General features: G+C 51.3%; 10 protein-coding genes across 13 annotated transcripts; all 10 read left to right on the top strand.

The window, feature by feature from the left end:
* The first annotated feature begins 13,261 nt into the window (after positions 1 to 13,261).
* Positions 13,262 to 17,932, top strand: KLK14 (kallikrein related peptidase 14). Its single transcript, XM_065926623.1, has 5 exons — positions 13,262 to 13,301; positions 14,406 to 14,577; positions 16,561 to 16,814; positions 16,988 to 17,124; positions 17,729 to 17,932. The coding sequence occupies exons 1-5, from the start codon at positions 13,262 to 13,264 to the stop codon at positions 17,882 to 17,884; spliced, it is 759 nt and encodes a 252-aa protein (XP_065782695.1). The 3' UTR covers positions 17,885 to 17,932.
* Positions 17,933 to 27,659: 9,727 nt separating this feature from the next.
* LOC136161614 (kallikrein-13-like) lies at positions 27,660 to 35,481 on the top strand. 3 transcript variants are annotated; one of them, XM_065926619.1, is made up of 5 exons: positions 27,660 to 27,711; positions 31,241 to 31,430; positions 31,737 to 31,786; positions 33,476 to 33,612; positions 35,293 to 35,481. In XM_065926619.1, exons 1-5 carry the CDS (start codon positions 27,660 to 27,662, stop codon positions 35,479 to 35,481), a joined length of 618 nt encoding a protein of 205 aa, XP_065782691.1. The 3 variants fall into 3 exon arrangements, with proteins under 3 accessions (XP_065782691.1, XP_065782690.1, XP_065782692.1); XM_065926618.1 differs by having other exon boundaries at positions 31,737 to 32,005; XM_065926620.1 differs by lacking the exons at positions 31,241 to 31,430; positions 31,737 to 31,786.
* A 9,955-nt stretch (positions 35,482 to 45,436) lies between these two features.
* KLK12 (kallikrein related peptidase 12) lies at positions 45,437 to 49,513 on the top strand. The gene is made up of 5 exons (XM_065926626.1): positions 45,437 to 45,473; positions 46,054 to 46,213; positions 47,052 to 47,311; positions 48,195 to 48,328; positions 49,358 to 49,513. Exons 1-5 carry the CDS (start codon positions 45,437 to 45,439, stop codon positions 49,511 to 49,513), a joined length of 747 nt encoding a protein of 248 aa, XP_065782698.1.
* Positions 49,514 to 52,550: 3,037 nt separating this feature from the next.
* Positions 52,551 to 55,161, top strand: KLK11 (kallikrein related peptidase 11). 2 transcript variants are annotated; one of them, XM_065926614.1, is made up of 5 exons: positions 52,551 to 52,617; positions 53,037 to 53,193; positions 53,546 to 53,811; positions 54,360 to 54,496; positions 55,009 to 55,161. In XM_065926614.1, the coding sequence occupies exons 1-5, from the start codon at positions 52,578 to 52,580 to the stop codon at positions 55,159 to 55,161; spliced, it is 753 nt and encodes a 250-aa protein (XP_065782686.1). In that variant the 5' UTR covers positions 52,551 to 52,577. The 2 variants fall into 2 exon arrangements, with proteins under 2 accessions (XP_065782686.1, XP_065782685.1); XM_065926613.1 differs by having other exon boundaries at positions 52,578 to 52,617; positions 53,037 to 53,197; positions 53,436 to 53,811.
* Positions 55,162 to 57,024: 1,863 nt separating this feature from the next.
* On the top strand, positions 57,025 to 61,898 carry KLK10 (kallikrein related peptidase 10). Its single transcript, XM_065926637.1, has 6 exons — positions 57,025 to 57,082; positions 57,546 to 57,653; positions 58,856 to 59,039; positions 59,944 to 60,218; positions 60,405 to 60,538; positions 61,361 to 61,898. Exons 2-6 carry the CDS (start codon positions 57,560 to 57,562, stop codon positions 61,511 to 61,513), a joined length of 840 nt encoding a protein of 279 aa, XP_065782709.1. The 5' UTR covers positions 57,025 to 57,082; positions 57,546 to 57,559; the 3' UTR covers positions 61,514 to 61,898.
* Positions 61,899 to 65,758: 3,860 nt separating this feature from the next.
* KLK9 (kallikrein related peptidase 9) lies at positions 65,759 to 71,578 on the top strand. Its single transcript, XM_065926625.1, has 5 exons — positions 65,759 to 65,801; positions 65,938 to 66,094; positions 68,601 to 68,866; positions 70,642 to 70,778; positions 71,426 to 71,578. The coding sequence occupies exons 1-5, from the start codon at positions 65,759 to 65,761 to the stop codon at positions 71,576 to 71,578; spliced, it is 756 nt and encodes a 251-aa protein (XP_065782697.1).
* Positions 71,579 to 73,757: 2,179 nt separating this feature from the next.
* KLK8 (kallikrein related peptidase 8) lies at positions 73,758 to 79,203 on the top strand. The gene is made up of 5 exons (XM_065926622.1): positions 73,758 to 73,827; positions 74,282 to 74,441; positions 74,629 to 74,888; positions 76,774 to 76,907; positions 79,048 to 79,203. Exons 1-5 carry the CDS (start codon positions 73,758 to 73,760, stop codon positions 79,201 to 79,203), a joined length of 780 nt encoding a protein of 259 aa, XP_065782694.1.
* Positions 79,204 to 85,999: 6,796 nt separating this feature from the next.
* KLK7 (kallikrein related peptidase 7) lies at positions 86,000 to 89,964 on the top strand. Its single transcript, XM_065926635.1, has 5 exons — positions 86,000 to 86,063; positions 86,540 to 86,699; positions 86,844 to 87,085; positions 87,300 to 87,436; positions 89,755 to 89,964. Exons 1-5 carry the CDS (start codon positions 86,003 to 86,005, stop codon positions 89,908 to 89,910), a joined length of 756 nt encoding a protein of 251 aa, XP_065782707.1. The 5' UTR covers positions 86,000 to 86,002; the 3' UTR covers positions 89,911 to 89,964.
* Positions 89,965 to 99,965: 10,001 nt separating this feature from the next.
* KLK6 (kallikrein related peptidase 6) lies at positions 99,966 to 106,359 on the top strand. The gene is made up of 5 exons (XM_065926627.1): positions 99,966 to 100,011; positions 100,645 to 100,801; positions 103,276 to 103,523; positions 104,958 to 105,094; positions 106,207 to 106,359. Exons 1-5 carry the CDS (start codon positions 99,966 to 99,968, stop codon positions 106,357 to 106,359), a joined length of 741 nt encoding a protein of 246 aa, XP_065782699.1.
* A 3,885-nt stretch (positions 106,360 to 110,244) lies between these two features.
* On the top strand, positions 110,245 to 119,645 carry KLK5 (kallikrein related peptidase 5). Its single transcript, XM_065926607.1, has 5 exons — positions 110,245 to 110,317; positions 112,850 to 113,111; positions 114,028 to 114,284; positions 114,420 to 114,553; positions 119,490 to 119,645. The coding sequence occupies exons 1-5, from the start codon at positions 110,245 to 110,247 to the stop codon at positions 119,643 to 119,645; spliced, it is 882 nt and encodes a 293-aa protein (XP_065782679.1).
* Positions 119,646 to 137,626: the final 17,981 nt, after the last annotated feature.

Genomic DNA, 137,626 nt, shown 5'->3' with positions numbered 1-137,626 from the left:
TGGACAGGGAGGCCTGGTGTGCTGCAGTCCATGCAGTCACAAGGAGACACGACCTAGCAACTGAACAACAACAACAAATATCCAAAATATTAGTATTTTAATGTGTCAGTCACTTCAGTCACTCAGTCGTCTCCGACTCTTTGCGACCCCATGGACTGCAGCATGCCAGACCTTCCTGTCCATCATCAGCTTCCGGAGTCAGTGATGCCATCCTCTGTCTCATCCTCTGTCGTCTCCTTCTCCTCCCAGCATCAGGGTCTTTTCAAATGAGTCAGTTCTTCACATCAGGTGGCCAAAGTATTGAAGTTTCAGCTTCAGCATCAGTCCTTCCAATGAAGGGAAGGACTGTCCAAGGGACTCTCAAGATTCTTCTCCAACACCACAGTTTCAAAGCATTAATTCTTCGGTTCTCAGCTTTCTTGTGGTCCAACTCTCACATCCATACACGACCACTGGAATAAACATAGGTTTGACTTGACGGATCTTTGTTGACAAAGGAATGTCTCTGTTTTTTAATATGCCATCTAGGTTGGTCATAACTTTCCTTCCAAGGAGCAAGCATCTTTGAATTTCATGGCTGCAATTACCAACTGCAGTGATTTTGGAGCCCCCAAAAATAAAGTCTGACACTGTTTCCCCGTCTATTTGCCATAAAGTGATGGGACCAGATGCCATGATCTTAGTTTTTTGAATGTTGAGTTTTAAGCCAACTTTTTCACTCTCCTCTTTCACTTTCATCAAGAGGCTCTTTAGTTCTTCTTCACTTTCTGTCATAAGGGTAGTGTTATCTGCATATCTGAGGTTATTGATATTTCTCCTAGCAATCTTGATTCCAGCTTTTGCTTCATCCAGCCCAGCGTTTCTCGTGATGTACTCTGCATATAAGTTAAATAAGCAGGGTGACAATATACAGCCTTGACGTACTCCTTTCCCTATTTGGAACCAGTCTGTTGTTCCATGTCCAGTTCTAACTGTTGCTTCCTGACCTGCATACAGATTTCTCAGGAGGCAGATCAGGTGATCTGTTATTCCCATCTCTTTCAGAATTTTCCAGTTTGTTGTGATGCACACAGTCAAAGGCTTTGGCATAGTCAATAAAGCAGAAGTAGATGTTTTTCTGGAACTCTCTTGCTTTTTCGATGATCCAATGAATGTTGGCAATTTGATCTTTGGTTCCTCTGTCTTTTGTAAATCCAGCTTGAACATCTGGAAATTCACAGTTCACATACTGTTGAGGCCTGGCTTGGAGAATTTTGAGCATTATTTTACTAGTGTGTGAGATGAATGCAATTGTGCGGTAGTTTGAGCATTCTTTGGCATTGCCTTTCTTTGAGATTTGAATGAAAACTGACCTTTTCCAGTCCTGTGGCCACAGTTGAGTTTTCCAAATTTGCTGGCATATTGAGTGCAGCACTTTCACTGCATCATCTTTCAGGATTTGAAATAGCTCAACTGGAATTCCATCACCTTCACTAGCTTTGTCTGTAGTGATGCTTCCTAAGGCCCACTTGACTTCACATTGCAGGATGTCTGGCTCTAGGTTAGTGCTCACACCATCATGATTATCTGGGTCATGAAGATGTTTTTTGTATAGTTCTTCTGTGTATTCTTGCCACCTCTTCTTAATATCTTCTGCTTCTGTTAGGTGCATACCATTTCTGTCTTTATTGTGCCCATCTTTGCATGAAATGTTCCCTTGGTATCTCCAATTTTCTTGAAGAGCTCTCTAGTCTTTCCCATTCTATTGTTTTCCTCTATTTCTTTGCATTGATCATTGGAGGAGGTTTTCTTATCTCTCCTAGCTATTCTTTGGAACTCTGCATTCAAATGGGTACATCTTTCCTTTTCTCCTTTGCCTTTAGCTTCTCTTCTTTTCACAGCTATTTGTAAGGCCTCCTCAGACAACCATTTTCCTGTTTCACATTTCTTTTCCTTGGGAATGGTGTTGATCCCTGCCTCCTGTACAATGTCATGAACCTCCATCCATAGTTCTTCAGGCACTCTGTCTATCAAATCTAATCTCTAAACCTTGAGAAGTTTAACTTTTTTTTATAGTAAGTATTCAAAATTCTGTGTGTATGTTACACTTACAGTCCATCTCCATTGAGACTCAACCACAGTTCTGTCGCAAATGGGACCAAACGGCCTCGAGAAGCTGAGGAAGACGCTATTCTCAGCTCCAGCCACAAGAGGGCAGTGTGATCACACCGTGCACCCGCTGGCCGGCTCCTTAAAGCAGGTCTGTTTCCTAACGCGCGGCCTTGGTGAACTCTGCTGTCTCCTCCTCCCTCTCCCCGCCTGACCCCCACCCCCCAAAACCGGTCGCTCTGGCCCCAGCCAGCCTGGATCCAAGGGCGAGAGACACAGTCTGGCAGAAACCTGAAGGTCCCATATGAACACTGGAAAAATTCCATGACCCGAAGATTCCAAGACCCGAAGACAGACGTGTCTGTTCATCCATCCATTCATTCTGCAAATATTTATGCAGCACTCAATTTGTGACAGCAATGAACAAAACAAAAGCCCACCCTCACGACAGAGGCCCCAAAAGGAGGAAACTAAGTAGAATAGGTAGTATTTCAGATGGTGATAAACTGATCGATCATGTCAAATTGATCGGTCATGTCAAACATTTAAGTAGGGTGGACCCTGGGGAAGACCTCTTTGCTGGCTGCGAAACTGCACGTGCAAACTCCAAAGGAGGCAGAGGAGTGACTGAGGTGGGCGAGTGGAGGAAAGATGAAAGAGGGGCCAGGTCGCAGGGGCGGGAAGCCACGTATATTTGGGAACAGAGGAGCGATAAGGATCATACTTTATTCAGGAGACAAACATTTGCCCAGGCACCTCCCAGGAGCCAGGCCCTGCAGGGGGTTCGTGGGGCAACAGAGCTGAGTCAGCCCCAGTCCCTGCCCTCAACGGGCTCCCTGTCTGATGGCGGGAAGCAGTGCACACCGATTCTGGCAAATCAAGAGCCAGAGGGATGGGCGTTAAGGCAGAGATCAGTAAGGGCAGAGGGGAGCCCGGAGGTGGGGCGGCTAATTCAGCGTGGGGCGTCGCGGAATGCTTTCTGAAAGAGGTAGTGTTTAAACCAGGATCCAGATGAGTAAGAATGAGCACGGGAACGGGGTGGGAGGGGAACGACTGCACCTGTGGCGGAGAAAACAGCCGGTGGAAAGGCCTGCCGGCCAGGGCGCACCGCGAGCCCCTGAGCCCGGCGGAGGAATGGTTGCTTCTGGTACCGGACGCCTGGAGAGGGGCCGGAGCGGGTGGGTGGCGACCCGCACCCGCTAGGGTCAGAATGCCCTCGCACAAGGCAGAGGGCTTAGAGCTGACAAGGCTTGTTCAAAAAGTGTCCAAAAGAGCCTTCTGGGGACTTCCCTGGCGGTCCAGTGGGTTAAGACTCGGTGCTTCCTTGGCAGAGGGGCGCAGGTTCGTTCCCTGGTCGGGGAACCAGGATCCCGCATGCCTCAGGCCAGGGCCAAAACCTAAAAAAAAAACAAAAAAACACTTTTTTAAGCCTTCTGTGACTGCCTCTAGGAGGACTGTGGGGAAGGAGGGTACTTAAAAGCAAGGAGGGCAGGGAGAAGCCAACGCTATAAGCAGTTGGGGATGGTGGGAACAGATATGAGGGCTGTGTAAGAAGCCTGGAAACCCTGCTCAAGTCTAAGGTGTTGTTTTATAAGTGCAAGAGCTCCTGCATAACCCCTCCACACACACCCCCCACCAAAAAAAAAAAAAAAAACCTGTAAATACAAGAGAAGCTTCTCCTAAACGGAAATAAAGATGTTTGCCACTTAGGCAGATGGCAGTGGTGATCACAGGAGAGTCTTGCTGAGAGAGAAAGCGTGGTGAGCATGGAGGGCGGGGCAGGGTGTTGCTGAGGCAAGAAGCCCTGGTCATCGTGGAGCGGGGTTTTCCTGAGGCCCGTGGCCTTGGAGAAGGCTGTGCTGCTACCACCCCATGCGCTGTAGCCCGCCAGGCTCCTCTGTCCATGGGATTCTCCAGGCAAGAATACTGCAGTGGGCTGCCATGCCCTCCTCCAGGGGATCTTCCCGACCCAGGGATCGAACCCAGGTCTCCCACACTGCAGGTGGATTCCCTTCAGTCTGAGCCACCAGGGAAGCCCAAGAATACTGGAGTGGGTAGCCTAACCCTTCTTCAGGGGATTCCCGACCTGGGAATCAAACTGGGGTCTCCTGCACTGCAGGCGGATTCTTTACCAGCTGACCTACCAGGGAAGACCTTGGAGAAGGCAGCTCCTAGGTAAACACAAGGGGTCCTTTATACTTATTGAATGTCTGGGAAAGGACCCAAGTTGATAAGCCAGAAATCCCCATGCCCTAGGGTACCACCACCTGGAGTCAGAAGCATTCTTTCCTGCAAGGATGGGGCCCAATCTCAGAAAGATGGGCTTCCCCATCTTCCCCCCTGTGTGTGCTCTCTCAGGGCTGGGTAACCGGAGACTACTGTCAGGTCTGAAGATGTAGAGGCATCAAGTGCAGAGATTCTGGGGCGAAGTCTCTCAATACCCTTAATCTCATCCAGTCTGTTTTCACAGAGGCGCTTCACATGTCAGGGACCAGGGTGGGCTCTAAAAATTCAGTGATGAGCATGTTAGACAGGGTCCCTGCCTTCATGAAGCCTTGGTTTGAATGAGAGAAATGTTCCTTCAGTCCATAAAAGTTTGCTAAGCACATACTACATGCCAGGGAAAAGAAACAGAGAAAGCAGGCAAACCCCCCGTTCCTGTCAGAGTTGGCACTCAAACTGTGGGAGACAGACTACACAGAAAAGGAAGTAAATAAAAGATGAGGGACATCGGATAGTGATAAACGCCAGAGAAGGAAACAACAGCAACAATAAACAAGGAAGCAAACACATAAGGCAATTATAGATGAAAACGAGGAGAGGAAACCAGCACGGGGCTGAGACAGAAACCAGAAGGAAACGTCCACTCCAGAGAAAGCGACCATGGGCAGAGTGATCGGAAGGGTGTCCCAGGGGGAGGGAACAGCAAAGACAGGCAGTGAGGTGACGGGGGTTGGGGGGACACCTACCATGTCAGGAAAATCAAAGAAGCCTGGGGGGCCTGAGGCACAGCGCGTGGTAGAATGGTGAGGCTGGCGAGACGGGCAGAAAGCCAGGCACAGGGTGCCTTGGAAGTGTTTAGGTTTTATTATAACTGCAGTGGGAAATCGCAGATGGGTTTTAAGCAGATTCTAACATGACACCGTTTTATATTTTAAGAACACACTGCTGCCAAGTGGAGAATGGACTTGGTGTGGGGTGGGCGTGGGGGGGGAGGTGGAAACGGGGTTCAAATTTGGAAGCAGGGAAACGAGTTTGGAGGCTACGGCACCTGTCCAGGTGAGAGATAAGGGTAACCTGGAAGAGGATGAGTGAGCGGAAGCAAGTGGGTGGGTTTGATGTCTATTTTGGCGCTAAGGTGACAGGAATTGCCAAAGTGGGAAGTGGGAGTGAGGGCGGGATCAAGGACCACTCCCAGCTCTTGACGGAAGCAACTGGGGAGAGGGTGGTGTCATCACCTACAAAAGGAAACAAGTGCTTGATGATGGAGACGGGAGAGGGAGGTGGGGCAGGGCTGTTCTCTGGTTGTTGACGGGGCATCAGGGGTGCCCAGGCGTGCATATGGAAGCTGCCTGGCACGTAGCAGATACAGATGCTGACTCAGAGCCATCTCAGGGATTATCCAGAGAGACTAGGTAATCCTAGGGACACGTGAGGTCAGCAGCAGAGGGGCACGGAGCCAGACAGGCTGGGGTTCGAGTCCCAGCCTCTAGCTTGTTGGGCAACTACCTTCTCTCTCTGTTTCCTCATCTGTGGAATGGGAGTGATTATATGCACCTCTAGGGCTGGTGCAGGGAATAAGTGAGATGTGGCGCTTGGGAGGCACGAGAGAAACTGTCAGCCAAGAGCTGACGGGGACAGAAGGCAAAGGTCAGGGACTGGCTCGTTTGTCTTTTTGGCAGCGTGCAGATATCAGGAGTGATGCTGACGCTCCAATACTTTGGCCACCTGATTTGAAAAGGCGACTCATTGGAAAAGACCCTGATGCTGGGAAAGATGGAGGGCAGGAGGAAGGGGAGCCGCGGAGGATGAAATGGTTGGATGGCATCACCGACTCAAAGGACATGGCTTTGAGCAAACTCCTGGAGTTGGTGAAGGACAGGGAGGCCTGGCGTGCTGCAGTCCATGGGGTCACGAAGAGGGAGACACGACTTCGTGACTGAACAACAAGAAGATCTTAGTTCCCTGACCTAGGATCAAACCCATGCCCCCTGAAATCAAAGAGTTAAGTCCTAACCACTGGACCACCAGGGAAGTCCCAGGGTAGATTTGCACATCCCAGAAGCATTCCTTGCAGGCACTCTCTGGGGCTGTACCAGGAGACAGCGATACAGCGGAGAACTCCTTGCCCATGAACGGTATGGAGACAGATTTGGGGACTGAATGGCGTAGCATTTAACAGCCAGATGACCCAAATTCTGATCCCAGCTAATGCCATTTGCACAAAGGACTACTGAGAACCCGGCTTCCTCATCTCTCCCATCATCCTAACACGAGCCCTAACCCCAACCTCATACAGCTCTTGCAAGAATTAAAGGCGATAATGCAGGCAAAGTCCTAGACAACCTGCCAGATTTGTATTTATAAGTGGAGGTCGAGACAGGCATTTGCTGACAGGGAGTCAGGAACCCCCAGAGAGAGGACCGCCCCCCCACCCCCTGAGGGGTTTCACAGTCCCCTGAGGCGGCCAGAGTCTACCTGACCCATCATTCATTCCCAAGGTCACACCCTGGCCTCTATCTGCATCCAGAGAAGCTCCACCTCTAAAACCCCACAAAATCCCACATCCACTCCCTGACCACAGCCTCCCTCCCATGCTTCCAGAGCTCTGCCGTACCTGTTTGTCCACCTCCAAGACACCCTGACCCCTCCACCAACCAAGCCCCTTCCGTCTGCACCTCCTTTACACTCACCGTCCGCCCTCTTAACGCCCCAGGGACCCCCCACTGTCTTATCGCCCCGCTCTCAGCATCCCTCCCCCCAGTCACCCAGCCCTGCACGCGCCTGCTCTTTGCTGGAGGCAAACAGAACCAGAGCCATTCAGCTGCTCCGAAGAGGCCGCTGTTAAATTCCTGGTCGCCAACCTCACCTGGAACCTACCCGCCACCCTCACCTCCCCAAGCAGGTGCCCCCTGGAGACGGGGTGAGCTGGCCCGAGCCTCCCGGCCACCTGACCCCCACCCCCGACCCGCCAACCTCCCCCACCCCTTCCTGCTTCCTTCCCGAACAATGGGAGAGGCGTCCTTCCTTCTGTCTGGGGCTAATCCCCCCGCCGGGGCGGCTCACCCTCCGCCCCTGCGTTCTCAGGCATCCGGCTCCCTGCGGTGGGGAAGAGCCCGCCGCCCGGGTTCGGACGGTGGTGCCACCGCTCCGCTTTGCGTAACCGTGGACGGGCGACTCCGCTTCTCCACCTGCGTGCGGAAGATCATAAAAACAGCTTTCTCACGAGGCCGTGGGAAGGGTTCGGCGAGGTAATTAACGAAACATGCGTTAAAACGGCATTGGACACACAAGTAAAGGCTCAGATGAAACTGACGCTCAAATCACGGAGACAATAGAGAGGGTTCAGAGGATCTGGGAGCCCAGTGCGCTCCGGCGCTTACCCTCAGATTGACCTCGTTCGGGCCACTCCCCACTCCCCCAGCCTCCTTCCTCAGACTGTAAAACCGGCTCAGGATAGTACCTAGCCCAGGCAGGGTGGACTCCCCACCACCTCACTGCACTCATCCCCTTCTCTTCTCTCCCCTGGCTCAGCTTCTCCAGCTACACTGGCCTCCCCGCTGGTCCCCAGGCGCGTCAGACCTCCTCACAGCCCAGAACCTTTGCAGGTGTGCCATCCCCCCAAGGTGTCCCCCCCTACCCCCATGTCCCTCCCGGCCTTCAGGTCTTTGCTCAAAGAGCGCCTCCCCCGACCCTGACCTCCTCCCTGCTTTCTTTCTTTAAGATTTTTTTTTTTTAACCTGTGGACCATTTTTGAAGTCTTTATTGAATTTGTTACAATATTGTTTCCGTTTTCTGTCTTGGTTTGGTTTTGTTTTGTTTGCCTGTGTGGCATCTGGGATCTTAGCTCTTCCCCCACAGATAGAGATGAAGTCTTAACCATTAGACCACCAGGGAAGTCTCCTCTCGGCTTTCTTATTCTTCTTAGCACTCATGACTTGTGATATTATGTATTAATTTAACTTTCTTTTGCTTCCAGGATTTAAGTATCAGTGAGGCATATGCCATATCCTCAGTGCTTAGCCGGCTTCCCTGATAGCTCAGTTGGTAAAGAATTCGCCTGCAATGCAGGAGAGCCTGGTTTGATTCCTGGGTCAGGAAGATCCCCTGCAGAAGGGAAAGACTACCCACTCCATTCTTGGGCTTCCCTTGTGGCTCAGCTGGTAAAGAATCCACCCACAAATGCGGGAGACCTGGGTTCAATCCCTGGGTTGGGAAGATCCCCTGAAGAAGGGAAAGGCTACGCACTCCAGTATTCCGGCCTGGAGAATTTCATGAACTATACAGTCCCTGGGGTCGCAAAGAGTCAAACATACTTTCCACTTTGCAGCGTTTAGAACCGTGACTGATGCATAGTAGGTACTCAAAAAATATTTGTTGAAGGGAAGGAGGGAGAGGAAGAAAGGGAGAGAGGAAGGCGGGAGGAGGGAAGGAGGATGAAAGAAACTAAGCCACATTAAGAAAGTGACCTGGGATCTTCTCAGACCAGGGACCGAACCAGTGTCCCTTTGTTGCCAGGCAGCTGCTTAACCACTGGACCACCAGGAAATCCCACGTGCCGCGGGGCAGCTACACCTGCGCGCCGCAACGGTTGCGCCTGTGCTGTAGACGCGGGGACTGCGACTGCTGAGCGCATGTGCCCAGAGCCCCTGCTCCGCAACGAGAGAAGCCACCGCAAGAAGCCCACGCCCTGCAGCAAAGCCCCAGCAGAGCCAAAAAATGTACATAAACACTCGCCCCTAACATGGCAACAACCTGCGCCCAAAATAACTCTTAAAAAACAGTTACCTGGATACACAAAACGTGGCCCATCCATACGAAGGTGTGTGATCCTTCCTTTAAAAGGAAGGAGAAAAGAAAAAGAAAGAAAGACTGCCCTGGTGGTCCAGTGGTTAAGGATCCATCTGCCAGGACAGGCGACACGGGTTCGATCCCTGGTCCGGGAACATTCCGCACGCCACAGAGCACCTAAGCCCGTGCGCCACAACTCCTGAAACCTGTGCTCCCTAGGGCCCATGCTCCACAACAAGAGAAGCCACCACAGTGAGAAGCCCCCACGCTGCAACGAGAGAGGAGCCCCCACTCACCACAGCTATAGAAAGCCCGCGTGCAGCAATGAAGACCCAGTGCCGCCAAAGAGGAAATAACCGGATTAATTATTAAAGAGGAAGGAAATTCTGGTGTGTTACAGCATCTCACGTGAACCTTGAGGGCATTATGCTCACTGAAATGTGAAATACCTATTTCAGAGTGGTCAAATTCATAGACACAGAAAGTAGAATGGAGTCTACCAGGGCCTGGGGCAGGGAGGATGGGAAGCTGGTGTTTCATGGGGACAGACCTGCAGTCAGAGGAGATGAAAAGGTTTTGGAGACAGATGACCGTAATGGTTGCACACCCAAGTGAAAGTATTTCTTGCCACTGGACTGTACACTCACTGCTGTAAATGAGGACTTCCCTGGTGGTCCACGCGTTGAGAATCTACCTTCCACTGCAGGGCCCCCGGGTGCGATCCTGGCCGGGGAAGTAAGATGCCACATGCCACGAGGCCAGAAGAAAAAACAAGAAACAGAAAAAACCCCCAGTGCCAGTGGCCACCTCGCTGGGTTCAACCCTCGTGCCAGTCTCTTCTTAAAATTCATCTCTTCTTCCCTGACGCCACCCTCTCCTGGTTTCCTTCTTAGCTCTTCCATTTCTCCTTTCGGCCCCCCTGTCCCCTAAGCTGTGGGTCTTCTTGGGGTCTCGAGCAGACGCCCCAGGTCTTTTCATTCTATTCAATCACTCCACGTGAGTGCCGCAGCGCTCCGGTTTCCAGCACCTTCCGTCGGTGCTAGTGACACCCCACCACTGTCTCTAGCCAGACAGCTCCCCCCAGAGGCAGCCCAGGTCTGCAGTGATGACCCTAAGGGTGCTTCTCTCCCCCGCTGAGAATCACTGGGGGATCCCTTCTCCCCCAGCACGCTGAGCTCTGCCCCGTCCTCCTGTCTGAAGAGTTCTACTCAGAGCTGCTCTCCTCACTGCGTCCATGCCCCTGGTGAGCTCCGACTCAGAAAGCCCACGCTCTGGGAGCCCGTTCCCCACTCCTGAGGCTTCATCAGAACCTTCAGTACTCCCCTCCATCCAATCAGAACACACGTCACACTGGACTGAGTTTCCCCCGTTGCCTCTCTGACCTCTCCTGCCAGACAGTGAGCTCCTGGAAGGCAAGGATTGTGGCCATGTGTCCATTCATTCATTCATCAAATATTTTTTGAGGACCCCCGTAATGGGTGGAGTGGGAGCAAGGCAGCCCAGGACGGAGTGTGGCTGGAAGGGGACGAATAACCCAGCAGTGACGCTGAGGGGGCTCCGGGCTGGGGTGGGAGATAAGGCAGTGAGCTGAGCCCTCTTTGTGGCCACGTCCCCAGCACGTTTTTCCTGGGCTCCCTGGGTCTCACTGAAGCCTTCTGCTTAAGCTGCGTATTCTTTCTGGGAAGAGGAGATCTCAGGTTTATCTTCCAGCTCAGCATAGGATCCCTGTGAGTCCTTCAAATTACAGCCTTCTGGGGCCTCCCCGGCAGTACAGCAATGAAGAATCCACCTGCAAATGCTGGGGACAGGGGTTCGATCCCTGGGTTGGGAAGATTCCCTGAAGGAGGGCACAGCAACCCACTCCGGTATTCTTGCCTGGAGAAGGTCGAGGCCAGAGGAGCCTGGCGAGCTACAGTCCCTGGGGCCGCAAGGAGTCAGAGACGACTGCACACACATGTGAACTAGCCAGTGGGAAGCTGCTTTATAGCTCAGGAGCTCAGCCCAGTGCTCTGTGATGACCTGGAGGGGTGGGACGGGGGCGGGAGGGAAGCTCGGGGGAGAGGACATATTCATACATAAGGCTGATTCACGTCATTATACAGGCAGAAACTGACACTGTAAAGCAATTATCCTCCAATTAAAAATAAATTATAAAATGGAATGTAAAACATTAAATGAAATTAAAATTAAAAAAATAAAAAAACAAAAAACCTCCATGCTCTCAATGCACGGGGGACAGGGGTTCAATCCCTGGTCAAGGAACTAGGATTCTGCATGCCAAAGCAACAACAAAACCCACTACAGCATCTGAGCCCTCACAGACCAGCTGCCTGTTCCACCCCTCCCCATCCCCGCCTTGTCCCCAGAGAAATCTTTCTTGGCGGAAGGGCTTCTAGTTTGTGCTTCTCATCCTTCTGGTCTACCAAGGCTTGAACCAAGGTTTTCAGCCCGAAGCAGTGTGGCCTCTCTGCAGAGCCAGTTGAAGGGGGCGCTGAGCGCCTCTGCAGGGGGGCGGGGGAGCAGCAGTCTAGGTGGAGAGGGGAGGAAAGTGGTTTGGGAGCCAGACCCCCGGGGTTGGGGTGGGGGGACTGGGGGGCAGTGGGGAGAGTGCAGACAGCTGACCTCCTGAGTCACCGTGAGGTGGTCCAGACTGCCCTGAGACACATTGCCGTCATTGGGAATTTAAGAGGCTGGGGGAGGGACTGAGGGTGGCAGGGCCCTGCCCAACAGTTAGGATGGGTCCCCCAAACCCAGGCCCATTCCCCATCTCATCACTCCATCTCTCCTGCTCTCCCTGGGTCTCTGTCCCCACTCTCTCTGGGTCCCTTCCCCTTCTCTCTGGTCCTTCTAGCCCACTCTCCCCTGACCTCTCTGCAGAGCCTGAGTTGGGGGGCACCAGTTCTGCCCTGACCCTCCCTTCCCCACTCCTTGCCGGGGCCCCTGCTCCCCCACCTTTCAGGGCCACGAGGACCACAGGATGAGAACGTGTGAGAGACAGGACGCCTAGAACCTTGGTGCCCCCAGCCCCACTCCCAGCCCCTCTCTGTTCCTCTGCGGCTGTCACCTCTCATCTCTGCCTCCCCGTCGCCCCTCTTTCTCAAGGGCCCTCCGTGACCTCCACTCCCTCTCCCTCTCCCCCGTCCTCTGCCCGGTCTCTTGTCGGATCTCCACATCCTTCCTCGCCATCTCTGGGCCTCCCCGTCCTCTCCGCTGCCATCCCTCACGTGTGTGGGGGGGGTGGGGCACCTCTGCTGCTTGTGTTTCTATGTGCTTGTTCCTCCTTCTCTCTGCCTGTGTCGATTCTGTCTTCCCCTCCTTCCTTCTCTTTCTCTGCTTCTGTCTCTCATTTTCCCACACTCATCTCTCCGTGAATCCCTGTCCCTGCGCCCCGCCCCCACCCATCCTGCCTTTTTCTGTCTGCCTCCTCCTTCCCGATCCCTAGTCTCCATCTCCCTAAAGTCTCCCCACCTCTCACAGGTCTCTCTGGCCCAGATTCCTCTCCCTTGCCCTCTGCCTTCCTATTGCTACTTCTCTCACATTTCCTGGCCTCTCTCTGCTCCCGGGGCAGCCTCTCTCTCTCTCTGCCCCTGTCCCTCCCTCTCCCAGCCCCTCCCAGCACCTTCCCCCACCCCACTTGTCCACCCTGCCCGGGACTTCCCCCCTCCCTGGGTTCCTCCCAGATTATAACACCTTCCCCCGCCAGGCAGGCAGGTTCTCGTGAACAATTGTGGCTGCTTCTCTGGCCAGAGAGGAGATGGGAGGAGATGGGATGGGGATCCTGGAGTGGGAAATAGGCAATAAAAAAAAAAAAGGAAAAAAAAAACCTCAGAAGGGTGGAGGAAGGAGCAGGGCCAGCTACTCAGACCAGGGATAAAAGGCCTCAGCGAGTGACAAGGAAGGCAGACGCCACCCCCACTCCACCAGACAGGAGACATCAAGGCAAGCCCTGAGCCCTTCTCGGCATCCTCTCCAGCCACCAAGGAGCACCCCCTGCCCCAGACCCCGCCCTCCTGGTCTCTGGCCTCTCTTCTGTCCCCCAACCAGGTCCCTAAGGGTCTCAGTCTCTAAGAGCCTCTCTGACCCATAACCTCTAGGTTCTTGCAGCTTCCTTGACCCTCACTTTCTCTCTGCATTTGCCAGAATCCAGCTGCCAGCCCTCAGAATGTTTCTCCTGCTGATGGCTCTTCAGATCTTGGCTGTAGGTAAGACAGTGGGGGGGGGGGGGGGACTGGACTCTGAGAAGGGCCGGGGAGATGGGGAAGGGCCCTGGGGATCTGAGATGCTCACCTGGCAAGAAGGGGCGGGGGATAGTCTGGGGACCGTGGTTGAGGAGCGTGCTCGAGGAAGGCCCGGGTTCTAAGTGGTGGAGGTGTTAGAATATCGCAGGGTCCAGGAACTTGTAGGAGATGGTGAAGAGTCGGACACAACTGAGCAACTGAACAACATCAAGAGATAGTGAGAAATCAAGGGAGGAACTGAGCAGAACAGTCAGGTCCTGACCGAGTCTTATGAGAAAGTACCAGCAGGACACTTGCTGACTGCACTGTCGTCTACTCGCTCAGCCATGTCCGCCTCCTTGCGACCCCGTGGACTGTAGCCCACCAGGCTCCTCTGTCCATGGGATTTCCCAGGCAAGAATATTAGACTGGCTTGCCATTTCCTCCTCCAGGGGATCTTCCCGACACAGGGATCGAACTTTTGTCTCTTAAATGGCAGGCAGATTCTTTACCACTGAAGCCCTGTTGATTGTGTTAGGGAAGAACTAATCAGAAGTGATGGCAGAAATGATGACGGGGTGGTGGGCTCCTGGCGGGGGAGTGGTGTGGTATGCAGAGTGGGTGTACGGAGGGGGGGAACCTGGGGGCCCTGTGTGATCCTGGGGGACCACACACAGAGCGAGAAGTCTGGGGAAGGGACAGGGAGCTCCCCGATGGTGCTGGAGGATAGCTGAGTGGAGCTGTGGCGTATTGCATAAAGTGATCGTAGAAAGCATGCGTAGGAAAGCGGAGTCAGGGGCGGTAGTGTCAGGATCATGGATGAGGTGGTTCTAGGATCTCATAATAGGTGCTATGGGGGTACCTGGGGTGAGGGGGTGTCAGAAAACTCCCTGGTCGTGTTGGGACAATACTGGGGGCACTGTTGGGCATATCTCATACAGGGTGGGGGTACATAAAGATGGGTGGGTTAAGGATTAGGCAACACAGGGGGGACTTGTGGGTTCCGGACATCCTAGAGAGCTAGGGGTTGGGTGGAGAGCCTTTGTTTACCTGCTGCCCCCACTCCAGCTCACCCTTGCCTTCTCCTAGCCATGGCCCAGAACCAAGGGAATGAGAACAAGATAATCGGTGGCTACACTTGCACCCAGAGCTCCCAACCGTGGCAGGCAGCCCTCCTGCAAGGCCCCCAGCGTCGTTTCCTCTGTGGAGGGTCCCTGCTGTCCGACCAGTGGGTCATCACCGCTGCTCACTGTGCCCGCCCGTGAGTGGTCCCTTCCTGATTCTTCTGCCAAATGAATTCCAGAGTCTAGCCCTGTGTACAATCCAGGGTGCTAGCTGGGTTTGTTTGGGGTCTAGATAAGAGCCTAAAACCACAGACCCAGAACATGGAACCCAGCCATGAATCTAAAATCTGCTTTTAGATTCTAAAAGCAGATCAACTGCTTAGAAACCATGCTCATGTGCTTAGTCGTTCAGTCGTGTCTGACGCTTCGGGTCTCCGTGGACGGTAACCCAACAGGCTGCTCTGTCCATGGGATTTTTCCAGGCAAGAATACTGGAGTGGGTTGCCGTGTCCTCCTCCAGGGGATCTTCCTGACCCAGGGATCGAACCTGCATCTCATACTTTGGCGGGTGGATTCTTTACCACTGAGCCACCTGGGAAGCCGGTTGGAACCCATACACCAGTTTAGAGTCCTGCACAGAATCTAGAACCTAACACAAAACCTGACATCCATCCAGAGACCAATCTCCACACAGAGACTAAGATTGGGAGTGGTGGTTGAATTCGGGACACAGCTACCTTCAGACACTCAGGACCCCTCTCAGAACACTGCTTGGAATCCAGAGTCAGGTTCAGAGCCCACCGTCCAGCCATGAGTCTGGAAACCTACTTGCAGCTCAGAGAATGGGATAAAGACAGAACCTGGAGCTTGTTCTAGATCCAACATGTAATCCAGAGTCTAGTCTACAGCTCTTCTTTGAGGAGTCTAAAACCCAGACCTCAACCTGTTCTCTCCATCCCAGAATGAAGATCATAATCTAAAGCTTCATAGAGAGCCCAGGGCCCTTCCCAGATTTTAGACCTAAACTTGGACCCCACACTAGAAATCAAAGTCCAGACAAAAGCTCACCCAGTGCTCACAAACCAGATTTAATGCCATAAACTGAAGTTCAGGGTAGAACTGAGGGCCCAGAGTCTAGAACGTAAAGCCCAGAATGGAAACCAACATCTAGAACCTGGAATCCTGACCATAGTCTGGAGCTCCTTCTAGAACCTAGAGCCCAACCTGAGGTCAAAGGCTCAGATCAGAATCTTGAACCAAAAATCCACAGACTATCACCTGTAATTTGATCTAAAGCAGAACCCAACCTAATATCAAGAATGCAGGCTGCTGTTTAGAACCCTGAGGCCAGCTGGACCACAGAGCTCAAGTCACTGTCTCCAACCCACGTCATAAACAAGAGCTTCATCAAGAACCCAGAACTCAACCTAGAACCTGGGGCTCACACCAGTATCTAGAAAGTATGCTAGCATCTAGATTTAATCTAGAACACAACTCCAAGCTTCAAGTCAAAAGTTTAGGGTGTCGAGAGCCCAAAGGCCAGGCTGGAACTGCAATGGAGCCTCCCTGGCGCCTACTCTAGAAGAGCAATTTCATTTCAAGCCTAGAGCCACAGCTCAGAGCCTCACTTCAGAACACAGAGTCTTTACCCAGGCGCATACCCTAGGGCAGAGCCAGCAACCCACAAACCTCAGAAGGCAGAGCACAGTCCACCAGTGGAAGGGGAGGATATAAGATTGGGCCCAGAGAGTGTCCAGGCCAGGGGGAAAGGGTCCAAGATTCCAGGAAACACTCTGCCTGCAAATGGAGGGAGGGTTGGGGGTGTGTGTGTGTGTGTCTGTGTGTGTGTGTGTGTGTGTGCTCAGCCATGTCCAACTCTTTGTGAACCTGGACTGTAGCCCGCCAGGCCCCTCTGTCCATGGGGATTCTCCAGGCAAGGATACTGGAGTGGGTTGCCACGCCCTCCTCCAGGGGATCTTCCCGACCCAGGGATGGAGCCCGCATCTCTGGTGTCTCCTGCATCGGCAGGGTGATTCTTTACCGCTGAGCCACCTGGGAAGCCCATGGGGAGAGTCAGCCTGGAGGAAGACTCGTCCCCAGGGGCGGGAGCATCGCTGGATGGTGGGGCGGGGTCTCAGCTCACATCCTGAGCAGCACCACTCTCGGGGGTCGCGGGCCAGGATCCTTCGCGTCGCCCTGGGCAAGCACAACCTGAAGGTCTGGGAGGCCACACAGCAGGTGCTGCGCGTGGCCCGCCAGGTGCCGCACCCCCAGTACAACTCGCGGACCAACGACAACGACCTGATGCTGCTGCGGCTGGAGCGGCCCGCTCGGCTGGGGCGGGGGGTGCAGCCCATCTCCGTGGCCCGCTCCTGCGCCGGCGTGGGCTCCTCCTGCCTTGTGTCGGGCTGGGGCACCATCTCCAGTCCTGTTGGTGAGGGGTCCCGCATCGGGAACGAGGGGCTGCTGGCTGGACCCCCGGGTCTGAGGGAGGAGGGGCTGGGGGGCTGAGTCCCGGGTCTGAGGGAGGAGGGTCTCAGGCCCAGACTTCTGGGTCCTATTGGAGAGTAGACCTCATTTTAACACCTCAATGCCGCCCCCTCTCAGCCAGGTACCCCAACTCTCTGCAATGCGTGAACATCAACATCTTCTCGGATCAGGAGTGTCGGCGGGCCTACTCTGGAGCCATCACCCCGGGCATGGTCTGTGCAGGGGTCCCCCAAGGCGGGAAGGACTCTTGTCAGGTGAGCCCCAGGGAGAAAGCCTGGGCAGGGAGCTTGTTCGGGGCTGAGACTTAGGTATGAGAGGACCTCAGGAGCAAGAAGATCAGGGGTGGCCCCCCTCCCACCCCCAGAGACCAAGAGAGGTTGTCACAGCCAGGCTGTCTCCTAGCTGTTAGCCCTTGGGTATGGACGTAACCTTCCAGGCTTCGGTTTCCTCACCTGTCCCATGGGGGCAGCAGGACGGGATGGAATGGGATGAGCTCGTCCATGGCAAGAGTGCAGAGCTCCGACCACCGCTGTCATTGCCATCATTACATGTGGGCCCCTGGAAAGCTTGCTCAGGGTCTGGAGGCCTTAATCCATCCCCGAGCAACGGCTCCAGAGACACGCGGTGTGGAAACACACATGCAGTTTTCTAGACGCAGAGCTTAGACAAAGAGGGGCCCAAGAGACACACAGGACACGGGACCCCACGCCCCAGGGGCTGAGACCTCCAGAGGCCCCGCCCGGGCAGGGGGGCGGGTCTCAGCCACCCCCCACATCTTTGCCTCTGGGGCTCCCCGCGGCCGGGGGGTCCTCTGGCCATCGATCCACGGATGTCTCCGTCTCCGCCTCTCCCCGTCAGGGTGACTCCGGGGGACCCCTGGTGTGCGGAGGGCAGCTCCAGGGTCTCGTGTCCTGGGGGATGGAGCGCTGTGCCCAGCCCGGTTACCCCGGCGTCTACACCAACCTGTGCAAATACCACACCTGGATCCAGGAAACCATGCGGAGCAGATCATAGCCAGCGGGACAGAACATCACCTGCCCACAAGCTCCCCAAGACCCTGCCCCTCCCACTCAAGACCCAGCCCCCAGCGCCCCCTCCCTCAGACCCCCAGCATCCTGACCCTGACCCCTGGCTCAGAACTCCCCTCTCCCAGAGCAGCTCCTTCAGGGGTTCTCCCTGCACCCCTACACCCTCCCCATCGTTATCCAGGGTACCCCTGAGACACCAGAGCAGGCGCATGAACACAAAGGCATTGAACTGGCACTGTATTCCAAAGAGGACAATTTTCAAAGCTCTCAATGTCTCTAAAAGCCAGACAAATACCATCAATAAAATTTTAACAATCCTACAACAAGGACCTACTGTGTATCACAGGGGACTCTGCTCAATGTTATGTGGCAGCCTGGGTGGGAGGGGAGTTTGGGAGAGAAAGGATACATGTGTATAGTGAGGCTGAGTCCCTCCGCTGTTCGCCTGAAATTATCACAACGTTGTTTGTTAATCGGCTCTGCCTGCGTGCTCAGCCGCTCAGTCGTGTCCGATTCTTTGCGATCCTTTGGACTGTAGCCCGCCAGGCTCCTCTGTCCAGGGGAGGAGGATTCTCCAGGCAAGAATACTGCAGTGGGTTGCTATTTCTCCTCCAGGGAATCTTCCCGACCCAGGGATCGAACCTGAGTCTCCTGCACTGGCAGGCGGATTCTTTACTTGTCGAACCACCAGGGAAACCCTAACTGGCTATACCCCAATACAAAATAAAAAGCTTAAAGAAAGTTTTTTTTACAATCTTAAATTCCATTCACCCATTCATCTAATGCACTCAACAGACAGGCATAGCGGTCCAATCACGGCCAGCCAGGAGCCGTGTCCTGAGGCGCATGGTATCCCCTGGGGGTCCGCCCCCTCGCCATCCACCGTACCTGGTGTGGTGGAAGAAAACACCCCAGCCTTGCCGTGTGGCCCCCTGAGCAGGACCACCCCTCCCCCAGCCTCTTCTCGGGGTCCGGCAAGTAGGGACTGCCAGGCCCATGACCGACAGGGCAAAGCCCGACCTTGTTTCCAGGGAAAACACGGTGCAAATGGAGAGGTCCTCCTTTTCCTCATCAGATGTTAGGTGAGGAGAGTTGAGTTAATCACACCCTTGAGTTCAGGTCCTGAACTCATTTTATTTACTTATTTCTACTTGTCCCCCCTGACTCCGGATACCCTCCTTTCCCACAGGCACCAGCCCAGCTGGGTCTGCAATAATGTGCCTCCTTGGCACACACTAGTTGTCACATCGTGTTGCTTCTAATTTGTACGACATCATTGTGTTATGAATCTCATTCTCTTTCTTATTTTCGTTCAAGAACCGCTATTTACTGGGCACCTACTATGCGCCGGGCATGGTTCCTGGGTACTGGAAGTAGGCCCACGAACAAGCCAGACAAAGGTAAACACTTCTCATCACAGAGCTTACATCCTAGCAGGAGGTGCCAGACAAGAAACAGTAAACATCATTTAAAGGTAGAGAGTCGCTAGGAATAAAAAGGTCATTAAACCTGGGCTGGGTGGCAGGCCTTGTATGCACGCCAGAGCCAGCTCATGGCAGCCCATAAGAGCCTCCTGGCCAATTTTCAGGGATTTGGAGTGCCGGTTGCTCAACACAGCTATAAAAGAAAATTAAATTACAGAAACTCACAATTAAGTAATGTACACTTTTGAAAAGTCAATACTCAAAACTCATCAATTCCTAATTATCATTGCTGATATCTATGCTTCAAGGCTATTTATGTCTGTCACGTTATGTCTGTAACGGTGAGCATCTGGACATCTATGTGTACCAAGTCACTTCAGTCGTGTTTGACTCTTTGCGACCCCATGGACTGTGGCCTGCCAGGCTCCTCTGTCCATGGGATTCTCCAGGCAAGAATACCAGAGTGGGTTGCCATGCCCTCCTCCAGGGGATCTTCCTAATCCAGGGATCGAACCCGCATCTCTTCTGTCTCCCGATTTAGCAGGCGGGTTCTTTATCACTAGTGCCACCCGGAAAGCCCCAAGCATCTGGGCAGCCCTTCCCGATTCCATCTCCATCTTCTCAAGTTCTGTGCTTGCAGAATCAGATACAGTAGAAGTCTGCGTGGCCACATGTGTCCATCTGCTTGGCCGTGGGGGACAACCCAGGATCAGAGAGTTCTGAGGGGGCAGCCTGCGTTGTAGCCTGCCTGGCTACAAACAGCTCATAAGACTGCTGAGGGAGAATAGAGTCAACACTTTACAAAAACTGTAAAGGCAGTATAAGTTTTAAAATTGTGAGTCAGGAGTTCCCTGGGGGTGCAGCGGATAAGAATCCGCCTGCTGATGCAAGGGACACAGGTTTGATCCCTGGTCCGGGAAGATTCCCCATGCTGGGGGCAATTAAGTTGTGGTTCTGTGCACCACAGCTACTGAAGTCCACGCGCCTAGAACCTGTGCTAGGCAACAAGAGAAGCCACCGCAGTGAGAAGCACAGGCACCAAAACGAAGAGGAGCCCCCACTCGGCCGCAACTAGAGAAAAGCCCTCTCAGCAACGGAGACCCAGCACAGCTAAAAATAAATTAATAGTGAAAAAGAAAGAAGTCGGAGTCCTGGACTCCATCCCAGAGCAACTGAACCAGAATCTACATTATAACAAGATCCCCCCCTCCAGCCACCAACCCCCCCCACCCCCACAATCCAGGGGGTTCAATGCTTATTAGCTTGAGGAGCACCACTCATGGTATACACCCACCGTGTTTAATGACCCAGTTCCCCAGTGATGGACACCCAGGCAGTAGTGCAATGACCACTGTGGGGCAGGCCCCTTATATAACCTACAGACGGCTTCCCTGGAATACTCACAAAAGCAGGATTGCTGGACCAAAAGTCTTACTCTTAATCAATTTCACCAAGTACTGGCAAGCTTTTGCTCAGACAAGAAGGATTCATATCTCACCACACCCTCAAAAATGCCTGCAGCTCATTCACTCATCCAGCAAATATTCAGAGAGTTAAGAATCTGCTCGCAATGTGGGAGACATGGGTTCCAAACCTGTGTCAGGAAGATCCCCTGGAGAAGGAAATGGCAGCCCACTCCAGTGTTCTTGCCCGGAGAATTCTACGGACAGAGGAGCCTGGCGGGTTACAGTCCATGGGATCGCAAAGACTCGGACACAACGGAGCCACTAACACTTTCACTTTCAAGGCAGAGTGAGGGGATAGAGAATGCAGAGAACGTCAGAGGAAGGTTATAATTGTAAGCAGGTTGTGCATTAAGTGGTTAATTCAGCAGGACTGTTGTTTACCTTACAAAGAAAAGTTTGGCCCTTGCCCAGTCTCCAGGAGAAAATCTGTAAGCCCTTGGAATATTCCACCTAATAACAGTGTCTTTCTTTACCCGGGGGCCTTGGGCCACATCAGATAGTCTATCTTAATAAGGGGATTCGTGGTGGAGGTCTGGGGGCATGTTGGACCTGCGGAGGGGCTGAAGACTAAAGCTAGCAGTGCACTCAGCCAACCATGTGCCTATGTGACAAATACCCAATAAAAACCACCGGCTCAGGTGGGCTTTCCTGGGGGGCCATTCCCCGTACATGTTGTCACACATGGTTGTTGGGCAACGTAAGCACTGTCTATATGACTCCACGGGAGAGGGCAGTTGGAAGCTCATGGACTTGGTCATGAGGACTTGGCCAAGTCCTGGACTTGGCCCCATGCGCCATTTTTCTCTCTGGAATAAACCAACATCCTGGGTAGAGGAGTTTTCTGAGCTCTGTGCCTCCTGCTTAGTGATCCCCGGACCTCATCTCAGGGTTCTCCAGCTATAGCGATGAAGGAAGTCTTCACGGAAGATGGCAAGAAGGGAAAAAGTCAGGCAGGCACCTGGTGGGGGAGAGGGCTCCGAGAGTGGGAACTGAACTGCTTTTCTGTTATTTATTATTTTTGGCTTATTATTGTTATTTATTAGTTTGGGTCTTCACTGCTGCACACGAGCTTTCTTGAGCTGTGACCAGCGGGCTTCTCATTGTAGTGGCTTCTCTTATTGCAGCAGAATGGACTCTAGAGCATACGGGCTTCAGTCGTTGTGGCCCATGGGCTTAGTTGCCCCTCGGCATGTGGAATCATCCCGGACCAGGGTTCGAACCCAGGTCCTCTGCATTGGCAGGTGGATTCTCAACCACTGGACCACCAGGGAAGCCCGTGACTACTAAGGTTCAGAGATGGGGTTGTGTGTGGCATGGGAAAGGTGGGAGAAGGGGAAGGGGTAAGTGATATTGGAGGACTATTGGGAGCAGAGGTTCCAGAGCCTTCTCAGCCACCATGAGGACACCTTCACTCTGAACAAGAGCAAGGTCTGCAGGCTGTTAAGAAGAGGAGCGACCTGCCCTGACTTACATTTTTAAAGGGTCACGCTGGTGGCTGTGTGGTAAGCAGAGTATAGGCAGATAGGGATGAAAGCATGGAGACCAGATAAGAAAGTTGTGACAATCCCGGTGAGAGATGAGGGTGGCTGGGAGGAACCGGGGTGGCGAGGATGAAAAGTGTTGAGAAGTGGTCAATTCCGGGTCTATTTCGAAGTGGGCAGGGTTTGATAGCAAAACAGACACATGGCGCGCGAGAAAGGGCAAGTTGAAGGACAAGACTGAGGTCATGGCGGAAGGGTGGAACGGACGAAGAGACTCTTTACTGAGAAGACCGGGACTCGAAAAGGAGCTCATCTGGAACGAGAGAAGGGTGGAGGTCAGGAGCTTGGTTTTGAAGGTGAATTTGTTGAGTAGGCAGTTGGACATGAAGTGGGGAATTTAAGAGCCAGGTCTGGCTGGAGACATGAAATGTGGGAGTCGTCAGCATGTTGATGGTATTTAAAGCCACGATGAGATCACCAAGGGAGTGAGCGTCGACAGAGGAAAAGAAGAGACCCAGATGCTTGATCATGTAGAGGTTCATGAGAATAAACAGCACGAGGCACGCAGGAGAAGCAGTCAATGAGTTAAGAGAAGGACCAGGAGGGGGTAGTGTCTCAGAAGTCGGGGAAAGACTTCAAAGGAGCAGGAAGGGATCCGCTCGTTAAATGCTGCCGATGAATCAAGTGAGGTGAACCCCGAAGAGCTGGCCACTGGCTTCAGTAACACAAACATCACTGGTGCCCGTCAAAGGGGCACAGTTGGTAAAGTTTAGCAGGGGAGGAAGCCTGCAGGGAGTGGGCTCAGGAGAACAGAAGAGAAATGCCAGACAGGACATGTAGCCAATGTTTTGGAGACTTGCTGTCAAGGGGAGCCAGAACTAGGAGAGCATGAAGGCTGACAGCAGGGGTTTTTTGTTTTTAATTCTTTTCCATGGAACATGTGAGAAATTGTAGTGTGTTCGTGTGATAATGGGGAAGGGGAAAAAATGATGATGCAGGCGAGGGAGCAGAGAACTGCTGGCTGCAACAGTGTCCTCAAGGAGGTGAGAGGGGATGGGGTACTTGGCGCAGGTGCAGGGGGTCTGTCTTAGAAGGCGGTGAAGATTGTTCATCTATAGAAATGGGAGAGGAAGCGGAGGATGTGGGCACAGATGCAGGTAGATGGCAAGACTGACGCTTCTAGTTCTTGCTGTTTCAATGGGTGAAAAGCGGTATTTCGTGGCTGTGGAAAAAGATGGTGACCAGGGCCAACATCCTTAATAACACGGATCCAGCTCTAAAGAAAGAATTCACATGCCTGAATTTCTTGGGCATCTTTCTCTCCAAAAGCCCAAATCAGGTTTCTCCCCCAGGCGTCTCTCTCCCTCTTAAATGTCTTCCCTTTTTTTTTTTTTTTCTCTCCTTGCATTTCCTCTGCCTGCCCTCTCCCATCCCCCTTGTTTTTCTATCTCTGTGTATTCCCCGTGTCCTTGTCTGTCTCCCCTTCCGCACCGCACCGGGGCCTCTGCTCCAGGCCTGGGTGTGGGGCCAACTTTCTCGCCCCGGCCAGCACTTCCAACCAGAACTTCCAGTTCCTGCTTGACAAAGAATCCCATTTTGAAGCCAAGCTAGGGTGGGGCACCCCCCCCCCCGCACCCCCGGAACCTTGGGTTGCCTCCATCACCAGGTTAACTTATATAACAAGTCACGTTTGTGGCTTTTGGTTCATATCACACTCTGGTCTAAGCATCTTCAAACATTAACTCATTTACTCCTTCTCTATGAGGCAGGTGCTACTGAGACACCAGTTTACAAATGGGACCCTGAGTCCCCGAGTGGCCGAGTCACTTGAACTCAGCTCTGAACCACTAGGAACGCTGTCTCTTTTTCTAGTCTTTTCTCTTTCGTTCTCTAGCCCTTCTCTATGAGCGGGGGACAGACCCGGATCCATGAGACGCCCCTGGATTCAGTGTAATTGGTACGTGCCTTTCAGCAGCTCACTGCCGTCCATGGGCTCTGGCTCATCCAGTGAGAGGATGTGGAATACTCCTAGTCTTCAGCGGGGTCCATGACCTCACTTCAGCAAGAGCCAGCCAGCCCTAATGTCAGTGTTGACCTGGTACTCACCCCTCAGCAAATACCAAAACCAGCCACCCCCACTCCAAGTTCCAGCCCTTCCCAAGTGAGAGAGGCTTTTTCTGGAAATGTGAGCCCAGGCCACCAGAGGGCACAGGTACCCCGACTTCCCACACAAGCCTGTCACCTCACTTAACCCGCATCTGCCCTCCTGGCACTCACTCTGAACCCAGACTGATGGAAAAAGAATGACCTCGGCGACTTCCCTGTGGTCCAGTGGTTAAGACTCTGTGCTTCCAATGCAGGGGACACAGGTTGGATCCCTGGTCAGGGAACTTAAGATCCCAGTGGAACAAAAAAAAAAAAAAAAAAAAGGCAGGGGAGGGTTGCTGAACTTGAACTCAGTCCCTACTCTGGGCCCAGTCCTGGGAGGTGGGCTAATTCCAAGGTGGGGAAGGACAGTGACCTCTCTGTCACCTTGAGAGGCATTCACAGCTATGACCCAGCCCACTCCCACCAAAACCTGATCCCAACACAGACATGTCTGGTGCTCACTGTCAACGCACACCACCACCTCAACCGTATTTCAACGCCTCCACATCCAAACACTCAGTCTTGGTCTCATCTCCAGCCCCAAGCCAACTGGACACCATCAACAACATTATTCCCAGATCCCTCCCATCTCCAGCTCAATCCTATCCCCCAAACCAGCTCCAACCCCACCCTCACCCCAGGTCCATTCTCTTCCTCAAATTCGCCTGCTATCATCAGACCCCCCCCCCCAGCCCCATCCCCAACTACACCCCCTACCATCCTAAACCTGACCACAAACTTTTCTTCCTAGTGTAGGGAAAATTTGTGAAATGCTTTAAGATGGACCCCTCGATGCCATCAATGGAACACTAGATGAGTTATGATTAGATGGGGTCTCAACTTCTTTTACTGTCTTGAGCTACTTTACCACCCTGTGAATGATAAACAGTTGATAGCAGTGCAAATAATTCTCATCCATAACTGAGTGAATGACTTCTGTCAGATGGAAGTACAATTCCCTTCCCTCCCTATAGAATAGGGCTTCCCAGGTGGCTCAAAGGTGAAGAATCCGCCTGCCAATGCAGGAGATGCGGGTTCCATCCCTGGGTCAGGAAAATCCCCTGGAGAAGGAAATGGCAACCCACACCAGTGTTCTTGCCTGGGAGAGCCCGTGGACAGACGGGCCTGGCGGGCTACAGTCCATAGGGTGGCAGAAAGTTGGACACGACTTAGCGACTAGACAACAACAACACAGAATAAGCCACTTTTGCATCTATTTGTTAGTTCATTTCAGCACTTCTTATTGCCTAGATGCATGTGGTTCTTTGTAACAGCTTGCTAGCTCCATCACGTATTAATGAATCCAAATAACATCTTTGACATATGTTCATTTTATAGATGCAGGAGTGTCATGATTAGATCCTCTGTTTTTTTTTAAAAAAAATCTTTTAATGCTAGATTTGACCCTTAAATGCAAAACTTTAATCTCTCAATATGGGTCACACCAGTTTTGAGATGAAGGCTTACTCTTTCCATCTCAGTTCCTTATCCCTATGACACCACTGCTGTCTCTCTTTCCAGACTTCATCTGATCCTCATTCCTGGCTTTCTTTCAAATTCTGACCCCACCTCAGTCCTGTCTAATCCCTAATCCTGCCTCCTCCACCCCCTGGGATTAGCTCACGGGATCCACCCAGGCCCAGTTCCAGGAGACGCCTTCTCATTCCTCAAACACCTAAAACACCGTCCCTTCCTCCTTCCTCTTCCCCCTCATCTGGCCCCCAGACACTCGAGAACTCTGATTCCTGCTTCTTCATCCCCACCTACGCTCCCATGGACTGCCTCATCCCTGCTCCTAAAAGGCCACGTTTATCCAAAATGTTGCTTTCCCAGATCCAATCCCTGCCCACATCCAATCTAAATTGACTTTCTATCCACCCATCTGAAGATTCCCTTCTTGTGTGTGATTTGGAGAGAGGGGCAGGGTAGGGTAAATTTTGGCATCCCTGTGTTTTCCAGAAGAAAAGGGGCTGGAGATGGAGTTGGAGCTGGAGATGAGGCTGAGAACTGGAACTTAGACGTGTTGAGTTTGACGTGGAGAATTAAACTTGAGAATGGCTGTGGACAGGAATGGGTCTGAGGGACGGGCTGATGTTAAGTGTGGAGAATGGTCAAAATTAGGTAGGGAGGTGGGAAGAGGATGGAAAATGGCTGGGAACTGATGTATATTAAGAATATGGGTAGGGTTGGGTGGGAGGGACCTCCTTGGTGGTCCAGTGGCACAGAGGAACCCAGGTTACAGTCCATGGGATCACAAAGAGTCAGACAAGGTTGGAGGGGAGATAAGAAAGTGGGATGGAAAAATGGGTTGATATTAGACAGGACCCCCCGGGGATTTAAGGTGGACCTGGGGAAGGAAGTGGGTTCTTCCCTTCCCTCGCAGATGGGTCCTGCTGTCTGAAAGTTCACAGTGGGTTCAACTTGGGCGGAACCAGCTCTGGGTCCTAGCTTGTCCTGGGAGCTCCGCCCCGCTGAGAAGGGCCAAGCCCAGGCTGGGGGTGCCGGCGACAGACTGCTGAGCCATTGGGGGTGGAGAAGGGAAGGCCAGCAACAGGGAAACGCTGAAGGCGCTGGGGGAGGGAGTTCAGGGGTTAAAAGCCATGGGTCGAGGCTGAAGTTGGAGGCAGCTGGCAGCAGAAGTCACCCGGGGCCCGACCCAGGTAGGGTCCGCCTAAGGCAGGGGCAGGAGCACTGGGAGGGAGGAGGGTCGGAGAGAGCGGGAGACAGCTGAGTCAGGGAGAGGGAGACAGAGGCCAGAGGCAAGGTTCCAGACAGAAATCTGCAGAGGTTTGAGAGGTGAAGCAGCGGAAAGATGCTCAGGTTTATACCAGGTGTCCGAGAGGGTAGAAGGCGCCTGCAGAGGGTAGAGAGGGGCAGGAGAGTGCACCAAGGACCCCGCTGGCTGGAGGGCTGGGGTGGAGGGACGGGCCACCCAGGGTGAAGGGCTGCCAGAGAGCTGCAGCCGGGGGAGGGATGTGCAAGCTGCCCCTCCCATCGCGTTACCGGGACCCCCACCCCCACCCCTCCACACACACACCAAGAATGGAACTGGGAGATGGGGGAGTCGGTGCAGATTCCAGGATCAAGGTTTTCTGAGTAAAGGAGAGGACACTCAAGACTGGGAAGCCCGCAGAGCAGAGCGGGCAGGGAGTATTCAGAGATGGGGGGGGGGTTCTGGCCGGCTCTTACCCACTTTCAACTTCTCAGGCCCCGCCCTCCCTGCCCCCCACCACAAAGTCACCATGTGGCCCCTGGCCGCCGCGATCTCTTTCCTGACGGTGGCCTGGTCAGGAGGTAAGAATGCAATGCGCGGGGGCGGAGGCGGGGTGGCCTCTGCAAACAGAGGTAGGAGGTGGGAGGGGCGGGGAGCCGCAGGCTCCGCCCCCAGCCCCCTGCGGGGAGGCGGGTCCCTAGGGCGTGCTTCCCGCGTGTCCCTGCGTGACCTGGTGACCCAGCTGAGGTCAGTCCATGCTCCCCACCCACCCCAGACCTCTCCCTGGGGTATCCCGGTTCAGATGGGCTTGCCCTATTGTTAAGCCTTCCAGACCTTGCACACCAGCCCTCTCACTGACTGTCCTACTCTGTACCGGAAAGTCCACCCCCAAGACCTTCCCAAGTTCAAGAGTTAGAAGAGAAAGACAGGGATCCAAATCCCGACGCTGCCTCACTGAGCCAGTAACTTAGCTTCTTTCTTTCATCTGTAACATGGAAACATTACCACAAAGGGTGGCTGCGAATATTGGAATATAGAAGGGACTGGGAAGCTAGTCGTTATTACTGCTTTATTGGCTTCCGGGTGGCCCTCGTGGTAAAGAATTCCTTCACCTGCCAATGCAGGAGACACAGGGAGTCCATCCCTTGGTGGGGAAGATCCCCTGGAGAAGGGCATGGCAACCCACTCCAGTGTTCTTGCCTGGAGAATCCTCATGGACAGAGTGGCCTGGCAGGCAACAGTCCCTGGGGTCACGGTGGGATGAGTGAGTGAGCATGCGTGTGAGTGCACACACACACACACACACACACACACTGCTTTATTGGTAGTATTCTGTCTATTCTCAGGTCCTTCCAGAACCTTCTAGATTGTTCTTTAGCCATTGGTAATCATTAAGTGTTAGTTGCTCAGTCATGTCCAACCCTCTGCAACCTCATGGACTATAGCCTGCCAGGCTCCTCTGTCCATGGGATTTCTCCAGGCAAGAATACTGGAGTGGGTTACCATTCCCTTCTCCGGGGGATCTTCCTGACTCAGGGATCTAACCCATGTCTCCTGCATCTTCTAACTGACAGGCAGATTCTTTCCTATCTAAGTCACCAGGGAGGAGACCCCCAACCTTGGTTCCATGAAGAGCTGGTCCCCAGAGATTCCTCTTCCTCACATTTGAGTCCCCTCGCCTGCCGAGGCAGGGCAAAGGGGAAACCGCATTCATCCCTTCATTCAACAGACAGCCGAGCAGCAGGCACTGTGCTGGGTGCAGTACACGTAGACACAGTTCCTGTCCTCAGCACCCAGAGCCTAACGGGGATGCTTGCCGTTCAGACAATTCCCCTAATGGTTGGTTAGAACTGTGATGGCTTCAAGGAGCCAACCTGGAAGCCCAGATATGTAATGGCAGTTCCTGGCCCAGAACCGGGGCCCCCAAAGGACTTGACCCCTGAGCTGGGACCCAAAGGAGGGGGCTTTTCAGGGATCCATCACCACTCTTGGGCTGAAGGCAGGTTAGCTTCTCTCTTGGGGTGACACTCCTAGGACTCCCGTATGCCCTCCTGGGTGCCATGCCCCAGAGCTAGGAGCTCCGCAGGCAGGTCTTACGGAGCCTTTAGCAGCCTGGTGAGGTAGCTGCACTGGAATTACTCCAGTTTCACAACTGAAAAGCCCAAGACTCTCAGACAGCAGGGTCCTGCCCCAAAGTCACCAGCAGTGCCTGAGTCAGGACCTTAATCCATGTTGCCTGCCCTGGCCTCCACACCCTGGACTTTATGCTCTGGCAAACCATCTCTGGAGTAGAGAATGGCAACCCCTGCCAGGATTCTTGCCTAGAGAATCCCATGGACAGAGGAGCCTGTCGAGCTACCGTCCACAGGGTCGCAAAAGAGTTGGACACGACTAAAGGGACTTAGCGCAAACCATCTTTATTATTTTCAACCTAATGGTCTTCATAGAGGCAACTTTTTTTTTTCTTAAAGCATATTTGAAGTTAATATCACTATTATAAGTGGAAAACAGAATCTTTTGCTATAAATGAAGGTAAAGGAAAAGGGCGACAGAAGATGAGATGTTTGGATGGCATCGCTGACTCAGTGAACACGAATCTGAGCAAACTCCGGGAGATAGTGTAAGGCAGGGAAGCCTGGTGTGCTGCAGTCCATGGGGTCACAAAGACGGGGCCTAGAGATTGAAGGACAACAATGGAAAAAAATCAGTTCCGCACAATGAACAAAAATAGTATTTATTGAATTGGACCAATATTGTTTTCGATTATAATATTTATTGTGTTGCCTGTTGATGATAGGCAGTTTACCTTTTTGACCCCCCTCAATGATAGGCAATTTCCCTTTCTGACCTCCCCCATAATAGGAAAGGCAGCTGATTCTACTTAATTTGGAGGTTGCCAGCCAAAGGCAACCTTCCGCTTCCTCCTGGTTTGAAAAGGTGAGCTCAGCAAGACAAGAGAGATGTTAAAAGGATATGAGCACCATCATGAAAACTTTCTCTTGGCAAAATCAGGTTTGAAAGAGAAGTGATGATGACTCAGTTTCTGAGGGTGCAATTAGTAGCACTCCCCACTTCCTGAGTGCTTGCTCCACAGCAGGTCCTGTGTGTGTGTTGAACGTAGGATCTTATGGAACCTACGACCGTCCGACAAGATACGATCGATAACTTCCCCTCCTTTACGGGAGAGAAAGCTGAGACTTGTACCCAGCCAGGAAGTGGCACATTCAGGATTAGACGACTTTTTTTTTTTTTTTTTTAAATTTCTTAGCTTATTGTACTTGTTTTGACTGCACTGGATCTTGGTTGGTGCACTGGGGCTTTCCCCAGCTGTGGTGAGCAGCGGCTACATTTCCCTGTGGTGCTCAGCCTTCCCCATGTGGTGGCTGCTCTTGTTGCAGGGACTCTAGAGCATGCGGGCTTCAGTGGTTGCAATGCACAGACTTAGTTACCCCTCAGCATGTGGGATCTTCTGGGACCGGGGATTGAACCTGTGTCCCCTGCGTTGACAGGTGGATTCTTAACCACTGGACGACCAGGGAAGCCCCAGGGTTAGACCTTCTTTGTCTCTGTGTGGACTGCTGTGCTTCCAACCTGGGTCTCCTGCATTGCAGGCAGATTCTTTACCATCTGAGCCACCAGGAGAGTTCCCTTCACAAAGGTTATGAATGGTATTTAAGGTCATGAAAGCACTCAGTAAAAGTGTTTAGAAAGGATGGAGGCATGGATGGATGGACACTGCTTAAGGAGATAGGTAGGGTAGGCTCACCTCTGCTCCTGGAAATCAATCCCTGTGATGGACCAAGAGAGAAAATTTAGATGGGAAGAAGTCAGGCTTCTGCTTACGTATCAGAAGCTTCCTCATTCCCCAAACCCTTCTTTTAACCTCTGGTGGAGGGTTTGGCACGTCTCGAAAAAAAGGACATCAACCTCTTTGCCCTGGCTCATCTCCACTACATAGAAAATGGCAACTCCCAGAGACCGACAAATGAATCATCAGCTCCTGGCCACCCAGAGCAAAATTTTGACTCGCTCCCCAAGCCCAAGAACCATAACGCCCAGCCTCCTTTCCCTGTGAGCCCCAATTCTCTAACATGTTCTCCCCTCCACCAGGCATCTCTCGGGAGCACCCCAAGATTCTCAACGGCACCAATGGGACCAACGGGTTCCTTCCTGGCGGCTACACCTGTATCCCCCACTCTCAGCCCTGGCAGGCAGCCCTACAGGTGCAGGGGCGGCTGCTCTGTGGGGGAGTCCTGGTGCACCCCAGATGGGTCCTCACCGCAGCGCACTGTCTAAAGGAGTATGTGGGGCCCGGGGGAGCAAGGGGTGGGGTGAGACTGTGAGTGGGGTGGTGCGTGGGCGGAGCTGAATTTGAGGATGAGGTTGGAGTTGGGTTGTGATGGGCATGGGGTGAGCGCGAAGCTTGGTGGAGACGTGGAGGTGTGGAAAGGGGGTCCCAGCAGAGGCTTTGGAGGGAACTGGAGTCGAGGGTGTGAAAGCAGACATCTTTGGAAATAAGGCCGCGGGCCGGGGAAGGGTGAGACTGGGGACGCGACTGGAGACAAGCTCCTGGACCCCTCTGACCACCTGCTTCTTGCACCCGCAGAGGGTACAGAGTGTACCTGGGCAAGCACGTCCTGGCGCGCGTGGAGGCTGGCGAGCAGGTGAGGGAGGTGGCCCGAGCTATCCCCCACCCTCGGTACCAGAGCAGCCCCACCCACCTGAACCATGACCACGACATCATGCTTCTGGAGCTGAAGTCCCCCGTGCAGCTCACCAGGCACATCCAGACCCTGCCGCTCTCCCGGCAGCGCTGCCTGCCGCCCGGCACCTGCTGCCGCGTGTCTGGCTGGGGTACCACCACCAGCCCCCAGGGTACGCGCCCGCACGGCGGCCGGGGAGACGCGGGCGAGACGGGAGGGCCGGTCGGAGCACGGGTCTTTACAGACAGAACTAGGTTTACTAGACATGGGATGAGTCATGAACCACATAGTGATGTAAAAAGGTATATCTATCCTTCATGTAAATATAGAAGTGTAAATACGTAAAAGTATAAATATGAAGTTATATAATGTTATGTATAATGTATAGTTTTATATATCCTTTACAGAATATATAAAAGTAGCATATATAAATATATATAAACATAAATGTATATTTATAAAGAATATGCAAATGTGTGAATATATATCAAGTTATATTTATATTCTATATTTATAAAGAATATGTAAATATAACTGTATATATAAGGTTATATTTATATTCTATATAAAGAATACTTAAATATATGTAAAGTTATGTTTATAAAGTATGTATAAATATAAATGTATAAGTATATATAGTTATATTTATAGTCCATATTTATAAAGAATGCATAAATCGAAATGTATTAATATATATAGCTACATATAATATGTCATATCATGTAAATAATTAGTTATATATATAAATATGCATAAATTTATGAATACAAAGCTATAATTACATGTTATATACCACATATAAAATTATGTTTCCTTTATATATATAAACTTATAAGTATATAAAATATATAGTATATGTACATATTATATTTATATGGATATACATAGTAAAACATCTGTATATAAACATGTAAATTATAGAAATTAGATTTATTTACTAAGCTATAAATGATATATTTATTTAAATACATTGTATACAAATAACATATATTATGCATAAATATGTATTTAAATATATATGTATCATTTATAATTTAGAAACTAAATTTAATATATTGGTTATTAAGTATAATGAAGTATGAATAAATACATCTGTTGGATATAAATATATATGTATATGACTATAAGTTGAGCTCCACAGCAGCAAGAGCCTTCTGTACCTCCTCAACGTCCCTGGTTCTCCCCTAGCCTCGTTTCCGTCTCTTCTTTCCCAGCGTGCCCCAGCCCTCTTCCCGCCTCTCTCTCCCGCTCTCCCGCCTCTCTCTCCTGCTCTCCCGCCTCTCTTTCCGTCTCTCCTCTTCCTTGTGTTTTTCCCATCTCCAGTTCTCTGTCAGCACCGCTGCCTTCCTGTCTCTCCCACCACCTTCCCAGTACTTCCCCACTTATATCTCTTAGGGAGATATATTTATTTACCCCTGTACCACTCCTCTCCATCTTTCTACTTCTCATCCTTTCTTCCAGCTCTCCCCCACCTTCTCTCCACATTTCTGTCTTCCATCACTTTACCCAAATACATATCCCATCTCTTCTTCCATTTTTGTCTTCCCATCGTTATTCTCTGCAAACTTGCTGCCCATCCAGATTCCACCCTATAACCTGTCCAGAACAGACATCCTTAGACCTTCCTCTCTCTCCTCCTCAGTGAGTTACCCCCAAACCCTCCAATGTGCCAACATCGAGCTTCGCTCAGATGAGGAGTGTCGTCAAGTCTACCCGGGGAAGATCACACCCAACATGCTCTGTGCCGGCACAAAAGAGGGCGGCAATGACTCCTGTGAGGTGAGGCCAAGGGGGTGGTGGGTTGCCACAAGCCAGCAGGTGGGAACAGATGCTTGGGGGGAAGGATTCGCTTCCAGCCTTGGGCAAACCAGTCTTTGCAAGGTGAGCTGTCTCTTAGCATAGAGTGAGTGAGTGTGAGTGAAAGTCACTCAGTCGTGTCCAACTCTTTGCGACCCCATGGACTATACAGTCTACGGAATTCTCCAGGCCAGAATACTGGAGTGGGTAGCCTTTCCCTTCTCCAGGAGATCTTCCCAACCCAGGGATCGAACCCAGGTCTCCCACATTGCAGGCGGATTCCTTACCAGCTGAGCCACAAGGGGGTCAGGATAAAAAGAGGGTACCCATGGCTGGCACACAGAATTTACCTTAAGCTTGGGCTTTGACAGTGGCTACCCAGCTCCTTGTATTGAGATATCAATGTTGGGACTCCTTTGGTTGAGAGTGACGGAAACCTAGCACAAACCAACTTAAACAAAACCCTGGCTTTTGTGACTGAAAAGTCCAGGATGTCTTGTTTCAGGCATGGGTGGATCCAGGTGCCCACATGATGTTTAAGAGTCTGTCTCTCTTTAACATTCAGCTCTTCTGTTTTGGTTTCGTTCTCAGTTAAACTTTCCCCATGCCATAGCATGTTGGCCCCAGTAACTTTGGTCTTAAATCTTACCCTGTAGGGAACCATCTTTGATCTCTTTTCCAGCTGTATACATAAGCGCTGAGCATGATTCTCTCACTAGGCTGACATAGGATATCTGACCGTTGAACAACACGGGTTGGGATTGCATGGGTTCACTTATACATGGAGTTTATTGCAATAGTAAGCACTACAGCAAATACACGACTCAAGGCTGATTGAATCTGCAGGTGCAGAACCTCAGACACCAAGGAACAGCATATATAGAGGGCTAATTACAAGTTATAGGGGGAGTTTTACTGTGCACAGAGTCTGTGCCCTTAACCCTTGTGCCATCCAAGGGTCAGCTGTATTGTGTCCTGGACCAGAGCTGTGGGGTTCTCTGATGGGCCAAGTCTGAGTCGTGTGACTAGCTGTGGGGGCAGACAGAGGCATGGACAAGTTGTATGGATTGGGAGTAGGAGAGAAGGCATTCTCCAAATGAAAAAATCAGGAGGCTGTCATCAAAATAAGGGGAAATGGGTATTACAGAGGCAAAACAAAATAAAAAAAATAAACCCTATGCCCAAGAGAGGGGGGCTTCTTAAGATTGAGTTTTGGTTTCATGGGACAGGGTATGATAATGAACTAGCAATATGAGCCTTATCAATCAGTAAATTCTGCCCTGGGCCCAGAGGGAGAAGAGGCATTTCGGGTGTATTGCATACCCTACCAGGAATACGGCTGGATTAACTCAATAGTAAGATGATACCAAGGAACTGTAAAGCCGAAGCAGGGTTGAGAAATGGAGCAGGGTAGAAGGTGAGATTTGGGGCCTGAGAACCAAGAACAGGGGTGTGAGGTAAGCCACCACTGTTTTAATGGAACTGAAGAACAGAAAACCAGGGAGAGACACAGAAATGTCTGTCTGTCTGTCTGTGTTTGTCCACTTATCTCTGTTTCTCTCTCTAACCCTCTCTCCGTATCCCTGTCTCCCTCTATCTCTGCCTCTGTGTGTGTCTCTGCCTTGGTTTAGGACACCCTGCCTCTCTCTCTCTCCCACTTAGGGTGACTCCGGGGGTCCCCTGGTCTGTAACGGAACACTTCATGGCATCATCTCCTGGGGAGACTTCCCGTGTGGGCAGCCCAACCGGCCTGGTGTCTACACCCGAGTTTCTCAGTATGTTCCATGGATCCAAGAAACAATCTGGAAACGAAAAGCTCGGCAGCAGGAATGGACGAAAGGCCTGCAATAAAAGTCGGGCTGGCTTTCCTGCCCCCTGACTCGGTTTGCCCAGCTCTTCTCTGTCCCTCCCAAAGTGTTCCACTTGCACTAGCAACCCATGTTCTCCAAACTTCTGATCCCAGCTGACACTGCATGTTTCAGAAGCATTCAGTCATTTTCAGCATCACGCTCTCCCAGACGTTGCATCACTGAAACATCCCAGTCCCCTGGACGTCCCAATGAAGACAACGTGCCGGATCTCCCAATTGTTTCAACTTAAACCTAGATCATCGTCTGAATGTGCAGTCTGTGGAACACTTGAATGCCTCCATCTGCCCATCTCAACGATATTCTGTGATCTCATCCATGTGATCTCATCCAACGATCTCATCCATGTTCTGTGAATGGAACTTCCTTGACAACATCCTATACCCCTTCAAGTATTTATTCACTGCCAGTATTCTAGATCCTTCTATGTTTTGTACTCAAGAGGGTTCTAGACTCCCAAGACATTTCTCCCTATATTCTCTTGTCTGCAGCATCTTCTGCCCTGACAACATTATGTGCACCTCTGATTCATCACAGCTAATGTTGGAGCCGCATGCTGGTTCATTCATTCATACGAACCTGGGGAAATTCTGGAGACATTTCTGGGTCTCCCCAATTGTCCCATTCCTACGTACATTCCATTTCTGCCAGTATTCCCTGTCTCTGAACCCCCATGCCCATTCAATATCAACAGCGCTCTAAACTCTAGGGTGCTAGGGTTGACTGTTCCAAGCAACCTCCATGCTCTTTTGCTGGTGGTGTTGTTCACTTGCTGAGTCATGTCCGACTCTTTGTGACCCCATGGACCGCAGCACACTAGACTCCTCTGTCCTTCACTGTCTCCTGGAATTTGCTTAGATTCATGTCCATTGAGTCAGTGATGCTATCCAACCATCTCATCCTCTGCCTGCCCCCTTCTCCTCTTGCCTTCAATCTTTCCCAACATCAGGGTCTTTTCCAATGAATCGGGCTCTTCGCATCAGGTGGCCAGAGTCCTGGAGCTTCAGCTTCAGCATTAGTCCTTCTGGTGAATATGCAGGGTTGATTTCCTTGAAGATCGACTGGTTTGGTCTCCTGACAGCTATTGTCCACCAGATCTTCTGTTCTGTTACCCACAATCCTTGTTCAGTACCCCGTGCTGTTACATCTTTGTCTATGACCCTCAAGTGCAGAGGTTAAATGCCTAAGTGGAAAGTATACCAAAAGCAAAGGCCATGAGGCAGGAGCCTGCCTAGTGTATTAGATTAGAGTAGAAGGTGCAAAGGTTGGTGTGGAATGACTGCGGTGGCCCAGGTGAGAGGTGATGGTGCTTGAACCAGAATGATATCCTCGGAGGAGTTCAGAGGTCAGATATTAGATCTGTTTGAAGGGATTGTTACAGGGTCTGTTGATTTCAGCCGGAGAATGTGAGAAAAAGAGGAGGATCTAGGGCGCTGGAGGGATAAATTTGGAGCTTGGGATTGACGTGAACACACTACTCTATATAAAGTAGATAATCAACAAGGACCTACTGTATAGCACAGGGAAGTCCACTCAGTACTCTGTAATGACCTATATGGGAAAAGAATCTGAAAAAGAATGGATCTATGTATATGTTTAACTGAATCACTTTGCTGTATACCAGAAACTATCTCAACATTGTAAATCAACTATACTCCAATATAAAATAAATATTTTTAATGTTCAACATTAAAAAAAAAAAAAAGAGGAGGGTCAAGGATGACTCCAAGACTCTGGCCTGAGCAAGCAGCAGGATGGAGCCGCCGTTTACTAAAATGGGAGGAAGCTGAAGGAACAGTTTTTCAGGGAAAGGCCAGGAGTTTTGGTTTCAAACTGTGTATGGGATAAGCAAGCAGCCATAAACTCTGCCCTCAACAGTTTCACAGGAAATAAACAACACAAACTAACTAACTGCAAATCGTGATTGTTGTTCAGTCACTCAGTCGTGTCCGACGCTTTGTGACCCCATGGACTGTAGCCAGAGGCTCCTCTGTCCATGGAATTTCCCAGGCAAGAAGAGGAGTGGGTTGCCATTTCCTTTTGCAGGAGATCTTCCTGACCCAGGGATCGAACCCACGGCTGCTGTGTCTCCTCATTGGCAGGCAGATTCTTTACCATTGAGCCATGGGGGGAAGCCCGCACTAGCAAGGATACACAATAATAAAAGCAATCATAGAGTGACAGAAACGCTAGCAAAAGATACACTATAATAAAGGTAGCAGCAGAAGGAAGTGAGGGCGAAAGGAAATAAAGAAGGAAAACAAAAGTAGAGGCTTCTACCGATCATGAACAATAATGTGCCACCGAGTTCACTTCTCCCCATCTGAGGATGAAGAAACATCTCAGTGTATTAATAAAGGTAAAGAGAATGTCACCTACTTTAGAGGACTCTTGAGAGGATTGATTTCATAGGTGGAAGCACTTGAAAGAACAGCCAGTACTGAGTGAATCTCCCTAAGTGGCAGCTGTCACGAGTATTATTGTTCTTATTATTGATGTCATTGTTATGGTGCCCTGTCTCCAAGGCTCCAGCCCTGAGCAGTTCTCCTTGGGTGGCAGCTGGGGATCTGAAACCAGGAGGCGGCTGCCCAATCCTTCCTTCGGAACAAAAAATAATGACATACCTGAGCAGGAGGCTCTGACTGCCAACAGGACTTTAATTCAAGAAGGCCAGCCAGGTGGCAGGCTGTTCAGACCGCCTGCCTCCCTTGCCTCTCCCCGGGACTTTGTAACCACTTGCCCGCTCCTTCCTGTTTTGCCCCAAGGAGATTTTTTTTAATAACAATGAGATCCTGTGCAAGAAAGAATTTGGAGGCCATTGGAGGAAGAGAGGGAGGAAGAGAGGAGGTGAAACGACGGGTGGTGGGGAAGGGGGAGACCAAAGCAAAAAGAGAACCACACTTCCTATCATCAGTCCAGTGGATAATGCCATTAAATGTCTTTCTCTCGAGGCCCCAGTTGGGGAAATATCAGCTCCCCCGTTTTATAGGCTCGTGGACCTAAAGACAATCCAGCAGTGAGTCGAATCCCTGCAGGCTGATGGAGACGCCCTCCTGTATTTCTCCTCTGAGAACATCCCCAGGGACATTCCTTCCCACCCACTTCTGCCTCCCACCCCTGACCCCCACCCCCGACCCCCGCAAGTCTGGAAGGATGCCAGTCCAAACCGAGCTGAGCCACTGTCCCATTTGCGAGGCCCTGTTTGGTTTCACTTTTTGCTAAATTAATTAATTAACTGTTTGGTTGTACTTGGTCTTCGTAGCTGCACGGCTTGTTTCTAGCTGTGCTGAGTGGAGGGGGCTACTCTCTGGCTGTGGTGCACGGGCTTCTCCCTCCGGTGGCTTGTCTTATTGCAGGCCACGGGCGCAAGGTTGCACGGGCACAAGGATGCACAGGCTTCAGGAGTTGTGCTCGGGCTTAGCTGCCCCGTCGCATGTGGGCTCTTCCCAGACCAGTGATCGAACTCGTGTGCCCTGTGTTGGCAGGCAGATTCTGAACCACTGGACCACCAGGGAAGTCTATGTGAGGCCTTGTTTAAGGGACTAGGCTGGACTTACCAGGTGAATGGGAGCAATGGGCATATGAGCCCACAATTTCATCCTAAAAAATTCAATGTTAAGATGAAAGAAGCAGACGGGTTGTGAGCGGATTGAGGAGGTTGGAAACTCAAGTCGGGCTTTTTGGAGGAAGGGATGCACGCATGCATGCTGAATCACTTCAGTTGTGTCTGACTCGTTGTGACCCTGTGGACCATAGTCCCCCAGGCTCCTCTGTCCCTGAGGATTCTCCAGGGAAGAATACTGGAGTGGGTTGCCATTCCCTCCTCCAGGAGATCTTTCTTACCCAGGGATTGAACCTGAGTCTCTTACATCACCTGCATTGGCAGGCGGGGTTCTTTACCACTAGCACCACCTGGGAAGCCCAGGAGGAAGGGATAATGAAGAATAATGTAGTGACTCCCACAGAAATAGGATGGACTTCCTCATCCAAGGGTTGGTTCAGATGTCATCATTCATGATGCCACACATGCAACAAAGGGTCATTTTCACCTCTGAGGGGTGACCACTGTGAGTGGGAGCCTTGATGGGGCCACCACCTTGTCGGCTGAAAAAAATGCACAACGTTAAAGCTGAGAATTATGTTTTATTTGACAGACATGCTGAGGACTTAAGCCTGGAAGACATCCTCTCAGAGAGCTCCAGGGAACTTTCCAAGAAATAAGGGAGGAGCCAGGATACACAGGAGTCTTTGCAAAAAACCAGGTAGTTGGAACATCAAGAGATGATTGTTAAATAAAGAAAACAAACATCTCCAGTTAGTGAATTTTGTGCTTTTCTATGTATGTTGCTGTTTAGTCCCTAAGTTGTGTCCAATTTTTGTGACCCCGTGGACTGCAGCACGGCAGGCTTCCCTTCCCTTCACTGTCCCCTGGAGTTTGCTCATATTTATGTCCATTGAGTCGGTGATGCTGTTCAACCATCTCATCCTCTGCTGCCCCCTTCTCCTCCTGCCCCCAATCTTTCCCAGCATCAGGGTCTTTCTCAATGAATCAGCTTGTCACATCAGGTGGCCAAAGTACTGGAGCTTCAGCTTCAGCATCAGTCCTTCCAATGAATAGTCAGGGTTGATTTCCTTTAGGATTGACTGGTTTGATCTCCTTACTGGCCAAGGGACTCTCAAGAGTCTTCTCCAGTACCACAGTTCGAAAGCATCAACTCTTCACCACTCAGCCTCCTTCCCCTACCACTTGGGAGATTCCAAAAAATTTTAAAACATCTGTGACCAGAATTCAGGAGAAAAATCAAAAGCATACCAGGGACCCATGGGAGGGGCGTGAGCTGGACCAGAGAAGGCTCTAGATGTAGAAAGATCCCTCTGGGACTTTCTGAGTGGTGGACTAGGTGGGGAGGGGCAGTCAGAGGTTGAGAATCCAGGTAGATGACTTGGGTGAGGGTCTAGGAGGAGGGAACAAGGCCAGTTGGGGCCAAGTTAGGGCTTGAGAGAATCGGAGACAAGAGGAACAGTGTGAGGAGGGGTAAGAAGGAGGACAGTGTCTGGATTCAGCCTAGTTAATCAGTAGGTGTCGGGGTCTCCTTGAGATAACCTAGGGGTAAGACGCAGAGTTCCTTGGGGACACAGAGGGAGATGGGCTGGAGGCATGCCCAAGGGCGAAGGCTGCAGAGGGCCGGAGCTCGGGAGCCAGGTTTCAAAGACGCAGAGGAATAAGTGTTCGAAGTCATCTTGGGGAGTCTGATGGCGCCAAAATCTTCCCTTTCTCTCCCCACTGAAAGACGAAAAGAAAAATACAGACAGAGTTCAGAGGGAATAGAAAGGTGGCTTTAATCCTCAGCTGCTGGAGGGGAGAACAAGTAGGCTTGTGCCTCAAGAACTGTGCCCTTTCACCCCCACCTTCTGTGAGGAATCTGGGGGATTCTGTAAGAGGAGGGCTCACAGTCAGGGGTAGGTGATGGGGAACAAATGTGGAAAGATCTTGTCTTCTTCCTCTTGCCTTGTTTCAAAAACCAGTCATCAGCTGGCATCAGGTAGCCCAATAATCGGCTGGTAATTGGGTCTGGCAGTCCTGTAGCCCATGTTCTGTGTACTGTTCCCCAGTCTTCCTTCTGTAACGCAAAAAGAGAAAAACTGCTACAAGGGGTGCTCTGTGAAGAGAGTGAAAGAAAAGAAGCTGGGTTCCAGAGAGAAGAGCCTGGGCAAGGGACTGGGTGGGTGGTGGAGCCAACCACAAAGGTGGAGAGTGTGGGGTCTGAGAACAGGTCGGTGGGGAGAGACAGCAAGGTAGATTTAGATTCTCCAGAGGGCTGTCGGATGCTCAGGAATAAAGCTGGGGAGAGACCTGAGAACCAAGCTGCCCCAGGTGATGGGAGAAACTGTCAGCTGTACACACTCAGGTGCAGAGGACACGGCTTAGGACAGAGCCCTGGGAACACCCTTGTTTGTACTGACACTGATGGAGGAAAAAGGTCCTATTCATGAAGGAGGCTGTGAAGGAGAGTCAGGAGTAGGAAGGAAACCAGAAATGCATGGTGTCCCGGAAGGAAGCCGGCAGGGGAGGGCTGGCCGTGTTTTGAATGCTGCCCGAAGCTTGAGTAAGACGGGGACAGACAGGTGACCGTTGGATTGCTCAACATGGAAATCTCTGGAGACCCAAGAAAGACTGTGGCTGTGGGGTGCAAACAGTGAGTAGATCTCCATGGAGAAGTTCTGCTGGGAATGATGGTAGAAAAACGGCAATGCCTGGGAGGGGGTGTGGGGCTGTGGGTTCTGATTAAACTCTGTGACCCCAGCATAACTCAGCAGAGGATCAGGTAGGTACACAGGGCAAGAACAAAATGCCTGTTGAGTGAATGAATGAGACAGAAATAGAATGAGAGAGAGGTGTACAGATAAACTGAAGACTGCAGAAAGATTCTGTCATCTGTCAGCTTTGAAAGTCCCTTCTTTATAAAAAGAAATAAATGGATAGGGGCAATCTTACTCATGTCTGCATTTAGCATACATGTACCCCATCCATGATTTTTGAAAATTTTTTCTTTATTTTTGGCTGTGCTGGGTCTTTTTTGTTGCTGTGGGGGGGCTTTCTTTAGTTGCAGCAAGCCGGGTTATACTCTCCAGTTGCAGAGCTCAGGCTTCTCATTGCGGAGGCTTCTCTGGCTGCTACAGAGCTTGGGCTCTTTGGCCCGCAGGCTTCAGTAGTCATGGCACACAGGCTTGGCTGCCCCGAGATATGTGGGATCTTCCTGGACAAGGGATCAAACCCATGTCCCCTGGATTGGCAGACGGATTCTTAACTACTGGACCACCAGGGAAGTCCCCCTATCCATCTATTCTGTTTGTTTGTTTTTTTTTTCTTGAAGTGTAATTTACATTGTTGTGTTAGTTTCAAGTATACAGCAAAGTGATTCATATATATATATATTCATATATACTTTTTCAGATTCTTTTTTCCATTATAGGTTGTTACAAGATACTAAGTATAGTTCCCTGGGCTATACAGTAGGTCCTTGTTTTCTTTTTCTTCCTATTTCATATATAGTAGTGTGTTTATATTAATCCCAAACTCCTAATTTATTTTCTCCCTTCCCATTCATCTTTTGTTGCCTTGTTTGATGACCCCAAGAGGAAGTGTAAACATTTACCTTCCTCCCAGACCCATTTTTCTGATGGACCGACAGAGGACAGGACAAGAGAGTGGCCCAATGGCCCCAGGGAGTCACGAGACGAACTGAGGTTTCAACCCAGTCTGTACTTTTCCAAACGCTCACCCTCTTTCTTTGAAACCCACAGCAACACTTCTACATTCATCTATTCACACATATATTCCTTCAGTTAGTCATTCTTTTGTTCATTCACATACTTGGAAAATGATTAACCATACAAGTTCTGGAGCCAGTCTGCCTGGGTCCTGACTCCAGTTTTGCCTCTTCTCAGCTATGTGACTGTGAGCAAGTGGCTGCATTCAGCTGTCTGTCAGCTTCCTCACCTATGATGGTCTCCGTGCTCGGGGACGTCACCCCCCCACCCCGTGTTGGGAGGCCTGAGTTCTCCCTACAAATGGGCTTCATAGTGAGCTTATGATGATGCCAAGAAGAAAGCACTAGGAACAAGGACTCGGGAGCTCTGGGGGGCTCCCTGGGAGAGGTGACAAAGGCTCTCGGTGCTTTTCTTGAAAGCAGGAGGTCTGCCTCTTTGAGCTGCCAGTTACAGAAAGGAATTGGCTTTATGCAGAAGCCACAAGCTGTAAAAGAGAAGCATGTAAAAGAAAAGCATGTCAAAGAGAACCACCAAGCGGTCACTCCCCATCCCCACTCCCTGCAGCCCCAGGCAACCACTAAACCACTTTCAGTCTCCATCAGTTTGCCTTTTCTGGGTATTTCATATAAATGAGATCATCGTATGGTTTGTGGTCCTTTGTGACTGACTTCTTTCACTCTCCACAGTGTTATCAAGGTTCACCCACGTGTGACGGTGGTTTAGTCGCTATGTTGTGTCCGACTCTTTGCAACCCCATGGACTGTAGCCCGCCAGCCTCCTCTGTCCATGGGATTTTCCAGGCAAGAATACTGGAGTGGGTTGCCATTTCCTTCTCCAGGGTATCTTTCCCCACCCAGGGGTCTAACCTGGGTCTCCTGCATTGCAGGCGGATTCTTTACCAACTGAGCCACCAGGGAAGCCCTCCCCCATGTATAGCACATATCAGTACTTGTTCCTTTTATATTCATAGTTGAATATACCCTATAGTGGGCTCCCCAAGTGGTGCTAACCAGTCTGCCAATGCAGGAGACGTAAAAGACACAGGTTTGATCCCTGGGTGGGGAAGATCCCCTGGAGGGAGACAGGGCAACCCACTCCAGTATTCTTGCCTGGAGAATCCCATGAACAGAGGAACCTGGCGGGCTACAGTCCATAGGGTCACTAAGAGTCATATATAATTGAAGTGACTTAACACCCACAAACCCCATAGTAGGGACAGACATTTTATTGGTCCATTTATCAGTGGATAGGCATCAGCTTAACAGGTAGAGGGTGTTCTTGGGGGTGATGAAAATATTCTGGAATTAGATGGTGGTGATGGTTGCAAAACATTCTGAATACAGGAAAATTCACTGCATGGTAGACTTTAAGCTGGTTCAAAGGCTGGATGTTTAAAAAATAATTATTTATTTATTTGACTATGTTGGGTCTTAGTTCCAGCATTCAGGATCTTTCATAGCGGACTTAGTTTCTCCGAAGATTGTGGAATCTTAGTTCCCTGATCAGGGATTGAACTCGTGTCCCCTGCATTGGGGACTGGACTACCAAAGAAGTCCCCAAAAGCTGGATTTTATGTCATGTGAATTTTACTTAAAAATAAAAAAAAAAGATGATGGCAGAAAGAATGAGAGAGAAGGACTCTGCCTTCAATCTCTTTCTCTCTCCCTCTGTTTCCTGTTCCATTTCTTTCTCAGTGGAAGTCCCCATGCAAAACAATTTTCATGGAATTAGATAAATCAACCTGATATCACAAGACCTATGCTCTGAAAGCAGGGAAGAGAATTGTTTGCACATTTTAAGACTTCCATTAGAACCAGACTTCCTTGGATCCTGGTTTGGAAATTCCTCTGTCTCACCTATTTTGAAACCTCTTCCCTTTCCACCTCTTCTTTCTTGGGCTCTCTCTGCCCTCGGTTTCCCCGACTCTCATTTCCACCCTCTCGCCCCTTCCCTGCACCTCTCGGGGGAAGAGTCCTAGGGATCCACCACCCCAACCCTCCCTGAGGCTTGTCACTGGAGTCAGGATTAGAACTCGGCTCCCAGATGGCCATGAGTCATGGGCTGCTGGCCGGTCTGGAGAGGAGGGGAGAAGGAGAGGGGCTGGGTCTTCCCTCCGGAGTCATCCAGGCCCCTCCCCTCTCCCTTTAACTGTAAATCTCAGTCAAGTGTTATTAGCCTACAAGAGTTTCCCCAGGATTAGAGGGAGCCCCACCCCATGACTTCCTTGTCCCCTTCCCCCAACCCGGAAAAAATCACATGGGCTGGGACAAAGAGAGTTAAAAGCTGTGTCAGCCGCTGGTCTGGGACAGACAGACAGAAGGAGGGGGACAGGTGGACAGCGGGAGTGTGGACCAGCAGGGTAGCCGGCAGATGAAAGGACAAGCCAGTGGGTGGGCAGACGAGATAGCAGAGAGAGAGAGACGGACAGGCTGATCGCAACAGACACCTGGAGGAACCGGCAGGCAGAGAGACCAGGTGAGGAGGAGGCAGGCAGACACCGTTGTTGGAGGTGGGGTGGCCCTTGGGGGATGGGCACCGAGAAGGATGGGCGTGTGGACCGTCCCCTCCGCGTGGAGTTGCCGGTGCAAGGGATGGAGTGGGAGGGGCCACTTGCCATCTCTGAGATGCTGCATCTTATGCCCCCCAGAACCTGGAGGTGGGCCACCATGAGGGCCAGCATCTTTTTGCTCCTGTGTTTCGTTGGTGAGTTTCCCAGAGGGAAGGTGGGTCCCTCCCTCGTGAGAATGCCGAGCACTGAGGAGGGGAGGGCGGCGGGCTGAGTCTACGCCTCCATTCATTTCCCTCTTCTGGGGTCATGTGCCTCTCTCTATCCTCCAATCCATCTCCCCTCTGTCGCCCCTGTCACCACGCCTCCGTCCTTTCTCTCTCTGAATGTCTGTTTCTCTCTTGAAGCATCTCTCTCCTCTGTCTTCCTCTCTGTGTCTCTGGGTGTTTCCATGTGTCTCTCTGTATATCACCGGTCTGTCTTCCTGCCTTTGAGCTCCCTCCCCCGCTGTCTCTGTTTCTTGTTTCTTTCTCTTGCCTTTTTCTTGCTCATTCTGTGTCCCTCTTTTTTTCTTTTTTAAAAATTTATTTATTTGGCTGCATCAGATCTTAGTTGCAGCACGTGGGATCTTCATGGCCATGCAGGATCCTTCATTGAGGCACACAGACTTTCTCGTTGTGGCGTGTGTGCACCAGAGCTCTGTACCCCTCTTTCTATCTGATCCACAATCTCTAAGCCTCTGACCCCCATCTCTCTGCCCCGTGTCCCTGTCCTCAGGGTTCAGCCACGAGGCCAAAGAGAAGATCGTTAACGGCACCGAGTGCGTCCCTCACTCTCAGCCTTGGCAGGTGGGGCTGTTTGAGGGCACCCGTCTGCGCTGTGGGGGGGTCCTCATTGACCGCAGGTGGGTTCTCACGGCTGCTCACTGCAGTGGCAGGTAAGCCCCCACCTGGGAGCCTCCCTACTCAGGGTGGTCAAAGGGAGGGTGGTGGGGAGGGGAGGACTGCAGGGGAGGGGCTCACAGGACTAAGCAGATGGTCCTGCAACAAGAGAGCCTGAGGTTAGACAAGAAGTAGGACTTCCTTACAGTGGGCCTGGGATGGACCTGGGTGGGGAGCTGTGGGGGGAAAGCAGGGGTCTTGCAACCTGCCCACCCAGCCCCTACGTTCCCTCAGGTCTCATTTCCTTCCCACATGGTGTGTGTCACCAGTCCAGCGTCCCCTGGCCGAGTCTGAGCCGTTGGGCCCATGTCTGACCCAAACTCTCTGTACAACGTCAAAGGCTACATCTGGTACCTCTCTGGGCCTCACTGGTCCCATCTGTAAAATGAGGGGATTGGGCTTTATAAGTCTGATCAGATATGGATGGAAAGACAGAGAGATGTGGGGACAGGGAGGGACACCAGCAAGACAAACAGAATCTACTCCTTATTTCCCCCTGCAGTTAGTTGACAATGTTGATGACCCAGCCTTCTGCTGGGTGGTGGGAACGGGGCAGTGAACAGGATTCGCAGATGTCCCTGCCCCGTGGGCATCACCAGCTGAGAGAATCAGAGTCAGAAAGTGACACAGTGGCTTGGAGAGGGGAGACAGGACAGACGCGAGAGAAGCAGAGATGGCAAAGGAAGTAGAGACCAAGAGATGGGAAGAGACAGACAGTGAGAGCAAGGGAATGAAGGAGCGAGAGGACAGCCATCAAGGTGCGGAGCAGTAGAGAGGGGCAGGCGGTCTGGGAGCCCCGGGACAGCCCACCCACCACCCACCATGCCTCCTTAGCAGGTACTGGGTGCGCCTGGGGGAACACAGCCTGAGCAAACTGGACTGGACGGAACAGATCCGACGCAGCGGCCTCTCGGTGACCCACCCCAGCTACCGAGGCAACCTGGGGAACCATGACAATGACCTCCGGCTTCTGCGACTGGGCACCCCTGTCCGGCTGACTGCCAGCGTCCAGCCCCTGCCCCTGCCCACGACCTGTGCAACAGCCGGCACCGAGTGCCACATCTCGGGCTGGGGCACCACCAACCACCCATGGAGTAAGGGAGTCCCGGGGTGAGAGGTCAGGAGGGACAGAGCTGGGGGTATAGGGTGTGAGGTCAAGGGTCCTGCCTTCTCAGAGGAAGGATGGGTAAACAGTTCCCCATCAGGATCATGCCCTGGGGTCTGAAAATATGGTGCATCAAGGGCCTTGGGAGTCAAAGCGTTTCAGTGGTTGAATATGGAGTTGGAAGTCATGGGTCAGGGATGAGGTTAGAGGTCAGAGAGATGTCAAGGGTCATCAGGCTAGAGCGAAAAGCAGAGATAATAGGCTCTTGGGGTCATGGACTGTGGCGTCAGTCACTGTGGAGTTGAGGTCATGGGACCCAGATGTCGGCCGCTATCTGAGGACGGAAACTGGGATTCCATCAAGCATCACAGGTCTGGGACTGGAAGCCATAGGGTTTGGTGTGTGGAGCCAAGGGTTAGAGTCATGGAGTCTGGGGTCAAGTAAACTAGGATCAGAGGCCACTTTGGAGTAGGAACGGTGGTTTAGAGGATGCAGAGCTGAGGTCAGAGATTAAGTTGAAGACAAGGAAGACAGAGACAGAGAGAAGAGGTGAGGCCAAGGTGGGCTCAAAGGGTTATTTTAAAAGATTAAAGGTCAAAGGTCACAGTAGCTGGGATTGAAGGAGGTCAGGTCTGGAGTCACTGTATCCGAGTCATAGGCTAAAGGTCGGGGGGACTGGGCCAATGGATTGAAATCAAGAGCCACTATGTAATCAAATCATCATCTGAAATATAAAGGCCCGAGGATTGTCTTGGAGGTCACAGGGAGGGGGTTGAGGATAAACTTGTATTGGGCTTCCATGTGGCCTCTTTGTGGGGGGCGGGATGAGGGAAGCACTGGGGGATCCTCCAGCATCCATCTTCCATCTCCAGGCCCGTTCCCAGACCGACTCCAGTGCCTCAGCCTCTCCATCGTCTCCAATGCCACCTGCCGAGCAGTGTTCCCCGGGAGAATCACAGACAACATGGTGTGTGCTGGCGGCGAAGCTGGGGAGGATGCCTGCCAGGTGAGCGACTTGCAGGGAACACCCAGGAGGGGAGGGAGGGGAGGGAGAACGGGGTGGGGTGGGGGGAGCAGAAAGGACTAGTCAGAGAGAGGAGACGGGGAGGGAGATGAGGTCAGAAAGGAGAGGCACAGAAAGCGCCAGGGAGAGAGCCCAGGGAGTGGAGGACAGAGGGAGGGAGCGCAGGTACGGAGCAGGAGAGATTTGGGGTGGGGCACAAAAGGAGGGAGGGCAAAAGGTAGCGGGTGTTTGGGGCTCAGGCAGGTGACCGCGTGTCTCTCCAGTCCTGAGTCTTCCCCATACCATCCATCCTCCCGTTGGTGCTGGCCCAGGAGAGAGCGGTCGGAGGGCTCTCTCATCCTGTAATTCGGCTACCTTCTCCTGTTGGTCCTCCAGTTTGAAGGCTGCCCCTCCTTACTGGCCAGGGCCCCAGCCAGAGTCCTGGAGAGGACTCTTGAGCCGGCCAGTCCTCCTTCTCTACCATTGGTCACTGGCCTGCATGGAGTCCCGCCCCCCTCCACTGGGATTGGTCATTGATGCCTGTGCTCTCTTCCCTCATTGGTCAGAGCCCCAGCTATGGTTGGAGAGGACTCTTGAGATGGCCAGTCCTCCTTCTCTACCATTGGTCACTGGTACCAGTGTCCTCTTCCCTCATTGGTCAGGGCCCCAGCCCTTTTCCTTGACCAGCATGGATGGAGTCCTGCCCTCCTGCACTGGGATTGGTCATTGGCGCCTGCACTCTCTTTCCTTATTGGTCAAGGCTCAGCTATCGTCTTTGAGAGAACCCTCTAACCTGGCATAGAGGCTTGCCCTCCTTGCCTGGGATTGGCCGCTATGGACAATGTGTTCTTCTCTGTTTAGTCACTGTTGTCCTTTGGGGACCTGGCTGTTCTTGTTTTCTCTGATGACAAGGCTTGGAGCCACCGTCCTCAAGGCCCAAGAAATGGGTGAGGGGGCAGGAGGCTGTGGAGAGGAAACTGGAACAGGGTTTCCCCATGTTCAGACCATGCTCCTTCGTCTCTTGTCTTCCAGGGTGACTCCGGGGGTCCCCTGGTGTGTGGAGGGGTCCTTCAGGGTCTGGTGTCCTGGGGATCCGTGGGGCCTTGCGGACAAGAAGGCATCCCAGGGGTCTACACCAATATTTGCAAATACGTGGACTGGATCCAGACGACCATAGGGAGCAACTGACCTGCTCTCTGCATCGTCATACCTCAGCTTGGGGGCCACTGTGACCCGCAGAGCGCCGACACCGTCTCCATCATCACCTCTAGCTCCCACTCTTCTTGAACTGGGGATCTTCTTCACAGAACTCCCAACTCCAGCCAACCCTCCTAAGACCCACGGTTGAAGCAGAAGAAGTGTGTGACTGGAATAAATAAACCTGGAGGAGGGGCTGTGTCTATTTGAATCCCTCTGCTGGTTGAGATTAGAGGGAGGGCTCATCAGTTACCCTACCCACAGGTGTGAAAATAAAGATGCGAGAGGGTAAGGGTTTTCTCTCAGGAGCCTCACATGAATGCACTAGAGAAAATTACATTAGAAATTAAGGCCATTTCTCTCCATCTGCCGCAACAGGAACTTATAAGTTTAGAGCTTATAAACTTTTCAAAGGGCCATGAAGGACCTGACATGGGGCGGTGCGTGTGTGTGTGTGTGGTGGGGGCAGGGGGTGGGGGTAGTGGGGGACAGGGTTGTCAGCTCCAAAATACCAAATGAAAGCTGCAAGATCAAAATTCACTACCATTTAATTAAACATCTATAAAACATAACATTCTTCCCACGAGCCAATCGCAACTTGGCTCAGCTGGAGTTGAGTACGCGTTATATTTAATGTGGGGTGAAGGTCTGTTTTGATATCTGTGATGATGGAGGAGGGGGTGTAGCCCTAGAAAGCAATAGGACCCAGCCTCGGTTTTAAAATAGTTCTGCCCACCTCTTAGGGTTTGTCTTAATAACCACTCCAGGAGGTGGAAAGATAATTTCTTCTCCCCAGTGAATGGAAGGGACACTTGAGATGAGAGAGGGTGAGGGGCGATCAGGACAGCCGAGGCATTTTGCTGGATGCTTGCCTACTGTACCTGGCTCTCCTTGAGTCCCCATCCCAACCCCCTGAGGCAGAGCTGTCACCCCCATCTCACAGATGAAGAAACTGAGCTTCAGCCGGGTGGAGTCCTTCATCCCACGTCACTGTGGTAGGAAGAGGCAGTGCCCAGATTTGGGGCCAAGGCTGGCTGCTGTCAAAACCCAAGCCTATCCCCTAGTCTTGCTTCACATCTCATTAGGGGAGAGAGGAGGGCAAGACGGAGGGAGATCTAAATGATAATAAACAAACCCGCAGAAGTAGGGATCGGCACTTGAGTTTTGCAGAGGAGGAAGCTGAGCTGGTTCAGATTCCGGAAGTCATTGGACCTAGGTCACAGAGTGAGTAAGGGCCACAGCTGGCTCCGGAGGACCCTGGGAGAAGGGTGGGCAGGGATGTACAGCCCCAGAGGAGCCCTGGGGGGTGGATGCCGGCCCAGGGCGGACTTCCCTTTCCTGGGCCTCAAATCCCACAGGCCCCAACCTGCCTCCCCCACCCGCCTGCCTGCTCCTTTGCCTGGCAGCAGCCCCACCTGTGTGATGCCCGAGTCCCCCCACCCCCACCCCACTTCTTGGAACGGTGAAGGAAGGGGTCAGGGGGCCCCCCTGGGCTTGGGGGCTGTGGGAAGGGAGGAGCAAGGACAGGAGACACAGACTGGGAGAGGAGGAGGACTGAGAGGGATTTAGACTTGGATGTGGGGAGAGACTGAAGGACAGGAATGGAGGGAGGCAGAGACAAGAGGGAGGCACAAAGAAAGATGGGAAGAATTACAGGAGACCTGCAGAGACTGGGAGGGAAAAACAGGGTTGGACAAAGAGAAAGGACCAGAAAGAAAAATGACACTCACACATAACACAGAGAATTATAGAAAAGTGGGAAAGATAAAGGCAAATTCACAGTGACAGGAAAGGATGCAGACAGACAGATGGACTCAGGGGTGTGAGGGCATACAGATGCACAGAGAAGAGAGACTTGGGGACATGACAGTGGCAGGTGGGCAACACACCCAAGGGCCCGGGTCAGGCTGGGGAGTGCCCCCCACACCCTGCCCCCGGGGGTGCTAAGGCAGGGCTGGGAGGTCAGTCATCCTGGGCCCGCCCCAGGCCACCCCCTGCCTGCTCACCTTTCTGGTGCCTCCCGCTCCTAGACCTGCTGCATCAGAGTCTGCCGGCCCCCACGAGCCCCAGCCCCAGCGCCCGTGAGTCTGGGGGTGTGGTGGGAGGGCGGAAGGGAAGGTGCCCTGCTGAGGGTGCCAGGCCTCTGCCTGGCATCATTCCTCCTGCTCAGACCTTCTCGGGGTGGAGGCATTGTGTCTGTCTGCCTTGATCTGTGTCTCCAGCAGGCTGCCCCCCACCCCAAGCTTAGTGTCCTCCGACCCCAGCTTCCATCACCGAGTCCAACCCTCCACCCCCACCCCCACTGGTCAGGTGACCAGCCCCACTCTGCCCTGTCTAGCTGTTCTTCCAAGGGGCAGGGGTTCAGCAGGGTTGGGGGTCAGAATGCTGTCCCAGGCTGAGCTCCCTCCTACACCCCAGATAGCTCTGGGGTGGTTACTGAATGGAGCCTGGTTCCCTTTATCCCCCGACCCCCAGCTGGCTGGGCCCTAAGTCTCAGATGGGCAAGAAGGGCCTATGAGGTCCCGTGGCTGACTACACAGGGTCAGCCCATCCCTTGCCCTGGGCAAAGACCTCCCCTAGCTTCTGGAGGTTCCAACTGGGAGTGCGTGCATGTGTGCTCAGTCACTTCAGTTGTGTCCGACTCTTTGCAACCCCATGGACTGCAGCCCGCCAGGCTCCTCTGTCCATGGGATTTTTCAGGCAAGAATACTGGAGTGGGTTGCCATTTTCTTCTCTAGGGGATCTTCCCCACCCAGGGATGGAACCTGGGTCTCCTGCACTGGCAGGCGATTCTTTACTGCTGAGCCACTGGGGAAGCCCCTAACTGGGATTGGGCCCTGCAAAGCCAGCCTCCATACTAGAGATTTATTTTTAAAATTTTGGAGGTTGGGGTGCTGTGAGAACCAGGAAATTCCGCAAACCTGGTTGTTTCTTGCTGGGGGAGGAGCCGGAGCAGGGTCACGGACCAGCCCTCCATCTCCCCATGAAGTGATTCGGCCCCTTGTCCATCTTGTTCCCAGAAGAACCTGGGGCCTGCCCTCCCCCGCTGCAGGCCATGATGACTCTGCAATTAATCATGTTTGCTCTGGTGACAGGTACGGTGGGGGGTGGGGACGGGCAGGGGCCTCCAGAGTCTCTAGGATTCTCAGCCCTCAGGGTGTAGACCCTAATGGAGCTGATATTAAAAATACAGAATAACAGGGCATCTGAAAGAGTAGATGAGCCGTAATGAGTCCCGGATGCCCCCTACCACCCAAAGGTGTGATCCCTTTAGAGCTAGAATAGGGAGGAGACAAAGACGGTCCCAGAGGAGGACCTAGGGCAGGTGGGGTGGTGTGGGAGACATTCAGAGAGCTCAGGACAGTGGCTGCTGAGCAGCTGGTATGGAAGGGTTTCAATCATCTAATGCCCAGCCGGTCCACACAGTGCGTTCCCAGGGTTGTGATCCCCTTGCCCCCATTTCTGGGAGTCCACTCATGGTTGGGCCCCCTCTTTGGCTTCCCCACCCTTCTAGGGCACGTCGTGGGGGAGACCAGAATCATCAAGGGCTACGAGTGCGCCCCTCATTCACAGCCCTGGCAGGTGGCTCTGTTCCAGAAGACGAGGCTGCTCTGCGGGGCCACGCTCATCGCCCCCAGATGGCTCCTGACAGCAGCCCACTGCCGCAAGCCGTGGGTGCGGGGGCTGGGGCGGGGTTGGGAGGGGAGGGGGCTGGAGATGGAGAGATGGGTGGAGAGGGGCTCGGGTGGGGGCTGTGGGGTCAGGGATCGACGGTGGGATTGGGCTGAGACTGAAGCTGGGACGATGAAGGATGTCGGAAGCCGGGATGGCGCTGGGCTCGGGGGGTCGGATGTCGTGTTGAGGATAAGGTCGTGGTGCGTGGTGGGCGACGGGGACGAGGCTGGAGGGGGAGCCGCGCTGCTTCCTCATTCTCTCCGATTCTCCCCCTCCCCACCACGCCTCTCTCCATCTCCTTTGCCTCCTTCCCCTTCCGTCTGACCGGCGGTGTGTCTCCCACTTCAGCCGATACGAGATTCACCTGGGGGCGCACAGCCTCCGGCGGCAGGATGGCTGTGAGCAGACCCGAACTGCCACCGAGTCCTTCCCCCACCCAGACTTCAACAACAGCCTCCCCAACAAAGACCACCGCAACGACATCATGCTGGTGAAGATGACGACCCCGGCCCAGCTCACCTGGGCCGTGCGACCCCTCACCGTGTCACGGCGCTGCGTCCCAGCGGGCGCCAACTGCCTCATTTCCGGCTGGGGCACCGTGTCCAGCCCCCAGTGTAGGGGCTCCAGAGGGGAACGCGTTGGGGAGGGGCGGGGCACGCGGTTATGATTGCGGAAGGATAGCGGGAGCCAGAGGAACCTTCAAAGACGAGAACTTGCAGGAATACAAAAGGAGGCCACCCCGGGGGTGTCAATAGTGGGATAACCAAAAGGAAGAGTGGAAATGTTAGGGCTGGGGAGGGTGGAGACAAACGTTTGGGGCCTGGATTCAGAGACAGGATGTGCAATTTCAGATCCACGACCTGCAGAGTTGTAGGTCCTTAGGCAAGTGGCTTCTCTATAAGATGAGAATAATCACACCCACCTGCTAGGTCTAGATAAGAGATAATGTTTATAGAGCAACTGGCATAAAGAATTTTACTTAATGGCATTACTGTTACTGTCGCTACAAGCAGAGAGGTGAGTTGGCTGCAAGCAAGAAGGACGGGAGCTGGGTGCAGAGAAAGGGCCTTGGTTCTCTGCCAGGGTTAGAGGCAGCCCCGCAGCAGGGGGAAGGGGACCAAGGGCTTCTCATTCTCTGTGCCCCCTCATGTCGCCTCTACAGTGCATCTGCCCCGTACCTTGCGATGTGCCAACATCACCATCATCAAGCACGAAGAGTGTGAGGACGCCTACCCCGGCAACATCACAGACACCATGGTGTGTGCCAGTGTCCGAAAGGAGGGCAAGGACTCCTGCCAGGTCAGAGGGCAGGGCCTGGGTCTCCGACCACATTTCCATTCCCAGCTCCCACCTCAGCTGCATCTTCATCAGCAGCCAGAATCTCATTCCCCAACTTTCCCCGGCAACCCCCCAATCCAGCTCCACTCCTGGTTCCCCTTTCTAATCTAAACACAATCCCCAGCTCCACTCCCATCCCCACCCCTATTTCCAGCCCCAACCATCCTCAAATCATGCTTGCTCTAGTGGTGGGCTCCAGGCTTAACTGCATGTGGGATTTTAGTTTCTTGACCAGAGATTGAACCCATGTCCCCTACATTGGAAGGGTGATTCTTGACCACTGGACCACCAGGGAAGTCCCCCCAATCAGTTTTCTATCCTATCTTTGTTCTCACTTGTAACTCTAACCTCATCCTCAATCCCATCTTCAATCTCCAACTCTATTCCAACACCATCCCCACGTCCTATCGAAGACCATGAACACTTTCCCCTCTCGCCTCCTGTCTAACTGGTTCTCTTTTCCCCATCTCCAGGGTGACTCTGGGGGCCCTCTGGTCTGTAACGGGTCTCTTCAAGGCATCATCTCCTGGGGCCAGGATCCATGTGCTGTCTCCAAAAAGCCTGGTGTCTACACAAAGGTCTGCAAATATGTGGACTGGATTCAGAAGACCATGGAAAACAATTAGCCAGGACCAGCTGATCACAGCCCAATCCCCTAATCCCTACTTGGGGCTGTAGTTTCCTGTTCATTCTGTTAATAAGGAAGTCTGAGCCAGGATTCCCTTCATGTACTTTGTGGGGGGAGAGGCCTTCTTGACCACGAGAGATGCTGTTAACTTAGTAATCAGTGTGATTACTTAGTAAGCAGGGTTAGGATTTGGAGTTAGGAGACCTGGGTTCTACTCCTGCCTCATTCTAACTTGTGACTCTGGGAGTGAAAATAGCTGTCTGGTTCACTGTTGTACCTCCAGCTGCAAACGCAATTCCTGGCACACACTAAGGTTTCAATAAATATTTACTGAACAAATGAATCTTTTGAATGCTCCCGGTGACCCTGGTCCCAGGACTTTTAAATATGTTGACCGACACAATCTTCACAAAGCCATATGAGGCTGGTGCTGTTATTATTATACCCATTTTGCAGATGAGGAAAACTAAGGCACAGAGATAAGAAGTCGCCTATTCACGGTCACACAGCCAGTAAGTAAGAGGAGCAAGGGATCATTTCTTAACAATACTGCCTTGATTAAGACTCCTTTCCTTATCTGTAAAATCGTGCATGCAGAAGTATGCACACTCCGTCAGTCAGCATGCACATAGCTGAAACCCAATAAAAGGAAGGGATCATTGTTTTCTTTCCAACCTTCATAACAGGTAGTTCATCAAGACTTTTGCAGGTCAATACTATAGCCACTAGCCACATGTGGCTATTTAAATTAAAATTAAATTTAAATGGCCCAAAATCAGAAATGCAATCCTTGAGTCATACTCATCGCATGTCAAAACCTCTGTAGCCACATGTGGTGGGTGGCTACTGCGTTTGATAGCAAATACAGAGCCTCTCGATCGCGGCAGAAAGTTCAGTTGGAGGGCACAGAGCTGGGCTACCTCTGGAATTAACCCACTTCTTGTTGGAGAAGAAGCGTCACAAAGAGTCCAGAACTAGATCTCTCCTCACATTCTGCTCTCCTGGCAGGGGAGGTGGTTGGCAGGAGGAGTCAGAGCCCAGAGCTGGAACTGGGGCCTCTGGGTGGTTAAGTGGACCTTGCTGCGTGGCCTCCCGTGAGTCACTACCCTCTCTGAGCCTCCCATTCCTCACCCCAAATGAGGGAGTTGGCTGAAGTGCCGTGGGATGCCCCTTGCAGCTTTTGACCTCCTGTGACTCACGGGCCTGTGCGTCACCTGGAGACACGCAGGTGGCAGGAAGGATGGGAAGTGACCGCACAGGGTGCGGAACCTCCCCCTACACACCAGGGCTGGGACACACAAGGACACCGCTCTGGCTGTGGACGGGTGCGTGCCCAGGCACAGAGCATCCCTCTGTGTCTGCACCTGCCTCTCTGTGCATTCTTTCCCTTGTGTCTGTGTCTCTTGCTCCCACTCTTTTTCCTTCCATCTGTCTTATCGCTCTGCTTCCCTCTTTCCAGGTCAGCCGTCCAGCTTTTCTCATTACATCACTCTTGGTATGCATTTCCCTGTTTACTTATTTCCCTCTCTTTCTCTGCTTACAGTCATCTGTCTCCAACACTATGCCAGTGACCCCCGGGGAACTTCTGGGGATGTGGCCCCCCTCTCTCCTCACCTAAGACAGCTTCTGGGAACACCAGACCTGGGGAAACCCCACGAAATCCAAGCTCTGAAAGGGTGTTTCAGGCACTAGGAGAAGCCTGTATTCCTGGGCCCCTCCCAAAGCAGGAATCTGGGGCCCAGCCTCACCCACGGCATAATTAGGGAGAGGGAAAGGGAGTGGGTACCTCCCTGGGGGGAGGGTGGGGAAACAGGCTCTTCGGGGTTAAAAGGGGAGGCCTGCCCAGGGGTCCCTTGGCAGAGGAGTCCAGCGGCCCACACGGCAGGGCTGAGGCACGTCTTCCCCTCCACGGCTCCCAGGTGAGCAGCACGCACCTCACCTTGGTGGGGGTGGGTCGCCAGAGCCCAGGTGGGCACCTTCGGGTGACGGGTAGGAGACTTGTTGGAGACTCAGCTTCTTTATCCTCTTTATCCTCTGAGCCTCGAAGCTCCAGCCCATTTATATTAAGGAGGGCAGGAACCCGAAGCGCTGAGAGGTTGGCACCCGAGACAGCCCGGGCCAGCCCGGGCCAGCCCGGGCCGGGAGGGCGCTGCCCTCGGGCGTGGGATGGGGAGTGAAGGAGGACGCCAGAGGGGCGTCATTAGGGTAATTGCGCCCATCACTGGAGGTTCAGGCCCGAATCGCCAGGCTACCCACCCCTGTGCCGGTAGGCCGCAGGTTAAACGGGTCCCCGCAGGTTGGGGTGGCCCAGGATGCGCGGACGGGCAGGCAAGGTGGGGGTCTCAAGTGTTTTGAACTGCCCGCGTCGCTGCTCCTCCCCAGCCTAGGTCCTGGCCATGAGACCTCCACATCTCCACCTCTCTGCCGCCTCCGGCGCTCAGGGCGGCCTAGGGAAGCTGCTGCTGCCGCTACTGATGGCGCAATTCTGGGGTGAGGAGGGGAACCAGACTTGGAGGGGGCTGCCGGGGAATGGGGTGGGCGGCGGGCGGGTGGCGGGGAGGCAATGGGAGACTGGGCTGTTATCACCAAACCTGTCGCGCACTTCTCCTCCCCTGAGACCCCCAGCACTCACCCACAGGTCGGGAAAGGCCCGGGCCCAAGTCAGACCCGCCCGTCTTCTAACTCCGCCCTAGCTATCCCAACCCTTTTACTCCGCTAGGATCAGTACAGCCCCCACTTTGTCCTCGCCTTTCCCCTCCCCGCCCCTTCTTACTCCGCCCTATTTTAATCCCAAGTTTTTTCTATTTTTTAATATGTATTTATTTATTTGGCTGCGCCGGGTCTTAGTTGCAGCACACAGCTGCAACTTTAGTTGGGGCCTCTTTTTAGCTTTGGCGTGTGGGATCTTCAGTCACTGCCGGAGAACTCTTAGTTGAAGGCTGTGGAATCTAGTTCCCTCCAGGGACTGAACTCCTACGCCATCTGCTTTGGAAGTGTGGAGTTTCAGTCACCGGACCAACAGGGGTGTCCCTATCCCAAGCCTTGCTTTACAGTATTTTGCCCTCATCCCTTCTGCTGGCGCGGTAGCGCTAACTTTCACCCACCCAACCCTAACTTTCACCCCCGCAGCGCAGAGTTCCATCCCCGTTCCTTTCGCCTCGCCCCATTAGCCACGCCCCATTAGCCACGCCCACGGCCACGCCTCCTTGTATTCCTGCCCTCGTCCTGTACTCGATTCATTCACTCCTCACTCCTCCAGAATCATCCTCTTCGGTCTCCTTGCGAGTAAAAGTGAAAGTGTCAGTCGCTCAGTCATCATGCACTGTAACCCGCCAAGCTCCTCTGTCCACGGGATTTCCCAGGCATGAATCCTGGACTGGGTTGCCATTGCGTCCTCCAGGGGTTTTTCCCGACCCAGGGATCGAACGCGAGTCTCCTGCCTTGCAGGCAGATTCTCTCCTGTCTGAGCCACCAGGGGAGGCCCCTTAGGTCTCCTTTCCCCTCTCACGCCGTTCTCCGCCCACGTCCATTCGGTTGCTTCGGGACAGCCAAGTCCCACACAGGCCGCCGGATTCGGGCTGTGCACCACCACCCCCGAAAAAGCCCCGTCCTATGGCCCCACTCGGATCCCAAACCCAGTGCTGGCCATACTGCCCTGGCTGCTCCGACCCTCTCCTGCTTTCTTTCTCCAGTCTCGGAGGCTCTGTTGCTTCCCGCAAACGACACAAGCTCCCGCGTCGTGGCCTCCGGCGCCCCGTGCGCTCACGGCTCGCAGCCCTGGCAGGTGTCCCTCTTCAATGGCCTCTCGTTCCACTGCGCCGGCGTCCTGGTGGACAGGAGTTGGGTGCTCACCGCTGCACACTGCGGGAACAATAAGTAGGGGGAGCTCCTCTGGGGCGCTACGGAGGGGCTGGGGAGACAGGCCCCGGGGGGCGGGGGCGGAGGGAGGGGCGGGAGCACGTGAGGGTATGGGCCTGCCAGCTCCACGCGGGGGCAGTCCTGGAGGGCTTCCTGTACCAGGAGAGGTGGAGCTGTGCTGTGGCCACGAGGGGGCAGTGTGGTCTTTCTCAGCGTTTCTGGGCCCATCCAGAGCCACTGCCCAGCCGAATCTCTTAGGGTTCCATTTTTCCTGTTTTTGTTGTTCAGTCCCTAAGTCACGTCGGGCTGTTTGTGACCCCATGGACTGCAGCACACCAGGCTTCCCTGTCCTTCATTATCTCCTGGAGTTTGCTCAAACTCATGTCCATTGAGTCGATGGTGCTATCTAGCCATCTGATCCTCTGTTGCCACCTTCGCCTCCTGCCCTCAATCTTTCCCAACATCAGGGTTTTCCATTTAGGTGCAGACAGTTTTGTGCAGCAGACAGAAGTTGGGGTCTAGTGTGGTTAGGACTTTAGAACTAAAAGAAGTTATTCACCTTGTGAGTCCTCACTGAAGGAGGAAGAAAAGAGTAGGTTTACCCATGGAGACCCTCTGCCCTCAAATCCTGCAGAACTTAGGGACCCAAACCCGTGGTCACACCTCCCCATGCCTCCCAACCCAGGTCTCCAGCTCCCTTCTCCCCTACATACTGCTTCCTCAGACCTAGGAGTCCCAGCCCCCTCCACCTAGACCCAAGAATCTAGGCCCCCAGCCCCTCCTCCCTCAGACCCTAGAGTCCCAGCCCCAGCCCCCTCCCCTGCCAGGACTCGAGAGTCCACCCCGACCCCAATGCCTGTACCCTCCTTCCCAGGGACTCAGGGCTCAGCCCCAGTCCCGATGAAGGCTCTTCCCTCCCCAGGCCCCTGTGGGCTCGAGTCGGGGATGACCACCTGCTGCTGCTGCAGGGCGAACAGCTGCGCCGGACCTCTCGTCCTATCGTCCACCCCAAGTACCAGCAGGGCTCGGGCCCCATCCTGCCAAGGCGCACGGACGAGCACGACCTCATGCTGCTGAAGCTCGGCAGGCCCGTGGTGCCGGGGCCTCGAGTGCGGCCCCTGCGCCTGCCCTTCCGCTGCACGCAGCCCGGGGACCAGTGCCAGATCGCCGGCTGGGCCACCACTTCCTCCCGGAGAGGCAAGAGCCAGGGGCCCCTGGGGGGCCTGAATCTCGGGGAAGGAGGAAGCGGGACCAGGACTCCTGGATGGAGAAGAGGCTGGGAGTCTGGGGCCTGGGAGGGGCACGATCTGGGTGTCGGGACTCCTGGGGCCTGGGGCACTAGGGGCCGGGGCCCCAGGGTTACCCAATGCTTTCTCCCATCAGTGAAGTACAACAAGGGCCTGAGCTGCTCCAGGGTCACTATCCTGAGCCCTAAGGAGTGTGAAGTCTTCTATCCTGGCGTGATCACCAGCAACATGATGTGTGCAGGACTGGATCAGGGCCAGGACCCCTGCCAGGTACAGACTGGCCAGGGAGGGTCTCTGACTGGTGGGAGCAGGACAGGGAAGCTATGGGAAAACAGACACCCCCTGCTCCCAGCCCAATATCCCCCCCATGTCCAGCGCTATCCCACTGCTACCCCAACGTCAACCCCATGTTCAACTCTACTTCCTTGTATCCACCTTCTCATGCCCAACCCCGTCTCCAAGTCCACGCCCAAGCCCGTCTCCCCATCCTCTATGCGTTTCTCAGTCATGTCTGACTCTGCCACCTCATGGGCCGTAGCCCTCCAGGCTCCTCTGTCCATGGAGTTTCCCAGGCAAGAATATTGGAGCTGGTTGCCATTTTCTTCTCCCAACCCCTTCCTACCCCATCCTAAGCCACATCCCCATCCTCAAGCCATTCCTAAATGCCCACATGCTAAGTTGTTTCATTCGTGTCTGGCTCTTTGCAACCCTATGGACTGTAGCCCGCCTGGCTCCTCTGTCCGTGGGATTCTCATACTGGAGTGGGTTGCCATGCCCTCCTCCAGGGGATCTTCCCGACCCAGGGACTTTACCACTAGCGCCACCTGGGAAGCCCTCCTAAAGCCTGACCCCAGCCTTATCTCTAGAGCCTGCTCCATCCCTCACCTACCATGAACAACATGGCACCATCGCCATCGTATCTGCAACTTCATCCCCACCCCATCCCACCTCAACCCCACCCCAGCCTCAGCTTTATCCCAACCCAGCTCCAACCCTACCCGACCCTTCCCTTCCCCATCACTACCCCAGACCCCTAGGTGGCAGCCTTTCCGTTGGTGTATTTATTTGATCTTTCCTTCCTCCCACTCCCAGAGTGACTCTGGTGGCCCTCTGGTCTGTGACGAGACCCTGCAGGGCATCCTTTCATGGGGCGTTTACCCCTGTGGCTCCGCCCAGCATCCAGCTGTCTACACGCAGATCTGCAAGTACCGCTCTTGGATAGAGAAGACCATCCGCTCCAACTGACCCAGGATGCCCTGCAACTCCTTCTCCACCTGCCTTCTTCCTCCGACCTCCCCTCCTTCCTCCATCTGGGCTGGGCTCTCCCCCTGCCCCACTCAAATTTCTGCCGCCCACGCACACCTGCTAACATCTCTCCTCTTTCCTCACACCCCCTGCCCACTGCTGCTCTCTGCCTGCGCTGAAGCTGAGATGCAGACAGTGGTGGCCAAGATGCAGAAAGCACTGGCCAAGTTTTGTTCATGAGAAATGAAGCTGGTAGTCACTAGTCTCTGAGAGAAGTTATCCATCACCCGACCTGACCTTCTTCACTGTTACCTGCTGTGTGACCTTGGGCAAGCCAAGTACCTTCTCTGAGCCTCAGTTTATCCTCACTTGGAAAACCGGAACAATGAAGTGCTTACCTCATAAAACGTGTCATGAGGAGACTATAACATGTGCGTGTAGATTGTCATGGAAATTGCCATGTCAAGTTTTAACATGGTGGGTGGTGAACTCTGACTAAATGGCACCAGGTCCTGGTGGGCATGGGTGTGATTTTTGTGACCTGGGGAAAAAAGCGCAGAGGTAGCCTCTAATCCTAACCACCCTTTGCGTTCCCAGCCCCGTCTATCAGGACGGATGAGAGAATCACATTTCTTCCTGTCAGGATCTGTAGAGCACTTCTTAACCACTTCCTTCTTCCCTCCCACTGTTTCCCATGTTGGGGTCCACCCAACACCTGTTCCTCCTGTCCCAGGACCTGGGCTGTCTCTGAGTCATCTGGTACCTTCCGTGCCTTGCTGGGGCCACCGAAACTCAAGGGACCTCACCTTACAGGCATCTCAGTCTCTAAGATCAGAGGACCTCTCCCTTACCTCAGTTGCTAAGTTTACGCAAAGAAGCCCTCTGAAATTTAAGGGGAATGTTTTGGTTTCTTGGTCAGATCCATCCCCATCCAATTCCATCTCTATACCACATCTCCATTCTCATTGGCTGATCCAACAACCAGACATTCCAACTCCATCCCCTCCCCTCTCCTCCCCTAAATTGGCTTTGAGCTTTTTGCCCTGAAAATTTGGGACGAGGGGGGTTCTTATCTTCTCCCTGATACTGTCTCTGTGCAAATATTCCCATGCTAGGGGCTAAATGCGACTTCCCAGGTGGTGCTTGTGGTAAAGAATCCGCCTGCCAATGCAGGAGACACGGGTTTGATCCCGGGATCAGGAAGATCCCCTGGAGGAGGAGATGGCAACCCACTTCAGTATTCTTGCCTGGAGAATCCCACAGACAGAGGAGCCTGGCATGCTACAGTCCATGGGGTCACAGAGAGTCGGACATAACTGAGCGCATAGAACAGGGGCTGTTATACACAGAATCCAAGCAAAGCTAACAGAAGTCTGGGTGTCTCCTCCCCTGAGCCTGGACTTTAGAGTGGTAACACAAGTGGAACACATGCACAATAGAAGTTTTCTAACCTACACAGGTTATTTTGTTTTCTCTTTCCAACATCAGTTTATTGAGCATCAGTTGTATGGCAAGCTCACTACTGCGTGCTGAGAACACAGTGGTGACCACAAGGCCCCTGCCCCGCACCCCTACAGAGCCCACGGAAGACTGGGGCACAGCGTTTGAGCAGAGTCTACACAGCTCTCTTCCACCATTTCCTCACCCCTATTAGCACACCCAGGAAACGCCAATGAGGCATATCAGTTGAACTTATTATGCAAGAATCAGAGTGAAGAAGGTGGGAACTCGAAAACTCGATTCATTTTCAAAGGCAATTCACCCATTCCTTTAGTCACATCATAAGTGTTTATTGAGCTGTGTGCCATGCCAGGTACTGGAGATGAATCAGACTAGGCTCTACCCTCAAGGAGCTGCTAGTCTGGTCCAGGAGACAGGCAAGCCTTACATTCTTGTCATTCAGGTCCCTGCTCAAAGTCACTTCCTCAAGGAGGCCTTCCAGGATTTCCCTGGCTGAAAGCTTCTCCCCACTGTAAACCTCCGCACTGGTCACTAATCCATCGCTCTGTGTATTTCTTTGGCAGCACTTGTTATAGCAAAAATGATCTCAGTATCTGTTTACTCCATGATGGTCTGTCTCCTTCCCCTCACCCAGTCAATTCAGGCAAGGACTCTGATTTATTCACTGTGGTTTTCTAAGCACCTAGTCTGATGCCTGACGCACACAAGGCATTCAATGCATTGCCAAATTAACAAATAACACAAAATGATCAATGCTGTAACAGAAGAAGGCCCAGGGTTTCCCAAGAGGGCCTGAAGACTCCTTCTGAAGGAATCAGGGAAGGCTTCTCAGATGAGGGGACATATGCATGGGGTTTTAAGGGATAAGTAGGAGTTCACAAGTAGAGAAGGAAATATATTTCTGTAACTCACTGTGTGACTTGAGCAAAATACTTGAATGCTATCTCTACCTCAGCTATCTCCACTGTGAAATAGAGATTAGTTAGACTCTTGTGAGAATGTAGTGAGAAAACATATATGAAATGTTGACCCAACTGCCAGCAAAGAATAAATAGTCAAAAAAAGCTAGCTATCAAAATATTCTTTAAAGCAGTTAGTATGGCACTTAGCACAGAGCGGGTGTTCAGTCTCTGGTCTCAAGGACCTCCCAGTCTGCAGAGAATATAAGGCAACTGTAGTCATGGATGATCTGTATTAGGACGGAGGCAGTGCAGGGCTCTGTAGAAGGGGGACAGGCATGTTTATTGAAAGCCTACCACTGTTGTGCTTCATATGTGTTAATCCTCCCACAAACCCCAGTTATTATTGCTACTTAGTAGATGGAGCAACTGAGAGAGGTTCAGTGACTTGCCCAAGATCACACACTTAACAATTACACAGCACTGAGGTTTGGACCCAAATGGTCCAGTTCCAGAGTCCATGCTCCAAACCACTACATCCTGGTGAGGTGTACATATTCAAGGGAGCCCAGACCCAGCTTGATTGTAAGTCTTACAGCAACAGAAAGCAGAAGGGCCAGGGTGGAAGTGCCCAGTGTGGAAAAGATGTACTCTGCCTGGAGGAATCAGAGAAGACTTCCTGGAGGAGGGGGCATTTAGGTTGGGTCGTGAAGGATGAGTAGGAGTTCACTACTAAGAAGGATATGGAGAAAGACATTCACTCATTCAATTAACATCTCCTGAGGCCTCCCATGAGCCCACCCTTGAACAGGGTGATGCGAGAAACACAGAGATGAGTCAGATCTGGGCTTGGCCCTCAAGGGACTGCTCATCTGGTGAGAAGGAGGGATGGGGAGAGAAGCAGGGGAGATGGGGTGATACGAAGGACACTGGAAAGAAGGAGATGGGTAGAAAAGAAACAAGACCATGTTCTCAGGACTCAGCCAAGATCTGGTGGTATTAATGGGGAAAGTGCTTAGTACCAGCTAGGTTGGACGCCTGGATCCTTGGGGTGGTAGAGATGTGGAAACGGAAGTAGGTTATGACAAGAGTAGGTTAACCCAGATGGGATCATATTTCTCAACCTCCTGGGAGAGGCCTTTATCCTCGTGGGAAGGGGCCCAAGCCCCGGTGCCAGGGAGGGTTCTGTGGGTGTGCAGCTCCCTTTGTGGTCTCTGCCATTCCAGACAGCATTTCTGACTCTTTTTCTTTTTCTCGCTGCATTCTTCAGTGTCTTTGTCTCTCCCTGGTTTTTTTTTTTTCTTTCTCCCTCTTTCCCTACCTCACCCCCATCCTGCCGGCTAGTTCGCCTTCTTCCATCTGAGTCCTGATTCTTTCTCCCACTCCTAGCCTGATTCCCTGGAGGTCTTGCTAGGTAACACTCCAGTCTGCCGAGTGCGTTGGTCCCAGCCCACTACAACTTCATTCAAAATGAACTTGCTTCCACCCTAGGACTCCACCTTAGGGATCTTCCTCCTTTCTCTCTTCCTCCTCCAGGCCACAGAATATCCTGTAACCGGATGCTGCCACCCCGAAGTCAGGGCGAATCAGGGCTGCCCTCTCCGGAGAACCCACCTGAGGAGGACTGTCTCACCCACGGCCCCTCCCCCACTGCGCCAGACCCCCTGATGCTGCCGGCCCCTGGCTCATCCTGACAAAGGGTCTACCGGTGCAGTCTGACTCCCCATGGCCCCCAGTCAAGGCCTCTGGGCTTCCCCCTCCTCCCCAGGACATGTCCCAACCCAGATTAATCATGGGGCGGCCCCAAGGAGGAAGACAGTATGGCTTACCATAAAGAAGCAGGGACACTGAGCACAGGCTTGGAGATCCAGGCACCCCAGAGGTCATGAGGCTGGGATTCCTCTGTGTTCTGCTCTCGCTCCTGGAAGGTGAGGTTCCCACCACCATGCTCCCCTCCATGGCCCCCCACCGGGACCCTTCCATCAGGCCCTCTGTCTAGCCTCTCTCCCCGAGCCCTCACACCTGGCTCTCTGATAACCCTTCTACCTCCTATCCCCACCCCAGGGCAGGGCTGGGCAGACACCCGAGCCATTGGGGCCAAGGAATGTCGCCCCAACTCGCAGCCCTGGCAGGCCGGGCTGTTCTACCTCACCCACCTCTTCTGCGGGGCGACCCTCATCAGTGACCGCTGGCTGCTCACAGCTGCCCACTGCCGCAAACGGTGAGTGACCTGGACCGGGCTGGAGGTCAGGAAAGAGAGAGAGGGCCGGGGACCTCTGTAGAGGAGGGAGGGAGCCGTGGGCAGGAAGGACCGAGCCTCCACTTCTACTCCCCAAAGTTCAACTCCTAGAATGACGGAGAGTCAGCTCTAAATTCTAGCATCCTAGAGAAGCTGGTCCTCAGGGTGTAGATTTTGAAACTTCGACTCTTAGATGAGCTTCCCTGATGGCTCACACCTCCTGCCTGCAAAGCAGGAGACCTGGTTCGATCCCTGGGTCGGGAAGATCCCCTGGAGAAGGGAAGGCAACCCACTCCAGTATTCTTGCCTGGAAAATTCCATAGACAGAGGAGCCTGGTGGGCTATAATCCATGGGGTCGCAGAGTTGGACATTACTGATCATCTTCACTCACTCAGACTCCTAGATGCCTAGACTCTGACCTGGAAAAATCCAGAGCTGTACATTCCTAAAATCTTACATCTAGGATATTTTACACTAATGTAAGTAAGCAATTACATTAGTAATGTTGCTGAATTGGAGAAACATAGATTCAGGGACAGGTAGAATCTGAGTAGTCTAGAGCAGCACTAACCAATGGAAATAGAACCCTAACCACATAGGAAAGCTTAAGTTTTCTAGCAGACACACCAAAAAGGCAAAAAAAAAAAAAAAAAAAAGTAAAATTAATTTTAATAGCAGATTTAACTTGCCATACTCAAAATGTTATTTCAACATGTAATCAGTTTTAAACACTTCTGAATGACATAGTTTAGTCTTTTTTTTTTTTTTTAATACTAAGCCTTTGAAACCAGGCTTGCATTTTACAAGTATGTTGCATCTCCATTTGGACTAGCCACATTTAAGTGCTCAATCACTGTGTCAGATAGCGCAACCCTAGAATCTTGGGTTCAAAGTGCTCTAGCTAGGATCATTGAGTAGAGAAGCTCATAGTCTGAGAATTTCTGAATTACAGTGTCCTAGAATACTGTGGTTTGTTGAATTCTAGGATCTTGAACCAAGAGAATTCTAGATTATATTCGTACATGTCTAGAATCTGGTGGATTTACTATTCCCGCATACTACCATTCAAGATTTCTAAAATTCCCAAAGTGTTAACCAAGAGAATTCGAGAGTTTCAAACTATTTGAAACCTAAATTCTTACATTTCTAAAAATCAAAGATTTCTAGATTTCTAGAAAGATGAAATTCTAGTTTTACTGTCCCAGAATGTTAGAACCCTAGGTTTTCATGCCCTAGATTTAATTCAGATAATTTAAAAATCCTAGACTTTTTGATTCAGGGAAATCAAAAACATTAGAATCTCAAATTCTTAAGATACTAGAGCTTGAGCCTCATAGAATTCTAAAATTGTGGGTTTCCAGGGTGTTAGAACCTTAGAATTTTAGAATCTTAGATTCTGGGCATTCTAATAGAATTCTAGAATCTACCTGATGCAGAAATCCTTTTTATATTATCTGGGGAAAGGGGCCATCACTCCTGTTGGATATTTTCCCTCGAGAAATGAAGCATAGGGACTACCCAGGCTGCTCTGTGAGAATTTCCCATCATACACCACTCTGTTAGCTCAGGCCTGTACATCAGGCTAGGAAAACAGTGGCCACATTTCAGTAGCAAAGACAGAGGAGAGAAACAGACATACGGAGGTGCAGGAGATTCAGGAGCAGGGACAAGCCGGGGCTGTGGGGTCGGGTTGGGCTGATTTCCCAGGCCCAGAAACCATGGCAACAGTGTGACAGAGAGGGAAAAGACAGAGCTAACACCTTGCAGTCTTCAAACCCTGAGTTCTCAGTCGTTAGCCTGGTCCCTAGTGTCAGAGGCCAGGGGTTGGGGGATGGACATGTAGACACCCTGAGGGTCCCTGACTGCCCAGGGCATGAACCCAGAGCAGAGCAAGTGGGCTCTGCCACCGCAGGAAGAGGGTTTGAGACTGGATTTCAGGAAGAAGTGCATTGAGAGATGAGGGATGTAGCAGACAGGAAAAGTCTGAGGCCACGAATGAGCCTAGCTTGGGGATTTTCCATATCCCACCCTTTCCACGTACACACACACACGGAAAGACACAGCGCCACACCCCACAGAAGCCACCAGACCTGTGGGTGCAGGTTGTAGGGCTGTCGTGGGGTGATAGGCGGAGGCCTCACCTGCCTCCATGGTTCCAGGGGACCCAGGTCACCACTGAGGCTCCAGGTGGGGCAGAGAGGAAGGTGGTTCACTTGACATGGGGCTAAGAAGAGGTGTGAGCTTTGGGGGAGAGCTGCGAAGGTAGAGGCAAACAAAGGGGTGGAGTGGGAGGCAGGGGCCCAGAGAGGGTGTGTGCCTGGCTTAAAGTCACACAGCACTGTGGGTTACGTAGAGATGACAAGGGCCCAGAGAGGGTGTGTGGCTTGTGGAGGGTCACCCAGCATCCCGGTGGCCAGAATAAAGAGGATCGGGGCCCAGAAGACACCTCGCCTTCTCTCACCTTGACCTCTGACACCTGTCCAACAGGTATCTGTGGGTCCGCCTCGGGGAGCACCACCTCTGGAAATGGGAGGGTCCAGAGCAGCTGTTCCGGGCCACAGACTTCTTCCCTCACCCTGGGTTCAACCAGGACCTCACCGCCCAGGACCACAACGATGACATCATGTTGGTCCGTCTGCCCCGGAAGGCGCATCTAGGCCCTGCCGTGCAGCCCCTCAACCTCAGCCAGACCTGCGTCTCCCCCGGCACCGAGTGCCTCATCTCAGGCTGGGGGGCCGTGTCTAGTCCTAAGGGTACAGCCTCACCCGCCGCAGACACCCTGATGTCTCATGCCGGGGGTCTGAAACCCCTCTCTGTCTCTGTCTCTGCTTTTCCATCTCTATGTTATGTCTATCATCTATCTATGCATCCATATATTTCATCAGATCTAAATGCTATGAATGATAAGATGCACCATTATCTTACAACCCACTAAGAATGAGAAAAAGAAAAACAGGTTTCAGTTATCCTTTTCTTACAAGATACACGGAAGTACGTATAGCTAAAAGGACACATTTGCAATTGTTTTCACTTATCTTCTTTTTTAAACAATTTTATTCCTTCTTATTTATTTTTGGTTTTTGTTGCTGTGCCAGGGTTTTCTCTAGTTGTGGCAAGCTGGGGCTCCTCTCTAGTTGTGGTGTGCAGACTTCTCTTGTTGCGGAGCACAGGCTCTGGGGTACATGGGTTCAGTGACTGCGGCTCTCAGGCTCTAGAGAGCCAGCTCAGAAGTTGTAGTGCACGGGCTTAGTTGCTCCGCGACAAATGGAATCTTCCCAGAGCAGGGATCGAACCCATGTTCCCTGCACTGGCAGATGGATTCATAACCACTGGATCACCAGGGAAGTCTCCATCCATCCCTGTATGACACTATTTACTGGAAGGCACATCCTGATTTCAGAGATGTTTACATGTGAAAATACATGCATCTCAGAACTGAAATAAGGTCTATGTCACTCAGTCAGAAATCAGCACATCCATTAGTCAAATTTGGCTTCCCACGGCAGTGCTGGCTTTCAAAGTGCCATGAAAATAAACAAAAACAAAAACATCAGTTTGTGGCTGCCAACAGTTAAAACCTGAGCAATGTGATACAAAAGCCAAGTTTATTGATTTGCTTGAAAAATTCAAAACTGACAATGCTGGGTCCGTATTTCTAAAATAACGACCACTGTTGGGCAGAATTTGGCACAATTCAGTGGAGGCTGTGCCCTTCAGCCAACACACGGGTTCTTTGGTTCACTGCATCTCACCCCCAAGGACCGCTGTTTCCCTAGACAGCCCCTCCCCCACTTCCCCATCTCTATCTAGTCTTTATCTCAGTCTCTGCCAACGGCTATCTCACTGTAAGCGTCTCCTCCCCTTGATCTCACTCCTTTCTCCCTGGATGTCTCTTGGTCTGTTTCTTCATTTATTTAAAAAATTTTTTATTGTATTTGTTTCTGTCGCTGCATGCAGGCGTTCTCTGGTTTCAGAGAGCGGGGAGTTACCCTGCAGCTGTGATGCTCAGGCTTCTATTTGTGGTGGCTGACCCAGGCAGAGCACGGGCTCTAGAGAACGTGGCCTTCATAGTTGCAGCATGTGGGATCTGGCTCCCTGAGCAGGGATCGAACCTGGGCCCCCTGCATTGGGAATGCGGAGTCTTAGCCAACTGGACCAGCGGGAATTCCCATCTTTGAGTCTGTTTCTCCCTGTTTCTTCGCTGCCTCCTCTGAGAGTTCTCTCTCCCCTCCAGTGGTCTCTGTCTCCCACCATGGTCCCTCTTTTTCCCCTGTGTGGGTTTTATACCTATCTCTTCTCATCTCTCAGCCCTCTGCATCTTTGTCTGCCTCTGCGGCCTTCTCCCCTTCGTCCCCATCTGTCTCTCCTCCGCGCTGTGATTCTGTTGCTTTGTCACTTGTTCCTGTCTTGGAGATTCTGGAGAGTCTCGTGCTGTGGGGCGGTGGGTGCTTCGGAAAGCGGGGGGAGGGGGAGTGCTGAGTTGCGGGGAGACAGCTGCTGACCTTTAACCGACCTGCTTTCCCAACAGTGGAGTACCCCCTGACGCTGCAGTGTGCCAACATCAGAATCCTGGAGCCCCGGCTCTGCCGTCGGGCGTACCCAGGCCACATCTCCGATAGCATGCTCTGCGCTGGCCTGTGGGAGGGGGGCCGGGGCTCCTGCCAGGTGAGACCTGGGAAGGACGGGGGTGGGTGTCCTTCAGCAACTCCGGGGTCCTGGGGGAGAAGGTAGTTGGAGCCCCAGACTTCCTAGAACAGAACACGGAAGGATCTGGGATACCTGGGTCCTGGTAAGGGATGGGGAGGTGGGGAACCAGTCCTGCCAGGATTCCTGGACCTAAAAGAGGAGGGGACTAGGGGTTGGACTCTATGTCCTGGGAGAAGAGGGGTTAGGATCCACAATGCAAGGTCCTAGGGGGAGGTGGGGGCCATGAGATTTTACTCCTGCATCTATGGCCTTCCCAGGTGGTTCAGCGGTAAAGAATCCACCTGCCAATGCAGGAGACACAGGGGACGTGGGTTCCATCCCTGGGTTGGGAAGATCTCCTGCAGGAGGAAATGGCAACCCGCTCCAGTATTCTTGCTGGGAAAATTCTATGGCCAGAGGAGCCTGGCGGGCTACAGTCCATGGGGTCACAAAGCAATTGGACACGACTGAGCCCACACAGGTGGACTGAGGGAGGAGGGACTGGAGACCCAGACACCTCGGTTCTGGAGAAGGGAACTGGAAGCTTCCTCGGAGGAAGAAAATGCCTTGTGTCAGGTCCTGAGTAGACCGGCCTAACCGTTTCTCTGCTCTTTTTACACGTGCAGGGTGACTCTGGGGGTCCCTTGGTTTGCAATGGGACCCTGGCAGGTGTGGTGTCCGGAGGCTCGGAACCCTGCTCCAGACCCCGGCGCCCTGCGGTCTATACAAGCGTGTGCCACTACCTGGACTGGATTCAAGAAACCATGGAGAACAACTGAGCCCTCGCGCCTTGGACGACCAGGAGAGGAGGGTGGGCGCAGGGCAGGCGGATTTGCAAGACTCCAGTCTCGACGGTCTTTGCCCCTGGCCTCAGTTGACCTGGAGACGCCTTCTGTATATTCAAGTTCCCAGTTTCTGGATATTCAGACCTGGGGTGCCCCGTGAACTGTATCGCTGCCTCCCAGTTGAAAGGAGCGGGGAGACACCTCCGTCCCTCTTGGCCGCATCTCTGAGTCACCAGGAACCGGCACCGCTCCCATAGAATAGCGCCCCCTGCGGTCTACCTCGGGAAAGACATCCACTAAATAGCTTCTCTAGGCGCTTCCCTAGTGGGAAGAGAAGCCGCCTGTCAATGCAGGAGACGTGGGTTAGATCCTTGGTCTGGGAAGAAGAATCCCACGTGCCCGGGATTAACTAAGTCCCGGAGCCACAACAACTGCGCCTGCGCTCTGGAGTCCAGGGCCTGCAACTGCTGAGCCCACCGCGCCCGCCGCAGCCACGGAAGCTGGGGCGCCGACAGCCGGGGCTCCACAACAGGAGAAAAGCCCAGGCAGCAAAGAGAACCCAGCACAGACCCAAATAAATAAGTTAATTAATAAACAGCGTCTCCCTCCAGAGTGAGATTTCCCCTTACGGCCCCAGCTCCTTTGTCAGCGACCCCGCCTTACTGGAGGGTCCCTTCCCCCAAGTGGAACTCAGGCAGTGGGTCAGTCTCTGCCTACTCCCCGCATCCCGCACCATGGCCCCTTCCTGGGCATGTCCAGGGTGTTCATCTTGGCGGGGACCAACCGAGAGGAGAGAAGTTGGGAGAAGGGCTCAGTCCCGCCCAATCTAAGGGATAATTTTGCATTAAACGTGCGGAGTCCTGCCTTCCTTCTGCCGGTTTTGTAGGATAAAAGATGGGCATCGGGTGCGCGATAGAGGGTAGAGAGGGAACACGGCCGCTGCGTTGCAATTCCCCATAAGCCCGGAGTAGGTCCTGCCTAGGTCTGTCTGCATCAGCCCTATTGCAGCAAGGCTCCTGGGCTCTGCTTGGGCCGGTCCCGTCGCCCCCAGCGGAAGGGGAAACCAGGTCACAGCGCCTCCCAAACCTGCCTTCCCGGAATCTGGACCTCGCAGGGGGCCGCCAGAGGGCGGGGCGTCCCGCCCTCAGAAGTTGGGACCCAGAAGACGGTCTTGTCTTCCATTCGGGTTTTTGGCAGCCCCCTCCTCCCACAAAAACCGAGGCTCCGAATTTCTCCTTCCAAAAAAAAAAAAAAAAAAAAAAACACAACCTTAAGAATTCCGCCTCCAGCCCCTTCTTCCTCAGACCTCAAATCCAGGCCTCCATCCCCCTCCTCCCTCTGACCCAGGGGTCCAGACCCCCAGCCCCCTTCTCCCTCAGACCCAGGAGCCCAGGACCCCAGCCCCCCCCCTCCCTCAGCTCCAGAAGTCTGGGCACCCATTCCTTTCTGTTTCAGACCCAGGAGTCACAGTACTAAGCTCCTTTTCTCCAAGACCTCAAGAGCTGGAGATTCCAACCCCTGCTCCCTCTAGATTTCCCGTTCAGCCCCCCAGCCTCTCCTCAGCCATACCCAGGGTTCCAGTTTCTCAGTGCTCTGCCGGCTCCCGGGTGGGAGGAGTCGGATCAGGAGGCGGGCTGTTCCGGTTAAAAGGCTCCAGGATCTTGTACCAGGCACGCAGTGCTGAAGCACTGGGAGCTCTTCCTCTGGGCCCGAATCAGTAGGTGACCCCGCCCCCTGAATTCTATAAGGTGAGATGCCAAAGTTCTCAGGCACAGGGTATCAGACCCCTGCCCCCTCCCCCAGAACCTCAGATCCCTTCTTCCTTGGAGACCCAGCAACCAGCACCCCAGCCCCATGCTCTCCAGGACTTGGGAGTCTCAGCTGCCAGCTGGTTCTTCCTTCAGACCCAGGAGTCGGAGACCCTGACTCCCTCCTTCCTTGGAATGTGGGAATCCAACAACCCCATGGGCTCCCAGCAACTCAGATTCAGCAATCTGGAGCCCCATTTCATTCTTCAGACCTGAGACCTGGTCCTCAGCTCCTGCTTCCTGCAAGACCCAGAAGAATGGTTTAGGGTCTTGTTTCTCCCCACCTCAACCCCGAGATCACTAGGGTTTTGGTCTCCTCCTTCCTCCTCCGCTCAGTCCTGTCCCCTCATCTCCTAGGCCCCACCATGGGATGTCCCTCACCTGCTGCAGTCTTGATCTGGATGGTCCTGCTCTTGCTGCTGGAATCCCGGGCAGGTGAGCGGGACCGGAAGGCATCGGTGGAGCACGTGAGCCTGGGGGGACACCGTCATGGTGGCTGCGTGGGTGCCTGTGGCAGCGTGTGGGGAGATGGGGAGTGTGAGATGACATGCGGGAGCTCCCGTGGGGTTTCCAGAGGGTGGAGGCCTGGTACACGTGGCGGCAGCTAGGAATGTGTTAGTCTCTGCTGGGTATTGCAGGAGCGCACCAAAGCCAGCGGGGCTGCCTGCCGAGGGGCGCAGACATTCACACGAGTCTCCGGGGCGGGTGCACGCAGGCTCAGGTGTGTGACTCTGTGTCTGGTGACTCATGGCCTTCCACGAGGGTACGTGTGCATCTGTGCAGCAGCACGTGCAAGCTGGGCGGCAGACGCCGGAGGAGGGTGTGTGCGTGTGTATCCGTTTGAACCCACCGTGTTTTCCTGCCCCAAACTTCTCCCTCCTGCCTCCAGGACACTTGAGGGCACAGGAAAGCAAGGTGCTGGAAGGCAAGGAGTGCAAGCCCCACTCTCAGCCATGGCAGACGGCCTTGTTCCAGGGCGTCCGGCTCGTCTGCGGGGGTGTTCTCATAGCGGACAACTGGGTTCTTACAGCAGCCCACTGTCAAAAAAAGTGAGTGGATTCCTGCCGCAGAGGTGGTGGAGAAAGAGCGGGTTGGGGCTTCGCTTCAGGAAGGGTGAGCTGGGGACCGGGTCTCTGAGAATGGAAGTCTGAGAGGAGAGGGGACTTGGGTCTCAGAGAGGAGGGGGCTGGGAGCCCGGATCCCTGCCCGGGTGCCCAACCACCCCCATCATCACAGGAAATACACGGTCCGCGTGGGAGAGCACAGCCTGAAGAATAAGGATGAGTCAGAACAAGAGAGGGCCGTGGCTCAGTCCATCCCGCACCCCTGCTACAACAACAGCAACAACGACCACAGCTACGACGTGATGCTCATTCAGCTACGTGGTCGGGTATCCCTGGGGCCCAAAGTGAAGCCCATCAAGCTGGCGGATCACTGCCCTCAAGTTGGCCAGAAGTGCACCATCTCAGGCTGGGGCACTGTCACCAGCCCCCTAGGTAGTGGGAGGGAGAGGAGGAGCTGGTTGGCCCAGTGGACCCCAAGCCATTGGCGACGCTTTGCCTCTAGAGCAGATGAGGAAGGGAACGTGACTGTGAGGTTGACAGTCACGGGTGGTCCACGTTAGAAACCTTTAAGACCAGAATATTGATAGGCATGATGGGGGAAAAAGGAAACAGATTGCTTAATAGGGCTCAGAAAAGTGGATGGATGAATGAAGAGTGGATGAGTGAATGCATGCCTCCTTTAAGGTGGAGAGTTATGAGACTTTTTGTGGTACAGAAAGTCAAAGTGTTCGTCACTAGTCGAGCCTGACTCTTTGTGACTCCATGGGCTGCAGCCCGCCAGGATCCTGTGTCTGTGGAATTCTCCAGGCGAGAATACTGGAGTGGGTAGCCATTCCCTTCTCCAGGGGATCTTTCTGACCCAGAGATTGAACCCAGGATTCCTGCATTGACAGGCAGATTCTTTATCGTCTGAACCACCAGGGAAGCCCTATTTTGTTATTCAGAGTTTTACGTAATCTTCACAACAGACTTGGGATACAGGGACTCAGTGACCAGGAAAACAGGCTCCCTCTTCTCCATCTTGAACCCAAGATCCTGGCCCCAGATCCCATCACACTCAGGAGTCCAGGTCTTTTCTCCCCCAGGACACTCGGTCTAGATACCCAGCTCCCTCCTCTTTCTTGACTCAAGTCTGGACTCCACTGAGGTCCTCCCTCTGGGACTTCAGAGTTCAGTGAGGCCTTTGCCCTGCTTCACAATGAAGAGATTGGGGCTCAGCTCAGAGGTGATGTGATTTGCTAGGAAAGCAAAAATCAGAATTCATGTCCCTGCCTGTCTGACTCCTAAGAAAACAATGGGCTGCTGTGGAAACCTATCTGCTCATGAATCAGGCAGGTCAGTTCAAATCATGGTTCTGCCCCTTTTCTCTGGGCAAGTCCCTTCCCATCTTTTGACCTCAGTTTGCTCAGCTACAAAATGGGGATAATTATCCAATAGGTTTCTAAGTTCCACGAGGGCTCAGATTATATCTGTTTTCTTCATTGTGTTCTTCTAGTGTTCAGGGTGGTGACTGGGATACAGCATGTGTTTGGTAAACATTTGTTGAAGAAATGCATGGGTGAAGGAATGAATGACTCCCTCCTTCCAAGAGCTCAAGTGAGGATTAAATGAGATTCTGGGCATATATCTTCTGGTACATAGAGGTACCAGGTAGAATTTTTCCCTCTGAAGTCTGTTTTTCAAAGGTTAATAAGAAAAACTAGTTCCACTGCCCATCATCTATTCAGCACTTATTTTGTGAGCATCTGATATGCCCCAGGTATTGTACCATACAAAGCCTTGTGGAGTTACATGCAAGTGGGGGAATAGACAATAAACAAATACATATAAAATGAAATATTAGGTGTAGCCAAGTGCTAGAATGGAATATTACAGGGGTGAGGTGAGAGGAAAGGGAGTAATGGAGATGTGGTGTTGTAGTTAGAATAATCAGGGAAGGCGTCTAGGAAGAGGTGATATTTGGAAGAAGTAGGACTGAGCTGAGATGAAGGACCTGCTGGTCTGGGAATGGGAAGACTGGAAAGATTCAGAGGTGTCACAGAGGGGCGTTTCCAGGCCCCCCAGTCACCCGATCCTTCATTTGAAGTTGACCTCAGGGCAAGAAACAAACAGTAGGGTCCGAAGGTCCTTCTCTGGGTGGAGAAAAAGAAAGAGCAGGGGCCGCGGCTTTCCTGTGATGAGAGGAGAAGGTGCCCTCCTGTGAGATGTCTCAGAAAGCCCTTTGCAGCTGTGGGTGTACAGACGGGAGGTTAGATCCCAACAGGGATGAAGGGAAAGGATTGCTGTCTCTGGCAACTTACAACCTCTGCTCCCTCAGAGAATTTTCCTGACACTCTCAACTGTGCAGAAGTAAAAATCATTCCCCAGGAGCAGTGTGAGAAAGCCTACCCAGGGCAGGTCACGGATAGCATGGTCTGTGCCAGCGACAGTAGTGGGGCTGACACGTGCCAGGTGAGTACCTTCGGGAACTCCCTCTTTTTTTCTTTTTTTTTTTTTTCTTTTTTTTCCATTTATTTTTATTAGTTGGAGGCTAATTACTTTACAATATTGTAGTGGTTTTTGTCATACATTGACATGAATCAGCCATGGATTTACATGTGTTCCCCATCCCGATCCCCCCTCCTACCTCCCTCTCCACCTTCCTCTGGGTTTTCCCAGTGCACCAGGCCTAAGCACTTGTCTCATGCATCCAGCCTGGGCTGGTGATCTGGGAAACTCCCTCTTTTATTTACTTATTTCTGGCTGTGCTGGGTCTCTGTGGCTTTGCTTGGGCTTTTTCTAGTTGCAGCGAACTGGGTGGGGTGTGTGTGTGTTGGGGGGCGGGGGGCGGCGGGCTTCCTCTTTGTTGAGGCGCGCGAGCCTCTCATTGCTCTCTTGCTGCCGAGCGCAGGCTCTAGGCCCGTGAACTCAGTAGTTATGGTGCCTGGGCTTAGTTCCTCTGCAGCATGTGGGATCTTCCCGGGCCAGGGATCAAACCCGAGTCCCCCACATCGGCAGGCAGATTCTTACCCACTGGGCCACCGGGGAAGTCCTGAAACTCCCCTCTTCCCTCGCTCGCCTTGCAGAGACGTGAGGCTTGGCAGTGGGGCGATCCCAAAGAGTCAGCACCCCTGTCTCTACAGAGTGGGAAGCGCATTCAGAGGCTGCACAGCGCGGGAATCAGGATAATTGAATCGTCCTTGCTTTTTCCTTGGGAACGCTTGCCAGCTGGGGAAGGTGCAGGGAGGAGAAAGGAAGTCCATGAAGGATAAGCTCTCTGCCCTCTTTCCCACTGTTAGCACCTGGAGTTTGTGCTGACTTTCCCGATGATCGTAGAGTGAGCTCCCTTTCTCCGGGTCCTGACTGCGTTCCCTAGCATGGCTACCTTCTCCTATGACTGGTTCCTTGGGGAGCAATGCTGTCTTCCCAACTGGCCAGAGGATGGCACCGTTGATTTCAGGGCTCCCTCAATGGGCTCCCCATCCTCAAGATGACACATCTTGGGCTTTGCCACTGATACAGCACTCTCTAGCCTACTGACTGCAAGTTCAGTCCTCAGGGCTCCACTTGGATTTGTCCCCGCCCCCTTTGCTAACGATTGGTCCCTGAAGACAATGCTTCAATGCTCCCTTTCCTATTGGCCAGGAATAGAATCATTCCCTTTCCTATCGACCAAGAATAGAATCATTTCCATGAGTAGATCCTGCTATGGAAGCTAGTCTTTTCCAGATGATTGCCCAGAGGCAATAATATCTCCCCACATACTCCCACCTTTTTCCCTTGGGTGTATGTATATCCGCAAGAACCAGGCTCCTTTCTCCTGTGTTTTGTAACTAGATGATCTCTTCAAGATTGGCCAGGAATTGTTGTTGTTACCGTTCAGTCTCTCAGCCGTGTCCCACTCTTTGCGACCCCATGGACTGCAGCACGCCAGGCTCCCCTGTCCTTCACTATCTCCCAGAGCTTGCTCAAACTCATGTCCATTGAGCCAGTGATGCCATCCAACCATCTCATCCTCTGTCGTCCCCTTCTAACCTGATGTCGGTCTTTCCCAGCATCAGGGTCTTTTCCAGTGAGTTGGCTCTTTGCATCAGGTGGCCAAAATATGGATGAGCTCAGTCTCCCTGATGCAATTGCTACTCTCTGCTCTCTGGATTAGACCCTCCAGAGAGCGATCTCTTCCCCCGTTGATCAGGATTTCCTCCATTGCCCTTAGACATCCTGTCTGTATCCCCACACATGGAGGCCCCACCCTTCTCTCTCACCATTGGTCCCAGGATACAAAGATCCTATGCCTGGGGAACCAATCCCGTGACAGAGATGGTAGGAAATGCTGGTGTGTGTGTTTCCCTTAGTTGCTCAGTCCGTCTGACTCTTTGTGATCCCATGGGCTGTAGCCCCACCAGGCTCCTCTGTCCAGGGGATTCACCAGGCAAGCATGCTGGAGTGGGTAGCCATCCCCTTCTCCAGGGGATCTTCCAGATCCAGGAATGGAACCCAGGTCTCCTGAATTGTGGGCAGATTCTTTACCATCTGAGTCACCAGGGAAGCCCAGGAAATGCTGGTAATAGTTGAGCAACTTAGGTGAAAATCTTCTATTCTCCCCTTCTAGGGAGATTCTGGGGGCCCACTGGTATGCAATGGCGTTCTCCAGGGCATCACATCGTGGGGATCAGACCCCTGTGGGCGGCCTGAGAAACCTGGTGTCTACAGCAAAGTCTGCCGCTCCCTGGACTGGATTAAGAAGACCATAGGTGGCAGGGGCTGATCCCACGACAAGCTCTAAATCTCCCTCAATAAACTCACGACATCAGCCTGGCTCTCTGCCTGTCTGTGCTTTGGCCCTCCTGGGAGGGGTGGAGGGGCAGAGGATCTGCACCCCGGAAATGGAGAGATGAGAATCCCCATGGTCACTCTGCCCATCACCACTGTCCAAAATTGTTCCCCTCCTTTTTTCTGGGAGGACTTGGAGAAATGGGAGGTTAATTCAGAGGAGAGAGAAGATGTAAGGATTTTCAAATGTCCAATGGACTGGCCTGCGAAAGACCATTAAAAGAGTTGCTGTTCGTGTTGTTTTGTTTTTTTTTTTTAGCAGCTAAACTTACTAAGTTCTGGGGGGAGATGTTGTTGTTGTTGAGTCGTTCAGTCTTGCCTGACTCTTTGTGACCCCGTGGACTGCAGTACGCCAGTCTCCCCTGTCCTTCACTATCTCCCGGAATTTGCTCAAATTCATGTCCATTGAGTTGGTGATGCCATCCAACCATCTCATCCTCTGTTGTCCCCTTCTCCTCCTGCCCTCAATCTTTCCCAGCATCAGGGTCTTTGCCAGTGAGCTGGCTCTTCCCATCAGGAGGCCAAAGTACTGGAGCTTCAGTCCTTCCAATGACTATTCAGGATTTATTTCCTTTAGGATTGACTGGTTTGATCTCCTTGCAGTCCAAGGGACTCTCAAGAGTCCTCTCCAGCACCACAGCTTGAAAGTATCAATTCTTTGGTGCTCAGCTTTCTTTAGGGTCCAACTCTCACATCTGTACTTGACTACTGGAAAAACCATAGCTCTGACTATGGGGACATTTCTCCTTATAAACTATGAGCTATGCAGACTAGGGTCCAGGAAATATATGAATAGCTAACATATGCACCCATGAGCATTCATGAGAATGAGGCAGCACAAAAGCTGAAAGGACCTATTTATGTCAAGGAGCTTTTGCATACAAGTGGCTGAGCCATAGTTCAAACTGGTTTTATGCATAAAGGAAGATTGACTGGTTTAGGTGCTTAGGAAGGCCTTGAAGATGATTCATGATATTGGAGGAAGTGACATGGATATCAGAGTCTCAAGTACCTGAATTGATGTATGTGTGTGTGTGTGTGCTCAGTCACGTCCAACTCTTTGTGACCCCATGGACTGTAGCACCACCAGCCTCTTCTGTCCATGGAATTATCCACAGCAAGAATACTGGAGTGGGTTGTCATTTCCTACTCTAGGATATCTTCCCAACCTAGGGATCGGACCCACATCTTTTGCATCTCCTGGATTGGCAGGTGGATTCTTTACCACTAGCGTCACCTGGGAAGCCCACCTGAATTGGTGAGTTAAGTCAATCATCTCTCTGTTCCTCTGTGACAATTTCTCTGTCTCCCTAGCTGCTCTGTCTGTCTCTGTTTCTCTCTCTCATATGTGTGGACTGTTTCTCATCTCGGCTCATCTCTTTTCTTCTCCCGTGGATCTCATTTCAGCCTCTATGGACAAATGTCTTCACACTCAGGGAACATAGTAGCCTCAGACAGCCCCAGTTCAGCAAACTCAGCAGAAACAAAGATCTCTTTTCTCCCAACATCTTAATATGAATCCCAGGGAAGAATTCTGATTGGTCCAGCTTGAACTGAACCCCCCCATTGATTAGATCAATCATTATTTCTAGGGAGGAAACCATAATCTTGGCTTAACTGGACCATATGTCTATACTAATGGGTGAGAGTGTTTTGGAAAACTATGATTAACAGTTTCACCAGAACTATATGCGTGTGGGGGCAGCTTTCCATAAGAAGTGGGGGCTGATGATGAAAAAATTGGGGAAGGGAATCCGGGAAGTCAGAAACAATGGGCTTTTAGAACCTAAGACACTGAATCAGAAAGTTCCAGGATGCCAATGTTCGGAACGCCCTAAGGCAAGGCACAGCCGCAGGACAGAGAGGTACCAGTGTTCAGATGTGATGGTGAGCCGGAAGATGAGTCTTGAGGCAGAAGACCAGGACAAGAGTCTGAGGGCAAAGGAAGTATGGATCTGGGTGTCTGGGTGGGACTGAAGAGCAGGACTAAGCACAAAGGGCAGACACAAGAGGGTTGGGATTTGGGGCTCTGGCCAACGTGGGGACGAGCATCATGAATAAGTCCATGGGATTCCCAGTTCATTTTGAGCCAAGATAGGTGACAGAGAAATTTCCTTCTCAGACTGGGTCTGTGCGATGGTGATGGATGCATGTCTGCTAAGTTGCTCAGTCGTGTCTGACTCTTTTCAACCCCCTGGACTGTAGCCCGCCAGGCTCCTCTGTCCATGAGATTCTCCAGGCAAGAATCCTGGAGTGCGTTGCCATGCCCTCCTCCAGGGGATTGTCCCCACCCAGGGAACAAACCTCTCTTATGTCTCCTGCATTAGCAGGTTGGTTCTTTACCACTAGTGCCACCTGGTATACCTTGGGCAATCCTCAGCATTCCAATTCTGACCCTTCTGACTCCTTAGCTATTGATTTTCCACAAGGATTCTAACTTTTTTTCCCTTTTTTTTCTTTGGCAGCATCTCATGGCATGTGGAACTTCCCCAAGTGGGGATCAAACCCACACCCCCTGCAGTGGAAGGGCAGAGTCTCAACCAGTGCAACGCCAGGGAAGCCTCAATTCTAACTTCTTTTTAAAAATATATATATATATATTATCTATTTATTTGACTGTGCTGGGTCTTCATTGCTGCATAGACTTTTCTCCAGTTGCGGTGAGTGGGGGCTCCTCTCCAGGTGCAGAGTGCAGGCTTCTCACTGCAGTGGCTTCTCCTGTTGCGGAGCACGGGCTCTAGGCTCCAGGGCTTCAGTCGGTGTGGCCCTTGGGCTCTAGAGGACAGGCTCAGTAGTTGTGTGCATGGGCTTAGCTGCCACACAGTATGTGAGATCTTCAGGGATCAGGGATCAAACCCGTGTCTCCTGCATTGGCAGGCGGATTCTTCACCACTGAGCCTCCAAGGAAGCCCACTAACTTCTTCTAAACCTTCCTTTTCTCATCTATAAAGTGGGGAAGACAGTCCTCGCTTGGACCCATGAGAGAAACAGAGATGAAGTTCACAAGACACCTGACGCATCACATAGTAGGTGCACAAGAAACAGACGCTGCTTCTTTTCCAGGAGGATGGGGTAAGGCAGCGCATAGGAACTCAGGGATCAGTCCCTGGTCTGGGAAGTTTCCATGAGCCGTGGGCAACTTCCACAACTTCTGAGCCTACTCTCTAGCGTCTATGAGCCACAACTACTGAAGCCCACGTGCCTAGAACCTGTGCTCCACAACAACAAACCTTCAGTATCTGTATCTTCTACCATCAGATACCACACTCCAAGCTTGGTCAGAATTCAAAGTGAAATCTATGTGTTACCTTTTATAACATCTATAATTTGACCATATCCTTCATCAATGCTAGAGGGGGGAATGAGGAGGTGGACTACCATCTTTTAATATGCTTACTTGTTCTGTTTCCCACACAACATTTTAAAATATGAGTTAGGTGACATTCAGGCTTATAATAAAGTAATTGCATTATTAAGAGAAAAAAAACAAGACTGGTGTTGAGAATTGTGTCAAAGTAAGGATTAGGGTTTTCTTCAGCCTCCTCGGCATTCTCTGAAAAAGAGTGGGGTCTTTTTCACTCTGTCTTGAGCACTTGATCATATCCAACTGTGTCTTCTCAGTGAATGGCAGCTCCATCCATCAAGTGAGAGACTTCGAAGCCTTAACATCTGTCTCCCTCTCCACAGCTTCCATTTAATCCATTGCCAAGACCTGTTGATTCCCCTACATGCACCTTGAATCCCTCCACTTATTACCATCCCCACCTCCCAAATGGCTTTATCCAAGATGTCATCAACTCTCATCGGAACAATAACAATAGTTTCTCATGTCTCCACACCCCCTTAAAATCCGTCCTTCATATAGCAACCAGAGTGATATTTTGAAAGTACAAATCCTGTTACATCACTCGATCTCTCTGCTTGACCATCTGCGGTGTTTGGGCTTGGTCCACTAGCCACTTCCCTCCCCAGTCCCAGGAAGGCTGCCATGCTTCTAAAATTTACATCTAGAGGGGGTACTATCTAGAAGAAAGAAAAGAGAATTCTGCCAGTGTCTCTTTTTGGAAATAAGAAAGCCCCAGGGGTCTCCCCTTCACTCCTCATTGGCCAGACCTGCATCACATGTTCATTTCTAAACCAATCCCTGGGGGGCAGGATATGATTTTCCTTCTTGGTGCAGTAAACTTCATAGTCATGATGAGGATAAAAGATTATCCAAACAAAATTGGAGTTCTGCTAGAAAGGCAGAAGGAGTGAATACTTTAGTAGGCAACAATAATGTCTGTTATGGGCCAAATTATGGGACAAACCTAGAGTTTGGTTAGGGGTCAGAACTGAGGTAAGATTTAGGCTCAGGATTGAGGACCAGATCACATTTTGGGGGTCTGATTTAGAAGCTGGGGTCAATTCCACTTTTAGGAACTGGCCTTCAGGTATAATGGCTCCGATCTTACTCAAGGTAAGTGCCAAAGTCCTACTCTGATTTTCAAGATCCTATGTCACCCGAGTCCTCTTACCTCTCTCACCTCGTCACCTGCCCTGCACTCCGCTCATTCAGCTCCAGTCAAAGGGCTCCCTTGGACTTCCCTGGTGGTGCGGTGGATGAGAGCCCACCAGCCAATGCAGGGGACAGGGGTTCGATCCCTGGTCAGGGAAGGTTCCATGTGCCTAGGAGCAACTAGGCCCACGGGCCACAACTTCTGAGCTCGCTCTGTAGAGTCCATGAGCCACCACTACTGAAGCCCACCCACCTAAAGCCTGTGCTGTGCAAAAAGAGGCGCCTCTGCAATGAGAAGCTCGAGCCTGCAACAGAGAGCAGCCCCCGCTCACCGAAGTAGAGAAAGCCCTCGCACAGCCACGAAGACCCAGCACAGCCAAAAATGAATAAATGAAAATTTCAAAAAGGGCTCCCCTTCTAGAACATTCTATCCATGCCTCGTGCCTAACTTACCGGCCGATTTGCTCCGCCTAGAACTCACTCCCTCCAAGAAGCCACATGAACCCATTCACCTAGTCCTTTAAGATTTTGTTCAAATGTCATCTTCATGTGGAATCTTCCTAATAATACAACCCCAGGGGTCCCTGAGAGAGGGGGAAACCAGTATCTCCCTATCCCTCTTCCCTGCTTTTATTTTTCTCTGCAGTACTTACCAACATCTAACAAACAAAGCATGTATTTTATATGCTTATTTTTGTATTCTCAGTCTCCACCCACTAGAACAAGAGCTTGTATGAAGGAATGCTGACCACAATGTCCCCAGGAGCCAGAATAATTTCTGGCACAGAACAGATGCTCAGTAAATATTTCTTGAATGAACATAATTAGCAAAGAGGAATGTACAAGGAAGCACAACCCAGCATTATTACAATTAAAACTATCCAAACACACTCTAATTTGAAACAGATTGCATAAATCATGATACAGCTATAATATGGAATAGTATTATGCAACCCTTAAGAAGGAAGGGGAACCCATCTATACTAAGAGGAAAATTTTTTCAAGGTAATATGTAAAGAAAGAGGTGATATTAATTAGATAATGTTCAATACAGACACTTTTGTTATAAATACAGAGTATGTATAGAAATCTGAGTATAATATGAAAACAGATGATACTGATAACAGTAAGCATTTATCCAGTTAGGAAAGAGCATCTTCTTTTTAATTCATACCCTGTATGAGGGTTAAATTAAAAAGAATCTGCCTGTAATTGAGGAGACCGGGGTTCGATTCCGGGGTCGGGAAGATCCCCTGGAAAATGGAATGGCAACCCACCGCAGTATCCTTGCCTGGAGAATCCCATGGACAGAGGAGCCTGGGCGCTACAGTCCACGGGGTGGCCAAGAGTCAGACACGACTGAGCGACTATCCCTGTGTGAGGGCTGGGAATGGGTTCAGGTTCAAAGATGACTGGGTTCCAGCCTGAACGAATTCTCCCAAACTGGTGAGAATTAGGGTACAGGGTCTACGACATCCCTGAGAGGGGATGCGGGCAAGAAACCGGCCCCGGAGGAGGGCCCAGCCAGAGCCCATTTCCTCAGCCCTGCTTCCCCCTGAACTCCGCCCCGCCGCCCCCAGGGCCGGAGGTCTAGATCCTCCCTCCGCAGCTGCACCCGGGATGCCGGCCCGAAGGCGCGGGGGTGAGAGGGTGGAGAGAGCCGAGTGCAAGCGCCTGGGCTGCCGCAGGGGTTCGAGATAACCGCGAACGCGGGAGGGGGCGTCCCAGAGCCCGCCCCACCTGCACCCCAGGGCGCCGAGGGCGGGGGCGGGAGTGGACTCGGTATAAGACAGCCGCCCCGCGCCGGGCTGGAGACGCCTGGTCTGGCGCCCGGGTCGGATCCGACCTCCCCGAGCTGAGAAGGGGCTTCATCTCCGGTAGGGGGAGAGCGGGCAGAGGGGGCGGATCAGGCTGGCTGGACCCCTGACTCCTGTTCCTGAGGGGCGGAGGCAGAGGGAAGCCTGGACGCCTGGTTCTGACGGTCGAGGGTCTGGAGGTCTAGAATTTGAGGTCTCAGGGGGAAAGGAACTAGGAATACAGATTGATGGATTGGGGAGGGATGGGAGCCCAGCTTCCTGGGTCCCCAGGGGAAGGGCGTCTGGGGGTCTGGACCCCTGGGTCTGAGGGAGGAGGGGCTGCGGGCTAGGACTCCTGCTTCCTGAACCGTGTCCTTTTCAGCCCCATCGGAAGAGAATCTCCCTGCCTGACAGCCCCTGAGAGGCTCAGAGGGGTCACCATGGCGACACCCTTGCTGATCCTGCTGCTGACCTTCGCCCTGGGATCTGCTGCACAGGACGGTGGGGACCAGCCCGGAGGTGGGGGTGGGGGGCTGCCCTCACCCCCGACCTCCCATCTTCAGCCCCGTTGACCCTCCTCAGGGGCTCCATTCTCCGGGGAGTGCCTGCTCAGGGCCTCCCCCGGCTCCAGCAGCTTCTCCTTCTGAAAACAAGACTCCTCTGCCTCCTGCCTCCTTCCTTCCTGCTTCCTTCTGCCTCCCGGGGTCTCTGTGCCCCCCCAGACCCTCTGTCTGGCACGCAGCATCTCTCCCATCAGCTTCTGCGGTGGCCCCCAGACGAGATGCTCCCCCTGGGCTTCTGAGTGGGCTGCCTCTGTCTCTCTCCATCTCTATCTCCTGCTTTTTCTGCACTGTTCTCCTTTTCAGCCTGTCTCCTTGTCTGTCTGTCTGTCTCCATCTGTCTCCAAATCCCTCAGCTGCTGACTCAGCCTTCCTCTGAGGCTTGCTGCCCATGTGTTCCTCCATGTCTCTGTCCAGACCAGGGCGACAAGAGTGGGGAAAAGATTATTGATGGAGTCCCGTGTCCGGGAGGCTCCCAGCCCTGGCAGGTGGCCCTGCTCAAGGGCAGTCAGCTCCACTGCGGAGGTGTGCTGATCAACGAGCAGTGGGTGCTCACCGCTGCCCACTGCATGATGAAGTACGTGGGCAGGGGCGCTGTGAGCACTTCCAGCCCTTCCCCTGGGTCCCCGTCCCCCTCTCTCCGGTCTCTGCCCCCCTCTCCCTGGGTCCCTGCCCCCCGCCTCACTCACAGCATCTCTCTGAACACTACACCCTCCTCCAGTGCGTACAACGTGCACATGGGTAGTGACCGGCTGGTGGGCGGCCAGAAGATCAAGGCCACGCGGTCCTTCCGCCACCCGGGCTACTCCACACAGACCCACGCCAACGACCTCATGCTGGTGAAGCTAAACGGCCGGGCCAAGCTGTCGTCCAGTGTGAAGAAAGTCAACCTGCCTTCCCGCTGTGACCCCCCCGGGACCACGTGCACCGTTTCCGGCTGGGGCACCACCACCAGTCCTGATGGTGAGGCTGCCTGGGAGACTCAGGGGCCCCGGACCCTGACCCTTCCTCCCCCAGACCCAGGAGACCAGAAGTCAGCCCCCTTTTCATGATCCTAATGTGGACTCCCTCTTCCCACCCCTCCTCCCCTCGTCCTTCAGGGTCTAGAATCCTGGACCTCCATCCTCTCCCCATCCGGACCCCAGATATCTGACTGACACCCCTCCCCATCCCGCAGTGACCTTTCCAGCGAAGCTAATGTGCACAGACGTCAAGCTTATCTCTCTCCAAGACTGCAAGAAGGTTTACAAGGATTTGCTGGGAGACTCCATGCTCTGTGCTGGGATCCCCAACTCCAGCACCAACGCCTGCAACGTGAGACCCCCTTCCTCCCCTGCCCTGGGTCCCCAGCTGCTTCACCTCAGCATAGAGCCCCCGTTGTCCCCCTTCACCCACAATCTCTGCACCTGACCTTGGTGCGGAGCCTTCTCCCATCACCCCTGCAGCCCCCCGCCCCAGGCTCAGCTTTCTGAGCTCTCACTACCCCATTCTCTGCTCAGGTCAGTAGTGGGAGCCCAGTGCGGGCTGATGAGACGGTGAGGATGAGGCAGAGAAATGAACGGGAGGGTCTGGGGGTGGGGAACCTGGGGGCCAACAGGTAGGCATGTGTGGCCTTGGCTTCAAACACAAACTGTATTTATTTTTTAATTGACATCTTTGTTGAGTATCACAATCCATGAACACAGTGGTGGTGGTTTAGTCGTTCAGTCGTGTCTGACTCTTTGAAGCTCCATGGACTGTAACCCACCAGGCTCTTCTGTCCATGGGATTCTTCAGGCAAGAACTCTGGAGTGGGTTGCCATTTTCTTGTCAAAGGGATCTTCCTGACCCAGGGATCAAACCCAGGTGTCCTGCATTGCACGTGGATTCTTTACCCTCTTAGCCACCAGTGAAGCCCCCGAACACAAACTTTACAGGGGAAGAGGCACCCAAAAAACTCAGTAATCAAGATAAATCACATTCTAATGCAATATTTTTTTTTGTCAATTCATGCAAAAGTCCACGATGAACAAAATATCAGAATTTTCAGTAAAGAAGCCTCAGTCTTACTGAATTTCTCATATGCCTCAGGCTTCAATGAGTCTCAGCACAGCCTGGTACCTGACCCTTTATCTAAAATTGGGATACAATGTTCATCATGAACTTTTTCATATTAAATTCAATTTTTAAGGTATTGCATTAAAATAGTATTTATTGCAATTACTGAGATTGTGTGCTTAAAGTTAAGGTCTCACTCCCCTCCCTTGGGACCCAGTCTTAGGCCAAGAATTCTCTCTCCCCTCTTCTTTGTAACTCCTTCTCTGTGATAGCTCAGTTGGTAAAGAATCCACCTACAATGCAAGAGACCCCAGTTTGATCCCTGGGTCAGGAAGATCCGCTGGAGAAGGGATAGGCTACCCACTCCAGTGTTCTTGGGCTTCCCTGGTGTCTCAGCTGGTAAAGAATCCGCCTGCAGTGTGGGAGACCTAGGTTCGATCCCTGGGTTGGGAAGATTCCCCTGGAGAAGAAAAGGCTACCCACTCCAGTATTCTGGCCTGGAGAATTCCACGGACTGTATAGTCCATGGGGTCGCAAAGAGTCTCTGAACATCATCTTCCCACATCTCTCTTGACACTGAATTTCGTTTCATTCTTTCCATCTGTGTTGCCCCATCCACCCCCACCGGCAGCCTCTTCTCCATCCTTTGCTATGCCTCTCTTCCTTTTTCTTTTCCCTTCATTGGCCCACAGCACGTGGGATCTTAGTTCCCTGAGCTCCCATGTCCCCCCACATTGGAAGGTGGGTTCTTAGCCACTGGACCACCACGGAAGTCCCCTAGTTACTTTCCTCTGTGACTCTTCCTTTCCTTGTCTCTCGCCCCATACGTCCCCACCCTGACTCCTTTGCCTCTCACCTGCACCCTCAGCTGTCAGGAATGGGGGGACCATATGTGTGAGGGGTGGGGTGATGGGACAGAAAAGTGTGTCCCAAAGAGTAAGGCCTCCTCTTCCTCCCCTAGTGACGGCCGGCTTCTTGAATGTGTGAGTCCTACAGTGACACAGGGTCCCACACTTGGGAGAGTCCCACGCTTGGTTTAACACATTCCTGTTGCTGTTTTGAAATTTTTAATACTTTTTGAGCTACGGAGCCCACATTTTCTTTCATTCTTTCTCTCTTTTTTTTTTTTTTTTTGCAATACCAAGTCACATGGTAGATCTTAGTTCTCTCAACAGAGCTCAAACCCAGGCTATCGGCAGTGAAAGTGCCAAGTCCTAACCAATAGACCTCCAGGGAATTCTTTGCATTTTCATTTTGCACTGAGCCTTGTCAATTATGTCATCAGTTTGTCCCCTGGGTTCCAGGGCCACCCCGTCCCCCTTTCGCACATCTCTACATCCCCTGGAGATATTGCTTTTTCCTCCCTTGGCTTGGTGCCAGAATCCCCAAAGACGGGGAGGAAATGGGGCTTTGATCGCCAGAAGCCCCGCCCCTTCCCTGTGATTGGTCCCACGGGCTGGGGCTCAAGCCAATGTCTTTAGAGAACGTGGTTTATCTTCTCCTCAATTGGGTCCGCCTGACAAAGACTGACTACTAAGGCGGGGGGGCAGGAGCTTCGCTCTGAAGCTGAAGCTAATTTGCTTTATCCCTTCCAGGGTGACTCAGGGGGACCACTGATGTGCAAAGGTACCTTGCAAGGCCTGGTGTCCTGGGGAAGTTTCCCTTGCGGCCAACCCAACAACCCAGGTGTCTATACCCAAGTCTGCAAGTATGTCGACTGGATAAAAGAGACCATGAGAAGATATCGTTAATCTCTCCACTCCCATCTCTCCATCCGTACGCCCTGGAACAGAAAATTCACAGAAATAAGGACCTCAGTGACCTACAGTCCTACTTGACTTTATCTTTCCTCAGAGGCATGTTAAAACCTCAACAATATGTGTGTAAGCTAATCAAATCAGACCTAAAAACCAAAACAAATACAAAACCTTGATGTTGGTAAGGATGTAGTGAGACCAGCCCTCTCTGCCACTGAAACTGTAAATTCATACAGTTTTTATGGAAGGTGATTTGGCAGTGTGAGTGGGGACATTTGTTTTGTCTTCCACCTTTGACCTAGTAATTCCTAGTTGTCTACTAAAAAAAAAGAAATCCAAAATGTGGAGCAAAGTTTGAATTTATCACAATGTTATTTTTCATAACAAAATTGTGAAAACACCGAAGGTGTCTAGAAACAGTGGATTGTTCAAACAGTAGGCTGGTTTGAGGCAAAGATATTCTGAAGCTGTTAAGGATAGTAATTATGCAGAGTTCTTAGTATCATGTGAGGATGTTTATGCTATGTGATGTTAAATGAAGGAAGGAATATACAGAAATGCATGTGTATGTGGTTCTCACTATGTAAAATGAAAATATTCACAAAATAAAACCTGAAAGGACGTGTACCAACCTGCATACGGTGATAGTCATGGGACGCCTGCTTCCTTCCATTTACTTTTCTGTGGGTGTGCACGTTAATAGCCTGAAAAACAAAGGTGGAGAAGCTCTGGAGCTCCAAAGTGGAGGAGAAGACACCCTGAAGAGAGGGAGACGGGAAAGAAAAATGTATCTGATTTTTGGTCCCTTGTCCTGCCTCCCTGCCCAGTGGCATATTTTTCTCCATTTTCCAGGTCTCAGTTTTCCTCATCTGTAAAATGGGAGAGAGAAAGAACAATAAGGCAGAGAGAGTAAAGGGGTGGCAGTAGAGAATATGCCACTTCATCAGGGTGTAGAGGGATGTGAAAGTGTTTCTGGGCATTCCACAGGTGATGTAGTAGCAGAACGAGGTGGAAGCAGAGGGCTGGCAGGAAGACAGGACCCCTGGGTCACACAAGGGACTGTGTGACTGAGGGTGAACACCCAGCCTCCAGGGTGTCAGGGGAAATGGGGGGCTGGGAACCCGAGTGGGTGGGCTCCAGTCCTCAAGAAGGGGCCTCACAAAGGGAGGAGGGAGAAGCCCCAGTGACTCAGCCTGGCCACACCCCTGCTCCTGCCATCAGAGGCTCCCCGGGGAGTCACACATCAGAAGCTGCTGACAATGGGATCCTCTCCTGCCAGTCTTTCCAGTTGCTCCTCCAGAACTCCCTCCCAGTCAACATTCTCCTCTTGTGGAAGCTCCACCAATTTTCCTTCTCGCCTCACCTCCCACTCTCCCACCCCTCCGCATATTGCAGGAATTCCACTGTCCCTGCAGAATGTTTTAACTTCCTTTGGCGTTCCAACGCAAAGCCCCTTCCTCCCTCAGACCAGAGTCCAGAGACCCAATCTCTTCCGGCCTCTGAATCTGAGTCAAGGTTTAGTTCAGTTCGGTTCAGTCGCTCAGTCATGTCTGACTCCCAGAGTTTACTCAAACTTATGTCCATTGAGTCGGTGATGCCATCCAACCACCTCATCCTCTGTTGTCCCCTTCTTCTCCTCCCTTCCATCTTTCCCAGCATCAGGGTTTTTTCAAATGAGTCAGCTCTTCAAATCAGGTGACCAACATATTGGAGCTTCAGCTTCAGCATCAGTCCTTCCAATGAATATTCAGCATTGATTTTCTTTAGTATGGACTGGTTGGATCTCCTTGCAGTCCAAGGGACTCTCAAGACTCTTCTCCAACAGTTGAACCACAGTTCAAAAGCATCAATTCTTCAGCGCTCAGCTTTCTTTATAGCCCACCTCTCACATCCATACATGACTACTGGGAAAACCATAGCCTTGACTAGACAGACCTTTGCTGGCAAAGTAATGTCTTTGCTTTTTAATATGCTGTCTAGGTTAGTCATAGCTTTCCTTCCAAGGAGTAAGCTCTTTTAATTTCATGGCTACAGTCACCATCTGCAGTGATTTTGGAGCCCATAAAATAAAATCTGCCACTGTTTCCACTATTTCCCCATCTATTTGCCATGAAGTGATGGGACCAGATGCCATGATCTCAGTTTTCTTTCTTTTTTTTTTTTAATTTTTTTTCAATTTTTATTAGTTGGAGGCTAATTACTTCACAACATTGCAGTGGGTTTTTTCATACATTGACATGAATCAGCCATGGAGTTACATGTATTCCCCATCCCGATCCCCCCTCCCACCTCCCCCCCACCCGATTCCCCTGGGTCCTCCCAGTGCACCTGGCCCGAGCACCTGTCTCATGCATCCCACCTGGGCCAATGATCTGTTTCACCATAGATAATATACATGCTGTTCTCTCAAAAAATCCCACCCTCACCTTCTCCCACAGAGTCCAGAAGTCTGTTCTGTACATCTGTGTCTCTTTTTCTGTTTTGCATATAGGGTTATCATTACCATCTTTCTAAATTCCATATATATGTGCTAGTATGCTGTAATGATCTTTATCTTTCTGGCTTACTTCACTCTGTATAATGGGCTCCAGTTTCATCCATCTCATTAGAACTGATTCAAATGAATTCTTTTTAACGGCTGAGTAATATTCCATGGTGTATATGTACCACAGCTTCCTTATCCATTCATCTGCTGATGGGCATCTAGGTTGCTTCCATGTCCTGGCTATTATAAACAGTGCTGCGATGAACATTGGGGTGCACGTGTCTCTTTCAGATCTGGATTCCTCAGTGTGTATGCCCAGAAGTGGGATTGCTGGGTCATATGGCAGTTCTATTTCCAGTTTTTTAGAAATCTCCACACTGTTTTCCATAGTGGCTGTACTAGTTTGCATTCCCACCAACAGTGTAACAGGGTTCCCTTTTCTCCACACCCTCTCCAGCATTTATTGCTTGTAGACTTTTGGAAAGCAGCCATCCTGACTGGCAGGTAATGGTACCTCATTGTGGTTTTGATTTGCATTTCTCTGATAATGAGTGAAGTTGAGCATCTTTTCGTGTGTTTGTTAGCCATCTGTATGTCTTCTTTGGAGAAATGTCTGTTTAGTTCTTTGGCCCATTTTTTGATTGGGTCATTTATTTTTTGGAATTGAGCTGCAGGAGTTGCTTGTATATTTTTGAGATTAATCCTTTGTCTGTTGCTTCATTTGCTATTATTTTCTCCCAATCTGAGGGCTGTCTTTTCACCTTACTTATAGTTTCCTTTGTTGCGCAAAAGCTTTTACGTTTCATCAGGTCCCATTTGTTTATCTTTGCTTTTATTTCCAGTATTCTGGGAGGTGGGTCATAGAGGATCCTGCTATGATTCATGTCGGAGAGTGTTTTGCCTATGTTCTCCTCTAGGAGTTTTATAGTTTCTGGTCTTACATTTAGATCTTTAATCCATTTTGAGTTTATTTTTGTGTATGGTGTTAGAAAGTGTTCTAGTTTCATTCTTTAGGCTCCTCCTGGCGACACCGCATTGATCTCAGTTTTCTGAATGTTGAGCTTTAAGCCAACTTTTTCACTCTCCTCTTTCACTTTCATCAAGAGGCTCTTTAGTTCTTCACTTTCTGCCATAAGGGTGGTGTCATCTGCACATCTGAGGTTATTGATATTTCTCTCGGCGGTCTTGATTCTTGGAAGAAGCATGTGCTTCTTCCAGCCCAGCGTTTCTCATGATGTACTGTGCATATAAGTTAAACAAGCAGGGTGACAATATACAGCCTTGACATACACTTTTTCCTATTTGGAACCAGTCTGTTGTTCCATATCCAGTTCTAACTGTTGCTTCCTGACCTGCATACAGATTTCTCAAGAGGCAGGTCAGGTGGTCTGGTATTCCCATCTCTTTCAGAATTTTCCACAGTTTATTGTGATCCACACAGTCAAAGGCTTTGGCATAGTCAATAAGGCAGAAGTAGTTGTTTTTCTGGAACTCCCTTGCTTTTCAATGATCCAGCACATGTTGGCAATTTGATCTCTGGTTCCTCTGCCTTTTCTAAAACCAGCTTGAACATCTGGAATTTCACAGTTCAAGTATTGTTGAAGCCTGGCTTGGAGAATTTTGAGCATTACTTTACTAGCGTGTGAGATGAGTGCAATTGTGTAGTAGTTTGAGCATTCATTGGCATTGCCTTTCTTTGGGACTGGAATGGAAAATGACCTTTTCCAGTTCTGTGGCCACTGCTGAGTTTTCCAAATTTGCTCACATTCCAAACTTGCTGGCATATTTAAGTTTAAGTGTCAAGTTTAAGGAATGTCAAAAGACTTTGGGGGACTTTCCTTGGTGGTCCAGTGGTTAAGAATCTGCACTTCCACTGCAGGAGGCAAAGGTTCAATCCCTGATCAGGGAACTAAGATTTCCCATGCCATGCAGTGTGGCCAAAATCAGAGTATTTGGCCACTACCTTTGTGAAGCTCCACCAACGTCCCCTCTTCTCTAAATCCATATTTAATCTAAAGATTTTTAAAGAGCAAAGCAAAGCAGTTTCACTAGGTCAGCCTGGGGATACTTGACTATGCCTCTAGGCAGATCTGTATGCAAATCTGAAGGTGGGTTGGTTTGCAATGACTTGAGAGTGTTCTTTTGTTGAATTTTCTTAAAAAACAAATTCTTTTTCCTGGGAAGACGGTACACTGTAGTCGTTAAAGACACTGACTCTAGAAACATCTTTTTGGTGCCAATCCCGTTCTGGCAGTTGTGAGCTATTTGCCTTTGAGCGCATCACTTCCCCACCTTTTTGCTTTCATCCTCTTTTTTCTTTTTCTTTTTCTTTTTTTTGAAGTAGAAAAAATCAAGTTTATTGCTTGTTGGAGTGGAATCATGGTATCTCAGTAAAGGAACGTTCAGGAGAATTTATTATAAAATTCAGTGTTTCCACGGAGGGTTTACAGAAGTAGTTGTTGTTTCTGTTTTTGTTTTTTCTGATATTGTGCTTTTATTTTTTTAATTAACTTATTTTTAATTAAATGATAATTGCTTTACAGTATTGTGTTGGTTTCTGCCATGCATAAGCATGAATCAGCCATAGGTATACATATGTCCCCTCCTTCTCAAATTCCTTCATCCTTTTGTTTTTAATTTTTCTTTAAATTTTTGGCCACATCCCCCAGTGTGTGGGACCTTAGCTCTCTGACCAGGAGTTGAACCCACACTGAGAGGGCAAAGTCTTAACCACTAGATCACCAGGGAAGTCCCCCGTTCACCCCGGAAATGAGGGAAATAGCATCTGTCTCCCATGGCTGTTACAAAGAATACATTTAATATCCAGAAAGTGCATGAACCGTGTCTGACATAGAGTAAGCCTGCAGTGAGGGTTGGTTTTTATGGTCTGTGACCTCCGGCTCTTCTTCCTGCTTCTACTTTCATAAAGTTTTCTAATAAAGCATTTTCTTTTTTTTTTTTTTTTAAGTTTTTCTGTAACGTGGACTATTTTTAAAGTCTTTTCTTGAATTTGTCACAATATTGCTTCTGTTTTATGTTTTGGGTCTTTGGCCCCAAGGCATGAGGGATTTTAGCTCCCTGACCAGGGACTGAGCCTGAACTCCCTGCAACTGAAGGTGACTCCTAACCGCTGGGCCACCAGGGAAGTCCCAAACATCTTCTTCATTGAAGACTTTTGCAGGGGATAAGCATGCATGGCGTGTGGGGGTGGCAAAACCATGAAGGCCACTGGCAAATGCCTAGAGTTGGGCACTTAATTCTCTCTGTTAGAGCTTCTTCCACTCCCCACTGCTGACCACCTCCCTCCTTTTCCAAGGGGCTCTCTACAACTCCTCAAAACTCTTATCCATCCCACATAGTAGTAAGGTGGATCCAGAGGTGGTGCCCAAGAGATGGGCCGTGTCCACGGCCGTATTGGAAGTTGAGTTCCAGTTCAGGCTCCATCGTTACCTGGGTGTTTGAGGTTGAGCAACTAAATTCCCTTCTCTGAGCCTCAGTTTTCTTCTGTAAAACAGGAGTGGGCGTAATGAAGTCATTTAGTCACTTGGTAAGCATTTCCTAAGGCTTCTTCTGGGCCAAGTACCTGTGCTGGGACTTGGGACACAAGGATGAGTCAGCCCTAGGGTCTGCCCTCAAGGAGCGCACGGTCCAGGTGTGGGAGATGGACCCAGATGGTGCTATGAAGGAGCCACCTGCTCTAGGAACTTCGATGAGAGTGACCAACCCACCTGCAAGAGGCTGGAAGTTGGGTGATGTTCAGGGACGCTTTCCTGAAGGAGGCAATGATGATGCAATGACAAGTTGTTGCCAGGAGGAGGTGGGAAGAGCGTTGTGGGAGAGGGGAATAGCATAAGCGAAGGCTTAGAGGTTAGAAGACATGGAATGAATGGTTCAGGAAAACTTCTAGTCTCCAAGGCTGGAGCCCTAGAAAACAAGAGGGGCAGAGCTGTACTGGGCAATGAGGCAGCCACTCACCTTGGTGGCTCCTGACTCGTGAAATGTGGCAAGTTTCAATTGAGGGGTGCTGTAAGTATAGAAGGGACTTCCCTCGTGGTTCAAGTGGTAAAGAATCCACCTGCCAATACAGGACACCTGGGTTTGATCCCTGAATCAGGAAGATCCCCTGGAGGAGGGCATGGAAACCCACTCCAGGGTTCTTGCCTGGAGAATCCCATGGACAGAGGAGCCTGGTGGGCTATAGTCCATGGGGGTCACAAAGAGTTGGACATGACTGAAGCGACTCAACATGCACATATGTGTAAAAGACATGTGGGATTCAAACACTTACTACGTAAAAAATGAGAAAGTGAACCACCTCCTTAAAATTGTATTTTGATGTCACAGTGCATTGAGCTAAATGAGATATTAAAATAAATATTTTACTTTAAAAAATTGTGTGGCTGCTAGAAAATTTAAAAGTGCATGTGTCCCTGGCATTATATTTCTATTGACTGGAGCTGCCCTGAATGCTGAAGGGCTGGGACTTTGTCCCAGTGACGCTGAGGGACCCATGCCAGGGGTGTGAGCAGGACAGAGGCAGGGTCAGCTCTGGACACAGGGAGATGCCTCTGAGGTCAAGTGAAGGATACAGAGAAAGGGAAGAATTTGCGATAATGGTCCAGATAGGAGAGGAGCAGGGTTGACCTGGGACCAGGGACATGGGGATGGAGAGAGGGGATCACAGAGAGAGAGGAGGTGGGGGCACAGTGCTTGGGGATTAGTGGCTGTGAGCAGTCCAGCCTGATATCTGGGAGGATGGGGGGTCCTGAGAAGAAGATGCTGAGTTCAGTGGGGAGGTGAGTGAGAAGGGCTGGAGGAGGCTGGGGGTGGGCGTGGGAGGAGCCTCCCCGGGGAGCATGCCTGAGGGCTCAGTTGCTTTCCGCCCCATCCAACTCTTCCCGACCCTATGGACTGTAGCTCTCCAGGCTCCTCTGTCCATGGGGATTCTCCAGGCAAGAGTTCAGTTCAGTTCAGTCGCTCAGTCGTGTCCGAATCTTTACGACCCCATGAATCGCAGCACGCCAGGCCTCCCTGTCCATCACCAACTCCCAGGGTTTACTCAAACTCATGTCCATTGAGTCAGTGATGCCATGCAATCATCTCATCCTCTGTTGTCTCCTCCTCTTTCTGCCCCCAATCCCTCCCAGCATCAGGGTCTTTTCCAATGAGTCAACTCTTTGCATCAGGTGGCCAAAGTATTAGAGTTTCAGCTTCAGCATGAGTCCTTCCAATGAACACCTAGGACTGACAGAGCATATCAAAGGTCAAATCGGTTTTCATCCCAGGGGTGACAGGGGCAGAACAAAGGTGGTGACAATTCAATTTAATGCAAGAATTAAGTGTTAACCTGTACTGCCAGGCCCACGCCAGTTGCTGAGGTAGACATTATTCATATCAGTTGGACTTATTACCCAATGACTTTCCCAAAAGCTTCCATTTTCCATCCCACCCGTTCCATCTGATCACCACACCCATTTCCTGCCACGCGGCCACACACACCCTCAGGCTCCAGCTCATCACCAGTCAGTTGCTTCCCCACCTGGGCCAGACCCTTGAAATACCCCCATTCTCTTCCTGATCGCAAGTTCAAGTTCAAAGACACCTCTTCAAATCTTCCCTGGACGCCTCCATGGCTTCCTGAATCCCCATTACTCATCACATTCCCACGTGGCTACCCAGTGTTCCTGCATCCCTGCCTATTTCCAGGTCTCATGCTGATTTCCATATCGATGTGAAATCTTCAAGTCCTGACATCCCCCTGGGTCCCACTAGCTCCCCTGGGGCTCCCACCTCCAGGTCGCCCCTTCTCCAGGAGTTAACACCCCTCTGTGGATACACATGCTTCTCCTGGCAACACAGGGGGAAGCTAGGAGGGGTAAGAAGAGAGATTTAGAGTGTCAGTGGAGACAAGGAAAATCAAGGGGGAAAGACGGCGATCAGAGAAAAAGATAAAGAGGCAAAGGATGCTGAGACAGAAGCAGACAGAGAAAAAGAGATGGAGGCCCCGCCACCACCGCCAGGGAGAGAGATGGACAGAGACACGGAAGAGGGGGACCAGTAGGGTCAAGGGCCCCGGTATCCGGCCAGAGATGGATGGACAATCACAGCACAGTCGGAGAGGGACAAAGGGAAGTTATTGATGAAGCCGCCCGTCCGCTTGCCCGGAAGAGAGCTTGAGAAATGGAGGTGCCAGGAGCATGGCACGGGGTGCTGGGGGCGGACAAAGCCCGATTGTTCCAAGGCCCTTTCCCCACAGCGCCTGGCTCTGCACCCCAGCCTGGGGCCGGGGTGGGGACCGGCTTGGTGACACACACTCTCTTGCTGGTCGGCTTGCTCTGTCTTGCGGGGACACGGAGGCTCTTGAACACCCACAGAGGCGACTTCAGGGCAGGTACGTGAATCACCCCAACCCCGCTGAACCCTTGCTGCCTGGTGGCCCGTGCCCCGGGGCACTGATGGCCCGCAGGCCCCAGAGCACTCACAGGAGTGGTGGGAGTCCTGGAGGCCTGGGGTACTGGGTGCTTGCCTGGGACGCAGGCCTTCTGGGGTGCTCCCACCCTGTCGTGCTCGAGGACCTAGAAGTCTAGGAACTGAGAACAAGCTCCTGCCCTTCCTGCCTTTAGGTTCAGGTGTGCAGACTTCCAGCCCCTTTCTCCTTAGAGGTCCAGAATTCTCAGCCCCCCAGCCCCTCCTTCCTCGACCCAGGAGTCGGGGAGTCGCCCCCCTTGTGCACTCAGGAACCTGCACCCCCTTCCCCTGAAGCCAGGATCAGGGGTCAGCAGAAGCAGAGTTGTGGGGGTGGGAGGAATGCGCGTGGGAGGCCCGGGGAAGGAGGAAAGGGCGGGGCGGCCTCCTGCTCCAGGGGCCCGGGGAGGCAGGGGTTAAAAGGAAGCATGGGAGCATCTGAGGACAGGACGGGCCTCTTGCAGGCAGGCCAGGGCACTGGGGTGTCTGTCAGCCAGGCCCTGGGTGCCCACGTTCTCTGCTTTCAGCCCCCTACCTCTGCCTGCCTCTGCTTTCAGCGTGCCTTCTCTCTGCCCAGCTCCCTGCACCTCTGACTCTCTCTGTCTCCTCGTCCATCCATCCACCGGGGACACCTACTATCCCTGCCCCCAACCCAAGAACCGGCTCATCCCACCCCCCCACCCCCCGCAGCTGGCCCCCGCAGAAGCCCCAGGTGTGGAGGTGAGTTTCAGGTAAGCTCAGAGCCAAGGGGAGGGGGAGAAAACCCAGGGCAAGGGAAGAACGTCAGGGGCCCTCCGTCCTGTTACTGAGCAGGCAAACTAGAGCCAAGAGGAGAAAAAAGAACGAGTGTAGAAGCATCAGGAGAAGGTCAGGGTGAACAGCAGGTTCTAGGGCCTCGCTGGCACCCCCGCCTTCGTGGGACCCTCAGATGGAAGGCGTGGGTTGGGAAGGTAAGAAACCGGGAGGCTAAATGGGAAGGATGGAAGCCAAGGGTCAGGAGGGCATAGCTAACCCGGGAGGATGGGGAGGATGGGGAGGGAGGAGCCTGGGCGAACTCTGAGGCTGGGACTAATGCAGCATTTGGCTTCCCTTCTCAGGAATGGCCGTGAAGATGCTGGTCATAGCACTGGTTCTGGGCGCTGCAGGTGGGCAAAAGGGCGGTGACGTGAGTGAGTCAGTTTGGGCAGGGGGTGGGGGGTGGTTGATGGGGAAGAGAATGCAATTGGGGATGGGGACACATATGGGTATGCCGGGGAGGAGGTTCAGAATGAGGAAGACATCGGGGAGTTTAAGGGATGAGGGATGCAGGTGGGGGAGGGGTGGGAGGTGGGCTTCAAGATGTGGAAGAGGTTGAGGTTGGTTTGGGACATGGGGAAATTGGTCGGAGGTGGGTTTAAAGATGGGCTTCCCAGGAGGCCGCTAGTGGCAGAGAACTCACCTGCCAGTGCAGGAGACATAAGAGACACAGGTTCAATCCCTGGATCAGGAAGACCCCCCCATAGAAGAGGGCAGGGCAACCCACTCCAGTATTCTCACCTGGAGAATCCCAAGGACAGAGGAGCCTGGTGCACTGTAGTCCATGGGGTTGCAAAGAGTCAGACACGACTGAAGCGACTTAGCAGGCACACACAGGTTTAAAGACAGGAAAGTTTAGGGATGGGTTTGGCTCTGGCGGTGGGGATGGAGATGAAGCTGATGATCAAGGCAGCAATGGGGTTCAGCTTGGGGGGTGTAGCTGACACCTCCAGACCTCCCCACTCACTCAGAGCCTCCCTCAGCCCAAGCGGAGGAGCAGAACAAGGTGCTCCACGGTGGACCCTGTGAGCAGACGTCTCACCCCTATCAAGCTGCCCTCTACACGTCGGGCCACTTGCTCTGCGGAGGCGTCCTCATTCACCCGCTGTGGGTCCTCACCGCTGCCCACTGCAAAAAACCGTGAGTATCCTTGCTGCCGTTAGACCCTGCGGAGTTCTTGCAGAACTGCACGACTCCCACGTCATGACGCCGTCTGATAACCAGGCTCAAATGGCCGGTATTTAATTGAGTACAGTATCCATGCCAGACAGTGTTTGGGGCCCTGGGGGGGTACAGCAGTGAGGAAAACAAGCAAAACTGCTGCTTTAATAAACCGGCCTTCTAAATGGGGAAGGAGGACCTTACAGGGCCCTGTAGGGAGGGGTGGATTTAGCTCCAAGTGCAGGGGGAAGCCGCGTAGGGTTTTCATCAGGGAAGCAGCAAGTTGCGGTTCACATTTTTAAGAGCACCCTGGAAAGAGCTGCCGCCGGGGGTGGCACTAGTGGTAAAGAGCCTGCCATGTCGCCTGCCACAGGAGACATAAGAGACACGGGTTTAATCCCTGGGTCGGAAAGATCCCCTGGAGGCGGAAATGTCAACTCATTCCAGTGTTCATTCCTGGAGAATCCCATGGACAGAGGAGCCTGGCGGGCTACAGTCCGTGGAGTCGCAAGAGTCAGACACGACTTAGCAACTAAACAACCACAGGTCCAGGGCCAATCCTCAGAGCGCTAATAACCAGTAGTTAGAGGAACAGCAGCCTCCATGTTTTTCAATGCTAACTATGGGCCACGTGTCTAGTTAGGCACATGGAATCCCGGAGAGAGAGAGAGAGAGAGAGCAAGAGAGAGCCTTGCAGGGTCAAGGACTCAAGGACCTCCAGGGTGGTCTCCCCCAAACACAGGGAAACCTGGCGTCACTCTCACCATCCTCATTCATTCATTCAGTGCGCACTGACCAAGGGAACTCACAAATGCTAGATTTGAGCTGGGCTGTGCGGACTCAGCGAAGACGGAGACAGCAGCCCAGAGTCTCTGCCCTTTGGGACACAGGAGTAGAAAAGCACCAGAAGACAGTTGTTGAATCCTTGGGGGGGGGGGGGGGGGGGGAGAAACATATAATCACAAATTACTCTTAAGTCCAATGAAAGGAAAAAACAGGGGTGGCTCCATGAGAGAAAAGAACAGAAGCACCTGCTTTAGACTGAAGAGGGTATCAGGAAGGACTTTTTGATGAGATGAAATTTAAGCCGAGACATGGAAAATGAACGAGAAAGGGGAAGCAAATGAAGAAGCAGGCTGAGCATCCAGGGCAGAGGAAATACATGGCCCAAAAAGCTGAGGTGGGAACAGTCTGAGGAGTTCTAAGGAAAATTACTGGCTCACTGAGGGTCAGAGAATAGTGGGATTAGGCACTTGAGCTTTATTCCGAGGGTAATAGGGAGCTACAGAAAGTTTCTGAGCAAGGGAGCAACACTTTCATCCATTTCACAGATATTTATTCAATGTCTGTCACAGGCCAGACACTGGTCTAAGTGCTAAAGAGGGTGTATCTGACTAAAACAAAAATCTCATCTTTTTTAAAATAATATTTGTTTCTTTATTTTTGGCCGTACTGAGTCCTCATTGTTGCTCAAGTGAGAGCTACTTTCTAGCTGCAGTGGGAAGGCTTCTCATTGCGATAACTTCTCTTGTTGCAGAGCACAGTCTGTAGCGCGTGAGGGCTTCAGATGTTAGTCGTGGCTGCGAGCTCAGTAGCTGTGCTGCATGGGCTTGGTTGCTCCACAGCATATAGAATCTTCCCAGACCAGGGATCGAACCCATGTCCCCTGCATTGGCAGATGAATTCTTAACCACTGGACCACCAGGGAAGTCTGAATATTTGCACTGTGATTGAGTCTCCAGGGAAGGTGACATTTGAAGGAGGTGAGGGAGTGAGGCATGCAGGTATCTGGGAGAAAGAGTTGCTGGCAGGTGGAACAACCAGTGCAAAGGTCCAGGGGTGAGAGGATGACTATTGTGTTCATGGAAAGGCCAGGAAGCCTGTGTGGCTGGAGCAGAAAGAGAAGCAAAGTGGGACACAGTGGATGGATAATGGGGACAGATTGTACAAAACTTTATGGACCACAGTGGGATTTTTGGCCTTTACTCTGAGCAAAATGGGAGTCATGGGAGGGTGCTGACAAAGGGAGTATAAGGCTGGTTTATATTGTTAAAACAGTCCTGGCTGCTTTGTGGAAGACAGACTTGACAGGACCAAAGGGAGAAACCAGGAGTCCAGTGAGGCTGCTGTCCAGGTAAGAGATTACAGTGGCTCAGACCAAGATGGTAGCAGGGGGGAGGAGAGAAGTGGTCAGATTCTGGATATGCTTCGGAGAGACAAAAGGATTTCTGGACAGCTTAGATACAAAGCAACGCATAAAAGGTTGAGAATAGCCTCCAGGATTATTCTGAAAGGACAGAGTTGTCATTTGCTGAGCTGGGAAGATGGTGAGGCCAGCAGCAGGCCAGATGGTTCGTAGCACCAGGCTACCCCATCTCCCACCGTAGGCCCCTCTGGAGCCTCAGCTGCAGTCCAAAGGGCTCCAGGTGAGACCTCGCCCTTTCCTTTCCCAGGAATCTGCAGGTCTACCTGGGGAAGCACAACCTTCAGCAAAGGGAGTTTTTCCAGGAGGAGAGCTCTGTCGTCCGGACCGTGGTCCACCCAGGCTACAATGCTGCCACCCACGACCAGGACATCATGCTGCTGCGTCTGTCACGGCCAGCCAGGTTCTCCGAACACATCCAGCCTCTCGCCCTGGAAAGAGACTGCTCAGCCAACCACACCAGCTGTCACATCCTAGGCTGGGGCAAGATGGCAGACGGTCAGTAGGGGGAGAACGATGCGGGTGATCCGTCATCGCAGGGTGATGTGTCATGGCGGGGGGAGGTGGTTCATGGTGAGAGTCAGTGGGAGAGTGAATCAGTGGGTGAAAGTTCAATGGGGAGGGAGGGCAAATACGAGAGCTGGGCTAATGAGTGAACAGCCGGCAAAGAGAGCAGAATAACAGCTGGTTGAAATGGAGTCGGGAGACATGACATGAAGGGTCAATGAGGAGGGAGGGTCACTGCAGAGATATCAATCAGGGAGGGGGCCAATTGTCAAAAAGGACGGATCAGGATACACAGATGATCAAGAAAGGATCAACGGAGGAGGGACTAATGGGAGAAGAGAAATCAATAAAGCAGGGGAGCCAGCTGAAGGATGTGGATCAAGAAAGCGAACAGTGTAGAGAAAGCTGATGGTGGAGGAACCAATTGAGAAGAGTCAAAGGTCAAGAGGGGTCACTAGATAAAGGACTAGAGGCAGAAATAAACCCAATAGATCAGCAGGGACCATGGAGGGTGGGCCTGTTAGTGAAGAGGAAGGGGAATCAACAGGGGAGCATGAGGCTGTTTAGGAAAGAACCAATGAGGGGGCACAGCTTTGGATGAAGGGCCAGTAGGAAGGGAGAACCAATGAGGAAAGAAGGGACCAGTTAGAAAATCACAACAGTCAAGTGGTGGCCAATCAGGATGAGCCAATGGGAAAGCAAGGTCCAGTGAAGGAGGAAGAGATGTAACAGAGGAGCGACTAATAGAGGAAGGGGATACTGAAGAAGGCGGGGCCAATGGAAAAGTGACAAGTGGAGGCGGGACCTAAGAGAAAGGAGAAACCAATAGGAAATGAAGGCTGAACTGTGGCGTTGGAGAAGACTCTTGAGAGTCCCTTGGACTGCAAGGAGATCCAACCAGGCCATCCTAAGGGAGATCAGCCCTGAATATTCATTGGAAGGACTGATGCTGAAGCTGAAGCTCCAATACTTTCGCCATCTGATGTGAAGAACTGAGTCACTGAAAAAGACCCTGATGCTGTGAGAGATTGAAGGCAGGAGAAGAAAGGGATGACAGAGGATGAGATGGTTGGATGGCATCGCTGACTTGATGGACATGGGTTTGAGCAAGCTCCAGAGTTGGTGATGGACAGGGAGGCCTACTGTGCTGCAGTCCATGGGGTTGCTAAGAGTCAGACATGACTGAGCGACTAACCTGACTGAGAGAAGGGGTAATTGAGGAAGACAGGCCAATGAGAGGGAAGAGTGATGGAAAGAAGGACCAATCAGGAGTCAGGCAGTGGAAGTGGGTTTTGAGAATGACTGACAAACAGGAATAAGGGAACCAGTGGGGAAAAGGGATCAATAGGGGAGGCAGGATTTATAGATGGAGGATCAATGAGAAGGGCAGACTGTGAAATGATCATGGCCCATCTCTCTTTGCAGGTGAATACCCTAACACCATCCAGTGTGCATACATCCACCTGGTGTCCCGCGAGGAGTGTGACCATGCCTACCCTGGCCAGATCACCCAAAACATGGTGTGTGCTGGGGATGAGAAGCACGGGAAGGATTCCTGCCAGGTGAGGACGCTGGGACCCATTGGCTACATGGCCAAGGACATAGACGGGCAGGAAGAGACAGACGCATAGACCGAACGGAAGGGATAGACGCACATAGAGCCAGGTTGGGTGAGAATCAGAGACAAGAAAAGAGACAGAGAGATTCAATTTCATACACAGAAGCAAACAGGGACAGGCAGAGATAAAAAGCCAATTAGCAGAGACAGGAAGTGCAGAGACAAGGATGGAGATGAAGAGATCAAGAAGCAGAGAGACACAGTCAGGAGGCAGATGGTGCCAGGAGACTGTCCCTCCTCCAACAGAGCCCCCACCAGTCCTGCTTGGAAATAGCCAAGCTGTGCAGAAGGGGGACCCTAGCCAGGGAGCAAAGGGGCCCCGTCCTCTCTCCCAAATACCTTTAACTTGGATTCCTGCCACGTCATCCATTGGATCTCTCCTTCCGATGCCCAAACTGACCCCTCTGCATCGGAGGATCTGCAGAGACCAGCCAAGAGGGAGAAAGAGGCAAAGCTAGAGAAAGGTGATGCCCAGTGAGTTGGATGCAGAGAAAGGGCAGGAAGAGAAGCCGCATTTCTGAGGCTGTCCATCCTCCCTTTAGAGATTTCTGTGTTTCTGAGTCTCCCTGTCTCTAGTCCCCCGACTGTGACTTTGTGTCTGTCTGTCTCTCTTTCTCTGTATGTGAGTTGTTCTCTCCATCTCTGAGTATCGTCCCCCCATCTCTACATGTCTCTCTGTGTCTCCTTCTGTCTGTTTTTCTTTCTTTTTTTTCAGAGTAGGTTTTTGAAATTATTTATTTGTTTATGGTTGAACTGGGTCTTCGTTGGGTCTTTCTCTAGTTGCAGTGAGTGGGGGCTGTGCTCTCCTTGTGGGCAGGCTTTTTCTTGCAGTGGCTTCTCTCGTTGTGGAGCAGGGACTCCGGGTGCGCGGGCTCACTCGTTGTGGCAGAGCCTCAGTGGCTCCATGGCACGTGGACCCTTCCCAAAACAGGGCTCACACCCACGTCCCCTGCACTGGCAGGCGGATTCCCGGTTCACTGTACCCCCAGGGAAGTCGCCGTCTCTTTTTCTTTCTCCTTCAGGTCTGTCTGACTCTCTCCCCCTCTTCACCCACAGGGCGACTCCGGGGGTCCGCTGGTGTGTGGCGACCGCCTCCGAGGCCTCGTGTCATGGGGTAACGTCCCCTGCGGCTCCAAGGAGAAGCCAGGCGTCTACACTGACGTCTGCAGATACGGTCACTGGATCCAAAGAGTCATTCAGACCAACTGATCCTGACCTGTGACCTCCACCTCTTGACCTCTTCCCCCCCTGCTGCCCAGACCCGATCCTAATGCTTAATAATGCACCACAGTGCAAACCCTTCCTGATTCTACCCCAGCCCCACCCTCTCATCACTAGGTGTGACGGTGGACACGGTCTAAGGTCTTACCCCGGCTGCTAACAGAATACAAACAATTCCCTTCCAGTGGTCTCTCCCTCCCTTGGTGACCTCATGGGCTTAATTTCTTCCTACAGAGAAGTGGTCTCGTGTCTGGCCAAAGTCGAGTTGGGGGTCCCAGCTCCCCCACTTGCTCGCCATGTACCTACAGGAACTGCCTTCCTTCACTGTGTAGGTTTTCTCTTCTGTAAAAATAAGCATAAGAATCGTACATGTCTCATCAGGCAGTGGCTGTGGTGGGGGAGATTGAAGGTTGTAAATGTGTGAAACACAAGCAACAGTGCCTGGCACACCCACGTGAACAATAAAAGAGTGGATTTTATTATTCATGGTGCTTTCTGCATCATCTGCCTCTCTGAAGCCCGGATAGCCTTAGTCCCCTTTCACAACCCAACTTGACCTTCCTCCCCAGCCCAGGGAGACCTCCCTGATTCCCCCACCTTATGCCAGCACTGCCCGAGGGTGGCCTTCTTCATTAAACTCCCCTTGTAGCAGCAAAAGCAGGGAGATGAGAGGGCTGGGAGGCCACTGAGAGTGGGTAAGAGTGGTGGGAGAGGAGAGGAGAGGAGACCTCAGGGACCAGATCCCAAAGGACCTCAGACCCCAGGTTGGGAGTCTGGGGCTTCTCCTGAGGGCTGTGGGGAGCCATGGAAGGGGTGTGAGCACGAGCAGCTCTGGGACCAGGTACAGGATGGACTGGAAGGGAAAGACCAGTGAGGGTGCAGGGAGAGATGATGTGGGGCTAAACAGGGGCCGGGGCGGGAGGGCTGGAGAAGGGAGGCTGGATTTGAGTACGCCGTATGGAGATGCTTGGGTCGGGGGCATTCTCAGGATGCTAATGATCTGTAGAAAAATTGGGGGAGGGGGGTGAGAACATCCGATGTGTCCTTGACATGGTAAATTATCCAGGATGGTGGGGGCTGGAGTTTGAGGCTGGAGAAGTGGGTGATGGGGCTGGGAATGTAGGTCAGTGGAGGATGGCACTGGGTCCTGAGTGCCAGGCTGAAACTTGACCTTGATCCTGAGGGCCTTGAGAAAAAGGACAGGATCAGAGGCAGATATGTGAAAGATCGCACTGTAGTCCAGTTGAGGGGAGAGAAGGGGGTTGGGCAGGGAGGTGGAGAGACCAGAGATGCTCCCCCCAAATGAGCGGAGCAGACAGGCAGAACTGGGTGAAGACCCAGGCTTGCATGTACCTTCTGGGGTTCTTCCACCACACACACTGTGCACAATCCCACGCTGATGTACACGCCTGTCCTCAGGAAGACCTTCCTGGCTCAGTCCCACTGCGTGAGCTCTGAGAAAGACAAAAGGCCATCTAAGCCAGCCATCCTCCCAGGAAGCTGAATGGAACAGTAAGTGACACCCCAGAGAAAGGGAAACGAGGGTCCAACATGGGAGCTGAAGTTTGGAGCAGAAGTCAGGATTAGAGAGAGGGTCAGAGACCACGGTCCATTTGCTTCGCCAACATGAATGGCAACCTTAGTTTTACCCTGCAGAGTAGAAGGATGTCAGAAATTATCACAGAGTGACCATTCCAGACTGTCTCTCAATCCTAAAGATCTTTAGAGCTGAGAAAAGGTATACTTAGATGTCTCCAGAACCAAAGGAAGGTGAAATTTTACTAAGACGAAATTTGAAATTACCACAACATGGTAAATCAACTCTACTTCAATAATAAAATAAATTAAAATGTGAAAAAGAACTCCCCCAAACCAAACCAAACAAACAAAAACCTTCCTGGAATTTGGAATTAAAAAGGTGAGTTAGCTAAACTTAAAAGAAAGAAGTAGGATGCAGGATTTGTCACTTTAATGCCTGAAATATTCATTGCAATAGGCAAAATAAGCCTCAGACTCTTATGTTTTGACTTTTTTTCCCCCTATACACTGAAACCAGCCTCAGGGTTCTAAATCCTCCCAGTCAACGGGTTCTGAATTATAGAGGTGAACAAGACAGCTCAGGTTTTGCCCTTGAGGAACATGAGCTCTGCAAAGCAGCATTTCCAGACCTGCTTTTGTTCGCAGACAGACCTGAGTTGGCACACAGTAGGTGCTCAGTAAATAGGTGTTGGATGAGTCCTTGGCTCTCACATCCTAGCAGAGACAGAGACTTGGAGAGACAGTTAAAGACGGATGCAGAGAGCTCAGGGCAGACCAAAAGAAGAGCCTGGATGATAAGGGGTCAGGAGAGGCAGGCCCGGATGGCCTGGAACCAGGGAGGGAGGAGGCACCCTTTGGGTTCCCCACCCAGCGCCCCATTTCCCAAGGGGCCAGGAGCCACCCACCCCTTCTCCCAGCCTCTTGGCTTCCTGCCCCATCGGCAGGTAGCCCTGCCCAACTCTCGCCCACACCTGGCTGTGCCCGGCAGTGTGTGAAAGGCACCTGCGGGGGCCCCTAGACTGGATCCCTGCCCCTTTCTGCCCCCAAGGCACCAGGCCTGGATGCAGGTCAGGAGGAGATGTTGAGGGGGTCCCTCGGCAAAGTGGTCAGAGTCTTCCTGGCCCCAAAAAGACAGTGAGGGAGACAGAGGGACTGAGATATGCAGAGATACAGGCACTCTGTGACAGAGAGAGAGGGGGAAGGAAGAAGAAGGGGAAGAAGAAGGCGAGGAAGACAGAAATAGAGATAGGAGACAGGGAAGGGTAGACTCAGAAAAGAGACGGGTAACAGAAAAGATAGAGACCCAGGGTGTGGAGAAAGAGAGGTCAATTAAGAAGCACAGAAACACATAAGAGGGCATGAACAAACTTTGGAGGTGATGGATACATTTGTTATCCTGGTTGGGGTGATGGTTGTATGAATGTGGATCAGAACGCATCACGTTGTACATATTGAACACGAGCATTTTATTGTGGCTCAGTCATACCTCAATAAAGCTGTACAAAATAAAGAAGAAAGAGACACTGGCTGGGCGCCTTAATACTGAAAGAGACTCAAAGATTCCAAGGCAAGCGGAACACAGAGAGAAGCCTAGAGCAGAGGGAGGAGGGCAGAGGAAAGAGGACAGGGCAGGCGGAACGAGTGAAGGCGCAGGGAAGACGGAAAACCGAGCCCAGCGCGCCTCCGAGCAGGGGAGGCGCTGGGTTTGAGGCTCGGGGGAGGCCCCGGGGCCAGAACTCTGGAGACCCTTCCCCGTCCCGGGGCCAGGGAGGTAGGGAGTGGCTTTCGGGACTGGGTGGGGGGGTGTTCTGGGGGCGGAGGTGGGGGGAAGGCCGGAGGAGTGGTTGCTAAAGCCCGGTAGGGCGCCTCACTACCCGGGAATGCGCCCCGGGGATCAGTGGGTGGTTATAACCCAGGCCGGTGCCAGGAGCCGAGGAGGAGGAGGAGGTGGCGGCTGCAGGACCACGGCGGCGGCGGCGGCCTGAGAGTCTGCGGCTGAGCGGGGAGCCGGGTCCCCACCCCCCACCTGGGGGACGCGGCAGGTGAGCCCTGGGGAGGGGCGAAGGGACGCAGAGACGGCTCCGTGTGGGCTCTGGTCTGGAAAGGATGCTTGCGGCTCCTCTCTCCATCCTCGCTCGGAGACCAGAGACGGGAGGATGCTCCGAAGTACTAGAATTTCCCCCGAGCCTCAACTCAGCGCTCTGGGTGGACCACGTGCTCACGGCCCCTCTCTGCTCTGAGCAACCGGGGATGGAAGGAGATGGGGGTGGGATAAGTGGTCCCAGAATCACCTGCCCACCCTCTTCTCCCCCACCTCCATCAGGCGCAAAGACCATGGCCGCGGGAGGAGCCCACTGGTCCTGGATGGTCCGTACCCTAATCGCGGCCCTGATTCTGGGGGCGACAGGTAACCAGGACCCTAGTGTGTGCACATAGCCAGCCGTGCGGGCGCGGGGGGGCGCTGTCAGGGACTCTGTGACGCAGGGGGACCCCGTGTGACTAGTTATGGCCCCAAGGTTGGGTGAATGCAAATCTGCATTTGTGATTGTGTGTGGCAGTGGGTCCGCTATGTGTGTGAGCATGTGTGTGTGAGTGTGAGTGTGGGGTGCCTTTTCCCATATCAAGTGACTGTCTGTGACAGGTGGGACTACCCTTTGAGACTGTACATGTGATCGTGTGACTGAGTGTGTGTGCATCTAAGATGGTGTGTGTGTCTCAGTGACTGTGTGGGTGGCTGTGTGTGCGCTGTGAGTGCTATTGTGTGTGTGGCTGTGTGTGGCTGTTCGGCTGGGTGTATGGATGCCAGCTGATTTCTGTGCCTGCATCACAGGATTGAGTCTGACAAAAGTGCTTGGCGCCGTGGAAATGTGTGGCTAGGTGCCTTCAGGTAGCCATTTGTGACTATGTGATTGTGGCTGGGTGCGACGTTATGGGTGGTTATGGGTGGCTCTCTTTGTGACAGCTACAGATATTGCTCACTAGTTTGACAGCAAGGAGATCAAACCAGTCGATCTTAAGGGAAATCAACCCAGAAACACTCATTGGAAGGACTGATGCTGAAGCTGAAGCTCCAGTATTTTGGTCACCTGATGCGAAGAGCCAATTCATTGGAAAAGACACTGATGTTGGGAAAGACTGAGGGCAGGAGGAGAAGGGAATGACAGGGGATGAGATGGCTGGATGGCATCACTGATGCAATGGACATGAACTTGGGCAAACTTCAGGAGAGGGTGAGAGACAGGGAGGCCTGGCGTGCTGCAGCCCGTAGGGTCACACAGAGTCAGACACAATTGAGCGATTGAACAACAACTCTGTGTGGTTGGTTGAGGCTCTGTGTATGGGTGATTGTGTGTGGCCATGTGTTTGGAGGATCTAGCTCCCTGACCATGGATTGAACCTGGGCCCCCTGAATCGGGAGCTCGGAGTCTTAGCGACTGGGCCGCCAGGGAAGTCCCATGACTGCGTGTTTGTAGGGGTTGTACGTGTGACCACGCAGTGGTGTGTGTAAAGTTCCCATCCCTCCTGTGACAGCGGAGTGTGTGGAAGAGGCTGTCACCACGAGACAGTGAATGAGGCTGGGTGACTTGCCCTGTGTCATGCTTGGTCCACAGAGTCTATCTAACCTTGTCACTATGCTATCATGCTGTGTGCAGAAGTGAGGGGCAGTCTCTACACGTCTGTGCCCACATCACTAAGATACTGTGTGGGGGGTAGTGAGACCATGTCAGTTCATTTCAGTCACTCAGTTGTGTTCGACTCTTTGCAACCCCATGGACTGCAGCACACCTGACTTCCCTGTCCATCACCAATTCCTGGAACTTACTCAAACTCATGTCCATCAAGTCGGTGATACCATCCAACCATTTCATCCTCTGCCGTCCCCTTCTCCTCCCACCTTCAATGTTTCCCAGCATCAGGGTCTTTTCCAATAAGTCAGTTCTTCACAACAGGTGGCCAACATATAGGAGCTTCAGCTTTAGCATCAGTCCTTCTGATGAATATTTAGGGCTGATTTCCTTTAGGATGGACTGGTTGGATCTCCTTGTATTCCAAGGGACTCTCAAGAGTCTTCTCCAACACCACAGTTCAAAAACATCGATTCTTCGGCACTCAGCTTTCTTTATAGTTCAACTCTCACATTCATACATGACCACTGGAAAAGTGTCAGCCTCCCCCAAATAAGTGTAACTGGGGAGCGTGTGTGCCACGAGGCAGAGCTGTGTGTGGGGATGATACATGTCACTGGGTGTGTGCATGTCTGTGACAGTCGTGTTCTTGGAGAGTGCGTGTAAATGAAGATGGTGCTTGTCTGGGTCTTTAGTAAGAACACAAACAAGACGGGTTAACAGGCGACGGGAGAACCGGTGATGGAGGCAGGTATCTGGGTCCCTTTGTGCAGGTTTGTGTGATGAAGAGGGGCTCACATTTGTGTTTTTGAATTCACAAAACAACTCTGATTTCCACCGCCCCATCCCAATGAACCCCTCCCCCCTTCCCCCAGTCTGAGCACTTTTCCTAGTTTTGCCTCTTTTCCTCAACCATACCCCAAGTCCAGACTTTATCTACAGTCAGGGATCCTTGGGCTGTGCCTCTCCACCAAGAAAGGCCCCAGCTTCTTTGGGTTTATCTCTTTGGGCCAGGTTCCACCTCCGGTCCTGGCCACAGTTCCTAGAACCCAGCCCTGGCCTCTTCTTCCAAAGTCAAGGCTCTTTATAGAATCGACTCCTCCGCGTGACTCTGGCCTTGGCCTTGCCCAGATCGATTTCAAGCCCCACCCACATCTCAGACTCTGCCCACACAAGCCCAGACCCGGCTCTCTCGAAGGCTTGACTTCCCCTCTTTTGGAAACTAGGCCCCACCCCTTAGGGCCCTAGCTCCGCCCCTCATCTGCTGACTGGCCCCGCCCCCGAGCTCCGTCCCGCCCACTTTTTGCCCCCAGACCCGGCTCTTGCAAACGATGTGGCTTCCTGCGACGACCCGTCTGCCATCGGGCCCTCTGAGAGCACCCGGGACCTCAGGCCTGGGGCGACGGAGGACACCCGGGCGGGTGAGAGCAGCAGCCGCATCGTGAATGGGACCAACTGCGAGAAGAACAGCCAGCCGTGGCAGGCTGCGCTGTTGCTGAGATTCAACAAGCTCTACTGCGGGGCTGTGCTGGTGGACCCTCAGTGGCTGCTCACGGCTGCCCACTGCCGCAAGCAGTGAGTAGGGGCTCCAAGAGGAGGGCTGGGGGGCTGGGGGAGGGGCATGGGGCGGTCTAGTGAGGGTGGGATGAGGACGGGGGAGCAGGAGGTGGTAGAGTTGGGGATGGGATTTAGAATGGAGCTGGGAGGAGAGTGGGGCGGGGATGACGTCAGATTGAGAGGGGGTTGTGGTAGGGGATTCGAGTTAGGGATGAGCTGGATTTGAGGCTAGAAATGCAACCCCTGGATGATTAGGAATGCAAGGCAGAAGACACAGGAGATGCGGGTTCTATCCCTGGGTCGGGAAAATCCCCTGGTGGAAAAAATGGCAACCCACTCCTGTATTCTTGCCTGGAGAATCCATGGACAGAGGAGCCTGGTGGGCTACAGTCCATGGGGTTGGAAATAGTTGAACAAAACTGAAGCGACTTCGCATGCATGGTTAGATGTGAGATTGTATTTGGGGTTGAGAATGATTTGTTCATGGTTTTTGTGGGAGGCTTCCATTGTGGCTCAACTGGTAAAGAATCCGCCTGCAATGTGGGAGACCTGGATTTGATTCCTGGGTTGGGAAGACTCCCTGGAGAAGTGAAAGGCCACCCATTCCGGTATTCTGTCCTGGAGAATCTCATGGACAGGGAAGCCTGGTGGGCTACAGTCCATGGGGTTGCAAAGAGTCAGACACGGCCGAGCAACTTTCACTTTGCTTTGTTCGGGGAAAGGATTAGAGTTGGCGCTAGAGATGGGCTGGAGATGCATTTGCCGTTGTGACTGGGGCAGGGTTAGGCAAAGGGTTGGAGGCAAAGATGGTGTCGGGGATGGGTTTGAGGATGGGGGTAGAAATGGGGTTGGGGGTAGGTTTGGCATGGGAGTTGGCATTGCACATGGGGGTCAGGCTCAGAGTCGGTGGGGTGATCAGCACTGTCTTCCTCAGATTTTTCAGAGTTCGTCTTGGCCACCACTCACTGTCACCCGTGTATGAGTCTGGGCAGCAGCTGTTCCAGGGCATCAAATCCATTGCCCACCCTGGCTACTCCCACCCCGGCCACTCCAACGACCTCATGCTCATCAAACTGAACAAAAGGATCCGAGAGACTCCGTACGTCAGGCCCATCAACATCACCTCCTGTTGTCCTTCTGCTGGGACCAGCTGCCTGGTGTCTGGTTGGGGAACAACCAGCAGTCCCCAGGGTGAGTGTCTGGGTCTCTCTCTTGATGCCCACCTATGTCTGCCTTCTCCCCTTCTCTGTCTCTGAGCACTCTGCCCCTCCCCCGTCTTCCTCCATCGCTCACCGCCTGCGCGGCCCTGCGGTCTCTCTGTTCCAGTTACCTTCCCCAAAGCCCTCCAGTGCCTGAACATCACGGTGCTGAGTGACGACCAGTGCAAGAAAGCCTATCCAAATCAAATAGATAACACCATGTTCTGCGCTGGGGACCAGGCGGGCAGAGACTCTTGCCAGGTAAGGCTGGAGACTTCTCCATTCATTCAGCTGATACACGCTGAAACCAGCTATGTCCCTGGAGCCTTGCTGCGTCCCGGGGAACCCGTGATGATCAAATCAGTGAGACCCTCTGTTCCCACAGAGCTCACATTTTGGAGCAATGCTTTCCAGTAAAAATATCATGCAAGCCTTACGTGTAATTTTAAACATTCTGGTAATTACATGTAACTTCCTGGGCTTCCCTGGTGGCTCAGACAGTGAAGAATTTGCGTCCAGTGCAAGAGACCCAGGTTTAATCCCTGGGTCGGGAAGATTCCCTGGAGGAGGGCATGGCAACTTGCTGTAGTATTCTTGCCTGGAGACTCCCAAGGACAGAAGAGCCTGACAGGATACAGTCCATGGGGTCACAGAGAGTCAGACACAACTGACCAACTAACACTTTCACACACAGTTACATGTAAAAAAAAAAAAAGTAAAAACAAAGAGGTGAAATTAACTATTTTAATAATATAGATGGCCCAGTGGTTGAGACTCTACCTTGTGTCACAGGGAACATGGGTTTGATCCCTAGTTCGGGAAATAAACTCCCACATGCCGTGGGACAACTAAACCCATGTGCTGCAATGAAGACCCAGCAAATAATAATAACGATAATGACAATAATAATAATAATGGTAACTCCGTGGTAAAGAATGTGCCTGTCAATGAGGAGACAAAAGTTTGATCCCTGGGTGGAGAAGATCCCCTGGAGAAGGAAGTGGCCACCCACTCCAATATTCCTGCCTGGAGAATCCCATGGACAGAGGAGCCTGGTGGGCTACAGTTCACGGGGTCCCAAAGAGTCAGACATGACTGAGCCACTGAACACACACGTGCAATAATAATATACCCTATTTAATCCCATGTATCCTAAGTACCACCATTTCAAAATGTAATTAATATGTAAGAATTAGGAATGAGATGTTTTACATATTTTGATTCTCATAGTAAGTCTTTGAAAGCTAGTGTGGATGTTTTTCGATGGTTTTTCTTTTTCCTATTTTTTTGTTTGTTTGTTTGCGCCAGTGTGTCCTTGTCCACTGACAGCATATCTCAGTCGGGGCTAGCTGTGTTTCAAGCGCTCAAGAACACCATGTAGCTAGTAGCCACTGCATTAGACAGCATTGGCCTCAAGGCAGAGATCAAGCCTGTGTGCTATGGACAGGCAGGGTGTGCCCTGAAAAAAGGTACCACATCTTGAGGGGCCACCTTTCGTACCACATACGTCACATGTATTCAGCTGCCCAGTCGTGTCTGACTCTTTGCGACCCCATAGACTGTAGCCTGCAAGGCTCCTCTGTCCATGGGATTTCCCAGGCAAGAATCCTAGAGTGGGTTGCCATTCCCTCTTCCAGGGGATCTTCCCCACCCAGGGATCGAACCCGGGTCACCTGCATGGCAGGCAGATTCTTTACCGTCTGAGCACCAGGGAAGCCCTGATAAACATCACAGATTTGTCTTATTTATTTTGGCACTTTTCAGGCAAGTGCAGTCTTAAGAGTCTTATTCCCTCAAAATCTGTAGTGGGAAAGTTTTTTGACAAATTCTTATGAAACATCTCAAAAAAGGAAAACGGAAACTAGGGGTATTTTTTAAAAGGCAGTATTTAATAGACAGGATTGATCACAAAGTTGTTGGTGTAGTAAAAAGTTTTTTTAAAAAAATCCAACGGTCAAGAAACTGCATATAGAGGGTAATTTCAGAAAGTGGTAAGGACCATGCAGAAAATAAAATGTCGTTTTATGATAGCAAGTGATGGGGGTGCAACGTATGGAAGGGTGGTTGGAAGGATCTTGAAGAGGTGACATCTGAGCAGAGACTGAATGACACACAGGAGCCAGCCTTGCAGAAGTTTAGAGCAAGAAAAGCATGTGCAAAGGCCCTGCGGCAGGAAGGAGTTCTGCTGATTCAAAGGAAAAAAAAAAAAAAGAGCCAGCATGTTTAGGGGACAGAGGCTGAGAGTGGAAGGATGAGTGGAACCCAGTGTTCAGCAAATATTTCTTGATCCCAGGACACAGCTTCTTTATGTTCTCATGGGAGCTCTATTTGTTGAGGATGACAAAAATTAAACTGTTACAGCTCAGGACCCTTCCCTATATTTAGGTCCCCAAAGGCTCTGGATGTGTGCTAAGTTGCTTCAGTCTAGTCTGACTCTTTGTGACCCCATGGACTGTAGTCCGCCAGGCTTCTCTGTCCACGGGACTCTCCAGGCCAAGAATAATGGAGTGGATTGCCATTTCCTTCTCCAGGTTATCTTGCCAATCCAGGGATCAAACCTGGATCTCTTTTGTCTCCTGCATTTGTCAGGTGGGTTCTTTATCACTAGCGCCACCTGGGAAACCCCCTCTCCCTCCAAAGGGTCTGCTACTGCTACTGCTAAGTCACTTCAGTCGTGTCTGACTCTGTGCGACCCCATCCCTGGGATTCTCCAGACAAGAACACTGGAGTGGGTTGCCATTTCCTTCTCGAATGCATAAAAGTGAAAAGTGAAAGTGAAGTCACTCAATCCTGTCTGACTCTTCACGCCCCCATGGACTGCAGCCTACCAGGCTCCTCAGTCCATGGGATTTTCCAGGCAACAGTACTGGAGTGGGGTGCCATTGCCTTCTCCATCCAAAGGGTCTAGAGGAATGTAAATTAACAAGCTCTCTGCTGGCAGGATGTATGCTCAGTAATATTTGTTAAGCTGTGGGCTCAGACAGCACTCCAGACCCATTCTGATGCCTGGGAAAAGCTCCCGTACCCCCAAAATCTTACAAATGTAACAATTGCAAAAACTTCCCAGGTCCACCAGCTTAATCTCTGTTCCCAGTTAACACTGGAAGCACACATATCTGGATGGAGGGGTTTTTATGAGAAGAAAGCACATCTGATTCAGATACCAAAATCTTAAAAAAAAAAAAAAAAAAAAGCTTTTAATTTTGTATTGGAGTGGAACTGATTAACAACGTTGTAACAGTTCTAGGTGAACAGAGAAGGAACCCAGTCATACATACATACATACGTATCCATTCTCCCCCCAAACTCCCCTCCCATCCAGGCTACCACAGGACCTTGAATCCCACCTTCTCTACAGTAGGTCCTTCCTGGTTATCCATTCGAAATACAGCAGCATGTACATGTCCATCCCAAACTCCCTAACCATCCGTTCCCCTTGGCAAGCGTAACTTGTTCTCTAAGCCTGTGAGTCTCTTTCTGTTTTGTAAATAAGATCATGTGTATCATTTCTTTTTAGATTCCCATAAAAGAGATGTTTCTCCTTCTCTCTCTGTCTTACTTCACTCAGTGTCCAGATGTCAACATAGTAAAATATGTAGCTTTTCTGTAGCCAAGGGTAGTACTTTGATTTTTTTTTTTCCCCTAAACCTCAAGTGGCTTCTTCATACCTGAATGCAATCTGGGCGTGGCCACTAAAAGCAAGAAGTAATAACAATCATACTAATACTATAATAATAACAAGAGCTAATTAATTGCCAGACACTCTTTTTAAGTGGTTCAGAAGCATCAGCTCAATTAATCCATTTAACCATTATTATTAACTCTGTTTTACAGACAAGGAGCCAAGGCTCCGAGCAGTTAACTCACTGCTGAGTGAAAGGAACTCTGCAGGGATTTAAACAAGAGCGAACAAAAAAGAAGGAGAGAAATTAAACCATAAGAAAGTTGAAATTTAGTGATTGGGGCAGCAGAGGTTTTTTTGCCTGGAAAACAGCATCTGCATTGTAACACGAGAAGAAGCCAGGTCGGAGGGATTTTGCATAAACATAAACAAGAAGGGACAGGAAAAATGCCCAAGTATTATTACAAGAAGGGTCATTACAGGGAGCTAAGGGAATTAAGCAGAGGCAACCCAAATTAGTCCAAGAGAGCGATCCTCAATTCTGAACCCCCGGGGGACATGTGACGATGCCTGAAGATGTTTTTGGTGGTCTCAATGTGTCAGGGGAGGGAGGGAGCTCCTAGTGTGTAGTGGCTGGAGGGCTGCTGCTAAAGGCCTTATAATGCACCGGACAGCTGCCCACAGCAGAGAACTGTCCGGTCCCAGTGGGTTTCCCAGGGGGCTCAGTGGTAAAGAATCCACCTGCCAGTGCAAAAGCCATTGGGGACACAGCTTCCATCCCTGAGTCAGGAAGGTCCCTTGGAGGAGGAAATAATAACCCACTCCAGTATTCTTGCCGGGAGACTCTCATGGACAGAGGAGCCTGGCGGGCTACAGTCCATGGGGTCGCAAAGAGTCAGACACAACTACATGACTGAGTGAGCATGCAGAATGTTAGCAGTGCCAAGCTGAAAAAGCGTCACCCAGGGATTGATGACTGCTCCTCTGCAAAAGTGATGTATAGGTGCAAGGCGGATTGGTGTCAAGGATGGGTGAAGAGTGAGGAAGGGAAAGGAAGGCGTGTCCAGCAGGAGAAACTCAGTATTCCAAGGTTGGAGGGAAGAGGGAGAAAGAAATAGAAGGAAGAACAGAGACAGGCATGAGGGAGACAGACAGAAAGGAGGGTGGGGTTTGGGTAGAAAGGGACAGTTTCAGTGCGTGTCAGCAGCTCAGTCGTGTCCGACTCTGCGACCCCGTGGACTGTAGCCCACCAGGCTCCTCTGTCCATGGGACTCTCCAGGCAAGTATACTGGAGTGGGTGGCCATTCTCTCCTCCAGGGGATCTTCCTGATCCAGGTAATCAAACCCAGGTCTCCTGCATTGCAGGCAGATTCTATACCATCTGAGCCACCTGGGAAGCCCAGAGAGAGATAAAGGGGGTTCCTAAAGGGTGGACTTGGGGTGAAAGGGTAATATGCTCCCCGTGTGTCTCTTTTTACCTGTGTCTCGCTCTCTGGTGTCTTCCTCATCTGTGTGACTCCCTCCCTTCATCTTCGCGCATCACTGCCTCTCTCTACCTCCCTGTCTCCTCCACAGGGTGATTCCGGGGGCCCCGTGGTCTGCAATGGTTCCCTGCAGGGCCTCGTGTCCTGGGGAGACTTCCCCTGCGCCCAGCCCAACAGACCTGGCGTCTACACCAACCTCTGTCAGTTCACCAAGTGGATCCAGGACACTATCAAGTCCAATTCGTGATTCATTCCTGGACCCAGCATTCTGGACTCCCCTCATCCCCCTGATCCCCCGACAAGTCCCCACCCCTGCAGGGACCCTGACACTCCTTCCAGACCCCAGTTCCTTCCCTAAAATGTTGAGGTTGCTCATCTCTCCAGCGCCCCCCTCCACCCGTCTCCTGGAGTCAAGATCCCCCCTCCCTGGACCGTGGAGAGACCAGTCCTTCTGGTCGGATCCTGAAGACAGTTCCCGTAACACCCAGGGCGAAGGCTGCACCTCAGTCTCCCCAGTGCTTCCTTCCCCAGGTCCGGAGTCCACCTCTGCAGCTGTGACCCAGATTTGATCCCAGAAATAAAGCATCTGAGAAGGGGGCTTCTTCTGTGTACAGTCTCTTCCTCGAATGGCCCGGTGGCCAGGAACAAGTCACTGGCCCCTCTGCACTGCTGTTTGCTCTGTTGGGTCATCATTGCAATTGCAGGAAACAGATTCCTTCTATCAGCTTTTCACTTTATTCACAAATGCTGATCAACTGACGATTTCCTGCCAGGAATGGGTCCGCATGCTGGGGATACTACAGAGGGCAGAACAGAAAAGATAGGCAAACACATGTTATACTGTAATAAGTATGTAAGTGATATGAATAAAAGGAGAACAGGGCATGGAGAAGAGAAGGAACATTGGGGGAGGGGTGTATTTATACCGGATGGTTGGAAGGGTGTGGGGGAGCAGTAGCCACCCCCACGCTCACCCCCAAGGTGTCGACATCCTAATCCTTGGAATCTGTGAATATGTGACTTCATCTGTGTGTTAGTTGCTCAGTCGTGTCTGACTCTTTGCGACCCCATGGACTACAGCATACCAGGCTCCTCTGGCCATGAGATTCTCCAGGCAAGGATACTGGAGTGGGTTGCCATTTTCTTCTTCAGGGGTTCTTCCCAACCCAGGGATCAAACCCCGGCCTCCCACATTGTGGGCGGGTTCTTTACTGTATCAGCCACCAGGGGAGTCCCATGACTTTACATGGCAAAGGATGTTGCAGCTGTGACCAAATTAAGGATTTTGAGAGGGAGAGGCCAATATAATCCAAAGGGCCCTTATACGAAGGAAGCAGGGTAGGGAGTCAAAATGAGAGAGAGACGGGACGATGCTATGCTGATGGGTTTGAAGATGAAGGAAGGGGCTATGAGCCTAGGAATGCAGATAATGAAAAAGGCTCAGAAATGAATTCCCCCCAAGAACTCCCAAAAGGAATTCAGTTCTGTCTGCCAGTGCCTCGATTTTAGCCCAGTGAGACAACAGTGTGAACATGTGAGCTCCAGAACCCTAAGACAGTAATTTCTGTTGTACACTACTAAGCTTGTGATCATTTGTTACGTCAGCAACAAGAAACTAATGTAAAGGCCCTCTCAGAGGAGGAGGCATCTGCGCTGAGACCTGCGAGATGAAGGGTTTCTCAGCTGGCTCAGTGGTAAAGAAGCTGTATGCTAATGCAGGAGATGCAGGTTCTATCCCCGTGTTGGGAAGATCCCCTGGAGAAGAAAATGGCAGCCCACTCCAGTACTTACCTGGACAATCCTATGGACAGAAGAGGCTGGTGGGCTACAGTCCATGGGGTCCCAAAGAGTCAGACACGACTTAGCGACTCTACAACGACAGCGTGTGAGATGAAAAGTGACCAGCCCTGTGAATGTCTGGGACCTGGAATTCCAGATAAAAGGATAAGTGCAAGGGCTGCAAGATGGTGATGGGATGGGCATTTCTCAGAAGGCAAAGAAGACCAGTATACCTGGAAGCTGGCTTGTTTGTTTCCCTAAAAGGTCGGGAAGCCACCAGGGGTTTTAAAGCCGGCTGGTGACAGTGCTAAGCAGATCATTCCAGATATTGGTGGAAAACAAAACGGAGCTGCTTATTGGCCAAAGTTAAAAAAGGGAGGTGCGTTATCAATAGACTGTCCATGACTTGCAGTTGGAAAACGATGGGACAGATAGTTGCTTCTGGGATGGCTCACTCTCTCCCCATGCAATCTTGCTTTCAAGGTCTCTTCTCATTTTCTGCAAGGGGCCTCCTCTCTTTTCTCATCACTTCCAGGACAACTGGCTCCAGTGATTGGGCTGTCTTAGTTCACAGTGAACAGAGGAAAAAATCTGATTGGCTGCTCGTGGGTCAGGTGCTGACCCTGGATCCAATCAGCTATGGCTAAGGAGGTGGGGCCACCTAGTATGGGCGGAGCCGATCATCACCCCTCGTTCAGCAGCATCCAGCCGGGCAGTGCCCCTGAGAAGGCTGCAGGGTGTGGCGGTCGAGGAAACAGACATATCTGGGGACAGGAGTTTTGGTCTTCAGAATCCAGATTTCAATATTGTATTTGCTCCCAGTTCACCCAGATTTTTGTCTATAGATGTGAACGTTTCCTTCTCACCGTTGCCCTGTATGTTATTGTGTAAGCGTACTTCAACTTACTTAACCATTTTTGCTTTGGATAAGTATTGGAGTAGTTTCTAGGTTCTTCAACAGCTTACTTTTTTCTTGATGTAACATTTGTTGGACTTGCCTGGTGGTCCAGTGGCTAAGACTCGGCGCTCCCCAGGCAGGGGGCCTGGGTTCCATCCCTGGTCAGGGAAATAAATCCACATGTCGCAACTAAGACCCGGTGCAGCCAAATAAATAAATACGGTCCCCCCACCACCACCACCACTCCCCACAACTGCAAAAAAAAAAAAAAAAAAAACTATGGTGAAGGGTTTAGGAGAAGCCGTGTGCTTTGATTCTCCACCCACCCCATCCACATTCTTCTTTCTGCTGATGGTGGAACCCAGAGACCTCCTGGATGGATTTAGACTCCAGGGTCAGCAGGAGATCAGAGGCGAAGTGTGTGGGTCAGGAGACAGAAGTCAAAGAGGCGATCATCATTCTCTGCACCGCATAACCACCTGAGACCCGTGGCATGGCATGTGACCTAAGTAAAGACATTCACCCTACCTCTGGGTGGCCACGTGATCCAGTTCTAAGCAGTAAGACAGCAGCTGAAAACTAGTAGCTGGGTTTCCCCGGGAAGTTTTTGTTTTGCTTATAAAAGAGAGAGCATCATGTTTGGACTTTCCCCCTCTTCCCACCTGGCATGTAGGTGCCCGGAGGCAGACCCGCCACTCTGAGGATAAAAATCACAGGATAAAGATTGGGTCTCAAGAAGCAAGAGGAATTTTGCATTCTTGGGGACTCGCTTAAGTATCTGCTCCAGGCATGGACTTCCAACATCTGGGCTTGAAACAGAGAATAAAACCTTAAGTGTCGGGGCTTCCCTGGGGGTCCAGTGGTTAAAAATTCACCTTGGAATGCAGGGGACACTGGTTCGATTGCTGGCCTGGGAAGATTCCACGTGCCACGCGGCAACTGAGCCTGCCCGCCTAGAGCCCTGCGCTCTGCAACGAGAGAAGGCACCCCTGTGAGAAGCCTGTGCACCACAGCTATAGAGTAGTCACCGCTTGCCGCACCTAGAGAAACCCCAGGAACAGCAACCAAGACTGAGCGCAGCCAAAAATGAAACAAACAAGTAAATGTATTTTTTCCTCAAGTGTCTGAGCTACTGCAGTTGGTTTTTAATATGCTGATACAGAGGAGATGGTTTGGGAAATAGTTTCCAGGAACTAAGAGCTGAACAAAGACATTGTGCAGATTTTCCTTGGCAGGTTCGACTTTCTCTTCCTGAATGAGATGTGTCTTTTTTGACAAGGAGGCCAGGATGGGGCAGGTGTCGGTAAACAGTTCCCATGAAGGGTGGAGAGGATCAATGTGTTTCCTGCACGGTGATGTAAGCGGTGAGAATAGGGTGATGGTGGTGCAAGAAATAAGCTTCTTGACCTACTAGACACACTACAAAACAAAAGGAATGCATTTTTTAAGTGAGGCATTAGTGAAAAAAACAGATAAATGGGTCAGTGACAAAGAGAAGGAGCTCAGAAAGAACTCATGGGAACTCAATGTAATATTATATGCTATATATAAAATACGGTAAAGCAGCAACTCAAATTAATAAGGGAAAGCTTAATAGAGAATTTAATAGTTTTCTTAACCCTATTTATTAATAGGGGAAATACGGTACACTTAGTTAATGGTATTAAGAAAACTGGCTCACTCTGAGGAGCAAAATAAACCCAGATTTCTATCTGACACCACACAAGAAAGTGAAGTCTAGAAGTATTAGAGACCAGTATGGAAGAGATATAGTTGTAAAGTCAGTAGAAAAAAGTCAAGGAGAATATCTTTGAATCTCTGGGACAAGGAATGACTCCTTAAGACTTTAAAAGCAAAGATATTAGAATAAAACATTGGTTAGGTTGATTATGACAAAATTAAGAATTTGGGTTTAAAGCAGGGTAAAACAGACTTTTAATAGACATTTGTCAGAATGGGAGAAATTATTTGTAAAATCAAACATGAACCAGGGGAAAAGATGGAAAAGAGACGAATGCCTATAATAGGCTGAGTACTGAAGAAACGATGCTTTCAAATTGTGGTGCTCGGAAGACTCTTGAGCATCCCTTGGATTGCCAGGAGATCCAACCAGTCCATCCTAAAGGAAATCAGTCCTGAATATTCATTGGAAGGACTGATCCTGAAGCTGAAGCTCCAATACTTTGGCCACCTGATGCGAAGAGCTGACTCATTGGAAAAGACCCTGATGCTGGGAAAGATTGAAGACGAGAGGAGAAGGGGGTGACAGAGGATGAGATGGTTGGATGGTGTCATTGAATCAGTGAATGTGAGTTTGGGGAAAGTCGGGGAGACAGTGAGGGACAGGGAAGCCTGCTGCAGTCCTTGGGGTCACAAAGTGTTGGACACAACTGGACTTATCGACTGAACAACAACAAGAACAAGCTGTGAATTGATAAGCAATAAGATGGACACCCTTAGGGGAAAATAGGTAAAGGATTTGAATAGGCAATTTGCAAAAAAGCTATGCAAATGAGGGGGTGTTCAAACTCGTTAGTTATCATAGAAATGTAAACTGAAACAACAAGATACTACTTTACACCCATTAGGGTGGAGAAAATTAGAAGGATGCGTAGTGTGAAGTATTGTTAGGGATGTATAGGCATTAGAATATTCAGGCGCCACTTGGGTACGTGTGGTGGTTTCAGTTCTCTGAGGAAGGATTCTGGCACTATTTCATCAAATTAAGTATACCCACACCCCATGATTCAGCCATTTATTTCCTGACTATCCATCCCAAAGAAATTCTCACACACCCACAAGGGGACACGTACAAGGACGCACCCTGCAGTGTTCTGTGTGGTGTCTCGGAGTTGGTAGCCATGGAGTGTCCATTTCTTTTGTTTTTTTTGGGGGGGGAGCGTCCATTTCAAGGGAGACTGTTGGGGGAACGTGGGGACAATCCTCCGTGGAGTTCCTGCAATGAGGCAGACGCAGGAACACGAAGAGTGAGGAAGGGTCCTAGAAACACAGCACTTGTTTGAAAGGCGACTTGGAAGAGAGGGAGAGGTGTAATTCAACGCCAGTGACATAAGTTAAAAATACACACAAATAAGAGCTACATGACATAGTTTGTGAGGCTGAAGGAGGAGGGCAGGAAGGAGGAAGGAAGGAAGAGAGGGAAGGAGAGAAGACAGAGAGAAGGATGGAGGGAGGGAGAGGAGACAGATAAAAGAGGGATCCCTTGCAAACCAGCGATGATAATGTTAATAATGATGTGTGTATGATACTCAACCTCTGAACTAAGGTCTAAAGGCAGTAAAAGAAAGAAAGAAATGTACTCGTCCAGTGATCAAGCCACATCTTGCACCGTGAGGCGCTGAACCTCTTCTGCAAGACTGTGGAAGCTGTCTGTGCTGTTTCTACTCACCGTGGCCACCTCTTGACACTACTGTGTATCCCTCACTTGTTACATGAGACTCTGAATCTAACCTGGCCATGGCGGCTCCTTGCTTGATCCCTCCCAGCACACACACACCAAAGGCACGGGGTCGGCTCGGGACTTCGGAGAAGCCGAGACGAAGGGCGAAAATTGTCATCGGGTGTGTCCCCAGGAGGCTGGCGTGTCCTCTGTCCGGTGCGCTCGCTCTTAGGGGTGCCTGATCCAGGCTAGAAACCGAAGTCAGGGAGTGGCCCCAATTTTGGTGGTGGGAGGATCTCCCTCATGCATTCCACACACCAGATAAGCACCTAATTGTTGGCCCCAGAGAGGCTGGCAGTGGGTTACCTTGTATTAGTAATAATAATAATGACGCTGATGATGACAGCTCCCATTTACTGAGTGCCAGACACCTCGCCGCATGCGTGGCGCGCCTCGTCTCTCCGGTTCTGACAGCAGCCTCTCTGGAGGGAGGCTCTCAATAAATCAGGAGGCTGAGGGGCAACGAGGTTGGGTAAATCCTGCTCCATTTCTGCAGCTGGTATGTGGCAGAGCTAGGAGGTGACCCAAGGAGTGGGAGCCCTGAGCTTGTGCCCGAAACCACAACACACTTGGGCCAACAAAAGCAAATAGAGGGACACAGAGCCAAACAAAGGATGATGATGAGCAACAATGGGAGTGGTGCAGAGGGATGAGGGGAGAAAGAGAGGAGGCGGGAGAGACCGAGATCTTTAAAGAAAGAGAGGCTGGGACTTCCCTGGTGGTCCAGTGGCTGAGATTTTGCCTTCCAATGCAGGGGTTGTGGGTTCAATCCCTGGTCAGGGAACTTAAGACCCCGCATGCCTCGGGGCCAAAAAATCTAAAACATAAAACAGAAGCAATAGTGTAACGAATTCAATAAAGACTTTTAAAGAGGATGAGATGGTTGGATGGCATCATCGACTCAACGGACATGAGTTTGAGCAAACCCCTGGAGATGGTGAAGGACAGGGAGGCCTGGTGTGCTGCCATCCACGGGGTCGCAAAGAGTCAGATGCGACCGAGTGACTGAATAACAAAATGGTCCACACCAAAAAAGAGACAGAGAAATCTTTAAAAAAAAAAAAAAAAAAGGAAGAAAGATAAAAGAGGTTAGAAGTGATTTAAAATCAGACACAGCCCTTTGGGAAACCTCAGAGAAACACTAAAACAGAACTATAGAAAAGGACTGAGGGGGATGGAGAGAGAGGCTCGGTAAGATAGATACTAGATCGATAGGCAGAGGATGGTTAGATAGAGGAAAGAGAGGCACATGAAGAGACAATAATGTCGGAAGGATTCCTGCAGTGAGCTTTAGACGAGCGAGGGGCAATCCTGGACCCCAGATTTCCTTGGCTGACCCTGATCTAGTTCTCCCTGCACTTCTAGATGCTTAAGTCTCTCCCCCACGCCCACCCCCACGCCCACCCCCACGCCCAGACGCTGTGGCCTTGCCACCAGCCTCCAGAGCTCCCATCTCGTTTCTCTCGGCCCCTGCGCTGAGTCTCCCCGTGGGTCGGGTCTGTCTGGTAGTAAAAAGGGGACGGATGCGCAGACCGGCATCCGCTTCCTGTTTCGTTCCGGTGGGACGATCTCACAGTTACCGTGAGCATTGAAGGAGCAAGCTCAGAGAGCTGGGCACAGAAGGAGCGTGTGAAAATAGGAGTTTCTGTAACGATGATGAGCATTACTACCGTTGTGCTGGAGTTCCCTAAGCTGCCCTGCACAATTGAGAAGACATGCATCGATCCTTCAGCCCTCGCCTATCGGCATCCTCTGGGTGCCTGTTAAAAGAGTCAATTCCTGGCCCCCTCCTCGGACCAACTGAATCAAGAGTTGCAAGATCCCTGGGGTGGGCCCAGGAAGAAGGCGTTTTTAAAAAGCCGGGGTGTTAGAATCCACCATTTGCTCTACGGCGCCACCTCGAGGCTTCTTGAGGAAACACCTGGGGAAGCAGTGAACGTGGCCGGACTTTTTTGGAGTCCTAGGACGCTGAGCACCAATTCCTCCGCTAACTTTGAGCAAGTTCCTCGACCCGTCTGGGCCATGGATGGAATCAAACTCCTTACGGGTAACACCGAGATGACAATGCCACCTCTTGCCCAGCGTCTGCCCCAGAGTTGGTGCAGAGAAAAATAAGCCACCACATTGAGAATGCAGTCCAATTTCGAAGACGGCAAGGGCCTAGACATAATTTGGGGGCGGGGGACAGACCACCGGATTGAGTGGTGTTCCTCCGAAAGATATATCGAGGTCCTAATCCCCAGTACTTCAGAATGTGACCATATTTGGAAATAGGGTCACTGCAGATGTAATTAGTTGAGTTCATACCGAAGTAGGGTGGACCTGAATCCAATAAAACCGGTGTCTTTATGAGAAGAGGGAAGACGATGTGAAGACGGACTCCTGGGGGAGAAAGCCACGTGAAGACAGAGGCAGAGATGGAGGGGTGCAGCTGCAAGCCAAACACTGCCGGCCGCCAGCAGAAGCTGGAAGAGGCAATGAAAGAATACAACTCGAGTTTCCAAGGGAGCTCAGCCCTGCAGACACATTAACTTTGGACTTCTGGCCTTCAGAACTGTAAGAGAATGAATTTCTGTTGTTTTCAGACACCCAGCTTGTGATACCTTATTACAGCAGTCCCTGAAAACGAATACACATGGGAAGGTTGATCATCTGTGTCAGTTAAATTAAGTGTTAGTTGTTCGCTCATGTCTGATTCTTTGTGATCCCATGGGCTGTAGCCCACCAGGTTCCTCTGTCCGTGGGATTCTCCAGGCAAGAATACTGGAGCGGGTTGCCATTTCCTTCTCCAGGGGATGTTCCTGACCCCAGGATCGAATCCAGGTCTCCTGCATTGCAGGCGAATTCTCTACCGTCTGAGCCACCAGGGAAGTTAAATAAGGGCACTAGAAAATGTATCAAGACCCCTTTCTTTTTTAATTTTATTTATTTATTTAGGCCGCGCACAGGCTTTCTCTTTGCCTCTCTCTTGCCAGGTGCGTGGGCTTCTCATTGCTGTGACTTCTCTTGTTTGCAGAGCACAGGCTCTAGGCACACAGGCTTCAGTATTTGCAGCACACGGGCTCGGTCGTTGCATCATGCAAGCTTAGTTGCCCTGCAGCGTGTGGGATCTTCCAGGACCAGTGATCTAACCAGTGCCCCCTGCATTGGCAGGCGGATTCTTAACCACTGGACCACCAGGGAGGTCCAAGATTCCTCTCTTTGAGAGAAAAAAATCAAAGATGAGTCTACTTTAGTTTGAGCAAGCTTGGGGAGTTGGTGCTGGACTGGGAAGCCTGGCATGCTGCAGTCCGTGTGGTCACAAATAGTCGGACACAAATAAGCGGCTGAACCAACTTACAGCAGAAGAAAGGCAAGTAGGCAAAAGGCAAGTGAAAAGATCTCAACATCTTTAATCATGAGAGAAATGCAACCGAAAACCATCAGACAGATGTTCATAGCGGTTTTATTCGGAGAAGACTGGAAGCAGCCCACGCGTCCACCAATGGGAGAACATATGAACACAACTGGTGGAGTCCAGCAATGGGATATGCCTCAGTCATTGAAAGGAACAAATTACCACTGAGTGAATCTCAAGATGAAAGAGCCTTACACGAAAAGGACGTATTTATATTTCCATTTATATGAAGAGCAAGCAAAACTAGCTTATAGTGGAAAGAAATCAGAATACTGCTTGACTCTTGGGTAGGGGTGGGGATTGATGGGGCACTGGCAGGAAGTGACAATAAATGTTCTACTTACTGATAAAGGTTTTATTGTTGCTGTTCGGTCACTAAGTCATGTCCCACTCTTTGCAACTCCACGGACTGCAGCACGCCAGGCTTTCCCGTCCTTCACTATCTCCCGGAGTTTGCTCAGACTCATGTCCATCAAGTCAGTGATGCCATCCAACCATCTCAACCTCTGTCATCCCCTTCTCCTCCTGCCTTCAATCTTTCCCAGCATCAGGGTCTTTCTCAATGAATCAGCTTTTCACATCAGGTGGCCAAAGGATTGGCGCTTCAGCATCAGTCCTTCCAATGAATATTCAAAGTTGATTTTCCTTCAGATTAACTGGTTTGATCTCCTTGCAGTTCAAGGGACTCTTAAGAGTCTTCTCCAGCACCACAATTTAAAAGCATCAATTCTCCATCGCTCAGTCTTTAGGATCCAGCTCTCACATCCGTACATGACTACTGGAAAAAACATAGCTTTGACTATACGCACCTTTGTCAGTAAAGTGATGTGTCTGCTTTTAAATATGCTGTCTAGGTTTGTCATAGTTTTTCTTTCAAGGAGTAAGCTTCTTTTAGTTTCACGGCTGCATTCTCCATCCGCAGTGATTCTGGAGCTCAAGAAAATAAAATCTGTCACTGTTTCCACTTTTCTCTTAGTTTTTGGAATGATCTTAGTTTTTGGAATGTTGAGTTTTAAGCCAGCTTTTTCACTGTCCTCTTTCATCCCCATCAAGAGGCTCTTTAGTTCTTCTTCACTTTCTGCCATTAGAGTAGTATCACCTGCATATCTGAAGTTGTTGATATTTCTCCCAGTAATCTTGATTCCAGCGTGTGATTCATCCAGTCAGGCATTTCACATGATGTACTCTGCATAGAAGTTAAATAAATAGGGTGACAATATACAGCCTTGACATACTCCTTTCCCAATCTTGAACAATGTGTTTATTGTTGGTGAAAACAGGTTGTTCATCCTGGAAGTTTGCACATCACAGATTCTCCTGATTGGCTCCCTGTGGGCCTATTTAACATGTTTCTCCATCCTCTGGTAGTTGGAGCAAAAACCATGATCTCCTTCAGGTCCAAGCTGGGAGCAAAATATTTCAAAGCTGCTGCTGTGTCTTTACCGTGACAACAAATCAAGAGATACTTACTGTCGAGTTGTCTCTCTGTGATGTTAGGATTCCAGTGTCGTCAGCCTGACCCATTTATTATAAAGTTCCCATCTGCTTTCCACCCACTAGCTTTAGCAGCCAACCATGATCATAGCCCAGATGCACTGTTTCGTTATAGGTTGCAAAATGGTGATTTTATAATTTTATCACTCTCCTATATTTATGATCTGGAACTCTTCTATTTAAAAATTCTCTCATCAACTATTTAGTTACACGAAAGAACACGTGGAACATGGAGGAACACGGTACACAGAGGTACGTGAATGTAGAAAATAAAACCACATAGTGATTCAACCATCCAGAAAAAGCCGATGTGGACATTTTCCTGTGTGTGCTTTTGAGGCATTGAGTGGTGCTAGTGGCAACGCCAATGGTAACTGGCACTCCTGCCAGTGCAGGAGACTTAAGAGACGCAGGTTCCATCCCTGGGTCAGGAAGACCCCTGGAGAACAGAATGGCCGCCCACTCCAGTATTCTTGCCTGGAGAATTCCATGGACAGAGGAGCCTGCAGGGCTACAGTCCATGGGGTCATGAAAAGTCAGACACGACTGAGCGACTAACACACACATACACACTCAAGAAAAACTGTCAGGAACTGACTCTACCAAAACACCCCTGCAGGGCATTAGACAAAGAAGAGTGAGACTGTTCATCTTCACAATGAGGAGTTTGTCCCAAGCTTTTATAGCTTTTAAGAACAATGTACCTTAAGAAATATGCCAGGGAAGCTTCGGGGCTGTATCATTTACCTGCACTGATAACAAGAGAGTCATCTCTAATTTTCACTCTTGGTCACTGTTTTATAACTCATGTTAACTAACTAAATGATGTGTCACAAACTTGGTAACCAACTCCAGCATCAGGAGGTCTTTTTTAATATTTTGTGGTAGAAATACATAATGTAAAATTATGTACCATCTTGTGCACTTTTAAGCGTGCCGTTCGGTAGTGTTAAGTACATTCACATTGTCATGTGACCGATCTCCAGAACTTTTTCATCTTGCAAAACTGAAACTGGGGAGACGTCCCAGGTGGTCCAGTGGCTAAGACTCCATGCTCGCAATGCAGGGGGTGCAAGTTCGATCCCTGATCAGGGAACTAGATCCCACTTACTGCAACTCATGAGTTCATATGACTTTAGAGCTTTAGACCCAACTGACGCTCCCGAATACTGCAACCAGCAATATAGATATTTCTGCATTGAGCATGTATTGTGATCACTGTTCTAGATCTCTCTATGTGCACTTTTCACTGTCTGATTTGTTCTATTTTCAGTGTTCTTTTTCCACCCACAGGACAGTAACTGTAGCCATGAAATGAAAAGACGCTTGCTCCATGGAAGCAAAGCTATGACGAACTAAACAGCGTATTAAAAAGCAGAGACATCACTTTACCCGCAAAAGTCTATACAGTCAAAGCTATGGTTTTTCTAGTAGTCATGTACAGATGGGAGAGTTGGCCATAAAGAAGGCTGAGTGTTGAAGAATTGATGCTTTTGAACTGTGATGCTAGAGAAGACTCTTGAGAGTCCCTTGGACAGCAAGGAGATCCAACCAGTCCATCCGAAAGGAAATCAGTCCTGAATATTCATTGGAAGAACTGATGCTGAAGGGGAAGCTCCACTACTTTGGCCACCTGATCCGAAGAGCCAACTGATTGGAAAAGACTCTTATGCTGGGAAAGATTGAAGGCAGGAGGAGAAGGGGACAACAGAGGATGAGATGGTTGGATGGCATCACTGATTTGATGGACATGAAATTGAGCAAACTCTGGGAGACAGCAGAGGACAGGGGAGCCTGGCGTGCTGCAGTTCATGGGGTCACAAAGAGTCTGACATGTCCGAGCGACTGAACAACAGTCACCGCAGAATGAGTAGCAAGTTCCCTTGGGCGTGGGTGGAGGAATGCCTCCCACTGAGTTCTCCAGACTGGAAGCCTTCCCAGTAGAGAGCTTTATGTTCATAGATATAATTATGAATCATCTGTAATTTTCACACCAGCCATTGTTTTACAACTTACGTAATTATCTAAACAGTGTTGCACAAACCTTGAAACTAACTCAGCATTACAAGTTTTTCTTTGATGCTTATATCACAAAAAAGAATTCACCAAATGTGGTGTTTTTATTTTTATTTTTTTCATGTACCATTTTTGTTAGCTGCCTGTGACTCTTAGACCAGCCTTAAAGATACAGTAGAAGCAAATGCAGATCTATTATAATTCTCATAAACTGTGTATTGCCACTTCCAAAAACTTTACTGTTTATAATGCACTTTGATAGCAGTCACATGACATAAGGAGCTATTCTTTCTTTACAGTCTCCCCTGGAGATGTAGCAAAGACCCAGTTCATTTCTGTAGGCCCAAGAGTTAGACTTCCTCAAATTCAATTTGTTTTCTCAGCGTCTAAATGGTTCATTTCACTAGATGTTTTGATCACTAGGAGACACCTTACTTTTCAAGAAGTCCAGCCTGGTGGCTAAAACCAAGGCAAAATGAGAAGACATCTCTGCATTTAATGGTTCATGTGCAGTGAAACCCTTGAAGATGACCCAAGAAAGACACTCTGGTCGTTATGCTTGGAAGAAGGGTTGAGGACCGGCTCAAAGGCGGGCAAGGTCACGATGGAGGTTTATCACTCTGTATGTTTTTAATAAACTTACTTTGCTTCTGTGCCCTGTGGAAGCAATACCTATTCAAAAATGAAGTCAGAGAGACTTCCCAGGTGGTCCACTGGTTAAGAACCTGCCTGGAAGATTTTCCTGGTGACAAGTGGATAGGAATCCAGCTACCAGCACAAGGGACACAGGCTCGGTTCCTGGCCCGGGAAGATGCCACGTGCCATGGAGCAGCTAAGCCCGTGCACCACATGCGAGCCACAACTACTGAAGCCCGCACACCTGGAGCCCCATGCACGGCAACAAGAGAAGACTCCGCAAAGAGAAACCCACACCTCTCAACCTAACAGTCGCCTCCTCTGGCCGCAACTAGAGAAAGCCTGCAGAAAGCAACGAAGACCCAGTGCAGCCAAAAATAAATATAAATTAATTAATTAAATGATTTTAAAAATAAAAACAAATAGCCCAACATTAAAAAAAAAAAAAAAGAATCCACTTTGCAATGCAGAGGACTCCAGTTTGATCCCTGGTCAGGGAACTAAGATCCCACGTGCTGCGGGGCAGCTAAGCCCTGGTGCTGGAGAGTCCCTGCTCCCCAAGGAGAGATCCCGAAGGACACAGACAGTGCAGACCCCATGTGCGGCAGCGAAGACTCGACCCAGCCACAGAGATAAATAAATCTATTTTTATTTAAATAAATCTACTTGCTTCTACCTTTGAAAAGTGAAGTGGGAATGACGTTACACACACACACAGATTCTCATGCAACTCTCCCTGGGTTCATACCCAGCTATTTCTTACCGTGATAGCCTCGGAAGGTGACTCTAATCTCTCTTCGCCTGGGTTTCTCCCCGCGTAGAGTGGAGACAGACAATAGTAGCGACTTCTTAAAGTTAATGGGCATATTAGCAAGTTAATGCGAGTGAAGCTGTTGAAACAATTTCACAGAGCATGCACTCAGCATATGTTAACCATTAGTGTTAACATGTTCCCCCAAGTATGTAAAAACAAAGAAGGACTTTGTTTTCACCTCCCCCGCCACCCTAACAAATATAGCCAGCGAGGAGTTTCCTGAGAAAAACTGATTTCCTTTTATAATGGGGGAAGTCACATTTCTGAACCTATCTCTGCTTTTGTAAAAAGACAGGCTCATAACTTTATCCCCTGAGATTAAGAACAATAACACAAGTTAAACAATGACTAGAACCACTCAATGCATGGTGGTTTAATCGCTAAGTCACGTCCGACTCTTGTGACCCCCATGGACCGACTCTTGTGACCTCCATGGACTGCTTGTGACCCCCATGGACTGTAGCCCGCCAGGCTCCTCTGTCCATTGGATTTTCCAGGCAAGAATACTGGAGTGGATTGCCATTTCCTTCTCCAGGGGATCTTCCCAACCCAGGAATCAAGTCCGGGTCCCCTGCTTTGCAGGCAGATTCTTTACCGACTGAGCTATGAGGAAAGCCCACTCAATGCATGCGAGGGATTTCTTATCCCCATTATTTTAGCATGATCATTTCTGGGTATCTGGGTGCACAGAGGACATGGTCCTGGAAGACACCCAGGGTCACCATGATTCAAAAATAAACAGAGATGGGAATTCCCTGGAGGTCCAGTGGTTAGGACTCAGCACTTTGACTGCTGAGGGCTTGGGTTCGATCCCTGGTCTGAGAACTAAGCTCCCACAAGCTACACCGCATGGCAAAAAAAAAAAAAAAAACACATAAATATAGAGTAAATAAATAAGCAGAGTCCTCTTGGACTTACTGCATTAGTAGCAATAATTGGAGATAACAGTGGCTGACCTCTAAGAACAGAAACACTCCGCGGCTCACCCAAGCTCTTACTGGAGCAAATCTGACTCCAAAGGTCAGATATCTGAGCTCTTCTTTTTAGTTCCTGATACACCCACGGTCAGGATCAAAACCCAAGCTCACAGAGAGCAAGGTTCGGAGCTCACCAGGGGCAAAGCTCACGTGGCGGTCCCTGCTCCCGTCACCAGCCGGGGTTGCACCTGCCTCCTCTGCTCCCACCTCTGGGTCCAGAGCTGGGTGCCGGCGCCCAGGGCGGCGACAGATCCAAGAGACCCTGGGGTCCCACCTTTGTCCCTAACCCCCTCCCAACCTCGGAACTCTCTCCATGTGTGTCTCCGGATCCACAAGGGGGCAGTGTTGCACAGTCGTTGGCACAGAGAGGCGCGATGTCAAAAACTCCAGCTCTGAAGGTTACCAGCTTGCCTGCAGACCTGTGCTCCGTCGACTCAGATGTGTCCGATTCTTTGTGACCCCACGGACTGTAGCACCGCCCTCCCCCCGCCCCAAGCTCCTCTGTCTGTGGGATTCTCCGGGGAAGAATGCGGAGTGCGTTGCCATGCCTTCCTCCAGGGGATTTTCGCGACCCAGGGATAGAACCGACCCAGGGATCGAACCTGCGTCTTTTACGTCTCCTGCATTGGCAGGCGGGTTCTTTACCTGGGAAGCCCATCTTCAAACCCACCTCCAACCGATGTCCTACTCCAGGGCATCTTCCCTGTTTGGTCAACTGCATATGACTCTTTGCTTCTCTGTGCCTAATTTTTTTGTCATCTGTAAAGTGGGGGTGATGACACTATTTCATAGGATAGTGAGGACCTTGAGTTGACGTTTGTGGAAAACCTAGAACAAAGGCGCAGAGAGTGTGGTTGGGCCTTTGTGTCCTGGTAAGTTTTCTAATTTCTATTCTGAGTGTGATCAGAAGACTTTTGGATCAGGTATATGCCTTAGAGAGGTCTCTCCTACAGTTGAAGGCTATTTGTGGATCAGCCCAGGCAAAAGATCTGCCATTTCCAGAGCTTTTTTTTTTAGATCACTGAAACTCGTAGGCGCCAAGAACGGCCGGGGAAAAAAAAGAAACTCACTTTGTCGTTCAGCCGCTCAGTCGTGTCCGCCTCTGCAAACCCATGGACTGTAGCATGCCAGGATTCCCTGTCCTTCACTATCTCCCAGAGTTTGCTCAAACTCATGTCCACTGAGTCGGTGATGCCATCCAACCATCTCACCCTGTCGCCCCCTTCTCCTCCTGACTTCAATCTTTCCCAGCATCAGGGTCTTTTCCAGTGAGTCAGCTCTTTGAATCAGGTGGCCAAAGTATTGAAGCTTCAGCTTCAGCATCAGTCCTTCCAGCGAATATTCAAGGGTTGATTTCCTTTCAGATTGACTGGTTTGATCTCCTTGCAGTCCAATGGACCCTCAAGAGTCTTCTCCAGCACCACAAACTGAAAGCATCAATTCTTCGGCACTCAGCCTTCTTTATGATTCAACTCTCACATCCATCTCACGTCCCCAGTCATACCAGTTTACATAGTGCTTAAGCTTTTTTGCATTGCTAATCTTTGATTCCTATTCCCTCCACACCAGCACTGTCCAATCAAAACATAGCAGCAACTGCCTAAGTACTTTAAAATTTTCTAGTAGCTACTGTTGCTATGCAACAAGAGAAGCCACCCCCAATGAGAGGCCCGGGCACCGCTACTACCCTCAGAGTCCCCGCTTGCTGCAGCTAGAACAATCTCTCAAGCAGCAACGAACACCCAGCAAAGACAAAAATAAATACAGAAATACAGTAAATTTCAGAAAATTAAAAATCGGGTGACTATTTCACACCTACAGCAGCATCTCCATTAGAATGCTAAACTTTCATTTGGAATTCTAGGTCTTTACTTTAGAACCTGTAAAATGTAAAGAGTTGAAAAGGTGGATTCAGGTACCCGGCTGGTTCCATAGGAACTTAAAACTTTCCCAATAATTGAACCAAGAGTTGGCATTTACGCTGAAACTCGCTGAAACTAACTAAACAGTGAAAGCCAGTTCTTTAACCACCCACTGGCCACATTTTAAGCACCCAATAGATGCCGATGGTTGCTGCTGTTTGGACAGCAAAGATCTAAATGGATTTTAATCTGCTTCAAGTCCACTGGTCCTCCCCCAACCCCATATTCCACCAGTCTGGCAGGAAATGTTTGCCACTTGCAGGGCCCCGTTTTCTTCTGCAGGGAGATGATATAACTTAGCTTGAAAATAATGGGAAAAGAGTAATGTCCAGGCCGCTGGTCCATGGGGGCTACTTACTGTCTTTTTTTTTGTGGGGGGGGCTGTGCTGGGTCTTAGTCGCCACACTCAGGATGTATGGTTGTGGCATTTGAACTCTTAGTTCCAGCATGTGGTATCCAGTTTCCTGACCAGGGGCTGAACCCAGGTCCCCTGCATTGGAAGCATGGAGTCTTAGCTGCTGGACCACCAGGGAAGTCCCACGAGGGCTACTGTTTTAACTTCTGCTCCTTTGGCATTCACTGAGACCCCCCTGACCCCATTCCCTGTCGCTGCAAAGTGTCCAGGAGACGCCCCAATACTGGCCCCACAGCCCACAGCCATCTCCCCAGCTCACAAGTGGGCAGGCTGTGGTCTCCGTAGTTCTCCAGGCTCCAACTCTCTCACCCCAGTAAATGCCCTCCCAAAATCCCTGTCTCCATTGTCCCTGCTTCGGGGTGGACCCCCACCCCAGGAGTTGGCCTCTCTCTCCCCAGGAGAGGAGCAGGAAGGGGAGAT

The sequence above is a fragment of the Muntiacus reevesi genome, chromosome 2 (genome assembly GCF_963930625.1).
Source record: "Muntiacus reevesi chromosome 2, mMunRee1.1, whole genome shotgun sequence".
In the NCBI taxonomy this organism is placed as follows: domain Eukaryota; kingdom Metazoa; phylum Chordata; class Mammalia; order Artiodactyla; family Cervidae; genus Muntiacus; species Muntiacus reevesi.
This window is presented reverse-complemented; position numbering and strand designations above follow the sequence as displayed.

Coding starts and splice junctions, on each gene's coding strand:
- KLK14 (XM_065926623.1), top strand. CDS start 13,262: ATGTTTCTCCTGCTGATGGCTCTTCAGATCTTGGCTGTAG. Junction 14,578..16,560: donor GCTGCTCACTGTGCCCGCCC/GTGAGTGGTCCC, acceptor GTCGCGGGCCAG/GATCCTTCGCGTCGCCCTGG. Junction 17,125..17,728: donor GCGGGAAGGACTCTTGTCAG/GTGAGCCCCAGG, acceptor TCTCCCCGTCAG/GGTGACTCCGGGGGACCCCT.
- LOC136161614 (XM_065926618.1), top strand. CDS start 27,660: ATGTGGCCCCTGGCCGCCGCGATCTCTTTCCTGACGGTGGCCTGGTCA. Junction 31,431..31,736: donor GCAGCGCACTGTCTAAAGGA/GTATGTGGGGCC, acceptor TTGCACCCGCAG/AGGGTACAGAGTGTACCTGG. Junction 32,006..33,475: donor TACCACCACCAGCCCCCAGG/GTACGCGCCCGC, acceptor TCTCCTCCTCAG/TGAGTTACCCCCAAACCCTC.
- KLK12 (XM_065926626.1), top strand. CDS start 45,437: ATGAGGGCCAGCATCTTTTTGCTCCTGTGTTTCGTTG. Junction 46,214..47,051: donor GCTGCTCACTGCAGTGGCAG/GTAAGCCCCCAC, acceptor ATGCCTCCTTAG/CAGGTACTGGGTGCGCCTGG. Junction 48,329..49,357: donor CTGGGGAGGATGCCTGCCAG/GTGAGCGACTTG, acceptor CTTGTCTTCCAG/GGTGACTCCGGGGGTCCCCT.
- KLK11 (XM_065926613.1), top strand. CDS start 52,578: ATGATGACTCTGCAATTAATCATGTTTGCTCTGGTGACAG. Junction 53,198..53,435: donor CCCACTGCCGCAAGCCGTGG/GTGCGGGGGCTG, acceptor CTGGAGGGGGAG/CCGCGCTGCTTCCTCATTCT. Junction 53,812..54,359: donor CACCGTGTCCAGCCCCCAGT/GTAGGGGCTCCA, acceptor TCGCCTCTACAG/TGCATCTGCCCCGTACCTTG.
- KLK10 (XM_065926637.1), top strand. CDS start 57,560: ATGAGACCTCCACATCTCCACCTCTCTGCCGCCTCCGGCGCTCAGGGC. Junction 57,654..58,855: donor ACTGATGGCGCAATTCTGGG/GTGAGGAGGGGA, acceptor TTCTTTCTCCAG/TCTCGGAGGCTCTGTTGCTT. Junction 60,219..60,404: donor CACCACTTCCTCCCGGAGAG/GCAAGAGCCAGG, acceptor TTCTCCCATCAG/TGAAGTACAACAAGGGCCTG.
- KLK9 (XM_065926625.1), top strand. CDS start 65,759: ATGAGGCTGGGATTCCTCTGTGTTCTGCTCTCGCTCCTGGAAG. Junction 65,802..65,937: donor TCTGCTCTCGCTCCTGGAAG/GTGAGGTTCCCA, acceptor TCCCCACCCCAG/GGCAGGGCTGGGCAGACACC. Junction 66,095..68,600: donor GCTGCCCACTGCCGCAAACG/GTGAGTGACCTG, acceptor CCTGTCCAACAG/GTATCTGTGGGTCCGCCTCG.
- KLK8 (XM_065926622.1), top strand. CDS start 73,758: ATGGGATGTCCCTCACCTGCTGCAGTCTTGATCTGGATGGTCCTGCTC. Junction 74,889..76,773: donor CACTGTCACCAGCCCCCTAG/GTAGTGGGAGGG, acceptor CTGCTCCCTCAG/AGAATTTTCCTGACACTCTC. Junction 76,908..79,047: donor GTGGGGCTGACACGTGCCAG/GTGAGTACCTTC, acceptor CTCCCCTTCTAG/GGAGATTCTGGGGGCCCACT.
- KLK7 (XM_065926635.1), top strand. CDS start 86,003: ATGGCGACACCCTTGCTGATCCTGCTGCTGACCTTCGCCCTGGGATCT. Junction 86,064..86,539: donor GGGATCTGCTGCACAGGACG/GTGGGGACCAGC, acceptor GTCTCTGTCCAG/ACCAGGGCGACAAGAGTGGG. Junction 86,700..86,843: donor GCTGCCCACTGCATGATGAA/GTACGTGGGCAG, acceptor ACCCTCCTCCAG/TGCGTACAACGTGCACATGG.
- KLK6 (XM_065926627.1), top strand. CDS start 99,966: ATGGCCGTGAAGATGCTGGTCATAGCACTGGTTCTGGGCGCTGCAG. Junction 100,802..103,275: donor GCTGCCCACTGCAAAAAACC/GTGAGTATCCTT, acceptor TTCCTTTCCCAG/GAATCTGCAGGTCTACCTGG. Junction 105,095..106,206: donor ACGGGAAGGATTCCTGCCAG/GTGAGGACGCTG, acceptor CTTCACCCACAG/GGCGACTCCGGGGGTCCGCT.
- KLK5 (XM_065926607.1), top strand. CDS start 110,245: ATGGCCGCGGGAGGAGCCCACTGGTCCTGGATGGTCCGTACCCTAATC. Junction 110,318..112,849: donor CCTGATTCTGGGGGCGACAG/GTAACCAGGACC, acceptor TTTTGCCCCCAG/ACCCGGCTCTTGCAAACGAT. Junction 114,285..114,419: donor AACAACCAGCAGTCCCCAGG/GTGAGTGTCTGG, acceptor TCTCTGTTCCAG/TTACCTTCCCCAAAGCCCTC.